We start from the raw sequence: 113597 nt of genomic DNA, 5'->3' as shown, positions 1-113597 counted from the left end.
CTGTCTGTCCATGTGTAAGTTTTCTTTGTACCCTGTATCTTGTTTTGTTGCTTTTAGTAATCGAAAATATTAATAGTTTCATTGGAGAATAAAGGATCCAGAGAACACAACCAAATCATTACACTGGAGCCCTCACAATAATGTTCTCTGTTAAACAAACTGTTCTATTATTTCTGTATTTCTTGAATTCAAATGTGCTGCTCAAACAGAAACCAAACCCCTTCAACCCTTTGTGTCACGTCATGCATACATCTGTTAAAAACCAAATAATACATGACCCGTGTGTACAGCACATTTCTCATCAACAGAGCCATTGTGGTGGAACCCACCTCTCTGATTGCTTCCTTCTTTCTGCGCACATTTCTTTCATTTTCTCCAAAGCTCTCTTCTATTCAGCCTTTTGTTTCAAAGCAGCCACTTTAATTACTTTAGCCCGCAATGTGAGCTTTGCATGACGGCTTTCGCTCAAGCCTGCCATTGGGGAATATGGAGAGAGATGATTTGTATTAATGATGGGTGGCGATGAAGGGGAGATGACGAAACGGAGGAAAATGATATGAGACAGAAGGAGAGGAGGAGCTGTCAGGCGAAATGTTTCTGACGAGCCCCTGATCATGGCTCAAATGAAGCTCGTCCAACCTTTTACCTTTCAGCCCATTATCAATTGTTTATCCGTCCATCAGGATGATTTTTGCATGCTTGAGCCAGATCGTCAAAGCTGTGCTGTCAAGTCTAAGCACATATGCAATGAGTTAACCTGAAATATTGAGTGGAAAATGATGGCTTTTTAAATGTAACTGTATGTTAGATATGATATGTGTCAGCTGACTTTAAATATGTTGGCCTACAGCACACAGCGCAGATAGCAGCTTTCATCCATCCATCCATCCATCCATCCATCCATCCTCCATGCATTGCGTTTCACCACACTCCATTTAGCCGTAGGCATCTCAGATTGTGAGGCACCTCATCGACTGGTAGTGATGCGATTCCAGAGCGTAGAACAGACAAGAGGTGAGCTCACTTGCTCTCTAAGGCCTTCAGAAGATTTGGGCCTCCACGGAGCGTTGTCCAACGGGAGCTAAGTGTTGATCAATGCAGCAAGCGAGGGAGGACAGAGGGAGGGGAGTACAAACAGAGGAGAGAAAGGCCACTGCCATCGCTCTTCCATGACGCTGAGGATCTGGATCCGCTGGGCTCCCAGGCTAAATTAAAACAACCGGCGTCCCATTGATTCCATCGCTGACAGGGACCATACATCACCCCACAGCCAGGGAGAGAGGAAGAGAGGGTAAAGAGAGAAAGAAGAAGGAGGGGAGGGGCTGTAATAGAGAAGCAAAGAACACATTCAGGAAAGAAGATGATAACCAAAATGATAGGAGGAGAAAATAAATAAGAGGAGGGTGAAAGAGAGAGGAGCGATTAGAGAAGGGACATCTTTAGAAAAGAAAGGAGGAAAGCGAGGTAGTTGGTGGAGAGAGCAGAGGAAAGAAAGGGAAAAAGATGGGATGGCAAACCAGACATAAGCAATCGTCCACTGACAAGTCAATTTATTTCCTATGCATGGCTGACGATTACTAAGAAGCAGAGAGAACTTTGTGGTAGAGAACTGGAGGTGGAGAAGAGACAGAAAGACAGAAGTTGTGACTTTTTAGTAAATACAAAGCTGTTGAGATGGACAAAGCCAGTTGGGATGGTTGGGAATAGAAAAGCAGGAGATAATTGGGGGTTAGAATGAATTGCAGTCTATTCACTCTATTCAGTTGGGACTTTTTTTCTTTTCCCTTCGAATCGAATGGCCTCTTATATCTCCAAACAATATCTTAAGAACCTCAATCTATCTTACTGACTTTCTTATTTCAAATCTCCTTCATCATCTGGACTGTATTAAAAGAGGTATTTCCCTTATTGACTTGGAAATGACAGGGTTATTCAGCTATTGTTCTTCATCATCAAGCTTTGAACTCTTTGATGAGGTATCAGAACCCAAATGAGGTCTTGCAGCAAGAATGGGCATTTGACATGTGAGGTGAGCTCTGCTGCAAGTGTGTTAATGGTGAATTCAATAGGACCTCACAAGCGCCGGTAGAAAAGAAAACCCTAGATGGCTGGATGAGAACTGCTGTAATTATCCTGTCACCACCGATTCACTGCATTAGTATATAATGACGTTCAAAATGTCAAACCTACATGCTGTTCCATTTTCTATAGTGGTAAATGCTCTTTTTTAACATAAAATGTCACTGAGTTGCATCACTAGAACAACCTGTCACCATCAATAAGCATCCCAATCTGCTTGGGCAGTAATGGGCAGTAATGGGCAGTAATGCATTACTTAACACATAACAGTAATGTGTACTTTTCAGGGACTGGAAGTGTAAGCATGTGAAATTCAGTGATTATATTAGAGTTACTTATCCTGTTACTTCTCTGTTTTTTTTGACAATATGGGAGTCAGCTTGTTTGCTGGCTTAACACCATGTCGAAACAGGAGGCATAAGAGCAGCATGTCAACAGAACAGCAGCTTCAGTGCTCTGTTGGTGTCGACACAGGATGCATACAGGCACAGTGTTGAGCTGTAAGTCCCCCATGTTTTGGCAACGCTCAGAGCCCAACACAGAATCACTGCAGTTACACGCATAAAACAAAAAAAGGGTTAAAAAAACATTGACCGTAAATATATTATGGACAGAGCTTCCGGGTCTGTAAAGTGAAGCTAACACGGAAGTGTCTTAAACCTGCATTCTATGTAATGGCCAGCAGGGGGCAGCTTCATGACTTGTCATTTGATTTATTAGATCAGTAAACAGTTACTTATGGTCTCAATCGCTAGTTTCACGTTCTTCCTCACAGCATGATGTTCAGTGAGTAAATTATGGTCCAATTTAGAGTAAAATAGACGATAAAGCAGGATATGCTTTAAGGCGTGGCTACCTTGTGTTAGGTTATTCTCAGTGAGTCCGTCCAGCGCACCGCACAAAACTCAGTGCTGATCAAATATGAATCAAGATTCTGTTGCTGTCTTGCCTATTTCTCATCTAAAATCGTTTCAGAAACATATTTTAGTGTGGCTGGTGTAGAAAGTGGTATTAAAATAGGAGCATATCTGTTCCGAACGTTCAGTTGATTACATTGCGGCTGAGCTGACAAAGGCGCTGTCAGTCACCAGGGGAGCACCACTGCTAAAAACTACTGATTTAAGATTAAGAAACAAGTTTTTTTTTTGGAGTAATTGCTAGAGTTATCTAATTACTTCATCAACTGGTAAAAACCATAATCAGAAAAGGATATCTAGGACTCCTTCTCTTCAACCTTCAGTAAAAGGTTAATTCTGCTCATTCTCAGTCTGGGCTTTATTACCTTCCCCTCCAGAATTGGTTGGGTCATGCTTTTTGCCTTCTTTCTCCTGTTTGTTTGTTTGTTTGCTCATTGGGCAAAAAAATAAAAATCAATAAACTTTTCATTTAATTTGGGCAAAGAAGGAATGACATTGTGGCTTTTGATAAACCTCAAGAAAAACATCCTTGAGCTCCGGACGCATCTAGAAGACCTTTCCTACATTAGAATCAGTGAGGAATAGCCTACCAATCTAAGGGCACAGAAGGCACCATGTGCATCTTTTGCCAGAGCTCAATTCCATTTCAAATAATGTGCTGTAATAAAGTTATCTACACTATGTGAAGTTTGCATAATAGTGCAGCACTTTAGGAATGTGCGTACTGCCTATTCCTAAAGTGCTGCAAATTAGAGACTGCAGATGGAACACACATCAGTGCTGCTGCTGTATAATGGCTACAGAGATTTAATCAGCTGAAAGGGAGGGTCCTCATATATCCTAGATGAAGTTGTGGAAAGCAATTTTGAATTTTGTGCCTTAAAAATGGGCTGGATTAAATATTTATATCATCATGTCAGACAGAAAATTCTAGAAAAATATTGTATTATTATGTGTGATTTAGGTGAATGTCTCCCCTCTGTCTTATAGAGCCTATAATAGAGCCCGAGATATTAATGTTCATCATGACTTTAAATGGCTGACACTGATTTACACATACTCACATGCCACATTGACAAAGTTATTGGTCACTGTAATTGCTTAAAACAAATCCAGTCCAGTCCGATGCAAAAATGGATTCTAAATTTAAGCTGAATCTAATATGAGCCAAATCAGGCTGGTATCTTCCAGACTGCAAAATGCAAAATTCTCTTTGTGTTTTATTGCTGAGACAAAACACCAGTAGTGCACCTTCATGGAACCAAACATTTTTTGTGCATAAATGGAACTGTGGATGTCATTCACGTTATTTCATGCAATTTCTTATTTTGAAAACTGGCTGCAAGCAACAAAATCACGCAACACTGTCTTTGGCAACACTTTTCACTTATTGCATGTTAGTGCTCGCAAGGTGGTGAGTAACTTGCTTGTTAGCAAACATTGTTTTTGTCTGTATCTCTAATCCTGGAGTTAAGGGAGGTATAAAAGAGGTATTCCAGAAACTGCATTAATGATCTTCTGTCATGTATCCAAAACAGGTGAAGATTTAACTTCCTGTCCCATCACTGCATCACTTTTTTGTTGTCACTTTTTCTGCTGCCTCAAGCTCCACTTGTCATTCCCACCTGTCATCACCTGGAATCCCACAATGCCTTGCAAAATCATTTGCTCTCATTCCACAGAAATGTGGGGCAAACTTTGCATCATGTTCAGTTGGGCTTCACTACTGTGTAGTCACACTGCGCAGGAATCGCTTCATGGCCGGTATAGAGATGAGGAGTGATTACAGCGACCTGTCAACTTAAATGTGGCATGTAAGTGTTGTAATAAGATAGACCCGAAGAAAATGGATCATAGTAGAGACAAGCACTGTCTGCATAGTGAGTTTTACAGTGGAGAAGCTGGGAAAACTATAATAATCCCTCCGCAAGAGCCAGTGTGAGTGACAGCTCTCCAGGTAAAGGTTTTATCTGTTTTAAAGATATAGTGGAGTTATTGCATTCTGAGAATGATGTCAAACACCCTCTTTGTAAGCTGCTATGTGCTTTGTTTGTACAGCCAAGAAGGCTATTTGTTTTCTCATCAACATCGATGAATAAAGGATTTATTATGACCAAAGCAGAGCTGGTGATTGTTGGAACGGTGGAACGACTAACAAAGACGGTTTGGGGAGTTTAATTTTGTTCCTATCCAGTTGAAATGATGTTAGAATGTTACTGATCTGCTATAAATGACTGGGTGTTGTGGCTGATTCTGGTTAAACGAAAATGATCTTACTCTTTAACAAAAAGGTTTATCTCTGTAGGGATCCTTTCCATAATTTGGCCAGCCCGACAGTGGCAAAAACAAAGGAACAGTTTCCACCATTACAGCCCATTGCACAAATATTTTCACATCTAACTCTGTGAATTAAGGGTCTATTTCGACCAAACCAACACTAGTGAAAGACCATGGAAACACCAACAAAGATGGGTGAGTTTGGTGAGTTTTATTTTGTTTCTGTCCAGTTTGAAGGGTTTAATTTTGTATATCCTTTTATCAATTGTTCCACTGTTCTTTCCTCCAACCTTCTCCGTCTTGTCCACCTTATTTTAATTCATAACCTTGTGCTTCTTTTTGCTGCCCTGCTCCTGGACTGTTTCACCTCTCTCATCTCTAATATGCTCTGCTCTCCTCTAAGTTGCTTAGTCATGGATATGCTCTGCACGTGTTTCCCTTTTCATCCATCTTTCTCCCTCTCTCTGTCTTTCTGCTTTTACTTGTGTATTCATCACAGGAGCTCCATCAGTGTGTCTTTATTTCTGTTATTTTACCTTTGTATCTCTCTCTCTCTCTCTCTCTCTCTCTCTCTCTCTCTCTCTCTCTCTCTCCTCATAACTTTTGATTTTACTCCTTCTTTGAAACCCTGCTGAACCTTGTAGCTATGGCTGCAAATGAGGCTTCACAAATTTGCATCTCTACGCATGTGTGTGTGCTTGTGTGTGCCTGTGAACTTCCTCTATGAAATCTGATCTTGATCTGGGGTTCATCAATCATTTACAAAGTCAGATGTTTTGAACTTTGTCAAAACAAAGAAGGAATTCCGAGATCACTTCCACTCCACACTTTTAATATTCAGTTGTGTAGTTGGATTATATCCCATCTGTTCCTTCACCCCCCCCCCTTCTGTTTTGGTTCTTTCTTTCTGTTTGATGCTGAAATTAATGTTGAAAGGGTAATCGTTTAAGACTAAAAGTAGCTGAAATATTTTTAGACGATAAAAAAAAACTACAGATATGAGCCAAATGAAAGGAATCTATGCATGTACATGAAACACTGAAGCCTAAATTAAACATAACTTATCTTTTCACATATAATGCAGTGGTAGAAACTAGTATAGCGTTGTGTCTGACAAGCAAATCATAGTGGATGAGTGTGATAGGCTGACACCTGCCAATCAAATAAATTACAACTATTTTTCTGTTGAGACTCCAGCTTCCTGTTCACACTGTATTCCAAAAGAGAAGCTTGGGTTATATTCCCCAGTTAGCTGTATTGATGGTGCAGTAAATCAGGCAAAATGGGAGTACCAAAAACACGCAAAAAACATGTGTATCTATCAATGAACCCCATGCAGGCCAGCACCACAAATGTGAGTGCCATGGCCAAGCAGCTTCAAGTTAAAAATGAGTCCCTTATCGTGTGTGGATCATCTGATCTGAATCAACAGCCTGAAGTTTCAGTAGCTGAATTATAAATAATGGAACACTTGCAAAACATTGTATTAAGAAAGATTGAAGTGGATGAAGTCAGTTGATTGAAATGGGGAAAGCTCTTCTGGTAAGCTGTGTGTAGCTGTTCAGTTAAGCTAGCAGTGCAGTGTGTGTAGTCACTATTTTGATGGGTTTTCACATTGAAATAATGCCAACCTGTAATCCCCCCCCAAGTGAAATCTAGTCTGTCGATTGAATGAAGAGCTCTCGCATTTCCTCTGAGTGTGCCTGCCTCTCCCTTAAGGAACGGCAGGCTAAATATCTGTCACAGGATTTCAAATTATCACTCAAATAAATACGATTAGATCTGGGGAAATATTGAAGCTACAGAAAGATAAAGAGAGACAGACAGGGATGGATGCACGTTGTCCAGGCACACAGAGCAGCATATGAAATGATCCTTAACAAATCTGTGGCTGCTTTGATGTGGAACAAAGTCTGTGTTTGTGCAGACCTGAGCGCTTGAAAAACAAAGGCCTCTACCCAACATGAACCTGCTGCAAACATTCCAGTCTACATGCGATTTGCCAGAATTCTTGGTCTATGCCAAATTTTGCTGAAAGCCAACAGCATAAATAACAAAGTCTTAAAACCAATGCAACATCTTTAACAGGTTAGTGAATTGAATATGGCTTAATTGTGTAAGTGTTGTCTGCTATAAATGTCTACCCAGTTAGTTGTTTAAAGGTGTTGTATGTATTATCTGTATTGTAATGTTGTATGTATGAAAACTGTGATGTTGGATTACCCAAAATGATCACTTTTTTTCCAGTTTCATCCACAGATTCAATGACAAACTGTGATAGGACTCAGCTGTTGCTGCATGAAATCTAAAACCCCAATGGAATGGGGCTGAAAATGTTACCTTCCACAACATTAACTAAATAGCACCATTACTGCTTCACTGTACTCCCATAGCAAAACACCCACTACCCTTGAAAGGGAGGAATGGAGACAGAGGAGAGCCTCAAAACTGTAGTGTGTTCAGAATCACTGGAGTCCAATTTATGATGCAATTTAGATGTAATAAATCTTCAAATTTGAAACTGCAGAAACTTCAAAGAATAGCTAGAATTTTTATGTTTACCTATTGACCGACATACTGAAATGTATGTGGCTTTGCAGTGCAGCCTTGCTTTGAGCATCCTCTGACCTGAATGACTCAAGATAGCCTGTATCGAGTGGTTATCAGCTCGTGGTGAAAAAGAAGTGTGAAACTTGTAACTAAGATGGATTTGTTTACAGAGCCTTTGTGATTGGTACTGTTTTGGTACAATTGCCAGTTTAGGCTTTAATCCAGCAATTGTAAGTTCAGGCTTAAACCTTTAGTCCCGTGGCATTTTCTGGTTTGATGGAAATGGAAACGGGCCATTGGTCATCACAGTGAAAGCTATTCCAAGGCGCTTGGATGGTGCTCCAGGGTGAAACAACAGCACATATTTTCCCCCGAACCTGGCCCTGTTCTCTCTGAGAGACAGGCAATATGGTAATGAGGGGAATGAATAGTGAGTCTCTGGGAAGACTTTCCTCTTGTTTCTGTGTGTCTGAGCGTGTGTGGGTGTGTGTGTGTGTGTGTGTGTGTGTGTGTGTGTCCAGCTGCTCTCTTGGCCACTGCGGCCATTACTGAGCAGTACCAAGCAGCAGAGCATGACACACACCAGCTGGATCTGTGCACACCTCCACTGAGAGACGAGGCCTGTGCCAATGAGACAAGGAGAGAGAGAGAAAGGAGGGAGAGGGATGGAGGGATGGAGGGAGGGGAGAGCAAGGGACAATGAGGGACAGAGGTGCCACAAGCCAAGGAGACAGAGGAGATGATAGATCCGTCCTAAAGGTAAGATAAAACAGACTTAACACTGTACAAATGACACTATAAAGTCAGCAACACCAGCAGACCCCCTAATACACACTGCAAGAGAACACATACACATAATTGCACTCACAATATATTATCCTCCTGACCTCAGCGTCAGATTGGGTGCACCATAAATACAATTCTGATCTGCTGCATTAGGGAATGTCCAGCTGTGTGTGTGTGTGTGTGTGTGTGTGTGTGTGTGTGTGTGTGTGTGTGTGTGTGCGTGTGCACTTGTACTGTATCTCCTAGACATATTGAGGCTGCCATCTATGTCTGCAAGGCATTTTTCTCTCACCTTCTCTCTATTCTTACTTTTTTTGCATCTCACTCTCATACAGCTTTTCACAGGCACCGTTGCTAGCGATGAAGAAAAACATTATGCATGGATGGATGGGGGAGGGGGGGGTTGGTTGGTTGGTTGGTTGGAAGGATGGCATAAAAAGATTATTCATATGCCAGAAGATAAATGTATTTTCTCTACTTGCCTCATTCCCTGCCCTCACTCGCAGCCCCTCTTCCATCTCTCCCTCATTCCCTCATTTCGTATTCCTCAGTCCAGCCACATTATTCCTGCTCCCTCTCCTTCTTGCCACTGTCTGGCTGGCTGACACGAAACGATAGAGCATTCTGTCATGGTGTTTGGAACACACTGAACATCACTTGTCAGCTGAGGGACGACAATGGCTGGCACGGAGCGGAGGCTATACGCAGGCAAAGCGAGTCATTCTACCTCAACCCACTTCCGTCTTTGTTTAAATCTCATTATAGGCGGACTGGAGTCTTCTTTTCTTGGCTGAGAGTCAATGAGTGTCTCACTTTGTGTTCAAAAACGTTTCCTCCACAAGAGGCCATGGATGCTAATTCACTAAAGTCTCAGCTATTAAAAAGCATCAAATGCATCCAAAATTGTTTGGCACTAAAAACTTTAAGAAAAAAAAGAGCCTCTTAGAAAAGCTACTTACATCGATTCATTTCAGACAAGCAAATCAACAACATATTTCTAAAATAAATAATATTGATGCAGTTCAAAAACGAATATATCTTAGACTGATCCAGAATGTCTCTCTAATATGAAGTGTTTACATGGTCTTTAATACGTTTTTGGGACTGTTGTGACTTTGGGGACAATTGTTTCCAATTGTGTGTGTAGTCCATTTACAGTAGAAGGTCACACAGTAGTTTGACAATGTGTAGACATGTTATTGAATATAGCTACAGTATAGAATGTGTTCCATGGATATGTCCCATTTATAAAAGTATATTGGTTGGTAGAAATGAAGGCCCAAACTATATGAAAATTACGCTATTTTATATATATATAAAAAGACTAGGGATGTCCGATAATATCGCCCCCCGATATTATCGGCCGATATTCACTAAACAATGTAATATCGGGAATTATCGGTATCGGGTTTTTTTATAACCGATGTTTGTTCTGTAGTCTTCAGCATTTCCGTTACCGCTCTTTTCAGTATTAATACAATGAAAGTTGAAGTTGTTCTCTTGTGTGTTTATATTTGGAAAGCCATGTTGCATTTATGTATGCATCCAGTGGGTAGGGTGGCCATTCGTCCGGCTTTAGGCCAGACAGTCCGGCTTTTAAATGCCCTGTCCGACACTCATTTGTCCTCCTTTTGAGAAAATAACTGAAAAGGTCCGCCTTTTGACACATTACCTCGTTAGTTTAATACTTATAGGCTAAAAATGTGTGTCAAAATAAGTTATTTCATTGGTTACATTTTCATGTAGTGACCTATCAACACATGGCTAATTTTAATATGATCACCACAGTTGCTACCACCAGGCTGTCATCAAGCTCTCAGCACAGAGAACGTAACGTGAGCTAACGTCGGTTGTTGGACTGAAATTCTGAAAAATATGTATAGGCAAAGGCTGTATTGTTTTTTTACCCTTTATCTATCCAGATAAAAACATTAAGAACAGTTTCTGTATGATGTTTATTAGACCTATGTAATCTGAATTGGAAGGCCACGTTGTCATGAGCTGTATCTTGTATATTTATTATTAGCTATGTGGTATGTGTATGCACCTTTATGTAATCTGGTGGAAAAACATTAAAATTTAAAACTGGATCATCCCAAACAAATATCTGCTTGCGTGTCCCTGTGTATGCAATGTGTCCTCCTTTTTGATGTGAAGGAAATGGCCACCCTACCAGTGAGGCATCACAATAAAATTAGGCATAATGTGTTAATTCCACAATAGGAGATATGTTATGTTGTTACCTAACAGTTTTGGTGTAAAAAGCCTGTATATATCGGTATCAGGTGATATCAGTATCGGAAATTGAGAGTTGGACAATATCGGAATATCGGATATCGGCAGAAAAGCCAATATCGAGCATCCCTAAAAAGACATATTCTACAAGGTTTCACATGAGGCTTTTCTTTTCTACTCACATGAATGCACAGTACAGGACTGAAGGTTGCTCAATAAAACATCAATTTTAATCTCATTGTACTCATTTGCCCTTTTTCATATTGTTGCTGCTACACAACACTGCTTTACAGCCTTGTCATAGTAGCAAAAGCATTACTATTACTATAAGGTGTTACTATTAACATTAAGGATGGTTCCATTCTCTTCAAGTGTCCCTGTAAGCCATGACAGTATAAGATATTATCAGGACCATGAAACCAAAACAGCTTTTATTTAACTTAGTACCTACACCTGTTTTTACATAAGATCTTCCATGAAAAAGGCTTTTTTTTTCATCATTTGGGCAGAAGTCAAGCTGTAAATCACAAACATGACATGTTATGGACTGAGCTGATATGGCATATGGTAACATGTTAGCACGATATTGCCTATTTACATATCTAGCAGACATTGGTAGCCATACAGAGTCACGTTCTTGGCAATCCGACGGAAGCCAACATCAACTCCCCTTTTAGCTCTGATTTGGTCTTCACCAAACTGAGCAAAAAATATACTTTTAGCTGCCAAATGTTAACCAAATACAGCGGCTATCTTTGTCTGTCTGCTATTTGGTGCTCTAGACACATGGTGTGACTGAATCAAATGACTGAAATGGTCTGTAGAGCTGGAGACAATACTTTCAGACTGTACTTCAGACTGAAGTATAGGAAGACAACTTCAGGCAGGTGGCTTGTGGCTACATTTCAGCAGCTAACAACAAAACCATATCTGCCCTCTCACATTCCCATTTTTTATGTATTTTCTCATCCCCTTCTCAACTATTTACCTGTTTTCGATAAAGTAGCAGCTAGTGTAGTGGAGGCTGATGCTCGTGCCACCATCTGAGTCAGTCAGGAGTGGTCTATTTAGGGCAGCTAATTTATCATGGCCTGAGAGCTTACATACGGTACATATAATTACCCCCCAACGCAAACAAGACCCCCTCGGTCCCCGTGATTTATTGTCGTGTCAAGGGAGAGGAGACACGGAAACAAGGAAGAGATAGGCATGAGGAGGAGGATGAGAGAAGGGAGGGAGGGAGGGATAGAGGTTAGTCTATTGCAGCAGGTGAATATGAAGAAGAGGAATTTTCTAAGGGGAGAGGTGAATGCACAACTGGCACAGAGAAATATGAGAACATCCGAATCGTAATGTGGCTCAACAAATCCTCGGGTTAGACTATATTAATACTACTAGTTCTGCATGTCAAAGTCAAGGATTTCTTCTTGTACCTTTTTCATTTTTATCCCTCTCAAACTATTTGCAAAGAATCCCCAGGGCACCACACTTCTCATTTCAGAGTCAAATCCACTTTGACTCAAGAAGACAGTGGGCTTTGCCATCGCTGGCAGGAAGACCTAGCTGCAACCTATTGTTTTCCCAGATGCCCCCCTGTGGTGCTTATTCTAAAATGCATCACTGGCCTGTTTCAACCCTGGCGGTGGTATTGTACGGCTGAAGGCCGATGAGATGGCTGTACAAGTGAAAATGAAAAGGGGGGGGGGGATGGAGGATACGAGCGTAACAATGAAAGATTTATGACAGGCATTGAGAGCAGGCGGCGGTTTTATCAGCCTATTATCAACCAAATCGCCCCCACTGAGATGTAGCACATATCTAGTCTGTTCTGCACTCTCTCTGCTCTGTATCCCGCTCACTCTCTTTCCAGATCAATGCTCACCCCTGCTGCCATCTCCATATATAACCTGACTTTCTTACCTTTTACCGTTCACTCTTTTACCTCTCCTTTACTATTTACTCACCTCTCACCTTTCCGCCTCTTCTTCCTCCTCGTCTCTTTGACTTTGTGTCTCTTGCTCAGTCGACCCTCTTGCCTCTCTTTTTCTCCAACTCATTCTTGTCTCTCTGCTTTATTGCTCTCACTACCTCCCTCCTCACCCCCTCTTTTCCTCACTCCCTCCTTCCCCTAGCCACTGGAGTATTTTCTGTCTACTTTGCTTACGCCGTCTGTTTTCCCCCCACAGCCTGCCTGTATATCTGCCTGCTCTCCGTAACCCACGAGGGCTCTTAATAAATGGCACTCTACCTCACCCTACCTCCCCTTCACCACGTCCTCCTCCCCTACTCCAGCCCCTTCAGCCCCCCACCCAATTTTAACCCACCCAACCTCAGTCTGAGAAAAGCAAGGCACCTAAGGGTGAACAGGTTAATGTTCTGGCAGTTTGAGATACACTTGTGACATTTCAATCCGGCATCTGTTTTTATCGCAGCTGATTTAAGAAGTGCGGGGGTGTGAGGGATGAAAAGGAGGGGTGAAAAGAAGGAGAAGGAGGAGGGAGCCCACGGGATGGTGAAGCTACCCAGAGACTGTGGACTGTGCATAAGGCGCAGCAGGGGCTGTGGACCTGCAGTTGCAGATCAGTTAATAAAGGGAAGCATATGGTCATGTCGCCCCCAAGTGGCAGGCAGCAGAACTCTTGGAGCAGGGACAAACTGCGGCAGTGCAACAGACAAAATAACGGCATGTCTTTTTGAAGATAGAGTGAAGTAAGAAAGCAAGCACGCTTGAAATAACTTGCTTGTTATGTGGGCAGAGCACTATAGAGCCATCTGTATTGTCCTTGGCATTGATCGTAACCTTTAAAGGGAATAATACAAATATGCGAAGGGTTGATTAGACTGGACTTGAATGCAGAGAGATGGTTACAGAATGACAGAGAGAATGTCATTGAAGTAAAATAGCAAGTGGCACAGCAAGAGGCCAGGTGAGGACAAATGCAGAGCGGAGGAAGAAACAGCAGCTGAGGATGAGTTAGAGGGAAGAGCAGGGGGGATGTACATGGGAGAATAACACAGAGACCCCGGCTTTTGGGAGAGTAAAGGCAGCCAGAGAATGCGATAAAGAAACTGAAACAGAACTCCAGAAGCTGAAAAGAAAAGGATGAACAGGGAACAGTGAGAGAGAGAGAGAGAGAGAGAGAGAGAGAGGGGGAGAGGGGACAGCCAGACTTCCAATGAGCAGAAAGTGATAGAGATGAGGGAGGGAGGGGGAAAAAAAGAGCCAGCAAATAAGAGAGAGGGAGCAGATATTACAGAATAAGTGAATTAGGAGAAACTGGGCTGTGGATGAGCTGCGGGGGGGTGATGGTGGGTGGGGAAGGGTGGTTGGGTGGAGGGATTGGTGCACTGTCAGCTAGCGCTTTCTCCCAAGTTTTATTTGATATGAATTCAATAAGCAGCGGCCAATCTCCGTGCCCCGGGTGTAATTACCGGGAGAATAGCGGAGGCATTGTGAGCTTCGCCACTGCCTAAACGCCCCCCCTGCTCGCTTCCAGGTCAGCCCTGATCTTGTCTGAGAATGTCAATTATCATCTTAAACGTCGTCTGAGGAGCGGGGGAGGGAAGGAGTTGGGAAGGGGGGTGGGGTTGGGGTTTGAGAACGATGAAAAATGGTGAGTTAGGGAGGAAATATTTGCCCAATGTCGCAGCTTAAGAAAAAGAGGAGGAAGAGTATGAGAGATAAGGCTACAGGCTAGAATACTAATGGGGTCCTCTTCATTGTTTAATACGAGACAGAAGGCAAGAGAGCAAAGTGGGCTGTATTCCCTGGGCCGCTACGCCTAATGTCCCAACCTGCTGCAACACGCATGGCACAGCGGAGATGAGTTGGGGCCCAAATGGAAAAGGTGCAAGCAACCTGTGGTCTCCATGCAGCGCGGTATCATGGGAATTACATCCGTGCTGGATGATTCGCCACTGTTTGTGAGACTCACTGTGCCAACCTTCACTCCCAATGCAAGAAGTATTGTGTCCTTGTAGCGAGTGTGGAGGTCAGGGTGGTCGATAGGCTTTTGTCCGGTTGTGCATCTGATTTTCACAGACTTGACTGGAGCCGGCCCCATCGCAGTCTGCAACCAACAGTACAAATTTATTAGTAATGTGTTTAAGGTTCCTAGCCTCAAAGGAATACTTCAACACTATTGGGAATATTCTTATTCACTTTCTGACCGTGAGTTAGATGCAAAGGTCGATACCGCCCTCATGTCTGTGCAGTTAATATGAAGCCACTGCCAGTTAGTCTAGCTTAGCACAAAGACAGGAAACGGGGAAAAGATTTCATTTCAGTTCAGGCATTAATGAAAGCTGCCTACCAGCACCCATAAAATGTACTAATTAACAGCTTATATGTTGTTTATTTAATCCGTTCAAAAAGCTTCCGGCTGTAGCTTCATGTTTCCCTTACAGAGGTGAAGTATATCAGGCTAATTCAACTCTTGGCAAGAAAGTGTATCTCACAACATATTGAAATGTTCCATAACCATTATGCTTCCCTAACATTACCCAAATACTCACAGTGGAAAGAAACTTGGACATAAAAAATATTCTCTGATTGTAATCAGGAACAAAATTGTCCAATACTGACATTATTGTCTGGCAGTTGGGTTGCTGTATGTTGTAAGCTACCAAAGTGCCTGTCAAATAGTTGGACAACGTCTGAAATTCCCTAGCCCTAACATCATTTGTTGAGTGTGTTTAATAGTTCCGGCAACTTTACAAAACTGACAATGCAATATTCACAGCCCCCTTAGTCAGCAATCGCAGCCAGGTGTGTGGAGGTGAGAGTGTAATCATTTCTGTCTTTTTGTGTGCACAAATGCATGCAAGACACTGTGCTAAAGTGTGTCTGTGGTTCTTTTTGGGCATATCTCAGCCATAAGAATACTCTGAATCCAGGTGGATATTCTGACTCTCAGTGTTGCCTATTGTCTGTCCACATTGTGTTTGCATTCCAGCTATGAATGAGTGATCCACTTTACTTTTCCATTGTGGAGGCATGCACAATTTGAACTGTTTATTATCCTCCAAAAATAGATGGATTTTGTATGTAGATGTTCTGCATCTGTCTGTATTCCTGAATCCTTCCATCTCTGTGAGAGATGCTGGATGGCAGGATATTGCCCTGGAATTTTGCCCTTCATCCTTTTTGTTTTACATTTGTCCCCATTCTTTCATTACATCAATTCATCTTCATTCTTCTCCATCAAGGTTTTCCACTGTTTGTCCTTTGACGAAGCACTTTCACTCAGCAGTGCCCGTCAGCCTTGATATTTCCTTTTTAAGGTTTGTGTTTACTCTGATTGCACTGAGTTTACATTCGCTGCTGCGTGTTCTGATAATACTTCTTAACATATGCACCGACAATGCATGCACATACTGAATATTGTTTTGCCCTGGCCTGCTGCCAGTAAGGTATTTCATAATGAAAACACGTGATCGATAACCACATCTAATGGATATTATTTCGTTTTGGCTCGAGCAACAAGATCTTTGAGAAGCATTCTGCCCATGCAGTAAATGGCAGCAACACATATGCATTACAGATTAGGTGTGATCCCGGTGTAATCTATGTCTGCATCCATCCATCCAAGCATCCATCACTGAATCCATCCATCCATTCACCCATCAAGCCAGCCTTATAGAAACTCATTCCCGCACCTCTGTTTCTTTTCCTTGCCCCCTCTGCCACCCCCCACCCCACCATCCCTCCTTCCCTTTGGTGGGTGCCAGTGGGAGTGGTCCGCCCTTGATGTGCTCTCAGAACAAACAGCCTGGTAAACATCATGAAACATTTAAAGGAGGCAGAGCAGCCTTCTCTCTAATTCGCGCTGGCAACCCGGAGATGCACAAAAACAGCTGCTCTCAAAGCTCGCCCCTGCAGAGGGTTTTCAGTTCATGTGTGCATGCATGTACTCTGTATGCCTTTACATATGTGGGAATTTAGATGTGTGCGCAAAGATTAAGCATGTATGTGGGTGCTTATCTTTTTAGTGCACATGTATGCATGTGAGTGTATAAGAAAGTGCTTTTCATACACAAGTATTTAGGACTTTGGGGTCTTTGCTTTGAGAAAAATTATACTCTAGCACTGTAGAATAAGTTGGCATATGTGGGAAGATTAACATATTTGGCAAGTGCTTTGTAAGGAGGGAGGGAGAACAAATGAACGGATTAGAATCACAACTCACTCAGCTGGAGGTCTGAGTCAATGCCTTGTACGGAACAAAATCCTCTGATTCTTTCTAACTCTGGCACAGGAGACTGTCTTGTGCTCAACATTTAAAGTTATTTGTAAAACTGGATTGCCTCAGTGGTTGGGCAAATGGAGCAAAGCTGCCTTGAGATCTCACCTGTAAACATTGCAGCCCACATTATGTACCTCCCTTAAGCCCACAGACATTTACGTCTTGTCAAAGTGCAACGTCCCAATAACACCATTCCTCGCCTGGTGTTGTACAGTATAATTCCAAATGTGTTTGTGTCAGTCCCCGAAAAATACGATTTTGTTGGTGTTTTTCTTCAAAATCAATAAGTTGATTACCTGGAAATACAAGTTTTCTGAAGGCCACATTTTGAACCAGTGGGCAGTTTCTCTGCTCTTTCCTGTCCTGTCTTTTCACAGTGAAATATCCATTAAAATCAATGAATAATGAATTAAGGCGTGCAGGCTCTTACTCCCTTTAATAAAATGTAGCAAGCGGAACAGCTTATTCAGTAATGTCACGCATAATTAGCCCTGCTGCCTAGACCACCTTCATGCAGTAATCTTTCGAGGCCTGACCTGCATTCTGTTTCTCTTCTTTTTTTCCCCTCCTCTCATCCTATGCACATCTCTGACTCTGTCACAGATCTTCCTCTGTATTTCTTCATCTCTCTCTCGCTCTGTCTTCCCTTCTGTTTAGCTTGTTTGGATTTTGTGCTCGGATCATAAACCAAGAAAATCCCTTCAAGTGTGCGGCTCAAAGGACATACGCACACACAAACACACAGTCCTCAGATGAAGACAACAAACAAGCATGAGGGGGTGAGCACTTGCAATGATAATAGGCCCCCCGTGTTGTGCAGACTCCCATGTGGTGTGGCAAATTATTTACTCAGTAAATCTGGGAAAGTGTACATATGAGGGCATGCATGCCATATCAAGGCTGTGAAATCTCTCTTCAAACCAAAACATTTGAAAATTTGACAAAGCCTGAATGATATAGAGTAAGTATTAAAACACCAACTTGTATTGTGTATCAGTGGACCATTGCAGCAGTGCTGTGTGGGCTTCAGTGTAAGCCACAGCGCGGCAGCTACTTACACTACGATCAATACTACTAGGCCCTGTTAGGAGGGAATCGATCAGCTTAGGACTTGATGTGGAACAGTCTCTTTCTCTCTATATCTCTCTCTTTCTCTGTCTGTCTTTCTCTATTTGCCCTCTCTCTGTTCTCTGTCTCACACCGTCATTGATCTCAGGCGATGATAGCGAACATATCTTCTCTGCGGGGGTGAGGAGGTCAACGCTAAACCCTCTGAGACCCTTAATTGACCAGGACAATGTGAGGGAAGAAGGGTGGCAGAGAATTACGACTCTTCATGTCAGGCGTTCTAACCCGAGCGAATCTGCATGAGCAAGCTACACACTTAACTCACAAAAAGACACGCTGTCTCTTCGTCGAGGCGAACTGTTGTTCACTGCTGACGCTGCGAAGACTTCAAGTTGAAAATATCACCTGCCGACCTCACTGCTGCAAGTGGTTGGGCTGAGGCTGGCTTCCCCCATGGCGGGGTCTAGTTAATCTAAACTAATTGCAAGGACCACTGATGCATATGAAAAAGAGACAGAGTACACAGAGACAGATGCCAAATGAAAGGCACCATCTCCTGCTGCTGCTACGTGGCTGCACCTTGATGAAAGACAGAGAAATGTAATCCACATTCTCCAACTCTCAATGTGTTTCAACACGATGAGGAATGATGTAATGTGTTTCCAATTGAAAAAAAAACCAGAAGTACAAAATGACAACCAAAGGAACTTTTTTCAGGAATCTTCCCAGAACTTAGGTTCTTGTGTTTGAAAGTGGTCAAACAAACACACCAGGAGCTGCTACAGCATATAGTATGCATTCAAGAAAACAAAAACAGTTTTGTTTAATGTTATTTTGATAATTAAATATATATGGCCAACTTCACCACTACTACTGCATTTGAGTTTTCAACCTCCCTTTCCACTTCTGTGCTTCTCCTCCAGTGTGTAACATTTAGGAAGATCTATTGGCAGAAATTGAATATGATATGCATATGTTTTCATTAGTGTATAGTCAGCTGAAAATAAGAATTGTGATGTTTTTGTTACTTTAGAGTGAGTATTTATAACCACGGATGCCACAGGTCACCTTCCATGGAGGCTACCATGTTGAACCGCCCTTGTTTTTACAGTAGCCCAGAGGGGACAAACCAAACACTGGCTTTAGACAGGGCTGTTCGCCCTTTTTTGCCTGTTTGTTGCCGGTGAAGCAAGGAAGTTGAAGCTAAACCTCTAGATGCCACTAAATTCTACACACTGGACCTTTAAAAATTCCAGTAAAAAATAACTACAACTTGACTTTGTTTTATACGGAAGGCCCAAAAAGTCATAGAGTAACAAATATTGCAATAAGTGAACAGAACTAGCCTCTGGTCGTTATCTTCACATTAATTCCAATGGTACAGAGAGCACTGGGTGCATTCACTTGTGTTGTGGTCACAACTAGCAGCTCTAACTAAAACATTATACATAATAGTGATATCTTAAAACATCCATGTTCAGGGACACACTATAGCTTGGTAAAATGAACACCCTGTCTACTGGACACCATTTTTTTCAGTGAACAGATGTGCTTCGTCTCAAGTGCATAACATAATGACTTGCACTTCACTTGTGTTTTACTTCATAACTACAAACCAAAGCATCTTTTTGGCTTGTAGTCTGTTTTGTGCCAACTTGTAGGTGTAACCTGATTTTGTACTGGGCTGTGAGAACAGTCAAACGCTGCTAAGTACACAGAGGTACTACAAATGAACTCATCGAGTGTAGACACTGACAGATGACTATAGTTTCTTATTGTTGTGCTGCTCAGATGCTGTGTCACATTTTAATCCAGTGTTGATTTAATTTTTCTAACCTTCAAGGTTCTTGAGATGCAGTGAAAAGAAACTAAAAGGTTCATTAGCGACCTAATCCTTTCCAGATTTACTTCCTAGGGTGGGAGGTAGCTGGGGGCAGCAGTAGCTCAGTCTGCAGGGACTTGGCTTGGGAACTGGAGGGTCCAGCACAGACAAAAGCATGGAGTGTGGACTGGTAGCTGGAAAGGTGCATATGTATGTATTTGTGTGAACACTGAGTGAAGTTGTTCGATCCCTGGCTCAGGTGTCCTTGAGCAAGACACTGAACTGGAAGTTTCTCTCAATAGTCAGGCCAGCACCTTGCATGGCAGCTCCTCTGCCAGCTGTGCAGCTGTGTGAGTATTTGAGTGTGTGTGTGTGTGTGTGTGTGTGTGTGTGTGTGTGTGTGTGTGTGTGTGTGTGTGTAAATGAGGGGTAACATTTTAAAAGCACTTTGTCCATTAAGGTAGAAAAGTGCTTTATAAATGCAGTCCATTTACCATTTAAGGAAAACTGGAATTGGGGACTATATTGTCACTGTTAAGTTCACATTAGCTATGGGATGATGGGTTAGTTAGATGGTAAGGTCAGTGTTTGGGATGAGGTGCCTTATTATGGCACTGTCCCAAAATTGCCCACCAGGACCCAAACTCCAGGCGTCCCCATTCATCCAACATGCAGAAGATACAATTAGTGTATCCACAATCTGTTGAGGGACATTAGCAGCTTATTTACATTAAATACATTAAGAATGCTTAGGTAACCAATCCTGAACATTTAAATTAGCCCTGCCATGCCTTGCTAGCAGCAGTTATCTGAGATTCAGAGACATGGAAATTGAGAAGCAATAAGATGAGAAGCTCAGAAAGAGATGGTGTCTCAACAGATAAATGTATAAATTAACTCTTGCCAAACAGGGCTGATATGTTGGGGTAAAGGGGCTAATCACAAGTTGTCTGTGTTTTGCTCCCAAACCTCTGACCACCTTAACAAACTAAAAGCCTCAGGCAGAGGCAGCATGATGCCTTAGATTCCGTACCCTGCAGGCTTCTCTTGTCAGTGCTGGTGCAGATTTAGTCAACAATTTGTCAGTTACAAAAATAAGAATTGCAGCACTTCTCTTGTTTTCATTTTGCCCATTATAAAATGAAAGGAAAGGAGAGGGAATATTGCATGCTAGTCTGTCTAACCACCTTTTGAATTCTGTCCATTACCCTGATACTCACAGCTGTCTAACAGAAACTAAAAGAAATGTCAACGTAAGATAAAATATATAATTTAATGTCACTTTAACATGAAATACTGTTTATGTTGCATTGTTACTTTTCAGTCTTAGTTAGTCAAGTCAAGCACATTCTGACTTATTTTTCTTTTCATTGTAGAGCCAAAGTGATCGTGAGAGCCTAACATGGTGATGTTTCTCTTCTTTAGGACTGGAGGCTGGTGCATGCTTTGTATCAACACTGGTTATATTGTGACCAAATCACAGTAAATTGTGGTTAGCTTTGTTTACATTGCAGTGGTAAAATGCCTTGGACAAAATGTACAATGTACAGCTTTTCTGAAAGTAGGACAGCTGTAACCCCTCCTGTTTGTGCCCCCTTTGCTTTCCAACTCAAACTTTCGCCCTTGTGCAGGATCCATCATTAGGGTGCGGAAATTAGGTGAACCTGCAGCCATCTGATGCTTTGTATCGGCAGACCTGCTGATAACATGCTAGCAAGCTCCAAACACAAACCTGTTCTAATGATCTCTCAAAATGTTAGAAGTTTTGTTGCGTGCTGAAGCCAATTAGCCATGGATGCGGTGGATTGCTGTTGAGATAACGAGCCTGGAAGGGACAGCACGGGGCCACCGTCTGAGCCCTATGTTAATGAGCCAACACTTTCATTAAACCTGCCACCATCGGCTGTCAGAAGTATCCTGAACTCCTGGTGTGCTTCGTTTACCTGGCGGACAGTTCGATTAGCCTAAAAGCCACCGACTCACGGCTGATTTACATTTCCACTGTCTGTTTTTTGGGGGATATAGACCAGGCAGAGATGTACTGTAGGTGATTTTGGTTCTAATTCTACCCACCTTGAGGATAATTTATATTGACATGCAAAAGGCTGCTCTATGCAGACAGTTGTTACTAGCAAATCTAACTTCATTATAGCCATTCAAGAGGGGCTTTAGGTTCCTATATGGTTAATGGAACAGATATAACAGACAAGCACAGCACTGATTTTACAGCTGAGATACACAATACTGAAATTGCTCATATTGATTTGATTAAAAACACCCTGTAAGTGTGTGTGAGTGTGAGTGCAAGCATGCATGTGTTTGAGCTCTTGAGGCATGCTGATATTGATTGAGTCAGACACTTGCTGTGGTATGTGTTTCGTATGTGCTTTATGGCCTGCTGTAATTAGCTACAGAGCCACTGGAGGACATGCAAATGCCTCTATTTCCTCTTTATATTGCCTTGTAAAACTCCTCTTCATGCTAATGTAGTTTTGCTTCTGCTGATGCAAGTCAGTGTGCTTTTGCATTCCAGGGTGTTTACCTGCATGCTGTTACTAGAGTATGTATGTGTTTGGGACATATGTGCACACACGTTTGCCAGGATAAATTATCTGAGCTGATAAACAGAGGGAAAAGTCTTGGGTGATGCTAAATGGTAATATGTATTCCAGGTGTGTCTCTGTAATCTCTTAAAGTGCAGTTTTGCATTTGAAAGCAGATTGCATGCCCATGAAGCCCCTGGGCAATTAGGAGGCAAGTGTCAACAGTCGACCTTGGCCAAGTCTTAAAGCTCCTTTGGCCGTCTCCAGCCCTTGAACTAACGGCATCACTTCCTGACTCCTCAGAGACAGCAAAGTGAAGAGGGCCTTTTTTTTGCCAAGCTGCTTGGCTCCCTCGCATGTCCGCAATACTAAATCGATTAACTTCAAGGACTGATGGAAAGCAATACTCCTCAGAGGGAAGTTTGTTTGCCCCTGTGACAAGGAACAGCAGAGGTATTAATGATAATGATCCTGAATCTAAGTAGTCTGTTTCTGTTGAATCAGAACTGGACCTCACATGCTGTCTGACCAGTGAAACAGTAGCATAAGATAGGTTCAGTTCCAACAGCAATATTACAGGTTCTGACTAAAAGCAATTTCTCATAATGTAAGGTTTACATTTGTTGTTTTGATAACTATGACGATAGTATGGATTAGCATGAATTGGTACATTTTATATATAATTAGTTTAGCCCCACAAACTAACTGCTAACATGCAAGCTTAGTCTTATTTTAGGGTGAGTATAGCTGTTCCTGTAACCAAATTCAAACAGATTGTGTCTGTGAAAATATTGGTGTGTATTCTTTCATTCTTTGGAGAGGTAATTGTCTCAGGAATATGAATGAGTGAATAAGCCCACTCAGTATTCTATAATTGTGTGTTTTGGACAGCACAATGTTGACACAGTGATTGTAGTGACTCAGGTAGAGGCTTGTTGGATTAGCAGCTGCACAGGTGTGCTCAGGTACAAATTTGGATGGGTACCATAATGTGAACATCAGGAATTAACAAACAGAAACACACACAGTCATGTATTGTGTGTATATATATATACACATATATTGTATATCCTTGTAAAAAACAGGCATTCAGAAATTGAGCATACTAGAGATACAGGTGTCGATTAAATTGAGGAAATGAAGTAAGGGGCAAGCAGAACGACAGTGTTTCTGATTTAGTTAGGAGAAGAGAGTGGGGATAATCTCAACAAGAAAGTGGTCTGTGTTACATTTAAAGTGGAAAATACATTTGGCATGCTGTGAGACTCATGTTAAGTTTATGCAGCATGTTTGGAAACCCTGGCAGGGAGAAAAGCCTTCTCCTTCCAAAGTCTTGGAGGCAGTGAGCTCCCATTAACTTCTGAATAACGTGGCCTGGTGATCATGTGACCAAAAATGCTCCAAGTGAGAGGAGTACACCAACTCTTTCCAGACTTCAATGGAAAACTACTGCTGCTGCGGCTACTGTATAACTTTTTGGTCTCTCTCCCTAGTTATGTGGGTCTCTTTGTATCTTTCCCTCTCTCTCTCTCTCATTAGCCTGTGTCAGCATATTCCACAGACCCATCCCCCTTCTCTGCCTTTCGAACCTTTCTTCTCGATGGAAAGACTGAGAGGAGGGAAACAAATTCTGTCGGAATATGTGTCAGTTGGCCAGATAGGCTCCACATGCTTGTTACTAAGGCGCAGGATGTGGTAGACATAATCTACTCTTCTTGTTTTTTTTCTCCTTCCCTATCTCCCTCAGTAACTATCTTTCACCCTTTTCTTTATGTATCCCATTCCTTCTGTTTATTGTGCTCTATTTTGTGCTTCCCATCGATGTCACAAAAAGGCAAATTAGACTTTAGTGACGTATTGCGGCATCTTGCTCCCGTCTTAAATCCAAAGTGCGCTCGCTGTGTAGTGACGCTGTAACTTAAGTTGCCGGTTTGCTGCAGCACTGGGAGTGTTTCAGCTCAATGCTTGGCAGTTTGACTTTATTCCATGGCTTATTGCTGCAATAATGCAGACCAGCAAACTGAGGAGCTCTACACGTGCGCGCGTGCGCACACGCGCACACACACACACACACACACACACACACACACACACACACACACACACACACACACACACACACACACACACACACACTGTTTTATTCATGCTGAGCTGAAGCCTCAGTTACATTATCAGTCAGCAAGAGCCAGTGTTGGGTATTAAGCCAATTTAGTGGTACACACCAGTGTACCGAGGCTTTTAATGACTATCAAAACAGGAGTCCCTCACACTAATTCAGTGCTGTGTGCTGGACTGTGTTTTGTGCAACTGCCCATCTATAAGCATTTGTGGCCATCTTTTTCCTCATTGATTGACTGATTTATATCGGCACTCATGCTTGAAATAGAATCCACTCCACTGTCTGCAGAGAAGATGCAGGGACTCGCTGAGTGCACTGGCTGTATCCTCTCCCAGGCTGTGCGTATGTGTGTGTGTGTGTGTGTGTGTGTGTGTCAGATTTTCACCATGCATGTGTAAAGGGTCACTGACTGTAAATGAATGCAAAAAAAAGAAGACAAAGTATGCTTCTTTATTCCTTGTTCTCCCTCCTTCCTCACCCAGCCTAACCCACCTAAACTTAACCAACACCCACAAACCCTTCCCGTCTACTCCCTTCTTTCCGTGCTCCCTTGCTCCCCCATCCCTCATCCTCTTAGGGGAGCACGGGAGCATGCAGTGGAAAAAACTGAGCCAATAAAGACACTGCCAGAATCCATCCACTCTCTGTGCCTCACATAGTTACTGAGGGAGAGAAAGAGCGGTGGGGTTGTTGGAGAGGGGAATAAGGGGGGAGGGGAAGAGACAGAAAAGTCCACCTCTAACTACAGCTATGGATGAAGGAGTTGCTGGAGGATAGGATGCAGGAGGCGTGGGCTTGGGAGAAGATGAATGAGGGAGGATGGAATAGAAGGGCAGAATTGAATGAAGATGGAGAGACTTGGAAAGTGGGAAGATAGCTTTGGGAAGGAACATGAGGACACACATATGGACCCCCTCCCTCCCTTGATGCCTCTTCCTAACCCAGGGGTACCTGTGACCGAGAGTCTGGCTGGTCTTGGAGTACCCCCTAGAGGGCTTTGCAACAGGTGCAGTCCTTTTCAGCCCTGCAGCAAAAACTTGAGACTTTTATGTTTGTTAGCGACAGAAAGCTCAAGAGTCCTCATCCGTAATCAGACTGAATTGCCTTTCCGCTCATTTTTAATTAGAAGGACTTGAGAGAGCTTAAATTGTGAGGACCTACTTTAATTTTGAAAGTGAAGTCCTAAGAGCAAATATGGAACAGGTGCATTAAAAAAGAAGGGCAGAGCATAGTTAAGGTTGAACAGAAGGTGAGGCGAAACTTCGAGTGCTGACAGAATAAAGCCGGTTAGAGCAAGGCCTCGCATCTCGTAAATCATGGAATGTTTTCAGACCACCATACGATGCCGGTTGACTAGCTCATTGATCCTCCTTTTCAAAGATGCTCCCCTGCTGAGAGCTGGAAGTCGGCCAAACCCACCCACCCCACACAGTGTGTGTGATTGTAATGGTCCACACCATCACATACACACACCAAGCTTGTAAAAGCTGGACCAGTCTAACCAGGCCATATTCAGAAGGCCTGTGTTCCCTTTCAATTTGTCAAACAACGGCACAGACCGATTTGAGATGAGGCCAGTTTCATCACAACTCATACCTCCCCCAAGCCTCTGAATTTCTATGATGATATCTCAGTCGTCGATTCTTCACGGCAATCTTTTATTTTGTTTTACTGTTTTGTGTTTCCCTTTTTTATGATAAAGCATTTATGATCGTGTCTCTCAGGGTTGTCATCACAATTTAGTCCCACCAGGCGGGGATATGAATGGCTCATATGCATGTGAACTGGAGCATTTACATCAATTCTCATTGAAACTGTAGTCGCATGCCGCTGTGTGGCCTGATTTCCTTGTACGCATAGAAGAGCTGTGAAGAATTGGAAGAGAAGACAAATCTGTTACCCGTATGTAGTTCTCAGGAGGCCTCTGAAACAGAAGCCTTTCATGTATAATACAGAGACCTTCAAAATAATTGCATCTTTCTTGTCAGTCCTTTTTTTTTCTCCCTCTCACACACAAACACTCATAGCAGCTTTGAAGGAAAGGTCTAGTAATTATTATATGCAATTTTCCTCTACATTGGCAAGCTTTGAACAGAGCACCATAAAGCAGAAAACTTTGGCAGACAGATTTATCTCTACTTCATAATCAATGGCATTTATTGATGATGACAAAGTGGATCAGGCAAATAGCTACAAGTCGATTATGATGAAAGGGTGTTTGTGAAGCAGCAAAGAGGAAGTGCATCTGATACAGTGTTTTTGTGTGTGTGTGTGTGTGTGTGTGTGTGTGTGTGTGTGAGGGGGACATCACACAGTAGGTGCTTCTGATAACTGTACCTTTGGCAGTCTTGGAGATGGATTCAAGGGGCTTTTTTTGAAGATGGATGGATTCTAAATGATTTTTAATTGTACCTTTAATTGACAGGACAGGAAAGGGGGGAGAGAGGGAGGGGATGACATGCAGCAAAGGGCCACAGGTTGGACTTGAACACATGGCTGTTGCAGCAAGGACTCAGTCCTGGAACATAGGGTGTCAGCTCCACCAGGTGAGCTACCAGGGTGCCCCAGGCTTCTGTATTATTGAACTTTTAATAAAGTGAGGCAAAGAAACCCTGTAAAAAATGTGAATCTTATAATGATACCTAATTCTGACAGCCTTTTTAAAGTTCAAATTGTGGTGGTTTGAATTCTCATCTCTGTGTTTTACAGTAGCTAACTTCAAGTTGTACAGTTTCAATCAAACTTGATTTGTTGTGGGTTCACAAATTCAAGTTCCCAACATTCAACCAACACTGACAGTCAGCCATGCCATGCTAATGGCTGAGTAAGGCGGGTCGTGGTTCGGGGCCTTGCTTGCTTACCCTCATCATTGGTAGTGATTGATAAAAATTGTGGGGTGGTGGGGCACTCAAATCCTCACTCTGCTTCTAACACATCAACTTGAGGACAAAATGTTCACTTGCTGCTTATTATATCCCACCCAGTGACCCACTGACAGATTGTTATCTCTTAATCTGCCCTTTTTGTATGTTGTTGCAAACTGTAATTTCCCCATTGCGGGACAAATAAAGGTTTTCTTATCTTATCTTATCTTATCGTATGTCATTATAACCAGATAATCAGTGTTATTCACTTCACCTCAGTGTTATGACTAATCAGTGTATATAAAGACACATGCACACACACACACACACACACACACACACACACACACACACACACACACACACACACACACACACACACACACACACACTCCAGACGAACAACTTTCTTTCCACTACTGTTTCAAAAAGGTCACATCCGGGTGAACATGTAGTTCAGAGGCTGCAGTTATAGGCAGCTGCAAAAGTCATTGATGAAGTGTAAAACTTCTTGTTCCTCTTGGGCACATGTGCTGGAATGCACCAAGTTGTTATTGAGCCTCCTCTCTTGTTATGCTATTTACACTTTTTCTGAGCTAGAGGTTAAAGCTAATGAGAAAGGGAAAGATAATGGCGTGGTAGAGAAGCTGACCTCTGAGCAAAGGACAGAAATAAATATCTTGAAGATGGGAGCGTTCCTCAGTACCTATTCAGCCTTAGCGGTGGGGGAGGCACTCATAAATCAAAAGCCAAAGTGATATTTATTCGCCTCCTGAACTATTTACTTACTGACAATAAAGGTGGAATTTATGTGGCTATTAAGACGAGTGTTTCTGAATGGTCAGGGGCTGCAACCGAGGGCCACTTTATGGATTGAGTGCAATAAAACCCAGTGATAAAACAATATGGAAGCTGAGGACCTGGCCGTCAATCAAAGGTAAGTATGATAAGTAAGTTCATTAATTTTAATGGAGTAAATTCTTCTCAATAATGCACCAGCCTTGCTGCCATTATCCCTATTTCTCGTCTTAATACTGTGCTTTAACCCCGGCAGAATGGAAGCAAGTCTTCCTTACCCTCCAGTAAGCCATGAATCAAACAGTGAGAGGTGAGGCAAGGGGGGGAGGGAGGATGATGATGTGGTGATGGGGGGGGCGTAGAGGGCAAAGAGAGAGCATAGAGGGCCTGGGAGAGCCTGGTGGAGAGATTAGAGAGATGCCCCAGGCTCGTTTTCCAGCGCTGTGGACAAGGTGATGTCACTGCACGTTTCAGTGGGGGATCTCCCAGAGAGAGAGAGAGAGAGAGAGAGAAAGGGGGGAAACAGAGGGGGAGTTGAAAAGAGACAGGAAGAGAGATAGACGCTGAGAGAAAAAGTAAGGAGAGAGGGAGAGAGAGAGAGAGAGAGTGAGGGGAGGGGTAAAGTTGGACACGGACAATCTTGCAGTAACTTTTTTCTTCTTTCTTTTTTCCGTGAAAGAAGCTTCAAGAAAGAAAAAAGAAAAAGGAAAAAGTCAAGGGAGACAATACCAACCTGGAGTTTACATTCGAATTTGCATTCCCACTCTGCTCCCGGGATACATAACGCGCATTCATTGACGGATTAATGTGGTCGCGAATTTGTGGATTTATCATTAGTTGAAGGTATGGCTTTTTGTGGACTATTATGGACGTGTTCGCGATGCTTGAGAGCTAGAGAAGCGTTTGTTTTAGAGCGTCGAAACGTCGCAGTAAAGGCAGCGGATGCAAGAGTGCAGAAGTGACTGTAGTGAAACTTTATGGTGAAAGTTTTGCAGTAGGTTTTATAATGCAATGGGCTAAGACTGCTGTGCATCACATGGGCATATCACAGTACAGCAGATGATCAAATAAATACCACAAACTCACTAAATTCACCAGTGAGCATAAAAGATACTATAGGGTTATCATAGTGATATTTACAATTATATATATTTAAAAAAGAAATGAGTTGAGGAGATAAAATACTTGCAAAAATGTAAGCATAATAAACTTTCTCCCAGTGGAGATCATTAAGAGTTATTCTGCTGAGTAGCTCTGCCACATAGTAGTATTGTTGTATTTCTTTACTGGGTTTTGCAAGAAACTTTTAAACCACAAGTAGCCAAGCTGCTGGCAAGAGTGATGCTGATTTTCCCTCCGTATCCAGGCCAGGCCTTAATACAACACATTATGGGCTGAGTTGTTACTGTAAATCTTTTTGGCTAGCGTCCAACGCCTGTGGCATGGAAAAGCCTCTGTGTTTGGATCTGCTACATGCATATCATTCAGGCTTAGTAATGTCTGAGCACAGCACAGCACAGCACAGCACAGCACCGATTTTGAGCTCCAAAATTCAAGATTCTCTCCCCTACCTGGAGGAGAAAGGATAGTGTGCTGAGGTGGAAGCTTTGGTCCCACAGTCACATCTGTTTTCCTCATGACTCAGCCATCCCATGTTTGCTGGCTTTCGCATCCTGTCTGTGAACCCCGCAAAAAAAGCCCAGGGGTTCTTCAAAGTTTTCTGTGACCCCACCTCCCCCACAAAATGTGGAACAGCTCAGTGATGCATGTGTTTAATTCATCACAGAGCTTCCTCTTGAGAGAAAATACGATTTATTTCTCTGATTAGAGGTAGCATTCTCTCCGCTGTTACCTTCTCATCTTCCGTAAACAACAGAGAGCTTTTCTCGATGGGTCATTTCAACAAAAACACAAGGACCCTGGACATTTAAAAACTTGGAAACCCTTGGATATTTCCCCCTGTATTAACCGTTTCTACTCCCTGGGGAATATAGCCCTGTAAGCGTTACAAATTGATATCCTTGAATTTCACTATGTGATAAGTATTGCTCACTTAACCTGTTGCAGGCTGCACACATGTTTTGCTCTGGGCCGTGCAGTGTCTGTTTCACTTACTGCTTCCAACTCTAGCCTGTGCTGCGGGCCTGCAGCGAAGTGTATCATCCGCTTGACTCTTTGCTTATTCCGGTCAGCAGTGATGTGAATAAAGAGCGATCAGAAATGTAAAGCAAAGCTGGAGAAAGGCAGCAGGTCATCTGCCTGCTGAAGGCTGACTCAACCCTGTGTAGCATGGGCCCTAAGCCCACCAGCTCATGTCGTCAGAGCAGGCATCACTTTACATCATTATAGTTTGTAGGTGGACCAAAAGCGTCCATGGCAGTGGAGCTTTGCGGCAGCCCTGAGCAGAGGGAGGGTTGTATGTATTCTGTGCTGGCCTGTTTCTCATTCACAAATATTCAAGTAAAGGCCCTGGATGCTGCCCAGAATGTAAGACTAGTGAAAACTTGCCTCAGTCTCTAATGAGTGTCATACAGGTTTGGATTTTGCCTTCTTAGTTTGCAAGTTTCTGTTGCTCCCGGTCAGTGGATATCTGGAGTGTCTATCAAAGCCTCAGGGTATCTTTAGTTACTTTTATTCAGTCCTTGTTCCCCGCCGTAACAGGCCTGCAATGCGCTCTCAGGTTTGGCCTGAAGCACATCTTAAGTTCCAGGAGCTAAAAGTATACGTGTACATATTGTCGTGTTCATGATAACATAGAGTATCTTCTGACTGTCAAAAAGCATTCTGCAGAAATACTCTCATACCTCCTATCTGGCAAAAAGAAGTCCAGGAGTGTCTGAAAAGTTGGCAGCATATTGACTGCTAGCAGCATGGCTGTTTGGATGGCAATGTTGGTCTGTCAGTCAGACAATTCGCAGATCCAATTTGAGAACCTTGATATTTTTTAACTGGACCTGATTTTTCCAAGTCCAAATTGAATTCAAGTAACTTGAATATAGTTTTCTGACAGACATTCATGGCTCCAGGAGCATGGGAGTTTCTGCACCCCTTATTTTTTCTCTAGCATTACTATGAGGTTCGCAATTTTGGTTTTGAGTTACCTCAACAGGTATTGGATGGATTGCCATGAAATTTGGAACAGACATTCATGTTTCCCTCAGGATGAATTGTATTTGAAAACTTTGGTGAATTTTTCATCCAGTGTCAATATTTCTACTACTCATGACATGTCCATGCAGTGCACAGAACAAGCGTACTCTTTACTTATCTGGCACATTCACAGTTGGCACGCTTGTAGTGTGGATGGTAGACACAAATGATGATGAAATTTACTTCACGCAGACCCTCACTCGTTTCAAGATTACTTATTCTTTGTGTAGTCTCAGAGCTGTAAACTGTCCAACAATCATTTCACTTCTCTCACAATAGCAAGCAATCCTACTCACAACAATTGACTTTATGATTGCCTTCTTAGATGTTTGCCTCTGCTACTCCCATAGTGCATTGTGTAAAAATGGCTTGTGTCACTGTGTGTCAGTGTTGCAAAAACATCTGTTCATCTGACAGACTTCACTGTCATGTTCTGTATTTCTGACCTTTTACCTTCTGTGGCACCCGTGCTGTCATGTCACTGTATATGAATGTGTTCGTCTGTCAATGCATGTATGCATGCGTCTACCTACTTATTGTGCAGGCTTATTGTAATAGGATTGCATTCTAATCAAAATTTAATGCTCTTACCTCCACATCCTCTACCGGGAGGACTTTCTCTGGAGGATTCATTAAGGGTCACAACCTCACAGACAGATCAGGGGATTGTTTTCACAGCCCAGCACCAAAACTACTCTTGACTGTGTGTGTTTGTATGCGTGAGATAGATTGGAAGCAGATACGCTGCGAGTGAGCTGTCCATCAATCTTCTTGCTGCAGTGTACTGCCAGGAGAGACAGCTGGAAAGGCAGTGAACCCTGAAATATCACATGACACATTTATGCCGGGTTCTCCCACTTAAACAGATGCAGAGTAGTCTAAACAGTGGGCTACTGGTTCACTGTTATTTAATCATCCATGTCTGGGTTGCTAATAAGCAATTGTCTTGTCAGGCCATAGAGAGGACATGTTTCATTTAACTCTGTCAGAGTGTGTTCCTCTAAACATGCTTGTGTTGGGGCTGTTGTTCCATCTGTAAGCGGTGGCAATGATGATGAAATGTGTGACAACAAAAATTGCTAAGCACTGAGCACAAAATTACCTCCATTGTTATAGGACAGTCTCGCTTTTGTCCGTGTATTCAAGTCATAAAAAGTACTGGAACTGATGGCTGTACTGAAAATAGAAAATAGGCAATAGGTCTGGAACCGAACTGAAATGACTGCTTAGCAACTCTGCATCTTCAAGGGAGACACATTGTCATAAAAAACGTCGGTGATGGTCATCACTTCTATCCAGCTCTGGTCTTCAGGCTTGTAGTGCTGGAAGATGTTCAAATATGTCATTGTTTTCCTTCCTGTATTGGCTTCGTACTCAGTGACCCGATCACTTGCAGGCCTGCTTACTGGGCTCATGGCCAGCCCAGCGGCCGAGCCCAGTGGCCTAGCCCCGTACTGCCTTTATCTGCTATAGCCAGCTGGGTGGCCGTGAAGCTGCAGATGGAGTGCAAAGAGAGAAGGAGAAAGAGAGACATCCATGGCAACACATATTAGGAAGCCTATTAAATTGTTTTGGATTATGGCCAGACAATAATAGCAATGAGCTGTAACTTTTCCTTCAGCCTATGTTCTCTGGACTGTGATGCATTATGTATTATGTACTATGTGAACTTTCTTATTATTGTGATCATGTGGCATGAAGCCTATAATAATGGATGAGGATCCAGAGTGCTCAAACTCAGGCGTCTAAGGCTTTGATTAACCTTCCACCCATCCAACTGCAGGGGGAAAACTTTTTTCTTTTTTAACTATTCTTCTTGCAGCTACTTTTACATAAAACGTGTTCAACAGTTGTTCACACAGATAAATTGTAATAAAGCATGATTATACGGTATCGTTTTCGTAAAAATGGTAACCTGGCCTTTTAAAATGTAAAAAAACAAGGGAAGCAACCACACCTCGCATCAGCAGCCCCCAAAATTGAATGCATAATTCACAATGTGGGGCATGTCAAGCTGTCCTTGTTATTTCAGAACATAATTTGAAACATTGTCCTCCACCACATTGTCTGTTAGCAGCCCGCTGCCAGGTCAGGCTAGATGGTATTCACACCATGTCCTCGGCCGGGCTGGAGCGCCACACTGTGCGCCCCCGGGGGAGTGTGGGGGTCATTTCTCCTGGCAGACGGGACAGGTGTGTGTACAGAGACACAGTCTGCTCGCCTGCCTACCTTGAGGGCCCTGCTGTACCTGTAAACATTGCAGAGTTATGGGGTCCTCATACATGCTGAGGGCAAGTCCAGGTCAGCTGAGATGTGTTTATGCGAGTCAGAGTGGGCGGCACTGGGGTGTGTTTATGCGTGTGCATTCTTGTGTGTCTTTATGAATATGGAGTTGTAAGAGAGAGAGACTGAGGAGACTGAGTATAATGATTATTTTGACGTGGCACACATTTTAATCTGTGCAAGATTGTGTGTGTGTGGGTGTGTGCTTGTTGTGGGGCCACGTGGAAGCATCTGGTGCAACACAACCATGGCTCCAGTGGAATAGTCTCCAGATGTGTTTGTGTGTTTTGGACCCACTGTCTATTTGACTCTGGACCAATGAGCCTGCATCCTGCATTTTGCTTTGTTGTCTTGTATTTATGTATTAGGTATTTGTTTGCATCAGTATGTGTACTTTCTTTTTGACTTTTCCTAGATACAGTTCTGTGTGTGTGCATGTGTTCATGCACTTAAGTGTCCTTTCTCAGTAATATTTATGTGTGTGCTGTGTTTATGTAACAGCTGCCAAGTCAAAGGCCAACCAGATGGACAGGATAATGACTATGATCAGACTTTATAGAGTTACACTCCTTAATGAGGGACATTCTGGTTAATTCATATGCCACTAACAAAGCCTGCATCATACCACAAAATTAACACATCAACTCTGACTGACTCATAAATATACATCAACGTCTATTTAGGAGTCAAGCATAATGTGCAGCTGTCGGCAGAGTGAGCCGACTGGGTGGCATGCTGACAGAATGTGGGAAGGATTTGACTTTTTTGACTTTCTCTTTTTTTCTGTTTGTTCATCCGTCAGCTGGTGGCTGAGGTGAGGTGAGGTGATTTCAGAGGAGTGAAACCATGTGGCTTCTCTGCTCCTCTCTGACTCTGTTGGCTCTCAGCTTTGGATCATGTGACACGCTGACATCAGAGCAAGGTGAGTTTCCTCATCCCTGCTGGGGTTTTCAGAAATGTAAATTCCAGTAGTTGAAATGCATGGTAATAAAATGTGATATTCAAAACAAACTAAATGTAGAAGAAATAATATATAACATTCATAAGTGTTGTGTTTTCGTTACATTAGAATGAGCTGTTTTTATGTACAGAAGGAGCGGGTCCTTTCCACAGAGTCCACCATGTTGAACCGCCATTTTTAGCCCAGAATCTGCAACTTCACCGCTAGATGGCAGCAAATCCCACGCACTGGTCCTTTAATTATAAGGCTACAGCCAGCTGTCGGCCAGTGTAGCCTAGCGTGAACACTGGAAAAAGGGCAAAACAGGTAGCCTTGCTCTGTAACAAAATCTGCCCACAAGCACCTCTAAAGCTCACTATGTTAGCAGTTTAGTTGCTAACATAGCTCTGGAAACTTAGTGGAAGTCTTTGTGCCTAAAAATAATCTGGCACAAAAACCCACATAAAAACAACAACTTGTCATCTTTACACTTTGTTTTTTGTATGGATTAAACAAATGGGATATAACATATTACCTAGGGAGTTTAGTAGTCAGATTTTGTTACCATCAAGCACAACCCAGTGTCACTGTTTATCTCCATTCCAGGCTTTATCCTAACTTTATGCATACGGCTTTATGCTAACTAAAACTAATTAGCTGCTGGCTGTAGATTAATCTTTACGCACCACAGTGCTATCAATCTTTGCGTCTAACTACAGCTCAGTAAGATTAAAAATAAGATTAAAAAACAGATTAAGGTGAACATTTACTTTAAACTGGATGTAAGAAATGAAATCACTGCAGTACATTTATAGAGACTGTGGAGTTTGATTAAACTGTATTTGTCCAACATTACTGCTGCCTTCCACTGAAGGCCACAACTGACAAATTGCTCTCAACCAATTGCTTCTCAGAAAAGTCCTATAAAAAGAGTCACGAAACCATTCTAACATTTATAACTGAGACATTTTTTTTCAAATGTTCAATCTGGAGTTGTATGCTTGACCAACTCATCACGCTTTGAAACCCATCCGAGTTTGGAACTGTGTCCGTCTATGTATGTATGTGTGTGTGTGTGTGTGTGTGTGTGTGTGTGTGTGTGTGTTGCCTGAATGTATGATGGGGCCCAAGGCTACAATGAAGACTGTAATTACAGTTTATGTGCGTTTGAGGCTGGTGGCTGTTGGTGGCAGTACGGTTAGGCTGTGGCAAGGACGCGTGTGTGTTTACCATGTGCGGTTGTGTTTCTCTTCATCAGCCATCAATCATCAAGTTTCAGAGTTTCTTAAGATTTTGAGTGTCTTCATGTGCATATATAAGATATAGGAATTGTTGAAATGCTAGTTTATCTGCTTGTTGGTGGGTTACAGACTATGTGCATGTGTTCCTATTAGGGTTGCAAAGGAATTTTCCAGTAAATTTCAGGAAACTTTCCATGGAAAGATAAGCTGGGGAATTTTGGAAACATTGAAATAGGCGAAAATGGCAAAATATAATTGAAACGTAAGACTTGCAATAACGGAATTACTTTTCACATTGAGCTTGTTTAGATGAGCCACGAGCAATAACAAGACAGCTGCTGCCCAAGACAAATATAAGTGGTACAAGCCAGGCAATAACGTCACGTTCTCGCGTCAGAGCAACTCGGGCGGGGGATTTACGAGACAAATGGATAGCACCATAAGTAGTAGCACAAACCATTGACCTTTAGCTTAACATATGATGGTAGCTAGCATGCTGCCTTTGATTTACTATGGCTATGGTTATGGTTATGTGCATACAATACAATTAACCCAAATAGGTTAATAGCAATGGATTATGTATTAATCCCCCCCAAAAAAAAAAAAAAAAAAAGATATTTTCCCATATTTTAAAAAATAAATGTTGGCAAGTATGTAGTAGCCTATGCTGATTACTGCATGTGTGCGTGTCATTGACAAATATAGGGAGGACATTCAACTGAAGTTGCATTAAATCAGGTTGTTTTAAGCAAGATTATCCTGCAAGCTGTTTATTTTCAACTACATGTAAGTTCCCTGTTATAGACTAACAGTATTATAACAAGCAATATTAAAAATATCCAGTTTATTCCCATTAATTCCTGTTTATTCCCGTTAATTCCCATGGAAAGTTTCCAACTTTGAAAATTCCCGGAATTTTGCAACCCTAGTACCTATTTGTATCCAAGTGTATGTGTTTGTGTGACAGAAATAGACGACCAAGAAATCCAGAGGCAGAGAGGTGAAGAGAATTTTTGTTGTAGTCTTGTTTTAATTATTTATTTCCTTCTGAACTGTCACACTCCCTCATCACACTGTCAGTGTCTCAGTCTCAGGGGCCGGCTCTGTGATATCACTCGGGGGGGCGAGTAATCCTCTATAGCTTGTGGAGTTCTGAAGGGAGCTTTGTGGAGGCGGGGGTCCCTCCTGGGAGACCCTAGTCAGAGCTTTTCAGATGCAACTGAGTCAGCTTGCAGCTCCCCTGAGTCCTTTCCCCCAGTGGTTGGAAGAAAGTGCTTTCCCAAGTGCAGCTATAACACTTTGTCACAGCAAGCACCACACACGCACAAACACACACACACACACACACTCTCACGCTATGACTATTTCTCTGACTCATCCAAATCTCTACTTGCTGGTAATTTGCTGACATTACAGCAGGAAGGCAGGTTTAAGTAAAACTAGTGTTGAGGAGTCGAGCTGGATGATTGCACTGCAGTTCTGCAGTGTATCAGCCAGAGAGACTAGTCCCCATAGTTAAATTAAATTGCTGAAATTCCCTGTCTTTGGTAAAGTGTTGCTGATATGGGTTTTTTGTGCACCACAGATCCTATGCAGTCTAAAGTAATGGATTTATGTATTGATTTGTTTTGACTGCAGTTTCCTTCTGTCTGTGTTTGAGCTAAGTTGTATGTTTTCCGGTGCCAATGAATTGTAGTGGTAATAAGCTTATTTGCACAGAAACAGAAGTTAGAGGAGACAAGCAGCTTGCAGCAATAACAGATATAAATTACTGTATAGTGCCTGCATAAGGGAATAAAAGTTATGTTCTTTTTTTGTGTTTAGGATAAAAATGATTAAACCCACTGTATTATTTTCTTGTTTTGTGATGATGATTCTGATTACATACAATAGTCCCTTACTTATAATCCTTATAATCCTTATAAGTAAGTAATAAGTAAAGTATTTCTCCATATACAGTTAACTTTCTATGTAAGTGAAATGAAAAGCGATATTAAAATACCATTAAGGGGCTTTTTTAACTTTCTTAATACAATGCAGTGCCTGTGGAAACAGGATTTTAGGATGGGACATCATGGCCTACTAAAATTAATATGGCAATCATGTTAGCAAACACCTAATCACAGAATATATTCAATATTCAATCTCATTTTAGTTCAGTTTTGGTCTCTACCAGTTCATGTGAAAACTCTGGTTCTTAAGCCGCTCCACTTTCTTCCCCAACTAGTCGCTAACTGTGTCTGTCTGCCATTTGGTGCTGGCCAGTAGTGTACAGTGGGATGTCTTTTTGGCTGAAAGCAGCTGCTTACTGCTGCTGGAAACAAGATAATGAGAGCAGTGAAACTGAACCAAAAATGTCAGAAAAACCAAAACAATGCTGGCAGGAACTGCTGAGTCAGGATATAATTTAAGGTTTGCTGTCACCATTACATGAACAGTAGTCATTTGATCCATTGTTAATAAAACAAATATTGAGATGTGCAGTTTTAATCTTATATTTCATAGTGTCTCGAAAGTGATGTCATTAACCATGGGATAACATTCGTATTTTAGTGAATTTGAGGCAGACACTAACAGAAGTTAAGAAGCAATAGTTACTCCATCTCCACTGCTAATGGGCAGTGTTCAGGGCAGATGGGTATCCTTCAGGGTGTGACTAGGCTAGTTTGTCATTGTCTGAACGTTAGTGTCAAGAAATGAACTTGAGTAAAACACTTACTTAACTTAACTTGTGACTGCTTCAGGGTTGCTGCTTCATGAATGGACATGTCCTGTGCTGTCTACTTGCTACAGAAAGAAAAATTGCACTGGCATATTCTTCAGGACATCGTACAAAAAGCATAATGAGCAGGCCATTAACTCAGTAAAGTAATTTTGAGTCACTTCTCAATACTGCACAGTGAATAAAAATGACAAGTGAGTTGACATATAGGCAAACAGTTTCCTTTCTCTGTATGTACATCTGCAGTTTGCACGAACACACAGGATGCCAACCATTGTGTCATACAACACGCTCTTGTTCGAGCCGTGTACAGACTTCTGCATGTTCTGTCTAAGTTTATTGTTGTGAGAAGCTTGTAAATTTGCGTGTGTCACGAGTCCAGTCTATGTGTGTGTGAGAACTTGTGAGAGTGTACTGAATCTGGGCCAGAGGCCTACAAGGGGAAAATGAGTGAGCTCATCCCTCTGAAGTGCAGTGTTTTAAGTCTTTCCACTCCTCTGTGCTGCAATTTTATCTCTGGAAAACAACCAGGAATGCTCTCTTGTCTGCCTCATTTGGCTGAGAGGGCAAGTGAGACACACACTCTTCCTCTGTCTCAATCCCTCTTTCTTGTTTATCTCTAGTTCGTCATTTTCTCCTTCATGTGAGCCACACATTGGCTGCATTTAATCATTGTCTTGAATCATCAACTGCATTACCCAGCATGCCCTTTCCTCCCCACACGTTGCATGTGTGTTAATAGCTCCGGGAGTTGCAGGACTCTCTGAGTCTGACTTTCTGCTGATCAGCAGCCCAGTCCAATTATCTTGGAATGCCACATTGTACATTCAATAACTACCATACCCTCTCTTATTACAACCCACACACCACACACTCTGACACTGCGAGCACACTTCTGACCTCTTCTCCCTAATGAAAGCACTCTGCCAAGTGTTTCCTGCTACGAAAACAGAATTAAAACTCAGAGCCAGTTGGTTTCAATAGACCCTGGCCACGACAAGGCGCTGGTAGATAAGTCCATTGATTCCTAAGCCCTCTGAAGGTTGTTAAATACCAGTCACAAAGTAAGAAAGGTCACACATTACTTATTTCAGCTGGGATATTGCAGTGGGTCAGCTAGAGTTGAGCTGACACTGTTCATCTACATTGCTCTTTGTCATGTTGAAAGCCTGAGTGGTAAATCTTTGTCTATATAGCCTAAGGGCAAGTTATATTTGAGTTTCCGAACTTTCTGTATATGGATGCATTTGCAATAATCAGATCATCCAGGTTTGTCCTTATCTGACACTTTTTACTTGTACACCATCCAAGTTAAGTGTAATTCTGTACACATCAAAAAGTAGTGCTTCACTTCTCTAAAGACCTAAAATGTCCTGAATTCTTTGGCAAGGTAGAGACTTGGGGGAATACTCACAGCAGTGTGCTGCATGACTGCCAGTGTAGTATCATTACCTGCTTTGGCAAGACTCAACCGCAACCCATCAAAGAGGAAGTGAACCCAGCCAAGACCATCCAATCTCTTTAAGGCTACATGCAGTTACTAGCAGGATCCTGGAGTGGCACTCATACTATGTGCTAATTAGCTTGTCAACAAGCAAATGCTTTCCTTTGATCACAGCTTGAGAGGAAATGGGGTTCAACTTCCGCAGTGTATCCTCTGCCAAACTGCCAAAGTGCCTGAGTACGCAACAGTCCACTAAAATATCATCCATCCTCTGAGTTATGTGGAAAACAGGTTGTTTCTGCCATGGCTGTGAGCAAAAGTCTGACGCTTTCACAAGTAAACACAGCATTTAACTTGATTCACAGCTCTAAAGGTGGTAATAAGTGTTAAAGTTGTTTACCAATGTGATCTACCGATGTGCAAATGTATGTAACCTGTTCTTTAGCTCTCAGTCAGAGTGTTGGAGAAAGAGTCTAAACTTGCTGGCAATCTTCATGCAATATGTTTTGAATATAGTTTAGCATTTCAGGGTCCTTTAAATTGTCAGGCTGTCCCACATACATCGGCCTAACCTGTGGCTTATGTAGCCTCATCTGGTTTTCTCATCATTTGTCATGCTTAGTCAGCTTTACGCCTCGTTCACACACAGAAGTTGAGCTTTTAATTTACATACTCAGCTTGAATTTGGGAGTTTTTGATGTTGCCTCTATACTGACCACAAAGTAGTCCATTTCCTGAGTTTCCACACATTTTTGAAAAAGTGTGTTCCTTTCACCTGTTAAAGCTGCACTAAGCAATATTTTTGTCTTAACAATCGATTAAGTGACAATGTTTAATGTGAACGGAGTCAGTCATAGTGACTAGCCCACAGAGAATTATCACTCGTCTCAGCTCTACAGGATGTTTTAGCATCTTTCAGCTCATTTCTTTGTATTTATGACGCTCAGCTGTTGACAGTGAATAGGTTTTCCAGCTGCTTCACAAGGTCAACATATGGCTATCTGCCCAGCACCCAATGACTGATGGACAAAGTTAGTGACTAGCTTGGTGCATTGAAAAAAAAAAGAAAGCTTTAGCTCTACTTCATCATCCCCAGCTGTATTTTGAACTTGCATGCCAAAGCTTCAAGATTCCAAGTTATTGTCTTTGTATTGTGTGACCATAATGCTATATGTTATGTTAATGGTTTCAGTCTATGGTGCAGCTAAGTTGCTGAAGGATCTCATGCTAAACTACAGCTCAGACTGATGAAAGTTGAGACAGGTTATGCAACGTAGAGCCTGCCATGTCCTAAAATGGCCAAAGACAACACAGTCAGGTTACCAAACACCGAATATAAATATATCTTTGTCTCGTCTTTATCTCAGGGTAGAAGTCGTACAGTCAGCCAATCCTAACATCACCTCAGAAAAGAAAAAATATAGCCTCAAGAGTGCTAGTCTGGGTGTTAAGGACAAGTTGCTTTCATCAAGCGACACCTCTCTCACCTCCCCATTACCTTCTCTTCACTTTCCCCTCTCTGCTCTCAAGTGTTCGTTCTTCCTCCTCTCTCCACCTTCTCCTCTCTTCTGTTGCCTAACTTTTCATTGTGCTGCCCTCCAGCCAGGATTACTCCTGACAAAGCCTTCATCTTGACTCTGTCTGATGGAAATGGGGGGGTGATGAACAACAACAAAAAAAACAAAAAGGAAAAAGAAAGAGTAAATGCTGAGGAAAGGTAGATCTTACCATCTCTTGACTTCAAAAAACCTGCGATGGGAGATGTGAAGATGAGCTCTTGGTGTATGTGTGTGAATATGTATGTCTTTAAAAGGCAGCGGTGTCTTTGTGAGACTGCAGAGAGTGTGCTTTGTGCTGAGTTAGCAGATAAGGTTTCAGGATGGACCAGTCAAGTTATAAATACAGTATGTGTGATTCGGTGTGTGTGTGTGTGTGTGTGTGTGTGTGTGTGTGTGTGTGTGTGTGTGTGAGAGAGAGAGAGAGAGAGAGAGAGAGAGAGAGTGAAAAAGCATTTCAGGGAAAAAAGGACGTAAAGGATGAGGAATCTAAACTTGTGCGTGATATTTCCTGTTCTCTCCACTGTATATGTTTCTTTGTTCAGGACTCACTTTCAATTCATGCAATTTCTTTGACTTTTCATCTCAAGTTTCTCTCAGCTTCCCACAACACCACGGTTTGATGTCTTTTTTCCTTGATTTGTACACGCAGATAGCAATAAGAGAATGACGCACAGTGCCAGACAGGCTGAAATGCGCTGTGTTTGGAAACCGAGATGAGCAGAAGCTGCAGGGTGTCAAGTGATGAACTTGATAATAGGTGATGAAGCGCTAAATGTGATTTCATTCTTTCTTGAGCCGGCTTCCGTGAAATTAAATTTCTAGCTCTTAATTAAAGTCAGTTGGATGTTATTATTTTAGTAATTATATTAGGCTCTTTTCCCTTGTTTTGATGTGACTTCCAGGCTGGGAAGTTGAATTGTGGTTGGAAACACAGACATGCGTGCTTTCAGGCGTCAATGCACTGTTTCATCAACAACTTGATCAATCCATAAAACTAGGAGGCACAAAAATATTACTTTAGTTTGAAGTGTATTACTGAACTCAATGTCAAAGAGAGAATGGTTTTTTTTTCAGGCTAGCAACAATCAATAGTGACCTTCAAACGTATCCTACATCTGAATGAGCATCTAATCTTTAGTTTTGTTCCTGCATACACAATTGGCCGTTAGCTAAGCCCCATCCCTCTTAGTTATTGTTTCTATTCCTGTCAAGCTTTGCATTTTTCATTCTAAATTTAAAAAAAAGTCATTGAAATGTTTGTTCAACATACATTAACCCTTAGATCGAAGGAAAGCTTACTATAAAAAAAAACACGTGGACAAGCAGCAGTGGTTACATCATGCTTTAATTTCTGAAATTAGACCTAATAGGCTACTATCTAATGCAAGTTTAGCTGAAATTAGTGCAAACTTCAAAAAAACAAATAAAGAGCAGCATTGTTACTGTGCTTGCACAGGGGGTTTCAAAGTGGGAGGCTGGCCTTCTCTAAACTGTTTCAGGGGAGGCTCTGAGACTCAAGGTGAAAACAATGTTCATTAAAGGATGTTCAAAGTTTTTTTTTTTTCAGATATCAAAAGGGATGGCTCTAGGATTTCCTAAATATATCTAAATTGGTTAAGGAGACAGTTCTGGGGAATCATACTGTCTTACTTCCTGGAATTTTAACTTAACTACCATAGACATGCAGGAAATAAGTTTAGTTATCCTGATTTCTGTAGGGATGTTCATTCTCCGCATTTTATCCATCTTAAGTACTAGGAGCAACTCCAGATCTTTCTTAAGTAACAAATGATAATCTCGTTAACTAATGAAATGTCTCAGGGCAGTAATGCTAAGTTACTTCTTTGTTAGCTAGTAAACTAGGCGTGCTAACGCTTGCAGCTTACGTTAGAACAGATTAACATGCATTGCAGTTTAATTTAGTTGGTACTCTTTTACTTTTGAGCTTTTGGTTTTGGACTTTAGAGAATCTCTCTTATCTGGTCCACATGGACATTGCTTCTGCATGAGGTGTGAAAGGGGGGCATTAAATGAGGTTAAATTAAAATATCTAACCTTCATCTCACACATGATGATTTAGAATATTACTGACAGCTACACAGCTCCGAGAAAATTATAAGGTTTTATTTTTGGTTAACGCAGGGCACCACCTGCTTCCAGATTCTCTGCAGACATAAAAAAAGAAACACTTTTCGAAAAACTGTGCCCCATAGCACGTCTGGCTGGGGGCCCTGGTCCTTGGCCCCAAAGAGATCAATTAACTGTGGATCACAGTGATTCACAGGGTCCATGTCTACCTGTACCAGCTCGGTTTTTCTATACATCTCACATCTCCCCCCTGTAGTCAGGCCGGCCGCTCTGACAGGCAACACTTTTCTCTGTAACCTCCCCTGACAGGGTGAGAACATATCCATCAAACGGAGGCTACCACGACAGACAAGCTTGGTGCTAGACAACCTGTCAGACTGGGCTGTGTGCCTCTCTGCAAAGCTTTGCCCTCATTTCATCTTGCTCTCTGTGTTTTACACTGTTTTTTTTTACTCTCTTTCACCCCCACCAACTCCCTTTCTTTTTCGCCCAGATCAATATTTCTGATACTCTCAAATGTAGCCGATGTATGTTTGAAGTTGCTTGTTCTCTCTAGCGCGAACTCTGTCCATTTCACCCAGCAGTAAGTCTGAACGGTTACATGTGGGATAACTTCTCTAAAGACTGATGTGCTCTTCTTGACATCTCAAGAATGCTTGGATTATCATGCATTTCAGGGTTTTTGCTGTTTACGCACACACTTTTTTGACTTTTTTTCCCCTTTTATTTTTCTCCACAGATGTACAATGCCCATCCTTACAAGTGGATGAATGGAAGTTTCCTCAGACAGCCAGGCACAATATCACAGGTGAAAAGACAAGCTCAAATGCGCAAAGAGACACATATCTTTCTCTTGGTTTTTATATGTGTGGGTGTTGATGTATGCCGTTTGTGTTAAGGTTTTAATCTGGTGAGGCGATTCTCCCTGCTCAAGAGTGCAGATGTCAAGAAGATCCGCAACCCTCGAGGACCTGTCATCCTCCGCCTGGGCAAAACTACACTCCTACGCCCCACAGAGTAAGTTTACAGTACATATCCCTCACTTGCTCTTTTTGGAGCACCTACACACATATCGCAAATAACACACATTGTACAGCTTTAGGTGATAGGGAATGAAGTGAAATAAAGTGTTTTTTTCTGCTGAATTTCCAGCTTTCTGTAGGCCTATGTCAACAGGCTCTCGCTTTTCATGCCACGTCTGAACAAAGAGAAAGGCAGAGAGACTGAACACCCTACAGCTAATCAGCCTCTGAACCTTCACTCAATATGTCAGCGCTGTCCAATGGCTGTTGTGTAAAAAAAACAGACGCTTGGCAAACCAGGCACTATGGGTCAATCTCTGATTGCATTTCCAGAAATACCACTTCATTTCCCTCACCACTGACACTGGCTTGTAAAGCTGAACTGTAACAGCCTTTTGGTTTTCCGGTTGTGACCGCATACACTTATTGTAAGTTTTCATATGGAATGCCTGGCTTATTTGCTTGAGCACAGGAGTGATGCCTTTATTAGTTGACATTATGTAGTTGCCTGTAAAAAAAAAATGTTACATGGGTATGGATTTAATTGCTGCATTTGAGAGCCTGAGTTTGTTCTGAACTTGTTTCTGGGCGAAGAGACCTGCAGCCATAAAACCCAACAGAGCACGGCTTCCTTGCACAACATGGTTTTGCAGCTTGACATGGTTTAATTATGCTGTACTGGGTTTTCATGTTGTTATTACACAGTAGTTGGGTGTAGATTGTGTTTGGAATTGCGTGACAAGTGCTTATTAGAAGTATGTGCCGTCTGTTTCTCAGTCCACTCTTTTTGTTTTTTTGTTTTTCTTTTTCAATTCGTGCAAATTATAGCTGGTTTTCAGGCGGCTGAGCTTCTTTCTACCCACCGATAAAGCAGTTTTTCACAACTTGCCAATTGGGTCAGCCTAGAGTATTTTATCACTCTGTCCAGCACTGTGAGCTCCACTTGCTTGAAGGCCCGATAAATCTGTCTACAAAACACTATTTTTTCGGTAGAGACATTTTGTTCTAAAAGTGTCACATATATTGTTTGTCACAGGCTCAGAGACTAGTTGTCCTTATGAAAAGGAGGGGAAAGACTAAAAAACTGTCACTTCTCAGGAAATCAGTATCTTTGGAGCATAAGAGGAAAATCCAAGATGTTTTTGTTTTGCCTCTAACCATACAGAGAGAGGACGGGAACACCAAACTCTATTCCTCTGCTGCTGGTTTGGGATTTTGTGATGGTGCAGCGTTTATTGAAATGTTGACGCCATCGAGAGCTTTGCTGTCAGTTTTATCAGTGAGGAATGCTACCTGGATGACTTCTTTTTTAACTCAGACAGAGAATAATCAATGTTTGCACATCAGCCTTGCCTGTCGGCTGCCTTTCATTCTGCTCCTCTCTATACATAGAATTCACTGTCTTCACGACATGTTTCTCAAAATGACTAAAAAGAATCAGATGAGAAGCTTGCCTTTTTTGCATTTGCCTTTTCTCCTTTGCCTTCTTACCTCACCGAAACGTAGATAGAATCAGAGAGGACTGTCAGCAGCATCAGTTAGACACAATGTTCCCTTTCTTTAATTATTTGCTTTTAATTTTAATTTTTTTTTTTTCCACTTTCGCCGACTTAAATTGCGTAGTATGGAAGGGTTTCAGGCATTTAGAAAAGAAGAGTGGAGGCGGAGAACAGATGGGAGATTAAGGGATGTGGCGGTGAGGGAACAAGAGGGTTAAAGGTTTAAATCTAGGCAATAAGTGAATGCATCAGAACAAACCCTCAGGCTTGTTAGATGGCTTTTTCTCTCAGTAAAAGTATGAGTGTGTGTGTGTGCTCAGCATTTACACACGTGTGTGCAGCATCTATTCCAGTCCCAGTATTTCTGAAACTGTATAATACGTGGCGTCCATCCAGCACAGGCTCCCTGTCACTCAAGCAGCGTTTTAATTCATCACCAGTTGAGGTTGACTGAAGTGTGAGCCATGTGTACAGTAATTGGAAAGCAGCTTTTTGCTTTGTATCAGAGGCTAATCCATTCAGCTAATCCAAGCTAACGCAGATGAGTGACAGCCAGAAGAAGCTACTTGTCTCTCGCCTCTCTCAGTTGTTTGCTGACAGTGAAATGGGCACCAGTCACAGCTGGCCACATGCATTTTAATTTCAGCAAAATAAGATTAGGTTGCTTTGGGCCTGTTTCTTTAATGCAGCTATGATGTGTAGGAGACACAGAAAGCAATTCTGTGATATTATGGCACAAGGCCAAGATGACAAGCATCCATGTCAGAGCTGAAATGCATTTAATGAATTTAGCACGTATTATCACATAGCAAAAGTGGTACAGTTTAAATTGCTAGCTAAAAAAGCTACTCAGAATATATTTCTTTTAAAAGGTCTACAGAATTATAAACAACCAAATATGGAGTGTAAGGTGAGGGCATTAGTGCAAACATGTAGGAGGAGAGTGAGAGAAAAGCCAAAGAGCTGAATAGTGATTTTATTCTTAGAGAGCAAAATGCTGAAGGCAGATTGGGGATATGAGTGAATGAGGAGAGGATAATATTCTTTTTTCAAAGATATTTCAGCTTACTGTACACCTGTCCAAGTGGGATGAATGCTAGTTTTGAGTAATGTTGACACTGTGAAATGTCTGTTGGAACTATTGGATGGTTTGCCATGAAATTTGGTACACAAATTCACCTCTGGATAAACTGTAATAAATTTGGGTTATAACTAAATCATTGCAAATCTAATGACACTCACATCAGCCTCAGCTGCACTTAAAATAAAATAAATTTAAGATGGGGAACATGGTAAGCATTACACCTGCCGAACATCAGCACATTAGCATGCTGATATTAGTATTCATCTCAAAGCTCAATTTTGCTAAAGTACAGCCTCATAGAGCCACTAGCATGGCTTTAGAATGAGCCTTGTATTTGACGAGTAAATCAAACTCTGCTAAGGGCCCCAAAAATGCTTTGGCCAGTGCTTACAATGCTGATGTGAACCATAGCGGAGCACCATCAGCCATATGCATAAATTCCCACATTATAATTTTAGTTGTCAAGGTATGTGCTGCTGTTGGCACAGTTCATTTTCTTCCTAAAGTTGTGTACATATTGTTTAAAATACAAAGATATAGAAGATAGCCACAGGGAACGAACTGCAATGTGCATCAACATTTAACCACTATAGCTTGAAATATCCTTTCTTTAACGTCTCAGCTTCGAGCTGTTTAAAATTCCTTTCAGCCAGTTGTATATAATACATTCAGGGATAGAAACCCTCTCCACTGAAAACAATTAATTCCAGCACAGTTACTCCAGGTGATATTCCCATCTTAAACCAGAGATCTGCTTTTTCAACATTAGATTTCCTCTTCCCCTCTTCCCCTGTGCCTCTCTGGCTTGCACCAACTTTCTTCTACCTCTTAAAAACAAGAAAAAAACGAGAATCCGAAGTAAGTTTCTCTCAGAGTTGGGAGAGGCTAGATCTGAATCTGTCTGGCCCCCTGTCTGGTGATTTATCTCCCCATTGCATGTTTGTGTGCATGTAGGTGTGCGTCTGTGGGGTTTATGCGTTGTGTTTTTTTCCAGGACTCTGAATGTAATCGACCAAGGTGAGGTACTTCCAACTTAAAAGTCAATAGTTTGTGAGTGGTTTTGTGCCCTGCAGCTCATGTCACTAATCGACAGCAAAACAACTCTGTTCTCAACATTGGTTTCTCTCTTTCTTTCTCTAATACATCTGTCTGTCTCTCTCTGTCTTCCGCACGCACTCTTTTTCCATCTTCATATTGTCTACCTACATACTTAACATCAAACTCTCATGCATTTTCACGTTATACCCAGAATTTCTTGGTCCCTCACTGTAGTCTTCCTTCCTCTCTTTCTCTCTCTCTCTCTCTGTCTCCAGGTTTAACCTTTTCTCTTTCTCACCTTTTCTCCTACTCATCCTCTCTTTGTTTTGACGTCCTGTAGTTGGCTGTTTTCCCTTGGATCTTCTCTCAGTCATAAATCACTGTCACCCCACTTCTAGGAGTGGGAAACCAGCTGCCAGCATCAACAATTCTGTGTGTGTGTGTGTGTGTGTGTGTGTGTGTGTGTGTGTGTGTGTGTGTGTGTGTGTGTGTGCGTGCAGAGAAAGAGAGAGAAAGAAAAAGCAAAAGAGAATATTTCAAAGTGTTCACCATCTCAGTGAGCATGCATTTCACTGGGCTTGTTTGTGAACCCTTCATCTCTCAATACATCTACACACATCCTTGCTGTGAATGTTTTTGTGAGTGTGTGTGTCTGTGTCTGTGTCTGTGTGTGTGTGCGCTTAGGTGCCCTTGACCAAAACTGAGGGATGAGGTTTGCCGGACTGTATCTGCTATGAAAATGGATGCCAGGGGGTTACACACAAGGCTTTGCATTGTACCGCTGGGTGTTCTCACACAATGTAGGGAGACAAGCAAAAAAGGGAAAAAATAGGGCGGAAGGGGGGGTGGGGAACAAGATTATATAGAATATATAAAGATGCTCAAACAGGAAACACCCATAAGATGTTACTGTACTCATGAGGACATCAAAGAAAGACATGTCAACCAAAAGATTAATTGAATGTTATGCCCGTTCTCTGTCACATTTACATCAAGATAGCTAGTCTTTATTTTCAGAGATGTTTTCACACCTTGCACATATATGTCTCAAATGAAAAATGTACATCCAATATACAGAAATATACCTGGACACTGACATGTATGCACATATACATTCATGCTCCCACACGTATCCCCTTGCCTACGCCTGTACACACATACAGTACAGACTATGCAACTACAGTAGAATTTGGCCCTAACATTTAAAGGTATTTATTATTAACAAAGTGCTATAAAGGATTACAATTTAAAATTCCGTTACTGATCCCAGTAATGCTACTTTGGGTTGTCGTGTTGGCCCTTGCAGGGAATTTGATGGAGAGTTGATATCAGTTGTGCCTGTATGGTCAGTCCCGGGCGTGTATGCTTGGCACAGGGGCTGAAAGAGTGGAAAAGTGTTTAGCCTCTACCTTAAGAGAAGGAATGTGCTTACCGATAACTCTAAAGTTTTATTTTAGATTTTGATATCCGGCTTGTAAGCCTACAGCTGGGTTTTGTCCTGATTTGGAGGCTGTGTGAAGTGAGCACTGCAGCATCATAGCGGGGAGAGCTATTTAGGCTAGCTGCTTAAGCTCAGTAAATACTTCCAGACTGTAGGCTGGCTGCTTTTTAAACCACAATTTCCACACATGTTAAATACAGAAGATGTGACGTGTGTGTAGGAGGCTTTGGAGCTTTTTAAAGGCACCTTTGATAGAGCTGTGCTGCTAATTGATTATGTTTTTCAAGTAACTTACCCAGCGTCTATACATACAATGCCCAACAATGTGTTTTGGGTAACCAGAATAAAGGAATATGAGGGTGGATTGAGGGGGTGGTCAGTGTCGTTTATAGCATCCAGCATTACCAGTTTGCAACACAGGCTTGATGTTTTAATGCAATCTCCAAAGCCCTAGCCAAGAGAACCCATGATTTCATCATCCGGGGGTTATTTTCTAAGACTCACAGGAGGTAATATCAAGCTGTTTTCACAGAGACTAGAAGAAGTTGTTTGAGTTCCGCTGTAAACTTTCCTGTTTTTGACCCTTCTGTGCTCCAGTCAGGTGTTTCCTCATGGCTTACCTGAGGAGTTCACTCTGATCTTCACCCTGGCGTTAAAGAAGGCCGCCCTGAGAGAGACCGTCTACCTCTTCCAGATATCTGATCAGCAGGGATACCCACAGGTGCCCAGTCACTCACTCTGTTTCCTCATCGCCCACTTTACGCATTCCCGCTGCTCCTTCCCTGTCTCATTCCCTTCTTTCCTTTCTATCTCTCTCATCCTCGGTCTCTTACCTTTTGTTCATCACGCCTTTTGTCTACTCATTCTTCCCGTCTCTCATCTCTCTTTTGCATAGTCATCCACTTTCCCCTTCGATTTATTTTCTCCTGTGACACCTTTTCAATTCTCTCTCTCCCGCTTTCATTCCACACGTCTTTTGTCCTCTCTTATTCTTCATCCGATCCCCCCCCCCCTCTCTCTCTCGCTCCCCGTCTCTCCGTTGCTCTTCCCTCGATCATCTTCCACTCTCCTCTTTCATTCACCTTCATTGTTATTCATGTGTATTCCATGATGAAGCGCTGGAGTCCCCATAATCACTAAGAGACTGAGGCCAGATTTAAATACTCAATGTGTATGATGGATGGAGGCCAAGTCGCCTCATTAGGAGTGATTGATTGGCTGTACTGCTTGCGTGTGTAATTAATATGTCTTCTCCTTTACCTCATCTCTGCTACTGTGTTCTACAGCTCTGTTAGGTGGTAGCAGCGCGTACATATTACTCTTTGTTGCCAGTCAGACAACTACATTTTTCTCATCCATTGGCATGTTGAACACATTGTTTGGTGTTTAATTAGCACTTGTGCATATTCATATATCACTTTTCTCCTACCCTACCCTCCGCTCCCCTCTGTCCTCTAACTCTCACAACTCCCGCATGAAAACCCAGCTCTCTGTAGACTTCAGCGGCCCTGATGGCACCCTGTCCCTGCGTGCCAGTGGGGTGGACCCTGCAGCTGACCCGGTGAGCTGCGTCTTCACAGGCGAAGGGGTGGAGGCTCTGATGGACTTGCGCTGGCACAAGGTGGCCCTCAGCGTGCAACAAGGAGCCGCCTCCCTCCACGTGGACTGCAGCTCCATTGAAACTAAACCCCTGGAGCCCCGTGGAGTTATGCCCACTGACGGACACACTCTGCTGGCCATTCGGGCTTCAGATGCCAGGCCCGTCCAGGTATTCATCTATGTCTAGATATATCTAAAACACTGAAATGGGAGGAGAATTTGTGTGAGCTTTTGATTCAGCTCTTGGAGTGCCCTATTATGGCTGCTGGAGAACCTTTGATCAAGGTTAAGCTTTGCAGTGTAGATGTAATCTGAACTTGTTATCTGAAAATGGTGACCTTCAGTCTCTCTTTGTATGAGGAACTGTTACTTTCTTCTTTTTTACTCTTCCAGTTGGAAGGACAGAGTGAAGTGTTTTTAGTAGATCAGCCTACCATAAAAGCCTTTGTACTGAAATCCTTAATTCTGTCCATGCCTACACGTGTGTATTTGTATTTGTGTGTGTGTATGTATGTGCGTTTTAGACCATAGGCTATGACCATGAGGTGCTATCTGGGAGAATGGGCCTGTAGTAAACCGGGACTATTAACACTGAATAGATCCAGTAATCCAGGCACTTAGTTTGATGATCAATTAACTGGCCTAGATAGAAAGCAGTCAGGGTCTTTTGTTAGTGCAGGGAGGAAGTGTTCATACATGCATGTACACACGCATGTAAACCTCCTGACGTTTGCTTCCCTAATACTTTATATAAATGAGAAATTAATTGCCTTTCAACCTTGTTTACTGCTTCAATTAAACTTTATTTACATTATTAAACAAACAACCCAGAGGACATATGGAAACCTGCATTTTAATACATCACAGTGTCTTTCCCTTCTCTTCCTCCCTTTCTTAGATGGACATTCAGCAGGTGATGCTGTACTGTGACCCCTCCCTCGCCATTCAAGAGGCCTGCTGTGAGATACCTGGGGCACGGGTGAGACTGGCAACCCTCACTAACTGTTAAACGATGATTAACAATTACAATGAATTTGTGTGGAGCGCAGACTATTCACAACTGCTCTACACTAAATTCATTCCAGCTTCAACCTATATAATGCAAAAATAGGAAAACATAACCCAACCATATACCTGAAACGTAAAGGAGTTTATCTTTTTGATATTAGTGCTTCTACCAGGGGTAAGTAGGCTACATAGTTTAATGGTTTATCTCTTTTAATTGTGCTCATTGTTGTTATTTTACACTTTTTTGATGTCTTATGAAGTTTGATCCAGAGTCTGCACAGGGCATTTTCTTTTGAAAAAAGATTCTCTGTGCAGTTTCTGTGCCTGACTTCCTGTCAGACCTGCCAGAGTATATCAAATGGTACCAATTATAACCCTTGCCACGTCATTAGTCTAATCCCAACTTACTCTAACTCAAATCTCCATATGGGTCAAAAGTGGGGTATGAATGAGCCCCAGGAAAAGGCTGGCATAATGCTGCCTTGTTTAGAGTAATTTGACCTCAGTTAAACCTAATCTAATTTAACCTCACTATAACTCAACACATGTTGCAGGTACTTGACAGTAAAAGTTGTAGTTATTTGCTGGAAGGTTACTTCCAACAGCTGCAAGAAAAGCTGATGTTATCAGAATTGGACAATTTAACACCCTAAACAGTCTCTGCCTTTGCTCTGGAGGCTAATTCTTGTTAATCAGCAACACTTTGTCTTCATGATGTGTTATGCTAGATTTTTTACTTCAAGCTTATTGTAGGAGCTCAGAAACAAGAAAAACAAATGGATCTGCCCAGCTTAGATGTTAATATGCAGGGAGAGCTGTCAATTACCTTACTTAGGCTTCCACAAATATGAAAGTGCCTGTCTTAGTACGTTAGTTAACACAATATTCTTCCGAGTCTTTGTTTAACATAGGGTATTATGTATAGCTTACAAATTGACTAGGACTTAGGATAATTCTATTGTGTACAGTTATATCACAACTGCAGTTTGCTAATATTGTTTGTACGCCTAGAGTGTGACTAAACGCCTAATTTAAAGTATCACTTCTCTCTTCAGAAATACAATTTTCTACACTATCTCTTTCTATTTCTCTTGCCTATCTACCTCTTCTCTTGATCTGTATTTGTGTGCAGTTATTGTGTCCAGGTTTCAGACACAAGCCTGATCAAAATAGAAAACAGATTCATTGGACCTACAATGTTGTTAGACAGAGTTATTGTTCAGTTACGGGAAGAATTGCACACATTCAGTTCTTGGGATTTATTTTTAAGCTGAAGGTATTTTTGTGCCCAGCCAACTTTTTGTCAGAAGTCTCCAGGGTGTCTGTGCTTTTGTGTCTGCGTGTGCATGCATATGTGTCTTTTTCATTGCCAAATTAGTTTATGAACGGGATACAAATAGGCTGAGAAAATCCCTCAGACGTTTGTAACTGCAGAGACCTGTTGAGAAGAAGGACCGAATGCTGTAAAATTGATGAGAAGGTTTGAAGAAGGAATCCTCTTCTCCTTTGCTCAAGGCATGTGTGCTGCAGGGCTTCCTGCAAGCTGTGTTTGAATTTAAGATAAGAAGTGAAGGAGCATGTGCACTCATATTTAGACACTCACCTGCATGCTTATGAAGGCTGTACCATCTTGAAACATAAAGGAACGCGATAAACTGATAATTGTCAGTAAATGTCATCATGCATTTTACATGAATACTAATTAAAAGAAAAACATATTAACCCAGTTTTGAATGAATACCAGTTTTAGCTATGTTAGCAGCATGGTCTGTTGATCCACTACTTTGGTTCCATCAGCCTCTGCTGTACTTTATATTTAATGCAAATTAGAAAATGTTAGCATGCTAAACTAAGATAGCAAACATGGCAAACATAAACACTGTTAAACATTTAATACCTGTTTAACATCTGCATGCTGGCATTGATATTACCATTTAGCAGCCTCACAGAGCCACTAACATTGCTGTAGACTCTCTTTAGATACAGTCATGATTTTACCTTTTTCCCCATTCCACAAAGGAGAGACAAAACAAATCTGTCTTGCAATATTACAAAACCTGGCCAATATATTGTGAAACACTAAATCAGTTAATATTTCACTTTTGCCAGATGACGAGTTCTATGTCTCCAAAAAATGTTATGTTTGATTTTAACATCTTGCACGGAGTAGAATTATTGGATTCAGGTTGGAAATCACAAGTGTTCTTTAACCTTGTCTTAAACAATGCGTACATTTTATGTTTGCAGTGCCCACCAGATGCTCCCAAGAGCCGCCGTGCTGCTGAGAATGACCTATTGGAAAACACCTTTAACCAGGTAAATCAAATCCTGTGCTCATCTTAGCATAAATGCACACAAAGAAAGATTCAGCATTCAAAGCAATGTGAAACCTGATCACACACATACACTATACCATACACTGAAAATCCTTATCCTTATTATCATTTTTTTTTTTAAATCAGTGACAAGCACTAAATCCAGTAACAAATTGAGGGAAAATGTTATAGAATATTCCACAAACACTGTCACCTCCATCCTGAATTATCACAACACATGGTTCCCATCAGACACAGACACAGATAAGCACTTGGCCTTTTGAGACAGTTTGAGCTGTCTTAGATGCTCCTGCTGGCAAGCAAACACCAGCCTGTGGGAGTTACTACCAAATGACGCAGTTGTTTTCCTTTGAAACTCTGTGGAAAACACGTTTTCAACTCTGCTGCAGTCTGAGTTTTTATTTTTTAAGACTTCAGTTCAGTTAAGTCTGCTGGTAGCAATCGTTCAAAGTGTCCGGGGACAGTGTCAGATGCATGACAAATAGAGCCTTATGCAACACATGGGAGCAGTTTTCCCGCAAAATTTCTTGGTGTTTTTTATGGTTGCTTCAGTGCTGCCTGATACATGAAGTTTGTCCAGTATAATGTAAAGGCAATTTAGTTTTGTTTCCACACCCGCTTGTCCCATCATTCATATTAATGGGATCTATATCCAATTATCTATTCATTAGGGCCTGGTGTTTGTCTTGTGGAGTGCTGGTGTTAACTTAGAGCTCTGGCAGACTTCAGGACACCATAATCAATCCCGCAGATGGCTTCAGCCAGACACAGTTACAATAACTCAAGCATGCCATCTCACTCTGTGTTTCTCTCTTTCTCTCACCTGTCATCCTTTCTCTCTTTCTTCTCTGCTATCAATTGCTGCAGACTGAGTGTTTATACGTGGATTATGATTTCATAGTACGATAGTAATGTTACTGCCATCTTCCTCCTTGCAGATGCGTAACTACCATGAATGCAGCCCAGACACGTCTGTCCTAATTTCTAGGGATGTAACAATGCACTCAGGTCACGATTCAATACAATTCATGATACTGATTTTGTGATATGATTTTCTCACAACTGAGAGAGAAAAAAAAGATTGAATACACATTGTGACTGAAAAAGATTCCTTCATTTCTTAGACAGATATCTACTAAATATATTTTGAATACGTTTTTATTATTGAGGTATAGACTAAACTAAACAAAACAATGCATATTTCCTTTTCATTATAAAAAGTGGAACTGATGTTTTGGGGCATTGATACAGCTACGGACACGAGTGACATAGGACGTAGAACAAGCAAAGTTAAAAGTAAATAGTGCCCTCTGCTGTTTAAAAAAAGTATCATGATTTTTTTTTCGTCTCACCAATCTTCACATATTTCTATCGCGATTTAACTGTCTAGCGATACATCATTACATCCCTACTCATTTCCCATGTTTTACATTGTCTCCTTTCTCCTTTGCTCTGTTTCACAGCCACGTACACACACATGCGCATACATGCCCAGACTCACTTTCTATTTTTAGCTGTATGTTAGCTTTGTACACAGTAAACGAATAAAACAATCCAAGATTCCAGTGTGCAAGCCAGATGTTACCGAGCCATAGCACTGCTTCCATTAAAGTAAGCCTCACTGAGTTACAGCGCATTAAGCTCAGCATACGTGGAATGTCATGTGTTCTGTATGTGGGAAGAATACAGTACATTACCGCTATGAAGTGAGCACAGGGTTTCAAACTGGGTTTCAGCTTAACCCTGTTTTGACCTCTACTGCCGGCTCCTCATCTCTGCCTAAGGCTACATTAGCTGCTACTAGCATAACACACCTGAATCTCCAACTGAACAGTCAATGGTTGAGTTGCATTGTTGCTAATGTAGGCACGTTTTGACAAGAGCAAAGAATGCATGGGAGGGTAAAAAAGATATACTCTGCTTCTGCTGCAACATACTGATCATACTGGCTTTACGCTGATGATAGCCTTGGCTGGAGTCATCATGTTTCCAGGTTGTCCATCACCTTCACATTTCCTCAAATTTTACACAAACGTCCACTTGGACTCAAGGATGAACTGATTAGATTTTGCTGAGCTCAAGTGTCAAGGTCACTGTGACATGTTTTTGGCCATAACTGAAGAATTGATGAATATGTATTAGAACTGGTTGGACAATGAATTGGTGACACTTTTGACTCAAATGTCAAAGGTCACTGTGACCTCAAAATGACCTCAACAGACATGTTTTTGGTCATAACTCATGTATTTATGCTGTATTTATGAATTTGAAATGATTACATTTTTTACCCAAAAGGTCAATGGTCAACTCCATAATGGCTTGGAAAAACACTATTTGGCCCTTATTCAACACGGTATCTTAGGAACAGAAGGGGAGATTGTGACCATATTTCAAAGTTGGTTGGACACTGAATTGGTGTCACTTTTGACTCAAAGGTCATAGGTCATTGTGACTTCCAGATGGGATATTTTCGCTATAATTTAAGAATTAATTTCAGATTTCACACACATGTTGACTGAGATGATACAATGAGTAATACAATAACTAGCTCTGTATGGCTTTTCATTTTTCCACCTTATCGATTCTGCCTTTCACTTTGTGCTTCAATCTGAATTCGGAATCATGTGACTTCAAACTACATATTGGAGTGTGTCTAGCTAATGGCGATCCTGTGTGTCACTTTCACCTACAGGTCATAGAGATCTGTTGCATCTCAAAATTCCACTAGAAAACAAAGCACCACATTTTGTATAGCTATACTTTGTAAGAATTCATCTTTACATAGTAATCAAGTACATGTGTAATGTATATTCACTGGAATCATACATATGTATTATCAATATAGTGACAACTTACATTTAGCCATTTTATTCTATTCCTTCAGTGCAAGAAATGTTTCACTGCATATATTCTATGAGTCTAGACAGACATGAATGTAAACTGCTACTTGACTGGTTGGCAAAGACGTACCACGCGGCGCGGTAATTCTAGTTTTATGTCCATCGTAAATCTGACAATTTTATAGGGGGGCAATGCAAAATCCTTGAAAGCAATAGTTTCATATTTCAGGACAGATACATATTTGCCTTCTTGCCAAGAATTACATAAGATTGATACCACTCTTATGTCTGACGGGAAATAGGAAGCTACCACCAGCATTCATTAAGCTTAGCTGAACACAAAGACTGGGAACAGAGGGAAACATCTAGCCTGGCTTTCTCCAAAGTTACCAAAATCTGCCTACCGGCAGCTCTAATGTTTAATTAATTTTCATTTTGTGTTGTTTATTCTGTTCAAAAATCAAAGTGTAATGACAGGGTGTGGTTTAACAGGGGGTTATGCCTGTAGTTGCCATGAAATCACAGTTAAATAATGCTTACACTAAGCAAAATATTTAACCCAAGATGTTTTTTTGATGTGTGCACCATTCCATCAATATGAAATATCCTAGATACCTAGTTCATTTCTTTATACATGTCCCCAAAATTCCGCCTATTTGGCGTCTTTGGGATTTCCACTAGAATTTAAAATTGTGTTTTGTTTGAACAAGGTTTGGCAGAACACAATTAGTTTGTAACGACTGATGCCTCAAGCTGGTCCCTGAAGATTCGGGATTTACTTACTTATCTGACAAACAGTAAAAACTGCATCTTATGGTGATGTGAAACAATGTGTCTTTCCCACTACTAGTCAAATCAGGTTTGGTACAGAGGTATGTGTACCATTGCTTATGTCTGTGTGTGGGTCACAGTACCTGCCTTCCTGAGGTATGACAAATCTCACCCACACTGTTCTGTATTTTCCAACACTGTAAGCTTAGTTTTTCTTGCTTTCAACCCAGCTCCCAACTGAAAGGTCATCTAGTTCTCAGAAGACCCAAAGGGTTCTTTGTGTCTTAGTGTTTCACCTTTTTTATGTTGCAGTCTAAAACCAGCTGTAAAATGTCTTCTCCCTTCCCCCCTTTGCTGAAACTCTTCCTTATTTTTCTCCTTGCCACCTTGAATAAATTATTTCCATTCAGTTTTCCAGTCTGTTCTCCATGTTTCTTGTTGTTGACTTTCTTGCCTGATTTGTAACTCTGTGCACAGCAGGGTCCATCTCTTCATTTGCCTCTGGGCTCTAGAGGTAAAGTACTTTTCTTTCTCTCTCTCTCCTCATCCTCTTTTATCTCCTTTTTTCCACCCAGAATAAAGAATGGCTGTTAATGACCCGTGTGTGAAACCAAGATGGCCCTTATGTCTCTTTTCTTTGTTGTGTATCTGATGCAATGAATTGTAATGGCAACAAGGTTTAAAGGGATGCACTGCACATGCAGCAGTTAAACAACAGCAAAGATGTCATATGATGTTGACATTATAGAGACTGTCAAATGCAATTGCTGCTATTCCTGGGAACAACTTTAAGTGATTCAGTCACTATGAACAGCAGAGCTTCCAGTGACTGGTAATGTAAATATATGTTCAAAGGTTTGAGAAAGCGGTAGGGCTACAACATGAAGTAAGTTGCAGTGCTGCTACAATGGAGTGAATGGCCTTTAAAGCTGATGGATTCAACAGTTGAATATTAGAATAATGATATATTAGCAACCAATGTACCAATGTGAAGCCCAATATGGTGGTAATATTGAGAAGAAAAAAAACCTGACATTGTCTTTCTTTTTTCTTCTTTTCTTCTCTTTCTGCCTTTCTTTCTACCAACAGGACATTTTTGCATCCAAAGATATGGCAGAGAAAGTAAGCCTCACAATTTTTACACACACACACACACACACACACACACACACACACACACACACACACACACACACACACACAGTACAGTATTGAATTTATAATGAGACTTGTGGTATGCCACAGTGGTTCAGACCAAGATGGGCGCCTCAAAGCAAGCCTCGAGCTCCCACAGTCCAAAGATGTGCTGCAGGTTAGGTAAATTGCAGACTCTTCCCAGTGTGGACGGACCAATGTGTACCCTTCCTTTAACCCAGTACATCAGGAAATACACTCCAGGATTAGCAAGCATATGGATTGATAAAGAGGTTTCCAACATGTATGTGCTGCTGAAATTCAAATAGGAGCACAATATGCAGGCCATATGCGTGTATGTGTGCTGTGCATGAGGTCTTTCTCTATTTCCTCCTTCCTCCCTCCCTCCCTTCGGCTTGCTGACTGACCGAGGACTGATTTACACCTCATTATGCGCTGAGTCTCAGTCGGGAGTTGCTGCTGCCTATTAATTTTGTCATTCACCTACAATAGGCATGTTCTGTTCACAAATAGAATACAGAACTCCAGACGCTTCATTATGTTGCTCCTGTGTGTGCTTACTAATGCAGCTGGTCGCCTCCCCTGACTTCCTCAATGTAGGTTATTACCTGGGTTGGAGCGCACAGCTTGCCCTGCCACTGGGGGCACACAGTTGCAAAGAAACAAAAGTGACTTTTCTTATGTTATGTGAATTTAATTTGGTCAAATTACACAGGCGACAAGGTAAAAATAGGCATATTACAGTACCCATAGGAATCAATTGATAATACTACCTGATATTATGCACTGCAGCACAAATACCGACAAATATGCCAAGCAGGCCTATGCATTAATGTGATTATGATAACAAATGGTATGAATAACGGATAGATTCGGCTTCTGCCGCACAATCCTAAAGCTCCGTCAGACACCAATTTTCATTACAGTGTCATGCTGCTAAAGCTGTTCTTCTAGAGCTTGTTCCAACTACATCTGTGGTTTCTTGGTTATATGAGGTTGAGCCCCACCAATCAGCAGGAATATATTAACACAAAGGGGTATTCCTGAACTAAAATCCCAGCATGTACTTCTTTTCTATGCCATTAGACCATGCGTTAGAATAAGGTATCATGCATGTGGGAAAGTGGTACTTAAACATAAACCCCAAATACAATTGATGCTGTATATTTTTAATGTAGGGTGTTTATACTGATGTTAGATTTTCATTATTGTGCGCTGGGTCTTGCCCTTGTTCTGTCAATTAACTGGCAGTAAGAGAGACAGTGCCAAAAAAACATCCCCATTGGGATGTTTAATACCAAAGAACAAGGCTCACTAACAGGATGTTGGTGCCAAAAATTCAGCCTGTCTTTTGAGATGTTTAAGCTAATAAATGAGCATAGGTGTTGGCATACATAATGTAGAATGAGTGCCAGTGTATTGGGATGTTGGATGTCAAAAAGTGAGCCAATTTAATTGGATGTTAAATACTTTTATATGACACTACTAACTAGGATACTGACAAAATTTGAAATTTTTGCACTGCCAATTATAGAAACTGATAGACTTAAAGCTGCACTCAACTACATTTTAATATATTACTAATAGTAATAATAATAATTAATAATAGTACTAATTGCTAATTGCTTGTAATGACAAACAAACTGAATGTTGAATGTCAGAGCTTTTCAGCAAATAGATAGTTAGCAACTAGCTAAACTAGCTGGACCAGTTAAATAACTAGGAGTAGGTAGAGACCAAAACAAAGCTAAATGGAGAGTGAATACTGGTGGTAAATTTGTCAGGTGAGCTTAAACACGATTCTCAATGCGGGCTGTCTCTGCTGGATGTGTTTTAGCACAATAGGGTGCTTATTTTATTTTCAAGGGGCTTTACAATCTATATAGCATACAACACCCTCTGTTCTTGGGCAAAAAAATGGAAGAAACCTCAGGAAGAGCAATAGAGGAGGGAATATGGATCTGGCATCAAGCAACTTACAGGTGCCGTCAAACAGATAGGACCAGAGCCACACAACCTCCTCTGCATCGGGGAGACCTCCAAAGATGACAGAGTACACAATCGCTGAAGAGGTAAAGAGAGAGGAGAGAGCAGAGAGAGTAAGACAAGAGGAGAGGTTGAATGTCCTGGAAGATGAAAATCCAGATCCAAAACATCTGGAATGAGGCACTGACAGCCAGGGGAGAGTGAGAGAGATCCAGGGACGGCCAATGGTCCAGCACAGAGAAGGCTGAGTGAAAAGAGATGACAAGGAAGACGAACGTGGGAGTGAGAGAGGGAGAAGAGAGACACAGTTTGGACATTCATCACCACTGCATCTCATACAGTATAAATACAAACAACAAAAACAGCATCTGTGGAGATAACAGTGTGCTATACAGTGAGCATAAGGTGTTTGGATGTTCGATCCAGCTCTCAGTTAATTAATCTTAACTAATTAAGTGTAATAAAGACAGCAAAGTGGGCTCAATTACAAGGATATTTCAGTGCTATTTTCTTATACACAGTCGGAGACACTGTGCTTTCCTTTTACAGTCATCTGACTTTTCCATTTCAAAGTTCAATGTAGAGAATTAACAACAAAAGCCACTGAGGTTTTAAGTGGAACTATATGAGGACTTGACTAAGCCCATGGTCAGACAGGAGCTCGGAAAGAGTGACTCGCCATTAAGGCTGGTCTTGCCAGCCATTGATAGATTTGTAGTCTTGTAAGACGGGAGGGGGTGGGGGAGAGGGAGGGAGAATTACACATCGTTTCTGTGCTGTTACTAGCCCCCTTTCGTCGTCTCAGCAAGCTCATAGTCACGGCTTCAATTTATGTAAACTTCCCGGTGTGACTCCCAAAAACACCGGGTGAGGGATTCTGCTTTAATTACTCGCTTCTGCTAAAAATGCTTCAGTTATTTATAATGGTTATCCTTATTTGGTATGTGTGTGCGTCTGTGTGTGTGTGCCCTCCCTCCTGTGAGGAGCAGCTGGTCTGCTCACTCCTGTGCTGTGGGAATCAGACATTCCTATTGATCTCCGTCTCCCATGGGAAACGTGTGAGTGTGTATATGCACGTGTATGTCTGAATGTGTGTGTGTGTGTGTGTGTGTGTGTGTGTGTGTGTGTGTGTGTGTGTGTGGCCCACTTGCCCACCTCTCATCCTTTTTAACTGCATACTGTAGCAGCACAGGGGTTCAGCCCACAGTTTAGTTTTGTGTAACAGTGTCACCACCTGGTGATCACAGAAACTACAACCCATGTCCTCCCTTCACAAGCTTCCTTTTACTCAGACACACTTCTTTTCTTCAGTGAAAACAGTGTGATAATTCTGCTCTCTCTCTGTGTCTGTCTGTCTGTAGTGTGCAGGTTGTTTACTCCTGAATAGGGAAGAAAATGTAAGGGTCCACTGATCTTTACTTTCACTTCTTTCCATTAGAACATGTCAATAATATAACACTGCAGAGTGTGTAACTATGCGTGTGTGTGTTGCAGGTAGTCAACCTTGGTGGTGTTTCTGGGTTGAAAGGGGAAAAAGGCGACCGGGTAAGTGTGAAAGACAGGACATATAGATGTAGACTAATATCAGTGGAATGTGTGATGTCATCACATGTGCCCAGACATGCCTAGCACTGAACAATCATACACACTTGTACACACATCCTTTGATGGCCCTAATATGATGCTGGCTATGGATCAAGCCACCACCTAGCTGATATACATTCTTCAGCGCTCACTGATTCTATTCCTCAACCACAAGCAATCATTATTCTTCTCCCTCTCTCTCCATCTTAGGGTGACGGCTGCTCTGGCTCCCATTCAGGTCCGGTAAGTAACTTTTCCATTGCGTCTCTTTCTCTCTCTCTCTCTCTCTCTCTCTCTCTCTCTCTCTCTCTCTCTCTCTCTCTCTCGCAGCGTGCCTCGTTTTGCAGGAAAGCATTGTCTCGTTATTTGGCATGCAGCACAGTATGAACCTGAATTTGGCCAGAAAGTGGTCTGTGATAATACATGCCAACCAAGTGTCTCTAACCTCAGTGCACAGAGGGATCCAAGGGCCAGAAGGGAGAGAAAGGCGAGTCGGTGAGTGCCAATCTTCTGCCACAGGTTACAGCACCAAATCCCACTGCCTCCCAACCCCTCTAACCCTTCAACTATTTAGTTTGATCCTTATTCAAAACCTCATTTTCAAGCATCCAGTCCCAACATTAATTATGCGGTGGGCATGAGTGTGTGCATTGTATGTTTATTTATTGGTGGTTCATTGTGTGTGTATGAAGTATGTGTGCAGGCACCTATATAGAACTCAGATAATTGCAAGGAGAATATTGATTGTTTCCCCGTTTTGTGTGTGTGTGTCAGTGTGTGTGAGTGGAGCATATGGGCCCAGCTGGTAGTCCACACGGGTTGCTGACTGGTCACTGTGTTGTTTGCTATGCTCCAGTGGTGTGTGTGTGATGTCTCTTTAGCGCCAGGTCATTGATCTGGGCCTTGTCTCCATTCCTTCTCTCCACAGGGGCTGCCTGCCAACTGGGGCGAAGCAGTTGGGTACAAGGTAAAAGGTTTAAGAAACTTTCCATGATGAATAATGAAGATATGACCTTTTAATGATCATCTAATTAATTTTTAACCCCCTATTATTTTCACTTGTCTCCCTCTCTCACCTTTTGTGTTCTGGCTCTGTCTAGGGAGATAAAGGTCAGAAGGGAGAGCTCGGTCCACAGGGCCTCACAGGCACTCCTGGGAAGGACGTAGGTGTTTTTGTATTTTGTAGTTTTTTGTCTCTTTTGCTCTCTTGCAGAGTTTCTGTAATAAGAATCAGTCAAAGTGTCTTCAGGCATGACATTTGCTTTGAGGTTAAGTCAAACAGTTTGCTTGAATTATATATTTTCAATACCATAAATGCTAAAGTGAGCAACCGCTCACAAACACACACACATCCACTTACACAGCCAGTTTTATCAGGCTAAGAGTGGATATTCAGTAAACTTATACGGTATTACTCTTTAAGCTCAGACTCCCATTGATATCCGTTCTCCCCCTCCTCTCTCCCATGGCGTTAAGTCGGCCTGTTAATGCCTGTTAGATTAGGCTAAAGCAACAAAGCTTGCACAATCAATGCTGCCTCATTGACTGTTCTGTTCGTCTCTCACACAGGCAGGCGCCTATTCAGGAAGACTTAAACCTTATAATCTTCCCTGTTCAGTGCTGTGATCCTGTAGACGCATGAAAAGTTTTGAGGAACAAATTACAACGTGTGTGTGCTCTGAGATATTCCCTTGGTTTTCAGCATCAGACGCTCTCACATTTAGCTGTTCACCAGGCTAAGTGCTTGTCGTGGACAGATGGATTTAGCAGAGGATAGATTTTCTTAAGCCTCCCAGCCATCTGACATTGTGAATATGAATGTGCTTGTTGATGTGACTTGAATCAGGCAGGCAGAAAATATTGCATATGCACCGCTGAAGATAATACATCTTACAGACTACAATTCTCCCTCTTCCCATTTCCAATTGTAAAATGTCAAACAAATGAGGGGAATCAACAAGTGTCTCTAACAATTTATGAAGATGTTATAGGGAACGATTTCTGCAGAGCTTGTTTGATTATTCTGGGCTGACATTGATGATGTCACTGACCCGTACTGATGCTGTCACTTCCCTCTCTGTCTGTCACCATTTCCCAGGGTCGAGCAGGGTCCATCTGTGTAGTCGGCCCCAAGGGACAGAAGGTCTGTCTGCATTAAGTCTGGGAGTTTCTACCATCCACCTGTCTGTCACATACATTCAGTTCAATCTGGATTTAATATGTCGAACTTGTTTTTCCAGGGTACCCCAGGTGTGGTGGGTCCTGAAGGACTGGCAGGGGAGCCAGGGAAGCCTGGACTACCAGGCCCACCAGGAGTTGGAAAGCCAGGCCTACCAGTAAGTGTGTTTTTTTTAATTCAAGGAAAAAAAAGAAACCTATATGCACTTACTGGATGGTGTCATTTTACTGATTACCTTCATGTCCTTACACTCGTCTTACTCAGTTTGACCAAAAAGTACTTTTATTATATGCTGCTCTTTGAAGTGCAGGGTAGGACTTGGCTGGACTCCTTCTTTTGGTGCAGCATTCATTGCCCTTGACAGAAGGCTAAAAGTGTGCTAAGAAATGCATTTGAAAAGACTGATGTACTTTTTTCCTGTCAGGGCCCTCCTGGTGGTGCAAAAGGAGAAAAGGTATGTTCACCCTTCGACAAAGGACTTATGAATATTGTAGGACTCCCCTTGTTAGCATGTGAGCAGAAAAGATAACATAGTTTGCTCAAAGTATCAGATTAACAGGTAAAATAGTTGGCCAAAGTGAATAGATAAATGGTTGAAATAGTAAGCTGGAAATAAACAATTGAAATTGTTAATAGTACTGGATAAACCATTTAAATAGTTTAAAATGGATAAACAGTTTAAATAGTTAGCTAAAAGTAATGGATGAACCATTGAAATTGCTAAAAGTAGTGAACAAACAGTTGATATAGTTGCTATAGATAAGCAATAAACAGTTGAAATAGCTAAAAGTGATGGATAAACAGTTGAAATAGTTAACTAAAAGTAATTGACAAACAGTAGAAATAGCTAAAAGCAATGGATAAACATCGGAATCTTCTTCCAGTGGTAGTTAGTGGTAGCACGAGTGCAAACTTGGGCCTACTAGCGTTGACAATTCAAGTGTATGAAAACACATTGTAACTGTAATTGTATCCACGTTTATGTAGTTAATAGTGTTCGATAACCTCCAGTTACAATCCATTCATAAGAACATATTTGGAACATGATGGGTTAGGTGGATCATGAAGGACTACTTGAGCTTATCTGGCAGGGCTGTGGAGGAACCTCTGATCTAGACCGGCAAATACACATCGTAACTAAATATTTGTGTGGTTCATGTTGGTTGGGTACAAGGTAAATGGTATGTGGATTCAGACATTCATACCATCCTTAGGCTAGCAATCCCAAAATTGACCTATTAAAATAAAGACCAATATGCTTATTTTTTGGTTTTCAGAGTAACTGTAACACTATTCTTAAGACAAATGCAGTGATATGTGTTAACAGGGAGAAACAGGACCTACGGGAGACGATGGATTGCCAGGAGATCCAGTGAGACTCTTTTAAACATAGATTTATATTCAGTAATGTATGCATGAGATTCCATTATACAGTATTCACACTGTGAGCTGATACATCAGTGTTTGACTGGGATTCTGCTGTTTTCATAGGGACCAAGAGGACCAGCAGGGTATAAAGGAGAAAAGGTACCCATAGATAGACATTGTCTATAATCTCTCTAGCTGCGTGTCTGTGTGCTCTCTCATCCATATATTGCCTGTGTGACGTGTGTTCAATCTTCAGGGTGACCCGTGCGAAGTGTGCCCTGTGCTGCCTCAAGACGTGGGTAACACAGTGGCTCTGCAAGGAAAGCCAGGTCTTAAAGGAGAGCCTGGATTGCCAGGAATAGGAGAGAGAGGACTGCCTGTAAGTACAACCGTTTGACCATAATGTCGAACTATAATGTATTCTGAACCTGCCCTGAGTGTTCAGTTTAACATTTACGATCTTGTACATGTTTTATTTTGGAGCCGTTGTCACAGTCTAAGCTGTAGCTGACGATTGAACCTTGAGCACTTGTTTGATAGTGTATATATTTTATTTTTCTTATCATTCTGAGGGAAGGTATGGCGTTTACTTCTACCTTGGGGTTGTATTTGCCCTTGTAATTCTCACAGCAGCTCAAGGAGAGAAAGCCTGATATGCTGTCAAAAGTTTATTCTCCAAGGCAAAGGTCATTTTGTTAATATAATCTTAACGCGTCTTTCTTTCTCTCCGGTGAGTCAGGACTCAACATACTGTGCATTGTGTTTCTCTTTCTGTTCATTCTGCATCCTCCTACTTACCCCAGCAGGTGAAATGGGGAATGATTTGTGGGGGGAAAAAGGAATATAAATCTAGAGCCTTATGAGATTCTCTGTGCAACGATTTCCAATAATGTCAGCATCCATCTGTCATACCTGGTTAGGGCATAGGGAGAAGGAGGTAGAGCAACAGAGAGGGAGAGGGAGATATGACCTCACTCTAACAAAGTTGAGCTAACAACACTCTTACTTCTGGCTCATCCCTGCTCTTCTTTTCTCTTTTCTTTCCCTATATTTACCAGGGACCTCAAGGTACAGATGGCAAGGCAGGACAGAAGGTATAAAGTTCCCCCTCATTCATTTACAGCTTATGGTTCATTCATATTCTGTGGAAGCGTGACCTATACACACTCATCTGCATTCCTACACATTCAGATATGCTAACATCAGCATTGCAGAAGGCTCTCTTCTAAAGCAGATGCAAGCAAACTAGCTGAACTAATCTCCACAAAACAAGAAGAGTACATAGCACTCCTACACACTGTACCCATATGTGCCAACCAGTCCATGCACCCACACCTACCCACTCACACACTGCTGACATACTCCCACTGTTTGCCTCCAGTGCCATGTCGGGACATCTCGAAGCAAACAGGCTCATCAGGGTGAGCTGCAACTAATTTGCCTTCTTGGATGTTTTTTTTGTATTCTGCAGGGAGAATCAGGATCAGATGGCGCCAAAGGAGAAAAGGTCAGCTGTGTGTCTTTATTAGGCTTGAGGTTAAACAATTTCTTGTTTAGACTTCTTTAGGCTGGTGTCAGCTAGATGGAGTACCCTAATTAGTGAATGAAACATTGGATTTATTGCCCAGTCTGCACACATAATGTTTTATGTTGCATTAGTTGCACCTGTCTTGGAGCACCAAAACATTTCTATGTTAATTTACCTCATTTGAATGAGTTCTTATGTGACTAATTAGTAATAGATTACCTTTGACCTACCTCTGATCTGTCTGCGTGCTTTAGGGAGAGCCATGCTCTGTGTGCCCCACTCTCGGAGAGCTACCCGCTAACCGCGTCCCCGGTGTCATGGCCCAAAACCTGCAGCAGAAGGGCGAGAAGGGAGAGCCTGGGACTGGACAGAAGGGAAAGCAAGTAAGTGTGTTCTAGTACTGTAAGAATGAGTGTGATTCTAGCATTGAATAAAAAGCAGAGCAGTTTGAAATGCTCATAAACGCAAGCAAGGTGAAAACAATAACAGTCTTATCTTGTTATTGTTGGAGGACTTTGCTCTCTCCGAAAGGAAATAATACATAATGGTAGAAGGTGGTAGAAGAAAACTGATTGGGTAATTGCTTTTTTTTTTTTTTTTTTTTTTTGACTATGTGTCTATTTTCTGATTTTGTTAACGTAAGTGTGTTTGCTAGCATGTGTGAGCAGTGATAAGAACCTTCATTAAAATGATGTATCGTTCACTTTTTCCGCTCCACAGGGGGAACCAGGAAATGTAGGATCACCTGGCCTTAGAGGAGAGAAGGTAAGTAACATAAAAAGAAACAGGACTGAGAGTAGGTGACCTCAATAGCAGACTAGGCTTATATAAGGGGAACTCACTCGGTATGTTGCTGAATGGGGCTCTTAATAGACTTCATGAGGAAGATAATCACAGCAGTGCGCTAATTTTAGGGCCCAAAACTGTCTGCCATAGGGATTTTACTCAGCAGGGAACTTATTAGTGAAAAGCTTAGGTAGTGAAAAAACAGAATCATTTGACATGGCTGCCTGTGGGGTGCTCCTTACTATGAAATGTGAATTACCAATTTAAAAGACCCATCCATTTTTATCAATTTGTGAAATTCAGATACTATAGTAATTTATTTTATTTGTCTGCAGGGTAGTGCAGGCAGCAAAGGAGCTGATGGTAAGCCGGTAAGTTCAGATTCAGTTTTTTGGAACAGAATGTCTCACCTCACATCCTGATTCAGTGATGTTGTTAAATGAAACGTGTCCGTATGACAGGGAAAACCTGGAGCAAGGGGACCCAGTGGCAAAGATGGACAGAGTGGCTCAAAGGTAAGAGAATAGAGTGATAAACCTATATGGTGAAGCTTTCTGGATCTTTTTGTAGTCAGGGTATTTCAATTTTGTTGATAATGTACTGCAGAACCTTTTAATTATTTACAAGGTATAGATGAGTTACCTTTACCCAATAAAGAGTGCAGCAGCGAGGTAGAGACAGTGTCATGTTAGCTTGGACATTTTCAATGTTCAGAAATAAAGCAATTTGCTGGAAACCAGCTGTTTGCCTGCACAAATTAAATACAGAAGCCCCTTTATTGTAGGTATTATATTAGTAAACGTCAGCATGTATGAACCTGCTGTTTGCCATCAAAATATACAAAACACTGTTTATGATCTATTATGTAAGTACAAAACATCATATTATACAGTAGTGCAGTATATACAGGCAAAGCTTCACTCATAAGAAACCATCTCAATAAAGTATTATTGGTGAGCTAGAGGGGATCATGAAAAGAGACCTTCTTCATTTTTTATTTTTTATGAAAGTTTCCTTTTTGTGATATTGAACATTTTACACGTGTTACTTTGGAAATTTATGCAGTTGTGTGCATCAGCATCTCACAGTGATGTTGCTCAGAAACCCGTCTATATGTGCATATTTTCTGATTACACCATTTAATACTTTATCTCACTCCATGACATTTAATTATTATATTTATCTTCTGACAGGGAGAGCAAGGACTGCCTGGGCTTGGTCTTCCTGGCATTAAGGGTGAGAAGGTAAGCATAGACGTATGTATTGCTCTTGGCATCTTTTTGCTTCATTGTCATGCAAACTAACCGTCTTGACTCCCTGCCTTGGCCCAGGGCGAGTGTGGTTTGTGCCAGCCAGCCGAGGTTGGTAGCGCACCTGCAGGCATCAAAATGCCTGAGGGAACAAGAGGCAAGCCAGGTGAACCAGGCCCTCCGGGTCCACCCGGACCTCCAGGTCTCGGAGCTGATGGAAAACAGGTGAGATTGCTCCGTAAGGAAAAGATGGCCAGCACAATAATATCTAGAAACTACATCAAATTAGATTTATACAAAACTACACACACAACATTTTGGAGTTAGGAACTTGGTTTATCTTAGAGAGTGTTTGCATTGTTGTCCTGCTTGCAATGGAAGTAACCAGAGATTGATAAATTGGTCTAGAAAAATGACTGATGCTATCCTATGCTATCTATTGTGCACTCAGAAACACACAGTATGAATTGTCAGATTCTTTCCGATTGTTCAGATTTCCCATGATGAAAGGGCCCCTCAACACTTTCTTGGTCTCTCCTTAAGAGGGCAGTATGATGTTCTCTGAGCACATACAGTCTCTTTAATCCCTGTTGCTTTAATTGACATGAAATTATTTAAGTTATGTTTGTACTTCCTATTTTGGACTGATAACCCACTTTATGTTTGAATTTATTATTATTAGTAGTATTGACCCCTCGTCTGAGCTTATTGGATGGTTTAAATTGTATATTTTGCCACTATTTTAATTATTCTTAATATTATTACATATTATGTTATTGTGTTTTTCTTATATTTTATCATTTATTATACTCAAGACTGTGTATTTGTTCTTTAAACCCTGAAAAAAATGAATATGAAACAGTGCTGTACTGTAGCTTACGACCAAGCTCCTGCAGAACCAGAAGCAATATTTGATATCATTTTGTAACAGTTTGGATAAGCACTAGAAGTCTATAGTGCATACTATACCACTGTCAGAATTATCCATCTTTATCTTCATACAAATTCCACAAAATCAAAGCAGCTCTTTTATTTTGTTGCCAACAGATTAAGCAGCATCTGGATGAGTGATAATTATGAGATGCTGAAAGATTTTACCTTGAGGGATGAAGCAACCATAATGCTTATTGTACAAACAGGATATGCAGGGATTCTCCTTTTACCGCGTAACTGTTACTAAGTGTAATAAATCTCTGTTGGCTTCTGTGACCCCTCCCAATTACATGCTGTGTGCCTCTGTGGTTAGCTTTATGTCAACAGTTATTTTTACCTGAATGGATGCAGAGGATTTCACATGACAGCAAATGACTCCACATGTGTTTGGGAGTGTGGGTGTGTGCATGAGCTGCACACCTGCATGTGTATCATTTATCTGCATGCATGCATACATCACCTTGTATTTGTTTACACAGGGCCCACCGGGGCTTGCTGGTGCACAAGGAGCAAAGGTAGGTTTCCTGTTAAAGTTTTTTTTTTTTTTTTAGATCTTTAGATTTTCTTTTCTATAAAAAGCTGTATGTGTTTTCACCAATGACCCAGCAACAAATTCAGCTCTTGAGCATTCGGTATACTTTTTGAATAATTCAACGTCCACATACCGAAAACAGTCTTACCTTAAACAACCTATTGCATTACCTGATGGACAAAATCTATTTGGACTCACTGGTGGCCTTTAGAGACTGTGTCAGACTTTCTTAACTAATTTGACATCTACTGGGACCAAGGATGTCTGCAGGAAAATCCCCCCACATCGTATTGAATAATATTTCAAGAGAGCACAGGCACTCCACTTTATTTCAGGTCACCAAGTCCGTCTTTTGGAACGTTCACATCACTTTACCCCAAAACTAGGAAATAAATCTGCCATCAACAGAGCGAGGCTGCTTTAAATTACACTGAAGCTCTCCCACAATCACTTTGCTTGGACCTCAGAGTAGAGCCAGACCGATACAAGAATTTTGAGACTGGTGCCATTATCAGCATGTGAGAGGTAAATAAATCTCATGATGAAACACAAAACCTCAAATCAACCACTAATACTAAAAGGTATGCTTTAGTTTAATATCAACAATTAAGCTACAGAACAGATTACAGATGGAAATGAATGGTACCTTGTGGACTTTTCTTCTAAACAAACCAAAGTTATACACAAGACTCATTGTGTGTATCCTCGAGGTATAACAAACATGTTGAGTGTATTCTTTGCTCATCAAACATTTACACAGTGGAATTAAGAATATTTTAAATCCTACATTATTTACATCCCTGTTTACTTGTTGGAAGTCTTCTTCTGTATGGATTTGCTGGTGCATTGCTTTGTTTCTTGGTGCATACCCCCACCAACTGTTGATTAGTGGAATATTGTGAGACCAGTGGTGCGTGCTTGAGTGTCCTTGATACAAACAGAACCCGCACCCAGTCGTAAAACGTTGCTCAATAGCAGTACTAGTGCTTTAAAATGTGCACAAGGTACCTTTTAATGTAAGCACTGTGAAAGCTACAGTACATAGTTGACTATCACGGCCTCTCATCATCATATTGCAATGTTACCAGGGTGAACAAGGAGATCGAGGAGAAAAGGGGATGGATGGAGCTCCTGGAGTCCCAGGATTGCCTGGAGAGTCTGGTCGGGACGGACTATCGGGCTTGAAGGGAGAGAAGGTACAGAGTAGCAGCCATGTTTTCTCTACAGTCCTTATTCCTTTCCACTGACTATAAGTGACAGAGATCTAGTTGGGACTTCTTGAGTTTGTATGGCTTTTGTCTCTCCATCCATGAAGACAACAGTGATGGATTCCAGTGGTTAAAAACGGACACTGATTGGCTAAATGATAACACTAAAATTTTTTAACTTATTATATTTTCTCAGGGTGATGCTTGTACCAGCTGTCCTTCTCCGGGCAGTGCAGTGGGTGATGGTGTAGCTGTGCCAGGCCCCAAAGGAGAGAGAGGAGAACCTGGTGCCCCAGGAGAAGGGAAGCCTGGAAAAAATGTAAGGAGACTGTGTATTTATTTATTTACCCCTGGCTCTCTGTACTATGGGAATTGCTGATGATCATCTTACATGTTTCCTTTCAGGGAAAACCAGGCTTACCAGGTGTGCAGGGGCCTGCTGGTCCCAAAGGAAGCAAGGTGTATTACCATATTTTTGAATACATGCAGAGCATTGTGTCTACTCGTATATCACTGACAGATTCTCATCTATGTTGTTCTGTGCACCCTGTAGGGAGAAGCTGGAGTTGCAGGAGTTGGCCTTCAAGGACCACAAGTAAGGCTGATGTGTACTTTAAAAAACCCATCTGGTTCAATAAAGAAGTTTTATGTCAGCAGCCACTCTGTCAGGCAAAACAGAGCTCCTAGATGGATGAGATCCTGCTGTGATCTCCATAATGAACACCATATTTTCCCATGATATCAGTGTTTTTTCTGCCTCTTAGATCTAACAATTAAGTCATGAGGTTGTAAATAACTGTCTAAAAATAATCCTGGGCCGTTCTCTCTAAAATCCTTTGATTCATTGTGGAATCTTCATTACTTTGTTAACATCAGGAAGCCAGTCCTCCCCTACTACTGCTCTGTGAAACATCTCACGTAGCCAGGCTTCCTCACCAAAATCTCCACTCTTTGTTTATTCACCAGACCACCTAAACCTCCTGCCTTTCTTTATCCTTTCTCTTTGTGATGTATGTCATAGGGTGAAGAGGGACCAAGAGGGATACCAGGACTTGTAGTAAGTTTCTCTCATATTTCTCAAGCCCTACTTTTTCTACACTAGATCTAGATTTTGGTCTAACTGGTGTGTTTTGTGCAGGGACCTCCTGGAGCCAGAGGATTGACTGGCCCTGTTGGCCCTGCAGGTGCAAAGGTAGCATAAATTAAAGAGGTGGAAGCCCAACTTATTGTTGCAATATACAATCAAATGTGCCTCATTTTGGTTGAAACAATGAAAGCATGTGACTTACACTGTGAGTGTTTTTTGTTTATAGGGCTCCACGGGAGATGTCGGACCTTCAGGACCACAGGGGCCTATGGGAATCGGAGTAGCAGGCCCCCCGGTAGGACATAAATGCATCTTTTTGTGTGTGCATATGGGCATACAATGTCATGCTGTTGTATTGTCAAACACTGTTTACTATTTGCTTTTTCACCCACAGGGTAGAGATGGAGCCACCGGCTCTCAAGGATTGCCAGGAGCCGATGGCAGACCTGTGAGTTGTCCTGTTGCTTTATTTTAAGTTGGTGTTCCATTTGCATGTTTTTGTACATATGCATCAACATTTTGAAGAGATGCGAAAGAAATTTCAGTCGCAAACTTGAGTTGTTGCCTCTGTGTTAATGTCTGTTCAGACTTTTAATTTTCTTTGAGCTTCTTTGGGAATTGTCCTTGATTTAGGCATCATTTGTAACCAAGGATGTCTGCCTCGATCCATAACAGAGGCAATGTCTGCTCCCATCTCATCCTCTGTCCCCTGATCTACGCTCAGCTCACTGCCCCGTGAGCTTTCTTCTGGAACAACAAAGCAAGAGTAACTAAGTGTGTGTGTGTGTGTGTGTGTGTGTGTGTGTGTGTGTGTCTTTGTCTTTGTGTGCATTTGTGCTGTCTCCTTCTCTTGCAGGGACTTGATGGAGCTAAGGGGGACAAGGTAAGTCTACCGTTTTGTTTGGATGAAGGGATCTGGAGGGGTTTGAATATAAGGGGGTGGAACAGATGGTAATCGCAAGAGATGGTTCAACAGCCTCCCCACCCCTCGCTTCACACACAGACACACACACAAGCATACGTGCACTGACACACACATGCACACACCTGCCTCAAGGCACAGATAGAGTAACAGCAGAGGTGACGAGTGTACTGTTGCTGGCAGACAAGAGGAGTTTCAGGGGCCTTAAGAGGGAGAGTGTGTGGGACTATTAATTACCGCATTCATCAGAGCCACCAGTCCAGACTGTCACTGAGAAGGTGGGAGAGATGAAGAAGCGGTGGAGGCAGCGCTCAAGGGTCGGGAGGGGCGTGAGATATGGGACAGGATCCCACTGTTAAAGGGGGAAAAAAATCAAGAAAACGAAGAGAGAATGAGCAAAAAAGGCAACATTTTGCAGAGGATTCAGAATCTTTATTCATTGTATTCATACATAGTCTGGAGCTATCCCGGAGAGCTCATATATATTGTGAAAACCTGACTTGGATGTTAGAGGAAAGAGCATGTGTGTAATTGGGGATATCATGCAGGCTCCTCCTATTACAGATGTTAGGTGAATTACATCTTTCTTTACATCATTGCACCTGATACATTCATTGTATCCTCGCACTACATTAAGATTTTGTGAACAAATCCATGTCATGCAACGCTTTAAGTTCACAAAGTGGTATAAAAACTTTCATAGCATTTCATCTCCTGCAGTTCTCTGAGTGTCTTTGTGATGCACAAGATTTCAAGATTTAGCAAAACTGCACAAAATAGTCCTGGATGCTCAAAGAGTTTTGACTTTCTTACAGTAAGTAGAGTAGTTTTAATGTTGAATGAGGACTCAGGTTTTGCAGTCTGTGCTTAAAATTGTGCAAAGACTTTCACTTTAGCTTTTTTATGGGTCTTTTTTTCATGTATATTTTAGGGTGTACCTGGAGAGTGCAACTGCATAATCCCAGTGCACAATGGCATAGGCGGACCTGTGAGTACACACATGCACACACACACACACACACACACACACACACACACACACACACACACACACACACTTAAATAAACACTTGTAGGCATACAACTAGTTTAATCTAGAGAATTGTTGCCCCATAATAGGAGCCTGAATACACACTGACCTTTTAAACACACAAACACACACACACAGGATTTTATTATGACTCCACAGGGGACATATTGAGAAAAACGTTTATGCTAAGTTATTTCCCAAATTTGTTATTATTATTCTTAACTTCACATTGTGCACTCTTATTATATTCTGTTGGTGCAAGCAGTGGTGCTGCTCTGATTTTGACTACTTTTGCCTTCCAGGGAGCTCCAGGAACTCCAATAAACACATGGCAGCCCGGGCCTCAGGTCTGATCTGTCACTCAGCAGCCCCGACTGATAACTTGGGCTTTGTTCGCATGCTCTCTGTTGTTACCTTGCAAAGTTTCTCTGGAAAATCACTGAATTCTTCAATTGTGTTTGACTATGAATGTGTGCTGTCATCTGTGGCCATGTCTGTGTGTGTTATAGGGCCCACCAGGACCTCCTGGGCCCCCTGGCCCACCTGGGCCTCAGGGTGTTATTGGAATCCAAGGACCACAGGTAAGAGAAAGAGGCAGTTGGGTGGTGAAGGGGGTCTCTCTTCAGTTCAATTTAGAAGCTGGAGCTGATCAGCCTGGATTGAACTACAAGCTACTTATGATGTAGGCTTTCAGCTTGGGCATTTGAGGTACTTCATAAAGGCAATGCTTTGATATGCTTTGCAACTTCCTGGGTAAATAAAGTTCATAATATGCATGTAGTAAATGGAGCGACGTTTTATTCTGAATTTGTGCATTAGTTTAGTTTAAAATAGGCTTAGAAAATTAGGATCCAGTCATAAATGCACTAACCCGTCGGGTGCTTCAAGCTTTAATCCATGTGGGAAGCAACTGAGCAAGCTTTGGGAATGTCTGTCAAGACATGAACAGTTATTTGAAGGTCCTGTTTAAAATATCAATTTAAAATATATTGCAAGGCTAATTGAATGTACCAGTTTGATACATTTCTAAAGTTTGAAATTCGAGCAGACCTTCAAATAAATTGTGACTGCGATCTGTGTTGCAAGAGTCATAGGTGTGAGAAAGACATTAGAAGTGGTGATGGTAACTGGATGGAAGAGGCCATGTCTTTGACAAAGGTGCATTTGTAATGCTGAACTTGAAATAGTACTTAACAGAATAGAATTTGTCTAAATTCAGTTGGCTTTTGAGATTTTTAAAGTTCATGAGACATGGCAGAAGAAGGAAGAGGTTTGATAATTTTGACCTTTGACTGGTGGAGATGGGAGTGGCTATCCCTTGACTGGCAACAAACCAGTTCAACCTCAGTTCCTTCTTTCAGGGTATCCCTGGAAACGACGGGATACCGGGGAACCCGGGTTTGCCTGCATACATCGTAAGTAAAATTAGAGAGAGTAAAGGAGGAGCGGCGGCTCTTATCTACTGAGTGAAGATCTGGGCGATTTATGTATAAATGATGCAAAACTACAAAACAAATGCATGTGTCAGGAACTGGTATTTATAAAAACTACATGTGTTTTATAAACTTAGTTTTTCGAGTTCATGTATAGGAACAAATTAATACCAAGGGTATTTGTAACAAAATTTGACTCTATAAATCTAAACACAGTTGCCTTTATTAAAGTTGTGTTCTGTGTTAAAATCTAATATTGTACATTACAAACTGTAATACAAAGTTACCCCAGGTATATCAGAAATTTTGAGCACAAGTCCTGCTGTTAAAAGATGCTGCTGATGCCAGAACAAGCACAGTTTGGTTTATGTCACACAATATTAAAAAAGGGCTGCGGGTATATTGGTATCTATTTATGGATAACTGTAGGACTGGACATAAGGCTTGTGCATATCGCTGCATATTCATCACGACTGAGATGCATTACTTCAAACACATGCAGGAATTTTGCAAAAAAAACTTGAGTTTTAGCTTGTTGTGCATCTGGCCTCAGGTCTGTATGTAACCTCAGGTCTTACGTGTTCTTGTGGACAAAGCTAGTTCACTTACGGTAAGTGTAAAGTGGAGAAATGAGGTGAAATGTTGTGAACTTATCCTTGGATTCTTTTTTTATATGGTGTCATAGTTGTTGCTCACAAGCCTGCCGATGGCTTAATTTAATTAAGGGAACATCAATGCTGATCTTCAGCCAGCACTCAAGGGGAACTTCACCTTCAACACAGGAATTAAAGCAGCAGTTGAATGGAGGAAAAGGAGGTTGTGGAAAAAAGCACTCTGAAAAAGATTTGTGACTGATCTTATAAAAACTCTCTGCAGAAAGGTGTTGATTGAGTGCATATTAAGTAACAGCTGTATTCTTACAATGACTACTAAGTGTTATTTTAATGCATCCATGGATCAAGGGTAAAAGGAAGAGATTGCAGAAGTTTGACTACAGTGGAAAAGTTGGCACCCTCTGCCCTCTATACACTCACGTTCCCACACATTTCCAGTCTTAGTCTGGCTGCAGTGTTGGTAAATGAGCCCATCAATGCCTCTTTTTCGGTTCTGCAGGTATTATGTCACTCAAAGCGCAGCTCTCAAGACCCTCAAAAACAGCTTTGTCTTTGAAACACAACAGAATATTGCTGAGAGAAATCACAAAGTTAACAATTTGCAGATCCCTTAAGAGTGAGAAGTGAACATTGCACAGTGACATATAATTATGGAGAACCTTCTTTTGAGCAAGGCCAGTAACAGCCAATGGCGTGCAGCATAAAATAGCCTTTCTAGCTGATGGCTCCAGTTTGAACAATATCAAATGGGTTTGTAATGACTTTGAAACCAGGCCAGGTGCTATTGACAGACTCTCTCAGTGGAAAGGGTCCCACTGCCTTGACAGGGAGCAGACCGCCTTTTCACAGTAAATGTGATCGGGCTTGTAGAGTGAGCAGTTTTATTCGAAAACTAGCTATAAATAGACAGCTTAACTCCAATGTGGCATTTGTCTCTCTCGCTCTCTCTTTTGATATGTTCTTGCACATATCCAGTAGGTTTGTTTGTACATATATGTACTGTATGCACATTATGCGTTATGTGTCTGTTCAGCTCTTTGAATTGTAAACTTTTCTGGGGCTGACTGGAGCTCTTGACGTTTCTTAGCCATTTATTGAAATGGGTACTGAGGTTTTGTTGTCGTTCTGGTGTTTATCTTCTGTACTGTAGAGCTTATTATGGCAATAAACACAGGGTTATATGTGGTGCAGTGAGGGTGTAATAAGCTTAGACTGCTGTATTTTAATGTGTCAATTAAGTTGGATTTTTACAGAAATTATGTTATAAAATTGTAGCATTATTATGAAAAATACAGACCAAGGTTATGTAATGAACGATTTAATTATTTGTAACTGTAAATAGGCCTCTTGCATGATGGGTAAAATGTCTAAATCTGCCACCTCAGTAATTTATTTGACAGAGACTGAGATGGTCCTATACAGACATATTGCTTGGAAAGGTTGTGACAGTTTGTACCAGTTTTTGTTGCAGCTTTTGGTGATAAAGTGAAGTGTGATTGTCTGTCCGACAGACTCAGCAAAACAAATATTGCGTGCCATTGTATAAAAGAGCAAAAAAGACTACAGCTTTACATGTTACCATTTAATGAAATGACAAAAAAGTAACATGAAATAAGTTAATGAGATGAGGGTCAATTTGTAGATAAGGAGTTGGTATTGGAAAATGAGTGTGTGTAGACAGTGTTAGTATTTTACAGAGCAATAAACCTTTCGCATTGCAATGTTTTGACTTGTCAAACACAGGCGTAACTAATAGCTTTGATTATGGCTGCATTCCATTTAAACGTGTCAGTTCCTTGGAAATGTCTGCTGTGAGAAAAGCCTCTTACTAGGCTATACTGATGATGAATTTTATAAGGAGTACGGTCTAGACCTGCTCTATTTGAAATGTGTCCTGAGATAACTTTTGTTATGAATTGGTGCTATACGAATAAAACTGAATTGAATTGACACTGTGCTAACTTGTACAGTATGCTATTTTAGTTTTTATTCAAGAAATGTAAAAAACTTAATCAATTAAACTATTGATTATACCAAATTATACCATAGAAATATACCAAAGAGAGATGTTCTGAATTAGTTTTCAGTTTTTTCAGCTATGAGTAGGTCCCCCATTTCACCCTCAATGCATCTGTATGTTGCATGGAGGAAGAATAGTGTCCATCAACATCTAAAAGTTGTGTATCCATATGGACATCTTTGAATTTACCTAATTTTGCCACTTCGTCCATGTAAATGCTTAAGCTTGGCTAGAAACAAAATATAACTTTCAACTGGAAGCAAGGAAGTGTCTTCATTATGTTGAGTCATAAACATGTATGAAACTCAAAATCCATCCCAGGATTAATGACTATTATACAATAAGTTACATTCATGTGGGAAGAGGCGTAGGCCCTTCATTTAGTTTGATTGAATATGTGAACTTATTAGTGTGTGATGTTGTGCAATTGCGAAGTCTTCGGAGAAACCGTACTTCATTGCAATGCTGTATTTGGAGAAGAGCGTTGCGTTTCCCTTAATGAAAATCATTGATGCCATAAAGTTCCTAAATTAATATTAATTTAATTTCTGTTTCCGTGCCCCCTCTGTAGAACCCCATTGTAGGACCACACCATCTGCCTCAAGACTCTGCTGGAGATGGTGATGTAAGTAGAAATGCATTTTGGGGAATGGGGTTTTATTGTTCTCAGTTACTTTCTTTTCTTTTTCCTTTGCCAGTTTTTGTCATGAAAACTGTTGATCAGTGTGTTTGTGTGTGTGTGTGTATATATATATATATATATATATGTACTGTATGTGTGTTTCTATGTGTGTGTTGTATAACATAGGAGGGCTGTGGTGAGGGCTGCTCCCAAGGGTTGCCAGGGGTGCCAGGCATGTCTGGTGCCAAAGGAGAAAAAGGAGATGAGGGCAAGCCTGGTGTAACACCCTTGGACAGCTGTGACAGGGTGAGACTTTGAGGGACTGGGATTTTCAGCTTCACTTTATGATTCTCCATTTCCAGGGTCACACGAAATGTCAACAACAGCACATTGTGTTTGTTGTGTATTATTATACTATAATAATACACAACAAACACTATAATAATGCATTGTATTCAAGTTTGCATGGCTTGATGTGAGAAGCTATCAGCCTGACATGATATAACCAACAGTAAGGCATTACTGTAATAACTTGTTCTCTTGTCTGCTTCCAGTGTTTGGAGAGACTGCAAGGAGCGCAGGCGACACAAGCAGTGGTCAGTTGAGATTATTGTCATATTCTAAGGACATGGACACAAACACATGCACACATGCACACATTCACAGAGACAATGTGCACATTTCCTAGTATTATATGTCTTTGCCTCATAGGATGATCGACCCTGCACAGGAACACCTGGAATTCCAGGAACACCTGGATCACCAGGAATAAGAGGAGAGCCAGTGAGTCTGTGTTCTCATATACATACTGGTATAATGTTGGTGTATGCATTTTTCCACATGAGTTTGCAGAGTTTAGGATCACCTTTCTTTCTTTATCTTTACCACAGGGTATACCAGGAGAGAGAGGCTCAGCTGGAATTCCAGGAAACATGGTGAGGCTTTGTCAAACCTATGGATTCAGCAACATATCTCCCTCGTCTCATTGCAGACCAATCTCCCATGAAGCTTATTTATACTAGATAAACCTGACGCATATTTTCTTGTCAGCGACAAGACTAGAAAGCTGTAAAGGTTTACGCTTATTTTGAAATCTACTGTGTGGATGTGCTTACGGTACCCATATGCAGATTTTTTAAAAGTTATCCAGTATTTTTCCAATTTACCACTCACTACAAACCTGCAAAAATATTTGAAAACTATAAAGTGCATTCTAATCACTGCCTTACAATAGTTTTTCAGTACATCTGTGAGAGAAAAAAATCAATTTATTTTTAACTAGTATTATTATTTTAGAGGTTTTTGTCTCAAAGCTTCAGATTTTAAGTGACATGAGAGGAGCTTGTGTTTGACACTATCCATGATTTCACAGCACCCCCTACTGGTTTGAGTGAAAATGTTGCACACTGTGGTCCATCACACTATCCTTTTAAACTGATTTACTGAAACACACACTAGCTCTCTTTGCCATGCAATTCACAAACAAGTTGAAATGTTGATTTTATTTTCATCTCTAAGGTAATCTTGTCTCAGGTGTTTTAAAGTGTTCCCTTCACTGTTTTCTGTCCACAGGGACCTCCTGGTTTCCCAGGTCCTCAGGGCTCATCTGGTTTACCTGTAAGTTTTATTCACACTACCAACTTCATTTTCATGTCTCTCCTCTCCTATTATCTAAATAAATCTAGTGGAGAAATCACACTTTTGATAACAACTATGACAAAAAAACACCGGTTTATTGTCTAACAATGTGTAGTATCTTAGAAGATCGTTATTTATAATGGAAAATCTTAATCTCAGTAACTAGCAACTATAGCTGTCAAATAAATGCAGTGGAGTAAAAAGTATAATATTTATACGAAGTAGAAGTATAAAGAAGCTTTAAATAGAAATAGTAAAGTACCTCAGAATTGAATTAAGTACAGTATTTTCATTTTAATGTCTAATGTACTCTTTTCTGCCTTTTTGGTTTTTCAAACAGAGAATCTCACTGTTAAATCAAGCGGCCCTTGATTATACTGTCTTTACCATCTCAGTGGCTCCCTGCCTCTCTCTGTGGCTCTTTGATGAAAGTTATTTCAGATGAAGAAACACTTTGGTTGTCTCTTTCTCCAGTTGTTCAATTATTCCCCAGTCTAAGTGATGGAGAGTGGGGCTGTTGTGCTGAGGGAGCTGCCCTCCCCCCACTTCCTCCTCATACAGATTTATTGTTTTAGGAGAATAGAGATACTAAATGGGTGAGCTGCATGAGCGCTGTGTGGAATCCATTTGGGGTGTAGTAGCACTTTATAGCAGGTGTTAGCTTCTGCTGTGCGGTGGTGTGTCTGTCTGGACTGTTTGTGAGGGAGAGAAGTGTGACCCGGGCGCTAAATATATTACTCATATTCAGTGGTGAGGAAGTTACTCAAAATGATCAGCTACTAATTAGTTTCTCCTCTGTATGATCAATTAGTCATTAGTTTCTCTAAATTACAACCCTCAGTAATCATTCTAATAACCAGTCATACTACTAAAACTCACACTGATATTCTTAGCATTTCTTGAAGTTTACTTTTATGTATTTATTCCAAAGGGACAAATCACATGACTAAACAGCTTTATAGCTAATTATCACACTCAGTTGCCACCGTTTCAAAATAATGCGAGTCTCAACTTATAAAAGCGCCCAGCTTGCACTGACATTCTCATTTTTTTTTTAAACTTCTCTCTTTCTTTTCTTCCAGCAGTCATCTGTCTTCCGCTTACAGCAGCTGTTGCTAGGCAACAGATCACACTTGCGTATGCATATTAATATTTTTGCCAAAACACTGTTCAATATTCAACTAACAGACTGTGAAATATAAGTTTTCAATATATCGTGGAATAAGTCTGTAAGGGCGATCCCATATTATTAATATAGAGATATTTTGTTGCTTAGTAACACATTATCTGCTCAGTTTCTTTGTTTTACTTTTGGTGTGATGAAAGAGCAGGGTCTTTAAGAGATAAATTACTAAATGACGATATGAGCAGCTTTGGTTAAAAGTGCACCCGCATCTGCAGCACAATAAGGGAGGCAGAGACCAAGCAGGCAATGTTCAAGCCCCGGATATCACCATCACAGATCTGAATTACCCTCCTGATGCCTCATAGAGGTGTAGAGGAGAGCACAAAATCAAATGTAGGCAGTCCCAATGGGAGATGGTACAACCAGTTAGCTGTTTCCCCTCTTTGATATTGACTTGCCTTGTCCTTGGCTCATTTCCACCAGGGGAGCCTCTCTCTCTGACATACATATCACATCCTTTTTTCATTTTCTAATCATTCCTCGCTCCCATCGTCCTCAGGGTCAGCAGGGTGAGCGAGGGCCACCTGGCCTCCCAGGAATCAAGGGCGAACAGGTAAAGTATCTGCCAATCAAATTGCCTGGAATTATATCATGTATTAAAATAACCAACTTTCCTTGTTTGATTGATTGTATGATCGTTACCTCAGGGCCCTACGGGGACGAACGGGTATCCAGGACTCATGGGACCGCCTGGACTGCCTGTAAGTTACTCTCACTGCCTCATTATGAAGGAACTATGGGGCTGACAGGTTTAATAGACGGACAGGTGGCTACACTGATATGTGAACTGACAGTGATTAACTGTCTCCATGTATTTTTCAGGGACTGAAAGGCGAGCGTGGGAGCCCAGGAAGCGGTGGTCAAAAAGGAGAATCAGTAAGCCATTACACCATTACTGTTATGTAACACACAATGCATCTGCAGCTAGACTTGTATATTACTGACTAACATTTCCTGCCCTTCTCCAGGGTCCTCCTGGTAACCCTGGGTACCAAGGTCTGGCAGGCTCACCGGTCAGTATTTTATCATGAATTTTTCTCTATAAGCAATATTCGGCTCCTCATTTATCATTGCAAACTTAAATAACTAAGAATAATGCAAGTCATTCTGCACCTGCAGGGCATTAAAGGAGACACAGGACCAGCAGGGGCTGTTGGTGCCAAAGGGGATCAAGTATGTATAACACCTAATAGAAAAAAATGTGACTATTAGAAACAAACATATTCATGTGCTACTTCTTTGTATTTCAAGGGTTTCCAAGGACAGCCGGGTTTCCCAGGACCACCAGTATGTAACAGCTTTAATTCCTCTATGACAGATGCATGCCTTTGGAATAGCTGTGGAGATTTACAATATTATCGTGTTTATTGTTTTAGGGTCCTCCAGGTGTTGCTGGCAAAAGTGGAAGGGACGGGCTCCCTGGACTCAAAGGTGAAAGGGTGAGTACAAATCAGACGTTAAGCCCTTTCTGATTTGCAACCCAAATGATGATTTATTGTACTAAAAATCCCTACTTTCAAGGGCAATGATGGCACTCAAGGCTCTCAAGGACCAACTGGACCCCCGGGCTCATCAGGCTCCCCAGGGCTGATGGTATATGAACATTATATTTCTGCGTATTATCTGTGTGACCCATTCCAACACACCTATGAAATGTATGCTGTATCACACTCTCTGTGTTTGCAATGAAAGGGCCCCCCTGGTATTGAGGGACTGGATGGAAAAGATGGCAAACCAGGGCTGCGGGTGAGTTACACGCATGCATCACATGGGTTGGTATGCCCACACACATGCAGGATATGCAAACACACACACACACACACACACACACACTGGTTGCTATAGAAAGTATAGTTAATACATGCATAATATAGTTGACCTTTGGCACTCGCTATTTTTTTCTTATCAGGGAGAAGCAGGCCCTCCAGGCCCAGCAGGACCACGAGGAATCCCAGTGAGTATCACCTCTAACATCTATGACCTGACGTGATTCTCCATCTATCTTGCTCAGAAAACAACATGAAATAGGCATAAGGGGTATACTATCTATATCCTGAACACGAAATACTAAACAAATCAAAATAATGCATTTTTTTTTTACAAGATCTAATATTTATTCTTGATCACCCACTTTTCTCCAGACTGAAATATCTCAACAACAACTGGTCGGATTGCCATTAAGTTTTTGTACAGACTTTATTGCAGGAAGATGTATCTTCCCTAGGGGATGAATTGTAATCACTTTTGTGATCCCTTGACTTTTCTTGTAGTGCCATCAGCAGGTCAAAACTTTCACTATCCAGTCAAATATCTCAACATCAAATGGATGGATTGGCATAATTTTTTGTACAGACATTAATTGAGCCCGGAGGATGAATCCTAATGACTTCGGTGATCCTCTGACTTTTCCTCTAGCACCACCATGAGGTTGACATTTGTGGTTTTGACTAAATTTTCTTTTGCCATGAAATCTGGTACAGACATCCGTGTTCCCCTCAGGATTAATTGTAATAACTTACTGATCCCTTAACTTTTCATCTAGCGCCATCATCAGATTTTTAATTTCTCCAGCTCTTTAGTTTATGACCAATCTGCAAAGTAATGACATTTCCATCATCCTCAGCTGTACTGGTGCTAATTAGCAAATGTAAGCATTTTGACATTTTAAACCGAGATGTCGTAGCATTTCTTCACAGAGCAGCTACTGTAGCATGGCTGTAGATTCGTAGTCTTGTTAAAACATGGAATCATTTAGGGATAAATATAAATGTTGTGTTCCTCCAAACATTCATATCAGCAATGCCCTCGTTATTTTTCAGATACAGTAGCTTGTTTAGTACAGTAGCAGTCTAGCAGTCTTTTTATACAGAAGTGCGTCGCCATGGCTCACCTTCAGTTTCACAAACAGCAAACTAGTATGCAAATCAGCCTGCATGACTAAACCTTTTTTATTGAAAGCCTGTCTAAAGCTCTTTATGGAGAGATGGATTCACAACAATGGGTGAATATTTTTTTCTCTTGAGATTGTGACTTGCATTTAAACTTAAAGTGTAACTAAAGCGATAAATTGCTAGCTCCCTCCCAGAGGACGGCACAGGAGAATCATATAGGGGCTGTGGCCTCGTGGCTACAGGAGGCGCGGGAGGACACACCGACCAGAGCGACAGACAGACTTTCCGCTCTATGTAGTAGGAAATCAGCTAACCAGCTATGAGCAGCTGCTGTCAGAGTCAGTTGGTGACAAAAGCGGGCACCATATACATCACCTTCCACTAACCCTCAGCCAATAGCGAAATTCTATTGCAATAACCAATAGAGGGAGGTCGCTATGCATATTTATAGCACATTATGTAGAATACAAATACCAAAATCTCAAGATTTGTACCTAAATCGATCAAAAACACTAATATTATATATTGGTTTTGAGCTGAAAACGTGGTTTAGAGGTTTAGTTACTCTTTAATGCCTATGTGTAGAAATATACTGTATATATATCCATTAGTATGTGCAGACATTACTGAGTCTGAGTTAATATTGTAGATATCACTGGTGATGTGACCCCATTTGAATCTTCTAAGCTCCCTATCTTCTTCTAAGATCTTTCTAACTCTCTGTCTTGTACATCGACACAGAAGAGATAGTGATATTCACACACTGTAGTCAGCTTCAGAGTAGAAACGAATAGCTGCCCCTCTTTCTTTTTTATTTCTCTCACTCATTCTCTGTCTCTCAGTTTGTGTTCTACCCAAGAGCAGGTGTTCAGGTTTTCAAAGACACGTCTGCCTGTTCTTTGGCAGCCTTGACTTTGTGAATTTTGATACTGTACCAATCTCTTTCTCTTTGATGTGTCTCCTCAGGGATTCAAAGGGAAAACAGGCCATGTTGGCTTCCCTGGACAGAAGGTTAGCCAACAACTCATTGCTTTACCATCCCACTATCTCTGTCTGTTTGTCTGCTTACTGTTGCTTGTGCATTAGGCCAAGTTGTTTAATCAAACTCAAAATTATATATATACATATTATTTTGCTAGCTCATTGTTTTGATTTTCCACTTCTATAAGAGTAATGCATTGCACTTATTACTACTTATTACCTTTTCATTACTTCTCTTATCTCTTCAGGGTGAAGCTGGACCTTCAGGTCCAGCTGGACCACCAGGCAGACCCGGGCATGAGGTATTTTTCTTTAACCCCAAGTGGATTTGGATAAAGATTAAAGAGCATATTCATAATCTGTGCATGAAAGCCCAAAGCAAGAGTATATAATATATAATTGTCAGTGTGACCCTTGAGATCTCTAAAGCTCACTTTGTGACCTTTCCAGGGCGATCCCGGTACCCCAGGAGCTCAGGGACGACCTGGACCCCCCGGCCATCTTGTAAGCTCACTGCCATTTTAACTTCCCACATGTATGGTCTGTTGATATGTTAGTGTGTAGTATGTTATGATAAACCTGAAAAATGTGTGTTTACATTCCCCAATAGGGTTCTACAGGTCCATCTGGACCACCAGGACCCCCTGGTCCATCAGGAGTGGTAAGATAAATGCTATGAAGCATTATACTTATAATAAACAAGAAATGGATGATAACATTAAAGGTGAATTAAAGTTTCAATCTGCAACTACAACACTAGATGCCAATAAATTCTACATACAGGACCTTTAAAATAGCTGAATCTTTGTTTCAGTTGAAAAATATTCATTGGAGATCAGAGTAGAATACAGCAGAATAATGAACACTGACCACAGCAACATTAATTATGATTATAGTAGTTATATATTAGAGAATTATAGAAGATACATATACTGAGAAAAATAAACAGATGACCAGAGATAAGGATGTGGTATCTTAATTTAAAGAATTTCAACCTTTAGAAGACTTAAAAAATTTCAATTATGCATCATGAACAATATATCATTTGTGTCCGTGTGTGTGAGGGAGAGAGAAAATGCAGACAATAAAAGTGTATCTGAACTCTCCTTCATCCCTCTGTAGGGTATAAAAGGAGATAAGGGCCAAGCTGGTGAGAGGGGTCTTCCAGGGATGGGTGGAACGCCAGGACCACCCGGCCACCCAGGGCCCATGGTTAGTGCCTTCTCAGCTTATTTCCACTTCCAAATTTGTCCCCCGAAACCGAGTCAATTGAATCAAACATCGTTCAAGCTGCTACCTTGCCAATATATGTCACTTAACCTTTTTTTTTTCTGCTTTGACTTTTAGGGAGAGCCAGGCACTGACGGTTCTCCTGGTAAAGATGTGAGTAATGTCTGGGTGTGGTGTTTGTCCCCATTAAAGTATAATGGAGAGAGATGGATGTGGTGATGTGTATATTCCATTCCTTTGATGGATATTTCCTTCTTTGTTTTGACAGGGTGTGGCAGGCCTACCAGGGGATGGCGGCCAGCAAGGTCAAAAGGTAAGAGTCGACTCAGGGTGGTACAGTACATTGTGTGAGTGTGTGTTGTCAAGCTGAGCATCAATCATCCATTACCTCGGCAGATTGTCCAAATTCCGCGAGATGCACCCTTTTCTGTTCCGTTTGGCTCACGGAGACTTAGGCCCAGCGCACTGTGGTGCTGAACACGCTTACTCTCTTCATTTCTGCCCTCTCAGCACCCGCACTTAACACAGTCATCAGTTCACTAACTCTATGACTGACCCACCGACACCCTCCATCCTCCCTCACCTCACTTCACCCCTTTCCAGCCGGCAGCATGCTAGCTCTCTGTAGCTATATAGAGCCTGTTGGACCTCTCCTTAGACACAGGCTTACAGTACTGTTGGTGGATACAGTGATAAAGTTATTCTCTGCCTCTGGGATAATGCTATTAAGCATGAGGGGAGATGCTAGATGAGGCTATTTGTCACGCTGACAGGATGGCATTGTCAGGGTTTTAGCTGCACAGAAGAGGAGAACAGAGGAGAAAGACAAGAATGGACTCCTCTATTCTTCTCCCTCCTCTCTATTTCAAGAGCTGCTTGTCTGTCGGTGACGTGTAAACATTAGACGTCCATTATGGGCTGCTTTGTCCTCGATAAATCACTGTCGCTAATGCAGCCCGGCTGTTTTTTGAGTGTATTTAAACAACCTGAATGGTGAGCGCTGTTGTGGGGAAAGAGATATAGATGTAGCCAGACGCTGTCTTAAAGGCTGCTGCTGATTCGTCTTCTCTGAAACGGGGCTGATAGCAATCTCCACGTGCTTTCCAAAAGCAGCAAACAGATAACGGCTGAAAAAGCTCTGGGAGGAAGAACACAACAGTTAAACATTTGTTTTGAGGCTGAGAGTTAGATGAAAAGATTGATACCACTCTCATATCTCTCCTTTAAATATAAAGCTACATCGGGAGATGGTTAGCTTAGCTTAGCTTAGCTTAGTTTAGCTTAGCTTATCTTAGTGTAGCATAGCATAGCGGTGGACATCAGCTATGGGAAAGCTAGTGACAGCTAGCTTGTTTCTACACTAAGGTTTTTTTATGGATTGAACATATTAGATATTCCAGGCTTTAGCTTTATAATTACACACAGATTACCCAATTAATTACCCAAACGTCTGCTTGGATTTAAGGATGAACAGATTAGATCCACTCTCTAAGCTGCAAATAACATGACTGACATTGTTTTTCACTACCTCTGTCTCCAGGGTGAGCCAGGGGCCCCGGGCCAGAGGGGTTCTCCAGGGGAAAGAGGTAGACCTGGACCCCCTGGTGGTGGAGGTTACCACTCCAAGGATGCCCAGCCCATGATTGGCCCAGCTGGACCCAGAGGGGAGAGGGGAAGCCCAGGCACAGCGGGCCCCCAGGGGCTCCCTGGAACACCCGGGTCACCAGGAAATGATGTGAGTAGTCTCATTACACTTTCAGCACTGTAGCTGTTGCTTTAACTTTTAATCAGCTCCAAATCATACAATGCCCAGCTTGGTTATGAGAAGAGGTGATGACACAGTATCTTGACCAAAGGCTCTCACAAGCTCCATCTGCTCATCTAAATAATGAATTTCAGCTTGACTGTTTTCTGATGCTTTGGTTTTTTGTTTCTCTATTCTTTAACAGGCTGTGGTCAACTATGATGAAGTCAAGAACTTCATCCGCCAGCAGGTCATCAAGATCTTTGACGGTGAGGACATGTGCCAATCTCTCAAAATGCACGTTGTTGTGTGAATGTTTACTGTGTACTATAATAACGCTGTAGTTTCTAGACCAAAGCAACATTTTCTCCTTAGATACATATCTCTGATTTAAAGCATTATTCCATTTCTCCTCTGGGATTCTGGGACACCTCTGCTCTTCCCGCCGTTGTGGAACCATTGTTTGTTATTGCATGTTTTCTCTCCCCAGAGAGAATGGCCTACTACATGTCTCGCATGCAGATGCCAGTAGAGATGGTGGCATCCCCAGGTCGGCCCGGGCCCCCAGGGAAAGACGGAACGCCAGGTAATCCCGGAGCCCCAGGTGCACCTGGAATGCCGGGACAGATTGGAAGACAAGGCCGACCAGGAGGCCCAGGACCTGCAGGTGAGCCCCCTCAGTTAGAGCAATCGTCTTTCAAGCCATGATAGTGCGTTATCACTTCCTAACTGTCATGTGATCAAAATGTGTGACTCTTTATCTGTAGGACCACGAGGACCATCTGGAGAAAAGGGAGATAAGGGTGTTGGAGAGATGGGAGATATAGGACCTCCAGGAGCACCAGGTACTGTACCCCACTAGTCCACGGACTGGTCCATGAGCGAGTGCCATAGTTAGCAATAGTTAGCAACTTCTGCCACATTTCTCCATGTGAATTGACAAAAACAGTTTTTGTTTATATGTTGAAAGATTCTAATTATAATTTCAGTTACAGTGTCACATTTTGTTGACGCACTTCAATCTACAACTCTTCCACTTGTTTCATTCAAAGTGCTTTATGCACAAACCCAAGCTACACCTGATGCTAAACCCATCTGGCAGAATTGGCTAACTCTCCATAAATTATGCTAATTGCTTAAAATGTTTGCATTTATTGTTGATTTGTAAATTACCAGCTTGATGAAAGTAATGTTTCATCATTCTTAAATTGTCTTAATTAAAATGATCAGGCTAATTCATACCACCCAAATCAACATTTGAGAATCCTTAATCATCATGGAGTTTAGATAGCTTTGGCTAATTTAGCAAATTAGCATCTGCAGTCATTTTACATGGAGTTGTATTTATTCTGGGTTGTCAAGTAGTTTTGTGTTGTGCTCACACCCGGTGATCGAAATAGGATTTTAATGTTGGTTTGATGTTTTCACCGTGTTCCCCTCAGAATGTGTTACGGTAGTATTACGTCTGTTAGAGGTGATTTACTTATTGGTGTGTACTGGACATGTCTTCTGCAGTGTCCTCCATCCTGCTGCAGTATCCAGTGGAAACACTTCACTCACAGAAGCCGTATTATACAGACACAAAAATAAACCTTCAAAGGAATAGTTGGACAAACACTGTTATTTGCTTTTTGCTAAGAGTTAGATATGGATGGATGCCACTCTGTACAGTAAATATGAAGCTACAGCCAGCAGCTTGTTAGAGTAGCTTAGCACAAAGACAGGGAGTAGCAGCTAGCCTGGCTCCAAAAGTAAAACATCTGACTACCGATAATAACACACTGTGCCTTGTTTGTTTACATACAGAACCAAAGCATAACAATATGTGGTGTTGTGGTTTTATGAGAAGCCAAGCTAGCTGTTTCTACCTGTGAGCTAAGCCAAGCTGCTGCTGGCTGTAGCTTCATATTTAATGTATGTACAGAAAGGCATCACAGTGGTATCAATCTTATCTAATTGTTGGCACGAAAACAAACAACCGTAATTACCAAAATGTTAAACTATTCCTTTAACTTTTACCTTTAAATATGTTGGTTTATCTTTTTAAGCACCAGGGCAGTGATAATACCAGAATCATTACATTTCCTTTATTTCCAGGTGTCCCAGGTCCCCAAGGCTATGGTAAGATGGGACCCCCAGGTCCTGTTGGCCAGCAGGGTGTTCCTGGGATCCCAGGCCCTCCTGGACAGCCTGGTTCAAAGGGACATGATGGGCGGTGTAATCCTGCAGACTGTATGAGCCATCAAGTAGAATACAGCCCCAAGGGCCCACCTATCAAGGGCCCCTGGTAGAGGGCTAGAGGTGATTGATGCAGAGGGGACTGAAGCAAAGAGACTACAGAGAGGATATGAAGCCAAAGACCATGACCCAAAGTTATTAAATCTGACCACAAAAGAAAAGAGCACAAAAAAGGAGCTCTTTTGTTGTTGAATTGTGTAGATTTACCCATACAGATCTCTACTGTAGATGTGAGCAAAAATCCACAATTTCTTTCTAAGGGCCCCGCTAGAATGAGGCTTGCAAAGACGCACCAGCAGCACATTTTTATTGCATCATTCTTTTTTCCTTATGAATGCCAATTCATTGTTATATTACTGCCGCTTATTTCCCCCTGTGTTTCACTCCTTTTGTACATTTCCAAACAACCCAGGGGAGGTGACAAGAATCACAACCTGTATTTTCTCTCTCCTTGATTAATTCTGGCCTCTTCCGTTTTTTTTTTTTCATTTCCTTTGCTTAAATCTGTAGGAAGAGAATACACACAATTATTGTAGCACTTTGCTTCCACCTCTCATATCTCTTCTTCTTTCACACAGAATCACATTCAGAGCGCATCCCATGCATTTCTAATATTCTGTCTCAGTGCTTATGGTGTGATACATATTTGGATTTGACTTGTAAGAGAATATCCTGAGAAATGTATTTCACTTCTGTAGAAACAGATCAAAAGTCAAAAACTCGCATTGCCCTCTTTGATGGATTGACTGTTATGTATATATTTATATTTATATATATATATAGTGGCTTTTTCTACTTTTTCAATGGATCTGATAAAAGACATACACATGGCCAGCCACTTATTTTTCATTGTCAGTGGATATACAGCAACGGAAAAATGCCAAAGGGATATTTTTCTATAAGCTTTCAAAATGGAATAATGTGTTCAGCTAAAGACAAATTATTTATAGAAGAAAATTGCATTTACACAAGAAAGCATATTGGCTTTTGTAATTATGTTGCTAAAGATCATTTTGTGTCATTTTAACTCCGGTCTTTTTGGAACTACAGCCATTTTAAAGCATCTCATCTCATTTTGTATTCCAAAGTAGCAGTAACAGCCATCTGTCTGCTTCACTAGGCTCTTGTTTGAGAAAATATGAGCAATAATTCATCCCATTCACCGCAGGTACTGTAATGCAACACACTGAGCATGGCCACCAAGCCCCTCACGATCACTTAAAGTAAGATAAAGAAAATATTCTGAAAAGCATTTTGTTACTTTTTACTGTATTTTGGGGTTGCTATCTGTTGTTTTTAATCATTTTTTATATCTGAAAGTCTATGGAGTTTTAAATCACTGCCATCTCTTACCATCTCCGTTGTTCAGTCGGCAGTTTTGAGCCGTGGTCAGACTTTTGTTTCTCACAAGTTTATCTATGGGAAATGTTCAACTTAAAAACTGAATTAAACTGCTTTTCAAAGAGGTTGTATCACGTGGTTATCATTGTCACCCTGTCTTGTATCAAACATTCCAATACTGATACCCACCTCTCCTACAGAGGCGCTGACCCAGACTGGTTGCAGTTGTTTTTGTATTTCTGTGTAGATATTTTGCGTCTCTTTTTAGTTGTTTTATGTATCTTTGTTGTCACTTTGTGTCTGTGTTCATTCTGACCCCTTGGGCCCCTGAGCCTGTGCCCAGTAGGCCCGTTCAACAAACCATCTGTGTGCCCACCATCTCTTCTATCCATATGTACTGATTATATGGGTTTTACATATGTTGTATTATAAAACAGCTGACAAAAAGGCAGAAATATACAACTGTGATTGTTTTTCATTGCCAAGAAACACATCGTGCAATTGAACAATTACACTAATAGTCTAACACAGTCTTGTGGTATGGCGGGAACCATTGGCCTTGGTAGTACAATAATGTTGACAAAAGCTGAGCATCTGCAGCTTTGGAAATGTGGGAGTTTATTTACATGCATGAATTGATGCTGTTGAAGATTTAGAAGAATAGGAGAAGAGAAAAGAAAAGGAAAAGGAAAGAGGTGAGCCAAGCTGAAGAGACTCATTTCCATTCCCCCACATGATACAGAAGAACATTACATTTTACAAAAGGTTCCTCTTTATTTGGTTTGGGTTGACCTGCACAGCCAGAGATAAAACCCTCTTTACAGATGATTATATAAAGAACAATAAATAATTTCTGTAGATGAAAATAAATCAGTCATTAAATCGCTGACACCCTGTGGAAAGTTGACAGTGGCATAGGAAGCACATTCGGACTGATTCGTTTTGAGAAAAAGTCGTTATATCTGTAGGAACTTTTTATTACTCACTGAATTCATTAACACAGGATTTTTGTTGGTGCATATCGTAACCCATTTCTTTTTCTCTACATAATAATCAACACACATTTACAAAGATTTACAGCACTGCATTGTGGGAGATGGGAGTGCCCATCGGGATATGCTGTTGCCAGGCAACAAGAGGAAGAGATAAAGCTAGTCGTTAGTTTCTAAAATGAGACTTGGGTAGAAAGCGGGGAACGGGAGGGAGGGCAAGGAAGGGGGGCAATGTACACATGAGGTAAATTGGGGATTTCACTCAAGATTACAGATGGAAAAAAAAAACTACATTTTACAATACAGTACAGGACTGAGAGTAAATTTAGGCTTCAATCATTTATTGGTCCTTTTTGTACACTTTTAAGGCATCAGGTAGGATGTCTCAAGAGAGGCAGGGCTTAAAAAAAGAACTTTGTCTCAAACAAAATATTGCATATGTAAAACCATTTAAAGTGACCATGGTGTAATTAAAGAAAAAGCACCTTTCACCACACTTGGTTTTCAGCTCCTCTCATAGATACTGTGGTGGTGGGAGACAGGGAGACGCAATGTAAATCTGTTCCTCTTCCACTGCTGGAACAGGGCTGGGATATTTGGATGGGACTGACACTGACATCATCCAAAAACACTAGAGAATTCAGGAGGACGTGGGTGGCTGTGAGCTGCTGTTGTCATGGTGATGTGGGGGGGAATAAGATCAAGAGTATATCCCACAAGTCAAAACTTCAGGTTGTCAGTTTCAGGAGGGGGCGCTATATACACCCAGTCACTATTATTGTCCCCCACCCCTCATTCTTGATGTTGTCCTACTGAGAAGAGTTGTCTCCTTCTCTCTTCTTCTCTCTCTCTCTCTCTCTCTCCCGCTCTCTCCCAGTTGTTGTCGTGGAGAAACGGCTCTCTAAACATTGGGTCCTTTAATTCTTCCCGCCTCCTGTAGTCTTGGGGAGGTGTACGCTGACGCAGCGAGACACATGGCCGCCTCGCAAAAGCCTGGGAGGCCTGCCGACCCTGCCTTACCGGGGTAACCGGCCTCTCCGGGGGATCCCTGAGGTCCTCTCTCGCCGTGCCTGCCGTCCCGAGCCACACCGTCGACACCAGGAGGACCTATGGGGGGCGGGGAGAATTTTCAACATCAAGAAGAGATTTTAACTGATTTCCAGGGGTCAGGAGGACTAACTACACTGAAGTCCATGTTGAGAAGATTTCTCTGAAGCCCGCTCTGGACTGGTGCACAGGGGCGTCTGTTTTCCACAGTCTGAATTAGAGTGTACTGTTGCAATCCTATTACATTCTCATTCAAGAGCATCTGTTAAATGACTGGAGTTAATGATGCTTTTAAAATGCCTTTGAGCAGCCTCTCCTGTGGCAAGAGCTGTAAGTCCTTCAGTTTCTTATTGAACCCTTACTCTTCGTAACCTTTGGTGAGTATTACTTACAGCTTTACATTCCATGGATGTGCGTCAAGCTTGGGAGGCTTCAACTCTTACCTGGTATTCCCGGGGGTCCTGGTGGTCCTGGATGGGGTTTACCGGGATCTCCTCTATCTCCCTTTGGCCCTCTCTTTCCTAGTGAAGACAAAAGAGAACGGGCTCAGATTGACCCTGAAAAGCTGTTTTTATCTGTGAATTCATCATATGTAAATACTCTACTGCATATTTCTACCTTTAAGTCCTGTGTTTCCAATCTGTCCAGGTGCTCCAATAATGCCAGGAATACCGCGGGCACCAGGTAAGCCATGTGGCCCCTGAGGACCAGGTGAACCCGGAGGTCCAGGAGGCCCGGGAGGACCCATTACACCTGCCCCACCAAGCACAGCCCTCTTGGCGCTCACCGCCACCGCTGCCAGCCTCTCTGTGAAAGGAGAGACAGCATCATCATTTTGATTAAAGTACCTTTGATGATGGGCAACTGATTGCTCCGGAGATGAAAGTAGGGAAATGAGCTAATCTAATCTCCCCTATGAACATCAAAGGTGAATATTCAGGCTCACCCTGCAACATCTTCAGTACCACTTCAACAATATGCTGGTCAGATGCATCGCGTCCCTGGAGAGAAGAAGAGGAGACTGAGCATCACGGAGAGACAGCAACCCGGCCGAGTGCATCAATCAATACGCTCCATGCATCATAAATGTGATCGAGAGTGACTTACCGCTGATCCCTGAATGCCTGGCATGCCGGGAACTCCTCGCTCTCCGTTGAGTCCCCTAGGACCGGGCAGTCCTGGTGGTCCTGGGTCTCCAGGTTTACCGGGGTCTCCAGTGGGTCCATTGTGCCCGGTGTCACCCCTAATTCCTTGCTGTGAAAAGAGAGGAGCATTAAGGGAGAGTGAATATATGGATACTAAAACAAAACAGTGATCAGATTTCAACACGGCACCACCTCACCTGTCCTTTGGGCCCGGGTTCACCAGACAAACCCTGTCAGAACAAACACAGAGACTTTGTCATTTTCACATTCATCACTTCCATCCATCATTTCTGCCTCAGAGACACTCATTGAGCAGTAATTCCAGGATGAATCTTGTAAAATGAATGTCTAAAAAACGCTTCCTCAAAGAGCCAACGTGCATCATTGCTTCACTGTCATGTAAATAGCTCATTTGCCATCTGGATTATTATGGGGATTTGTATGCAAATTCAAAAGCAGACTTCCTCTTCTTCTTAACTTCCGTATGGTTATGACATTTACTACCATATATCACTTTGCTTTGATGCCTTCAGAGCCAACTGTTTAAACCTTCTTATCTAAAGCCTAGATTCAGAGACTTTTAAAAAACTTTGAAACAGGTTGTGCAAGTAGCTGTGATTTACCTTTTCACCTTTCTCGCCAGCCAATCCCTCAACACCGGGGTCACCCTAAAAGTGACAGAGAGAAAAAGATCAAGGGGGGGGAGTGAGACGGATGACCATAGCGAATATAAAACATATAACCAGTTTCTGACAATCCAGTTTAAAAGAGCAAAATGCTACTCACGATGTCTCCCTTTGAGCCAACTTTTCCTTGGAAGCCCTGGAAAAGAAAGATGGGTTGAGTACATGTAAATGTGGTCAAATTTAGATTATAATATTTAAAAAAAAAACACAAGAACTAAATATTGATTCAAGCCAGTGACACCGCATATCACAAAGTAAGAAAGATGTTGTCTCATCTCAGAAACATGGAATATGAGGATGCTCGGATTATCATTTATATTGCTTATTTATATTGCTTGCCTCATTCAGTGATTTACCGTGGATGCATGGCTTTTATTCATGGGTAAACACTGCCCCCAACGGACAAGTCTGGGTAACTAAATTATTATGAAGTGCACAGGATGTACATGTTTTACCAAGCAATATATGTATTTGTTCATGCACGCACAAACACAGACCTTGTCTCCCTTGGTTCCACTAAGACCCTGGGCTCCCGGAACACCAATTGGTCCTCTCTCTCCTTTGTTTCCCTGTTGAGAGACATTCGAATTTATACAGGAAAGTATAGCTGCAGCTGAAATGTGTTTACAGACAGAAGAAACGTAAAGAAGGAACTTACAGGCTTGCCGACTACACCCTGTGGCCCGGCTTCTCCCCGCTGGCCTCTGTCACCCTGTACAAATCAGATGAGTTGAGTATGTGTGGCTCACAGTCTCAGATTTAAGTGTTCTCGTGTAGCAATTGTGGATTTGTACCTTGGGTCCAGGAACTCCTTCCATACCAGCCTCACCAGGAACACCAGGCTCACCCTAGGAGAGGAGAAGAAGAAAGTACAACTATTAACCCTACAGAACAACAAAAGAGCACAACTGCAGTCAAACTAAATCCATTTCTTTGTGTTTATGTTTATGTGTTACCAGAGGTCCAGCGGCACCAGGCATGCCAACGTGGCCCCTAGGTCCAGTCTCGCCCTAAAGAAGGGAAGAACAAGGTGCACATTTTAAAAATGAAGACCTGAAGAATGCAATTACTTTAATATGATGTAATATGAGTTTTTAAAAGGCTTACCTTGTCTCCAGGTCCTCCCTTTGTCCCAGGACTGCCAGGCAATCCCTGCAGACAGAATTACAAAGACTGAAATTAGTGAAAATCAAAGTCTGGATCTTTGGTGGCCTAGGGGTAAAGATGCAAACCATATAGTTGCAATGTCCCTGGTTGCAGCTTGACTTCACTGTACACAAGCCAAAAAAGCCCAAAATGCCACAGGTAGTATTGGTAGTGGTTGGTAATAGTGCTGATACCTTAATAATAATAATAATATTAATAATACTAATAATTCTAATAATAAGAATAGATAGGCCAAGCTGGTGTGCCAGCTGTTGGCAGATACCTTGCAGCAATAGGTTTCCTTGCAGTGATTGTGTGTGTGTGTGTGTGTGTGTGTGTGTGTGTGTGTGTGTGTGTGTGTGTGTGTGTGTGTTTGTATGTGATGGTATATCACAGTAGGGTATAAGGCAGGGTAAGTTATGGTGTTTGAGTTTGCAGCAGTGTTGGTGTCACTGCAATGACCACACAGCAAAGTGTGCATCTCATGCTCCATTACCCCTTAGTCAGAAAGACGTGCACACAAACATAACCACACACACACACAAAGAGTGTACCCAGTGGTCTGATTGTGATGAATCGCTCGCAGTGGGAGAGAAAACGCTTTTTCAAGGTGGTTTAAATTCTAAAACAGCGTGGGTCACAGGGTCATTGTTAACCTGGATGAGTGCCCAGAAAACAAAACATACCAAGATTTACAGGCGGCTTCGCGCTGGTTTTCTCTGTCTGTGTTCTGGCTTTGTTGAATTAGGGAGGAGAACAGATTGACCCCCTACGTGGTCTGAGTGACAATACCCATTTACAGGCGGGCTTATTTGCATGGGCCTTCGGTGGCATTGCTGAACAATCCTCAAACAAACAGATTGCCCCAACCCCCACCCCCCCTCCACTATACTGAAGGATCACTCACCGCCGCTCCTTGAGGACCAGGAGCACCGGGCATCCCAGCCTGGCCAGGGCCGCCCTGCAGGAAAGAGAACAGAAGAAGAATAAATTGCCATCTTTTGCTGAGAGTGAACTGTCTCATCATTATCGTGGCTGGCAGCCCTTACCTTGATTCCAGGAATACCAGGTGTGCCATCTTTCCCATCAATACCCGGCAGACCCTGAAAAAGCAGGCAGATGAGTCAGTGGACTTCATTTGGCACACTCTTCTTAACACTGCTGCAACTGTGTAGCGCACAAACAAAAGTGCGTTCACTCACATTCTCTCCTTTTTTGCCAACCGCGCCCTGTGGGCCCTGGATGCCTCGGTTGCCCTGCGGAAGATAACCAAACCGGCGTCAGTGTATTTGCAATGCACATCAGGATCATTCAAGTTCTGAGACATGTTTCATCTTTTTTTGTCTTGTGCCACTGCTTTGACAACAACTTCAAGGGAAAAACACTAGAAGAGTCACCTACTTTGTCTCCCTTGTCTCCTGCCTCTCCGGGTGGTCCCTGAGGTCCCTCCTCACCCTGCAAACAACAGAGAGAGGCTTAGGTGTACAGTGGGTACTTGTTTTATATGAGTAATCAAGTCTGAGTGTGTTAGTGTGTTCTTACAGGAGGCCCAGGGATTCCTACAGGTCCGTTGATGCCCTTGTAACCACGAGGTCCCTGTGGGAAAACAAAAAAGTGCCATCAATCACTTCAGATCAGGGTGGATGCTAAGTCACGGTAGCCTACAATTCATTGTGATAAAGGGGTAATTAGCGCTTAACTCACTTCACTAATGGGAGCTACACAGAGAGCCAGCCACTCTTGCTTTGGCACTAAGCCGGGGCGCTAACTTGGCTAACGCGGCTAATGTTAACAGTAAGACGGATGGCTACAGCGGATCATTAACTACAGATGGAGGCACCGTGGACCCAGACAACCCCAACTCATTAGAGGAGGGGAGAGATTTGTGTTAGCATCATTTCCATATGTCCCCATTGCTGGTAATGGATGATGTTTGTATAGTGGGGGCAGGTCTGGCTGTGCCTCCTTGGTGCTCCTCTAAGAATGAGAACAGCCTTGTACCCAAAAAGAAAGAGGACAAAAAAAGTTATATATGTGATAAAAGAAGAGAAGTGGTGGTACTCACTGCTTCCCCTTTAGGCCCCATCATTCCTGGATAACCCCTCAGACCCATCGGACCCTTAGAGGGAAGCAAGGAAAAACAGGATGAGACAGAGACTGACCCACGACTAGACAAAGAGCCATTGCCACAACCTTATGTTCTGTCAAATCAACAGAATACCATGTGAAGACAATATTAGCCTATGCCAGCCTAACTTTGCCATACCGGAGGTCCTGGGATACCCTGCTCCCCAGAGATGCCCACTTCTCCCCTGGGACCCTGGTGAAGGAAAGGAAAGAGAACAGGCTGATTAGTTATTCTCTGTTACACAGCTGCCTGCTGCCAATCATTGCACATTCAAACGTCTTCAGGAAGCTGAAGGAGGTCTTGATTTTGTGTTGTGGAGTCTGACCCAAGGAACTCTGAGCTGGACGGACAATCCAATTGAAGCCAGTCTGTGATGGTTGCTGGTTGCTTTTGATGTCTAAACTGGTCTTGAATGGTCGTACACTGGTATGTTGCTGGTTAAATATCTAGCTTTTGGGAAATAATTAGGAATTCTTTCTGAGAGTTAGATGAGAAGATCAATAGAACTCACACTATTGACGAGAGACAGGTGGTGATTAGGTTAGCGACTAGCTACGAGCTAAGACCTCTAAAGCTTGCTTAAAACAATTTATTTGGAAGTTACTTGCTGTAACTATATTTTCATCAACTTTTATAACTATCAGGCAAGTGACTTCTTGGAGACTTGCTGTCACTACAAGGTAGCCGAACAACCAGTCAAAACTCTAGGAAGGCCAACAAGGCCACTGTTTAACTCCCTGTAGCTGGGATCCATGTTTTAGTCCAAACAACTAGTGGGGATGTGAACAGCTCGTGCTGGCTGTTTTTAAAGACGAAAATAGAGCAGCACCACAGTGCAATCTTGAGTCATGACAGGCCTTCTAAAATACTGATCTGCTTGGGAGGAGAGGTAACTGGGTGCGTTGAGTGTTTTGAGCATCTAAGGCTCCTTGTGTGGGAAGATCAGAGGCTAATTCCTGGGGCCTGGCTAGCCGCTCCCTTGGAGCCCAGTGTGTGCTCATTAGCTCTGCTTAATACATCGAGGTGAGAGGACTGCGTGAACCCTGACTCTCTCATCCTCCCCTTCATGTACCTGGCTCTTCACCACCCCTTTCATCTGGCTCGCTGCATGCTGACTACAGGGCCAGGGCCAGGCCTGACTAATCGCAGCCAGATTAGTGCCAGTCATGTGCCTCGGGGGGCTTCATTAGAGCTAATCCTTGCCTCGGCTGGTCCTGAATGGTGGGTGAGTGTGCAAGACTGTACAACATGTACATGCATGGTTGTGTGTATCCATTCTAGCAGATCGTGCAGCTCACCGATTTTCCAATGCTGCCAGGATCTCCGAGAACACCAGCACGTCCTTTGTGTCCCTAGAGGGCAACAATCAGTCAGTAAGGTGTCATGACTATTTTGTGATGCAACATAATCACTGATGCTGAAAGAAAAACCATGCTTATTCCTTCGGGGGCAACTTGAAACCTTCAGACAACTCACCTTGACTCCCTGCAGTCCCTGGGGGCCTTTAGGTCCTGCTGGACAGTTAAGAGGACACTGTTGTCGAAGGGAAGGAAAAACAGGATTATGAAGTGAAGTCAAAAAATGTTTCATTTGTCATCAGAGCATGCTGTAAGATCTTACCTGGAAGTCTGCACTGCCTTCTTCTCCACCAATAAACTTCCCTGGGGGTCCCTAGATGGACAGATGGGTGGACAGAGAGACAGATAGATGAAGAAAGTCACTTGGTCACAGTTGCCTCTACTCCCATGAGCTGAGCCAGCACTATCACTCTCTCTCTCTATCTATATATTTCTCCCTCCATCTTTCCTTCTCTCTGTTTATAGATTGAGTTAGAAAGTAAAGTATCTCTACAGGGAATGATGTATCCCTGCAACAGTCAGATGAGACAACCCACTGATCTAATGGGGGTTTATTTACCCTAGGACAGCACTAAAGCTAAACAAATACACTCCCCTGGGCTGCGAACATCACTCTCAATGAAGACACCTCCCCTTCTTGGAACCACTCAAAGATGCACACAGGAGAGTACATACGCCATTGGAAAACAGACTTGAAAGTGTACCGCTCAAAACTGTTTGTGGTATTTCACCACTTACTGTCTGCTGGGACCTGTACTAGCTGCAGTGAGCTCTGGCTGAGATATAGGTGCCTTGCAGTACATTTTAAAATGGAGTATGCTTCAGCATGGCATGAGTAGATGTGATGTGGAGTTTCTCTTTTCTTTACTTTTACACTGTGATCTCATTTCATTTTTTCATTTAAGTTAACTGCAATTAGATTGATGTAACTGTATACTTGATTAAGCCCAATGAGCTTCTGATAGCTCATTTATCTCTCACTCTGTTCACAGCTGTTCTCACCATTTGCACTGAAAAGGTATGAAAAGATTTACTGTCTCACTTAATGACATCAATTAGAGCTAGAGTGATATGATATTTGCGATATTAGCTTCTTGCAGATACATTGGTATCTGAATATATGTAGGCCAAAACAAGAAATTAGAGCAGATATGCCACTGATTTTTATTAAAGTAACAATTGCTTTGTTTGTCTACCAGTGAGACATTACAGGTTTATTTTTCAACAGTAAAACAGCATGAGTGAAAATACATATCATCAAAAATGTATTATTATTGATATATTTTATAAACTTTGAAATATTTATATCAGTATTAGTAGTTATTGTTATACTGTTATTTTTCTACCCCAACCAAATTTGTGAAAATGTGACCAGTGAGATGGAAGAAAATGATGAGGTCTGGTGGCACTTTTCACAGTATGTACAATATCTTCAGTGTACCCTGAGAAGATGGTAAGCTTGGATTTAGAATGGGTGGACAAAATAACAGGAAAAGCTGCACATTGTAATGCAACACAGGGGGTAGTGTGTGTTCTTAGATTGGGTTTTATGTTGTTACTGTAATGTATAACATGTACAGAGGATGTTCCTATTATTATATCCATCCCCATTACAGTACTCAGTAGCACTCCAACCTCTTGATCTTGGGTTTTCAAATTGTATATTAGCATTAAGATCATCTTTGTTCCACTACAAATAGATTACAGATAGATAATTCCTGGAAAACCAGTCCTGGGTGGACACTTACTGGCTTGCCAGGAGGTCCAGGAAGTCCTGGAGCTCCAGGTGGTCCCATGACACCCTAAATGAAGCAGAGGAAGGAAAGAAGCTGTAAATAAGAAGCTGAATATGTAAGGGTTCTGGCAGTGTAATAAACTGCTGGTATCCTACCTTTGGTCCATTCTGTCCAATTTCACCTGGAAGACCAATTGGTCCTGGAGCGCCCTAGACAGAGAGATGCAGAGAACAAGAGAGAACAATGTGTACACATCCCAGCAGCCACAAAATTATTTCCAGACCTCAAAGCAAAGCTATTAAGTGATAATTGTATTATATCATACAAGCTACTTACAGCCAGTCCTGGAAGGCCGGGTCCCTGTGTGGACATAAGGGATGAGGGGTTAAATTACTGTATAACAAGTGGAACCAATCCGTCAAAGTATCAATTAAGGTTTGCCAAAGCCAATTATTAATGGCAGCAGTAATTCAGTAATACATGTGTGTACAGTGTCAGCACGCAGGGTAAACAGTGCTCAAGAAGAACAAAGACACAGAATGCAATCAGTTTATGTTTGCTGTGTCTTTTGCTTGGAATTAATTATAAACAAAGTAATTAAGTAAGTAAGCTTTCACAGAGGAAGAACAGCCCACGGGGCAGGATCTCCTGTCTCTGCAGTGTGAGGCATCTGGGTGTACAAGCACAGCCCCCAGACAGGACGCCTGTTAATGCTAAACAAAGGATTTAACTAATAGTGTCGCATTCAAGCATGACATTGGATGACTCTGAACTTTATGTTTGAATATATTGGATGATGTCTGATAGATGGACACTGAGCACCCCCTGGTGGTTTTGGGCTGTGCTACAGTTGATCTGCTGGCATGCGTTAAGTTGCACTGCTGAACCGACTGGCCATGCATTGGCTCATGTGAAGAAAGTCAGTGGTTGCATTTGATGATTATATTTATATATATAATGTATGTTTACGCAGATAATAGTTTCTTCTTTATTATGGACTGTAAATAGGAATAAGGCTTATGTCAGCTGTAGAAGGCATATGCCACATCTGAGGAAAACAACACCCCAAAAGGGGGCACAGCTGGTCAGGCATTCAGGCATGAAGAAAAAGGGACTCGGGAGGTTGCCTCATGAGACCAGCTGGGTTACAATATGTTTGTTAGGAAACTGACTAGGCTTCAAACAATGCCTAATTCAGCACGTCATAACTCATTTTCATGAGTACCATGACAGCTGTTATCTAATTAGTCATATTGTACCTTAATATAGAGTAAGTACACTTACTCAAGTTCTGTACTTAAGAACAATTTTCAGGTATTTGTACTTAGCTTGAGAGCAGATGGAAATATTGTCCTTTTTTACTTTTCTAGATTAATCTATACAACTATAATCAACTATAATTACTATTTACTTTTCAGATTTTACAAAAAAAACCCCAAAACATATGATAAGATTATAAAAAATACAATGCATTAAAGATTACACTAGTGTTTCCCAACCTTTTTGGCTTGTGATGCCTTGCCATGTGTAATATGATTTGTTCGTAGTTCCACCAAAAATAGATTTCCCTTCTAAACTTCACAGATGGTTGTGTTTAAATAAGTGTTCAGTGTCCAAAAAGGCAAAACAAAACTAATCTAACTATTCCCAGACAAGCAAAAATTTAAATTACTCAATAGATAATCTCATGACCCCTCAGTTGTAGCTTGTGACTCAGCCTAACCTCCATGTTGGGAAACACTAGACTAAAGTGACTGCATATAATCAATTTAGAACTGCCTTAATCTCAACTAGCTACAACAGTAAAATGCTACTTTAACATTTATACATCAGTCAGAATTTTGATACATTTGCTGATAACACATAATTAGTTTTACTTAAGTCAGAGTTTGAATGCAGAGCCTTTACTTGTACTGTAGTAATTTTGCACTGTTGTAATGGTGTTTTTACTTAAATGGCCAGTGTGTAGGAATAAGTGGCATCTAGTGGTGAGATCGCAGATTGCAACCAACTGAAACTCCTTGACTAAACCGTGTGTGAAGGAGAAACTGTGGTGGCAGCAAAACTGGCAAAAAATGCAAATGGCACTTTCTAGAGCCAGTGTTTGATTTGTCTATTGTGGGCTACTGCAGAAACATGGCGGTTCAACATGGCAGACTCCGTAGAAAAGGAAACACCACCTCTGTAGTGGACCTTTAAGTACAGAATCTCAGTAGTTGTTCCACCTCTGTATACAGCATGATATTAACTGAAAAATACATCACATATTCATTCATCATACCTAGAAGCAAAACAAAGTGTTAGTAAATAAGTAGTTTACTCACAGGAGGTCCAGGTTCACCACTTGGTCCAGGTTGACCCTGCAGACAAGAAGACAACATTGAAATTAAGTATAGCAGTAAACATGTGTAGGCATGCTTACACAAATAAAGGAGGGACAATATACAATGTTCAATGTTACAGTGAAGGTAAAAGAACATTTTATTCTTCTATTCATTCTCCTGTAAGCATTGGTTCAGTGTCATGCTCAACATCACAATGACAAGATCAGGGGAACATGACCCTGAGACTTTTTTGTTATAAAACTGACCCTTGTGAAATAAGAAATCTGTTCTAAGGTTCTTTTCAGGTGGATGTTTATACACTTGCCTTAGGGCCAGGGCTCCCAATAGGACCTCGATCACCCTTTGCTCCAATCAAACCCTGGGGACAGACAGAAAGAGATGTTAGCAGGCAGATATGCTAGACATGTATACTGTAGAGATCAAAAAGGAGGTTAAAAAGACAATGATCAGTTACCACTGTGCTTTCCACAGAGTGTATGTGAGTTGGATTCCCCTTACAATGGGGCTAATCACACATTTGATCGACGTTGACACTGTTCTTGTAAGTAATTAGGGGGAAAAAGCAGAGATTGAGATTCCAGGGCGGATTACTTGCTAAATCTCTGAGGAATGCATGTGAGAGTGTGTGTGTGTGTGTGTGTGTGTGTGTGTGATTCTGTTAGCATGTGACCAAAAGCTGCGCCACAATTAATATCAGGTAAATCAATAACAAAGCCCCAGAGCTATAACATCCTTTTACACTCTTTAAACAGCTTGGTACCTGTGATTACTAGAGACTGAATACGTGTAATCAGTGAGGGATAATGGGTTTAACATAATGTATATTCATTTCAGTCATATCCTCATTTCTATGACTGAAGCAGTGAAATAAGCTTTAAAATCTAAATCACTGTGTTTTAGTTTAAACCCATAGTTAGGAGGTCAAGGGTCAGCTCTGCAGTGTCATGACAATATTTCCATCATTGGAAAATAAATACCCAGCCCACAGAGGGAAAGTCTGAATGCTTTAATATCAAAATAACTCAAAACGCAAACGTACAGTAGCCTGGTGTAGCTTAATTACCTTGTTTTCATTAAAAGTCTCTAATTGGAAAAAGGAGCTATGAGACATTACAATGATAGAGAAATGGTTTAAATATGACATTAAAGCTAAAAACAATGTGTTATTTTATAATAACTGAAAGTTACTCCATGTAGTTTTTATTACAGTTAAACAGTTTTGTTTGTATTCAACATATCTCATCCAAGCCCATTGTGCCCGTTTTCTGAAAAGGTCCTAAAGGTGCAATGTTTGAATTCACAACAGCCAGTAAGCTCACATGTATACAGCTGCATCTCCATGACAACCCGAGCTATCTATTGCTGATGAGGGCTGTGTGACACTACTGAAAGCTCAGGAAAAAGCTAGTACTGTAAGTGAACCTGAGAAAATTTTTTCTCTCCAGTCAGGAGAAATATGTATATGAGTATATCATGCATGCACTGGTGCAACAAGGGATAGAAACAACACAGGGACCATGGATGCTGCTCATCAAAACATTGCTCTACTATAGAGTACCTTTAAAATTTTGACCTCATTATTCTTCCTAGCTATTTGTTTTTTCATTGTCATATTATTCATGATAACCTACACTGACCCCTTTTTAGTTTTAATTCTGATGTTTAAGTTTAAAAAAATATATATACTTATTTTAATTCTAATAATAATTCTACTTGGGGCCCCGAAAAACGTTATAACATTTCATTTTTTTAATTCTACATATTTGCCAGTTTTTTTAATTTTTACAATATGACTTCATTGACAGTTTGCTAAATTGTTAAATTGTTAAATTCTGTGTCTGGCTCCCATTTTGCTGCTTTTCCTGAGGGATTTTTTCACATTTGTTACCTTGGTTAGTTTTTTTTTTTCTTTTCCTTATAAGCTGTTTTCACATTAAGCCTCTCAGAATGTTTCTTTTGGGAAGCACTTTTTGTTATAATTTTATTAGCATTTTCAAAGCCCTTTCTCTCTCTTTCTAGTACTCTTTGTCTCATTCTTTCTCTCTAACACACACCAATTACTGACATCAGTCAGTTTACTTACATCAATGCCGTTCTCTCCTGGTGCTCCATCAGGACCTGGCTCTCCTGGCTCTCCTTTTTGTCCCTACAATAAAAAAAATAAACTATTGTTAGGGGGGAAGAGGCCTGGACAAATCATACATTAAAATTGTTGTAATAAAAAATGTGCAAACAAACAAGTACAGTGCAAACTTACTGGTGGACCAGGGGGCCCAGGAGGTCCTTTATCTCCCTGCAGAGAGACAGAGTGGAGATGTTAACCCTTTTTATTCTGTATTTGTTAATATGTACATTTTAAACTAATTCAAAAAACTCTTAAAGAGCCTGTGTGTTTGAATAGTTACATGGGGTACATCATGAAAATGGGTCAAGTTGGTAAAGTTATCTTGCTAACGAGATGGTCATCATGACTCTGCATTAATAATGCAGAGACTGAATTCATTCATCATTCATGAAATTAATTAATATCATGTTCTTCCAGGCAGAGACATGTGTTCAAAGACTCCAGTGATTATGGTGTAAACAATCTTTAGATGACGTGTAGTTTTTTTTCTCCATCATGCTGATGCTCACCATTTCTGTGGCAGAAACCCAAAAAGGGAAAAGCCACAGTTTAAAAACTGGAGGGCAGGCTGCACCTTACAGTGTGGACCAAGAAACATTGCTCTTTTTCTTTGCAGTGGGGTTTGTTAGTGTGCTAACGTATCCCAGCTGCATTCTAGTGATAACCCAATGGTGGAAACTATAACTCAGCAAATCAGTCAGGCACAAGTGTAAATGCACAAAGAACATATCTGGGAAATGCATATAGTAAAGGTGGTACAGTAAAGTTTAAGACCATAGACTTTAGTTAATAGTTCAAACATATTCGCTGGTCTTAACAAATCAAACATCTAATCACGTCTGATTCTGTATCATAGAACAAACACCATGTTGTACAGGCAGCGTGCTTCCTGCTCCACTAGCCCAGCAGCCTCCATTTAACAACATCTTTACACAACCTGTGTGTAGTTAACCCCGAGAATATTTCAAATGTATCACATTACTGTGACACAAACTCAGGATTGAGGCAAGGGTCCCTTCTCAAAGACCCCTCTCTCTGCTTGAAACAGAGCTCTTTTGTGCCAGTGTGTTTTCATTTGCAGTGCCTTCTGCTGGTAAGACTGCAGTACTGCAGAGCAGCACAGGGTTGATATTTCTCCGGCACAATGATGGTCTTTGTGACAAATCTGCTGGGCAAACCTGTGTGGATACTCACATCAATGCCGTCTGACCCAGGGGTGCCAGAGGGGCCTGGTGGACCGGGCTGGCCCTGAGGTCCAGGTGGACCCCTCTGAAACACAGACAGAAAGACATTTTAAGTCAAGTAATGATAAACAACAGTAAACCCTAATCAAGTCTTATAATACTGTACAACTGTAAACAACAATATTATAAACTATAATATCCAGTGATACTGTAGGAGATAATACAAAAGGTATAATTACATTAAAACAAGCTCAAATATTTTCTTTATTGTGATATGATAGTGAAATTTAACCATTTGGAGTTAATAATTAAAAATAAGGTTTTAATCAAAGCTAATTCTTCATACTGTATCTTTTTATGTGCAAAATTGAATAAAAATATGCATGTTTAAAATCATGATTAATTAACCCAGTGTTGGAAAAACAGTATTGTTAAAGCATTCAAACATCCTCAGACAGATATGTAGGTGCTGTACATATTACTGGATACCAATCAATTGGGCAATTACAAATAATTCAGAAGTAGTAAATAACACATAAATAAACAGTAAAACAATGTTAGTTAACATGTCATATGATGCGGGGTAGACCTACATCAAATTGGTCAGTTCTGTACACGTTACTGCATTGTGTCTATTGGCATCAACTTGTATTAAACAACAACAAAAACACAAAAAATGAGCCAAAATAAAGAACAAATGGATAATACTGAATAAAAATGCTGCAGGAGAGGGGTAAAAACAAAGGACTGAGGAGGAATGTGGAAGGAGGGGTCATGAGACTGGCACTGTTTACCACCAACCCCCCCACCTCACCCCCCCCCATCCATCCCAATGTCTCCTCAGCCTGTTCTGAATATCATCTCAGTGGGTCAGTCCGTCAGGTGATAAAAATCATTTTGAATCCAACTTTTAATTCATCAAGTGTTCGAGAAAAACGTGTTAAATGTAAAAAAACAAAACAAGAATAATCCATAAGAGTGAGAACTGTTCGAGGTCCAGTAGATAACATGTAGGTGTCTGTTTGAATAGGGGCTTTCACACTGAGTGGACAGAACTTGTGTGTTTTATGTGTGTGTGTGTTTCTATGTGTGTCACAGCCCACAGATTTCCATCTCTGCCATGGGCGCTACATTTGGCCATGAAAAACTAAAAAATCTTCAACGTTTTTCTTCATTCTTTGATTGATAAAAATCTTCTTGGTCAAAAAATAAGTAACCCAGGTAATGGCAAAGCCTCGCCTTCAATAGCAACTCCTCAGTTAAATCTTCAGAAGAGATAAGGGTCCGTATGCGATAAGGACGATAATCCACAGAAGATAGTCCGGTTTCATTTTGTCTCCACAGCAGAAAACACATTTCAAGCTCATCTTTCTTTTACATACATGCTATAAAGCTAGATGGTCAGCACAAACAGATCTGTGTTGGTTCAAGCTCCAGTATTTCGATCAACTTAACCAGCACCAAGACAGCACACAACCTATAACATCACCTTAAGACATCCAGTGCCCTGTGGCCCTTTCCAGGGGCCCTTATTCCCACTGAACCCCAGAATAAAGGAGCTAAGCCTGTGCAGAGCAGGTCTCAATCTCCCCTGTCCACTCACCACTTGGGCCAGAGCCAGGCACAAGGTCTGCAGTATTACCCAGGTCTTCAGCAAGGCAGAGAGAGCAGCCATGGTCCCTCTCCCCTGTCTGTCTCTCCTCGGTTCACCAAATCCTCTCTTCTCGCTCCTCTTTCCGCTCCCTTACTCCTCTCCAGGCCGGCACAGTGCGGAACTGGTGGAGCAAAGCTGTCCGAGAGGAAAGAGGGGGGGGTGGTGGGTCTATGTGCACTGCCCCGAAAAAATCCACTCAGGAGGAAGGAGAGAGCTCAGAGTGGTGGGGGATGGATGGACGGATGAGGGTGGGGTAAGAGGTGTAGAGGGAAGAGAACAGAGAGAGAGGTGTAATCCTGGCCCACAGGTGGCCCCTGAAAGCAGAAGAAAAATACACTATGCACCCATCAACACGGTGGAAACACACACACACACACACACACCCACACACACACACACACACACACACACACACACACACACACCTATATATAGTTAAACACACACAGTATCACACCCCAGGTTTTTACATTAGATTTGGGGCAGGAGGGAACTCTCTGAATATGCAGAACAGGCACTGTGATTGGATGCTCGATGAATAATTAGCATATTTCTGCAAATTTCTGAAGCCAGTTGGTCTAAGAAGAAACCAAGCTCCTCCCAGAGCTGTGGGAGTGGACCAATGAATGAAATCTGGGTGTAACGCCAACTGTGTAAAACACCTAAACACGGGCCTTTAAATAACTCCCTGCCTCTGCTTCTGTCTCATCTTTGTTGTTTTTTTTTCTCACCCTGAGGCTATTATTTGCATGGAGGTGTAAATATCTGCAGTTATTTCCCGTGTGAGTATTGCACTGCATAGATGAGAGGAACTGGAGGATATAGGGATTCAATCAGGGAGGAACTCCCCTCTTTATGTTTTTGAGACCCATTCAAACTCAGTCATTTACTGACATCTAGTGGTCATTTTTACTAAGAGCAGGTGAGTTCCCACAGTAATCAAAAGTGGCTGTTTGAGACTGAATAAACAAAACTCATGGAAATGTGAAAAAAGACCTTATAGTGACCCCTGTTGTACAGTCACCACATTACAGCAAATACAGCATTTATCACTGTGTCCACTAGATGGCAGCAAATGCACATTAACAGAGCCACTGCTATTCTGCAGAGCAGCTTAGTTACTATGGAGGCCTCCACTGCTAAAACTGGGGATTATACATTTGTTCTCCTCAGGGATGGTAAAGACAGTGCTGAGGATGCTGAGAAGAGATGCCTTTATTAGTAAATTGAGATTTATTGCACACTACAGGAATTCTCAACAGACCCCATTAAATAAATTAGCAAACCAGCCAGGTGGTGGCCTCTCTACTGTATCTGTTTTGCACATTTTCACATACTACATTTATCACACTCACTAACTCAAAATTGTTACTGCCATTTTCATCCTTGGCACAAAAGCATTAAATAGTAATTAATTAAAAATTAACTATTGACGGGTGAACACTTATTTTCCTATGTTGTATTTATTAAAAACAGGTCATAGTCATTAATAAGAAGACACAATAGACTGAAATATGCAAGAATGCGGGGTGATTCTGAGCTCTTTTTGTATAATTCATATATTTTTCAACAACTTCAACATATGTTTTTTTCTTAGCCAACAGCCTTTGCAAATAGAAGGAGGTAAACCTGTTGGCTTGCTCTTGTTTGAAAGTAAGCAAATGCATTCGTATTTGAGAATTATTTGGAAAGTGTCGCAATCTTTGACAGTGAAAAACGTACAATAAATACTTTAACTTTCAGGAATGAATGGAAACAAACCAAATCACAGACATACCATAGAATATAAAGAAATTTCAATCCAACAGTCTGGTAAAGGTCTGTCTTTGTAATGCCTTTTTGTTTAAAAGGCGAGTAAAAGAGAGTAATTGCTTAAACTAATTTCTCAAGCCATCTTTCATCAACTATATGTTCTTATTGTACACTTAAGAAATCAGGTTGAACGTGTATGACAAGATTAGTGCTGTAGTATCCACAAAGAGTCCACCAAATCTGCATTTTGCAGGGACCACAAACAGGCACTGTTGATGGTCTTCTAATTCATTATGCTCTAGTGAACTGTGAAGTGTTTGCCTCAATGCCACTTCACTGACAAGTATGTTTCAAAAGTGACACTGTCAGCAAAGTTCTGCAAATCCAAATGACGAAACTGTACTTTCTTGTAATCCTTATGAGTCACTTCCTTCAAGCGGTT

At 41.6% G+C, this 113597-nt stretch overlaps 2 protein-coding genes across 7 annotated transcripts; one reads left to right on the top strand and one right to left on the bottom strand.

Annotated features, from left to right (window-relative positions):
* The first annotated feature begins 28739 nt into the window (after positions 1-28739).
* col16a1 (collagen, type XVI, alpha 1) lies at positions 28740-93981 on the top strand. Of its 5 annotated transcripts, none has more exons than XM_051390094.1 (71): positions 28740-28758; positions 34542-34661; positions 44473-44541; positions 44633-44750; positions 50415-50538; positions 51304-51585; positions 52315-52395; positions 54672-54740; positions 59461-59493; positions 62874-62909; positions 63007-63057; positions 63307-63339; positions 63547-63591; positions 64025-64063; positions 64197-64259; positions 65195-65239; positions 65337-65432; positions 65700-65729; positions 66603-66647; positions 66767-66802; positions 66900-67022; positions 67702-67737; positions 68115-68150; positions 68426-68554; positions 68892-68936; positions 69293-69328; positions 69419-69472; positions 70151-70201; positions 70289-70432; positions 71620-71655; positions 72761-72868; positions 73077-73199; positions 73286-73339; positions 73434-73475; positions 73902-73937; positions 74019-74072; positions 74194-74262; positions 74362-74415; positions 74824-74850; positions 75821-75877; positions 76222-76266; positions 76429-76500; positions 77281-77334; positions 80558-80611; positions 80795-80914; positions 81163-81204; positions 81320-81391; positions 81499-81543; positions 82181-82225; positions 83932-83985; positions 84080-84133; positions 84255-84308; positions 84401-84445; positions 84552-84605; positions 84684-84719; positions 84809-84871; positions 84954-85025; positions 85125-85178; positions 85342-85386; positions 87290-87334; positions 87553-87606; positions 87755-87808; positions 87915-87965; positions 88427-88516; positions 88652-88687; positions 88803-88847; positions 90075-90269; positions 90484-90547; positions 90769-90945; positions 91046-91123; positions 92376-93981. In XM_051390094.1, exons 2-71 carry the CDS (start codon positions 34586-34588, stop codon positions 92567-92569), a joined length of 4848 nt encoding a protein of 1615 aa, XP_051246054.1. In that variant the 5' UTR covers positions 28740-28758; positions 34542-34585; the 3' UTR covers positions 92570-93981. The 5 variants fall into 5 exon arrangements, with proteins under 5 accessions (XP_051246054.1, XP_051246053.1, XP_051246055.1 ...); XM_051390093.1 differs by lacking the exon at positions 28740-28758 and adding an exon at positions 28873-29149; XM_051390095.1 differs by lacking the exons at positions 28740-28758; positions 62874-62909 and adding an exon at positions 28873-29149.
* A 471-nt stretch (positions 93982-94452) lies between these two features.
* col9a2 (procollagen, type IX, alpha 2) lies at positions 94453-111647 on the bottom strand. 2 transcript variants are annotated; one of them, XM_051390100.1, is made up of 32 exons: positions 111353-111647; positions 109760-109834; positions 108698-108733; positions 108524-108586; positions 106745-106798; positions 106420-106455; positions 104432-104455; positions 104251-104304; positions 104108-104161; positions 102622-102672; positions 102478-102534; positions 102300-102353; positions 101140-101193; positions 100939-100992; positions 100416-100469; positions 100275-100328; positions 100076-100129; positions 99923-99976; positions 99781-99834; positions 98835-98879; positions 98684-98737; positions 98522-98575; positions 98386-98439; positions 98225-98296; positions 97828-97863; positions 97665-97709; positions 97239-97271; positions 97004-97150; positions 96843-96897; positions 96515-96703; positions 96340-96417; positions 94453-95956 (listed from the first exon to the last, which is right to left on the bottom strand). In XM_051390100.1, the coding sequence occupies exons 1-32, from the start codon at positions 111422-111424 to the stop codon at positions 95751-95753; spliced, it is 2076 nt and encodes a 691-aa protein (XP_051246060.1). In that variant the 5' UTR covers positions 111425-111647; the 3' UTR covers positions 94453-95750. The 2 variants fall into 2 exon arrangements, with proteins under 2 accessions (XP_051246060.1, XP_051246061.1); XM_051390101.1 differs by lacking the exons at positions 108524-108586; positions 108698-108733.
* Between the last annotated feature and the right edge of the window lie 1950 nt (positions 111648-113597).

Source organism: Dicentrarchus labrax, unplaced genomic scaffold, assembly GCF_905237075.1.
Source record: "Dicentrarchus labrax unplaced genomic scaffold, dlabrax2021, whole genome shotgun sequence".
NCBI lineage: Eukaryota > Metazoa > Chordata > Actinopteri > Moronidae > Dicentrarchus > Dicentrarchus labrax.
The sequence above is the reverse complement of the archived record's forward strand: the minus strand, read 5'-3'. Positions and strand labels throughout refer to the sequence as shown.

Excerpts from the sequence above, each read along its gene's own strand:
- col16a1 (XM_051390094.1), top strand. The coding sequence starts at position 34,586 with ATGTGGCTTCTCTGCTCCTCTCTGACTCTGTTGGCTCTCAGCTTTGGA. Across the intron at positions 75,878-76,221 it reads ACAATGGCATAGGCGGACCT|GGAGCTCCAGGAACTCCAAT; the intron begins GTGAGTACACAC and ends TTTGCCTTCCAG. Across the intron at positions 84,872-84,953 it reads CTGGACTCAAAGGTGAAAGG|GGCAATGATGGCACTCAAGG; the intron begins GTGAGTACAAAT and ends CCTACTTTCAAG.
- col9a2 (XM_051390100.1), bottom strand. The coding sequence starts at position 111,424 with ATGGCTGCTCTCTCTGCCTTGCTGAAGACCTGGGTAATACTGCAGACC. Across the intron at positions 106,456-106,744 it reads TTGGGAGCCCTGGCCCTAAG|GGTCAACCTGGACCAAGTGG; the intron begins GCAAGTGTATAA and ends TCTTGTCTGCAG. Across the intron at positions 104,305-104,431 it reads CCGGCCTTCCAGGACTGGCT|GGCGCTCCAGGACCAATTGG; the intron begins GTAAGTAGCTTG and ends CTCTCTGTCTAG.